This window comes from Akebia trifoliata, chromosome 14 (genome assembly GCF_017979445.1).
Source record: "Akebia trifoliata isolate Shusen 1 chromosome 14, ASM1797944v1, whole genome shotgun sequence".
Classification (NCBI taxonomy): domain Eukaryota; kingdom Viridiplantae; phylum Streptophyta; class Magnoliopsida; order Ranunculales; family Lardizabalaceae; genus Akebia; species Akebia trifoliata.
The window spans coordinates 23,288,643-23,432,821 of record NC_141388.1 but is presented as its reverse complement, the minus strand read 5'-3'; the positions used below and the strand labels follow the sequence as shown (position 1 = coordinate 23,432,821).

Below are 144,179 nucleotides of genomic sequence, written 5' to 3'. Positions count from 1 at the left end.
CTGCCAGAAAAAGCGAGTGGAGATCCCAGCTCCACGAGGGGCAGTGATGCCCTCAACTACCCGATCCAACCTAGAAAGAACAATGTCGTAAATAAGACTCCCCCAGTCAAAATCACTGATGTGGTCAATATCACGCATAACCGAGAGGAAGGTGGTAGAAACTGACGTATCATCCTCCAAAAAGAAGCAGCTACCGATAAGGAGAAGGAAGCAAATGCGGAAGATAATATCGAAATCTCTGTCTCCAAATCGGGCCGACCTCTCTCGATAAGTGTGAGGGGCTCCGTCCTCTCCCTCGATTAGCAACAAACCCATTAGCACCTATGTGCTGATCCTGCCCATCTTCCCTACCATAGAGGCAGGGACTCTGGTAAGGCCCAACAGCTCGCCTACCTCCTGAACAGATAGCATAGTCAAAGGCAGAGGCTTTCCATCCATTGCAATGCCGGTAATGGCAACGAAATCTGAAGGCCTAATGCCTATCTCAACCTCTGGCATATGAAAAGAGTGAGTCACTGAGAACCATCTCTCAACCATAGCCAAGAACAAAGGGTGATCTGCTCTCAATGTCGGAATCTACAGGAATACGCCGAAGCCCACCGTCGAAAACTGGGTCCGGATATCATCAGAAAATAGGGTAGCGGTAGCAAGAAATGCACTCCATCTCCCTTTGAAACTGGCTAACGGGTAGGGCGCAGGGATATCCAAACGGACGAGCATAGAAACATGCCTCCCTAGCCCACGAAGCAGAGAGGTATCTAGGACCCTCTCGCTCTCCTCTGCAGAGATCTCCACCCTGGGAGTCTCACGACCTACTCTGCCGGCACCCACAGCCCTATTTGCCCGGCCTCGACCACCACGTCGACCTCTACCACCACTGCTACTCGGTAGATCCTCAGCCGTCCCCTATGAGAGGAACTGGCCTCATCGGCCCTGCTACCAGACGAAAAACCGGCCACTGAAGCTAAATCAGGCCTCCGTAAAGGCTATCTTGGCCAGCCGTACTCTGTCGCCACACCGGACCCCAAGGCAAAGCGGGTTTGGGTCCTAGGTCTAGCCTCCTTCTCCTCGTCTGAAGAATGCTGCACTACACGAGTCCTCCGCTCTCTACCCATCTGCATGTCGCCATGTGTTCAATCAACAATGCAAAAATCCTATGATCACGTATCTCGATGAACCTGTCTAGGTTAAACCCAACCAAACCAGTCAAACCTAGCCCAAACCCAGTTAACCCAGCCAACCCAGTTCAACTCACTCAGCCCAGTCAACCTAAGTCGACTTAATCAACTCAAGTCAAGCCCAGTCGGACTCGAATCAAACCCAATCAACCTAGTCAACCCAAGGAAAACTCAAGTCAAGCCCAGTCAACTCTAGTCAAAACCCAGTTAACTCGGGTCAAACCTAGCCCATCTAAGTCAAGTCCAATCTAACCTGAGCTAAGGCCCAATCAACTCAGTCGACCAAAGTCAACTTAGTCCAACAAACCAACCCAACCAAAACCCAGTCAACCCTGTTTAGCCCTAAACCAAGTCAACTCAATCAATCCAAACCCACCCACTAAGTCTAACCCGTCAAAGTCAACTCGAGTCAAACCCCGTCAACCCAGTTCAACCTACGTAACCCAGTTAACCAAATCAAACCTAGTTAGCCTAACCAAACCCAGCCAACTCGATCTAATCCATTTTAACCCAGCCAAGCCCATTGCAAACCCAAGTAATACCCATCTCGCCAAATCCAACCCATGCCCACGAACCATCACGATTATACCAAGATATCATTCAAAGATAAGCAAGAGTATGGGTATCTAAAATAAATCGAAATATTCATGTCCATACCAGCAAAAGTGAGAAAGGGGACATAAAAGAAAAAAAAAACAAGCATGACAAGCAAAACATTTTCAGATCTAGAGCATGCTAAAAGAAAAAAAAATGAAAGAAAAATGGACTCGCCTAACCAACCATTTCAATCCAAACAATTCAGCACAGTCCCACTAAATCCATCCACTTTAGCCCCCTAAGTAACCCATGATTCAGCCCCAAAACACCATTGAACGAACCTATACGAGACAACCCCAAGCCAATCTCAACCATTACAAGCACCTTTCTCCACCAACAACCATTCTCCCTAAGTTTATTTTATCTACCAAAGACTCATTCTCAGTCCCATTCCACCAAGACCATAGACACTAACCACCATACAAGCCGCAACAAATCACCTTCATCCATCTCCACAAGCCCCAACCAGTCACTAAACTTCGTCCATCAATCCACACCCGCAAAACAGTCCCAACACCTTCACATCCAGAGAAACTACCGCCCAAATCCACCGCTAATTTCATGGACCAACGATGCATACGCTCACATCCCGCATCCAATCAAAATATGAAATAGAAAAAAATAATAACAAAATAACAAGGAAGAGGGACATCAAGCTACATCATCTTCAAATGATAACAGTATTCAAAAGGTGGAAGACAGGTACATTCACTTCAAAATGCTCATATCGCATGCGAAGCATACAAAGCAGACATCAAAGAGTAGGTAACATGAAACAATGACGTAGAAACAAATAAGTGAAAAAGAGAAAATAAAAAAAGGTTCAATCGAAGGCCTACCTCAATATGAAATCACAGTCCGATCAAACTCTCCGAAGCTTCAAACCTCTCCCACTAGCGTCTCAATGCTCGCACTATCCAAACCGCTCTCAAGACCGAACTCAAGGTCCAAATCAACGAAAATGAGGAGAAAATGAAGAAAAGGGAATAGAAGTTAATGAGAAAATGAAGAGGCAAGAGGAGAATCGCCGAAAGTCGCCAAAGAGGGAGAAGAAACTGAAAATGAAAAGGCGCACAGGCTTTAACCGTTTGAAATTCATACTGGTCCGTGTTACAAGTACGGATAAGGCCCCAAACAGCGCCATCCGTGCTCCAAATACGGGTGAAGGAGATAAAATTGCGATTCGTGCCTTAAACACGGATGAAATGGAATCAAGAGTCATCCGTGCCTCAAACACGGACGAAAGTGAATCAAGAACTATCCATGCCTCAAGAACGGATCAGTCAAAAATCAAAAATAAAATCAAAATCAAAATAAAAAAAATCAAAAAATCAAGAATCAGAGAAATTTCAAAATCCTTTCGAGTTACAATCAATTCCGAATTGTTAAAACACGACTAAGAAACACCCAAATTTCAAAAAAATCACTAAATCTTCACCAAATCCAAGATCTCAAACGAGCTCCGCGCCATCGAGATCAAGGAATTAATAAGGTAACTCTGTCAGACCCCGTGCGTGAGTAACCATTTTTCTACAAAAGTCATTAATTCAACCGGTAATTCAAAGTCGTGTTTTACAAAATTTCGTTCAGCCCGTACAAATTGGAGTTTATTCTATTCTTTGCAGTTCTTTGCACACAATTCTGCAAAGAAGGGCAGCTGTAGACACCCCGATTTGAACGGGCCCTCACTCGAAAGGGCCCAAAAATAGTAATTTTCAATAAATTTGGCCAACGGGCCTCGATGGCTCGAATCATCGAAATATGACATTTTTGCCAAAGTCAAAGCCTCTAACACCTCTCAATGGGTTAGTAGGCCCACCAAATGATTCGGCTATCTCCCTTCTACCCCGCTCTACTCGAAACAACGATTTTTTGACAAAATAGGCAAACGGGCCTCATAGGCCCAAAATGCTAAAAAGTACCAACTTGATTGAATCAATGCCCCTAAAACCACCCAATGGTCTAAGGGATCCATCAAAGGGACCAGACTCATCCTACGTTGTCCCAACCTTCGCCGCTCCACGCTTACATCCACAAAAATCGATAAAATTCCCCAACGGGCCCAAATTGCCAAACACGTGGCATTTTTTATCAAACCGACAACTACAAAAATCTCAAAAAAAATTAATAAATTAAAAAAATAGGAGACTTGGGATGCCAACCCATCATTCACCCTCTACCGCTCCACCTCGAAACCCACAAACACCTTAAGCCCATTCGAAGTCCAAAAACATTTACCTCTTTCTTAAATTAATTTCCCACCATACACCCTAACCCAAAACTAATCCTATGTCACCTCAATCATAAAACCTACTCATCCTCAAAATCCAACCCAAAACAAGCCTTACCCAATCCAAAATAACCTACAATTCCAAAGTCCAACACCAAAAGCCCACAAGACATCACCCTATCCATATCCAATTATCCAACCCACAACCCTAATCCATCAACTACTACCCACATCAACCAACCACAATCTTCACACCAAAAGATGACACATGTCATCACCACCCTTCACCTCCCTTATCTAATCACCTACCCCCATCATCCACAAGACATCACCCTATCCATATCCAATTATCCACCCACAACCCTAATCCATCAACTACTACCCACATCAACCAACCACAATCTTCACACCAAAAGATGACACATGTCATCACCACCCTTCACCTCCCTTATCTAATCACCTACCCCCATCATCATTCTCTAAATAATTCGTCTAACCCACATCACCTCTCTCCAAAATCACCTCAACCCATACCCTACCCTAACCTAACCTATCCCCATTCTCTAACATCATCAACCACCCACACCTCAACCCATACCCTAATCCATCATCATTCTCTAACATCATCAACCACCCACATCACCACCCATAGCCCTTACATATCAACCAATCACTCTCCCCTAAAAACTCCAACAAAATCACCTTAACCCATACTTCTCTCATCATCAACCAACCAACCCACACCCTTCTCTCTAATCAAACAACCCCCATCAACCAATAACCCATACTCATCACCTCACCCTCTCATCATGATTGTCACATGACATCATCTCCTTTCTCCTCCCAAAAACCAATATACCCACCTCTTACACAACCCATTCTCCTAAATCTAAACACCTCACCTCTTCAACCAACCTAACACTCTTTCTCCGAACAACCCTCTTACACCCTCACTCCCTTCATCAACCATCACTCATCTCACCCTACCAAAAACTCTACCCAAATGGATTTGGGTAAGATCCAAACCATTTGGGTTAAAACACTACCCATTTCCATCATTACACAAATACCCTCACTTACATTCAAAATTTCATACCTTCCACTTCAAATACCCATGCCATTCTCTATTCTCTATTCTCTCAACTCTTCACCCCATTATACCCTTCAAACCATCCTCCAAACACTATAAATACCCCTCCCCTCTTTCCAAAAAGGGTTACCAAGTTTTCACCAAGTCTCCCTAAGAAAAAAATCTATTCTCTCTACTTATTCTCACTACTCTCTCATATCATCTTCTAAAAAAGGAAAAGTTTCATTCTCACACTTCACCAAGAACTTAAGAAGATCTAGAAGAAGAAGAAAAAAGAAAAAAGTAGCTTCAAGGTGGGTGCAACAAATACCCCCCCCTCTCCCCACGTGGCACTTTATTTTTCAATATTCTTTAAAATCAAAATGACCGAATTGTGTTGAGGTTACCGCCACTTGGCGGGGAGAAAAGGGTGCCTAACCCCTTCCCTTTTCTCCAACCGAGCTGCTTACCCAAATCCCTAGATTCGATTAGATTAGTTCATTATCCATCGTGAGTCACTAATACCAAAAATGTCATTTTTTTAAAAAAATGTACATCGGGTGACCATTCACACCCACTTACAACTTGAATGGTGGCGACTCCAAACCATAGTAGATGTGACCGTCGTAACGACGAAAACCACGTATCTACAGTAGTAAATATGAGTAGTGCAGCGGTTAAGCTATTAGATTGAGCAAGAACAAATAGTGTTATAAGTAGAATTAGCAATGCAACAATTCAACTATGGATTGAGCAAGAGCAAATAGTACGATAAAGTTCGCATTAGAAGCGGGTAAACAGATAACTTAAGTTAGCTAGAGTAAAGCAAATGACGTGATAGACCAGACTTACTATGATTCTTAAGCAAAACATAATGTTGAAAGTTATGCTAAGTCAAAAGACAAACTAGCAGATTGTGAATACAGTGTAAATAGTAAGAAAAAGAAAAGATTCAAATAGAGTGACAATTGTGCAAAAAAAAATTTCTTTTCATTAATAGTGAAAAGAAAAAAGTACAAGAGAAAGATGCCTAAGTTGGGATAGTGCAAAGCGTAGTAACAAGAAACAAAGAGCAAATTTTCATGCAGTAGTAGAAAACTGGCTGGCAGAAGGTGAAGTCTAAGTAGTAGGAATAGGAAGATCAGCCTTGGAAGCAGGAAGAAGAGGATTAGCCTCAACAGTAGATCTTGGAGGATTAGCCGTTTCATTCTCATCCATGTCAATAATAGGGACATAAGGCAGGTCAGAAAGTAGAGTAGGGGGCAGATCCCTGATCTGGGCTGAAGGATCTGTTGCCTGCGTAGGATTCAATTTTAAGGTAAGCCCAACTTCCATGAGCTCGCCAAGAACTTGTTCCAAGATGGTGTAGACACCTCATTATTGCATCTGCCTAATTCGACAATTCGTCATCAGATTTTAGTGGATTCCTATTGATGAATATAAAGGAACTCGAAGGCTTGTGAGTACTGCTTGATTTCTTCTGTTTCTAGTTTTCTTTCATCCCCCTACTCGTCACGACTCGACATAGAAGTTTACGCACGCTTAGGATCGCTACATCTTACACCTGACTTAGCAAGCACGTACGCATAGGTTCGTTATACAATTCGATAACTTAGAGACCTCGCTACGCTAGAAAAATATAACTTTAGAACTTAGAAATATTCACACAGTGACTGAAAGAAACCTTACTATAAAATTCAAAAAAATCTGTAAAAAAATCATCAAAATGACGAAAATACCCTTCATAAATTTTATATCTCCGAAAAGTCTCGAAAGTACCTCCATTGCACTCAGAATGTGATTTCGAATCTAACGGAACCCAAATCGATGAAAACAGAGAAATTTATAAGAATTTGTAAAAAATCATTAAAATTATGAAAATACCCCTCATATACCTCGGTCCTCCGAAAATTTCAAAAGTATCTCCTTGCTATTTCTTTTGATTCAGAATATATCAAAGTCCTAACGAACCCAATCGATGAAAACAGAGAAGTTCGAGAAAAATCTGTAAAAATCGCCAAAAAGACCAAAATACCTCTCAACAATATCCAACTCTACAATTTACCCGATCCCCCGATCCCTAGGACATGTAAATCAAAATTTAATCTAAAGAAAAATAAAATTCAAATTAAAAATTAAAACAATTCAAATTAAAAAATTCAAATAATTAAAATCAAAATCAAACAATTAAAATTAAATCAAACAACTAAATTTCAAATAAAAAATAATAACATAAAAATAAAATGAAAAATTCGATCAACCAAAATAAAAATTTCAAGTAACCAACCATCAAAAAAACTCAAATTCTATCAATAAATTTAAAATTTAAAATCGAACCCAATCTAAAATCAAATTAAAACTCAAAACTTAACCAATCGAAATCCAATCAACCGACCAAGTAAAAATTAAAATCAATTTAAATTAAAACTAAATTAATCAACCGTTCAAAATTTAAATCCAAATTAAACAATTGATTTCAAAATGAAAATCAAATTGAAAATCACCCAACCAATTAAAATGTAAAAATAAAATTAAAATCAAATGATCAACCAATCAAAATTAGAATCAAATCAACCAACAACCAAATTAATATCAAAATTCAAATTAAATTTTAATCGAAATTCAAAATTTAAAATCAAATACAAATTCAAATGTAATTTAAAATATCAAATTAAATTTTAAATCAAAATGTCGACTAAAATAAAATAAAAAAATTGAAATCAACCAATCGGAAGTAAAATCAATTCATTAACCAATCACAACTCAACAGTAGTAGGCTACCATTAAGACGAATAGCACTGGATCACTACCCCCCATTCTTCAACAAAAATAAAAAGTAAAAATAAAATTTAAAAATAAAAAAATAAAAAAGGAAGAAACAAAAACGTGGGCATACCCACTTCATCTTTTCCAACGAGAAACAAAAACGTGGGCATACCCACTCATCTTTTCCAACGAGAATGCCCTCATTCTCTCCATAACTCTCTCCATCACTCTCCTCTCCAACGCACCTCCTCTGCCCCCGCATTCTCAGCTCCTCTTCTCTAACACATCTCTCCCATCGATTGTCTCTCTCACGTTTAACTAAAATAAAAAAAAGTGGCCCCATGATCTTTCCCAACTGATCACGTTCTGTTGTTCATGTTCATCTTCTTCTCCACTATAAAAACCTACAAGAGGGACTCATTAGGGGACGGGTTCTCACGTCTTCCACTCCTATTCCTTCTCTAAAAATCAGCAGCAAAAAAGAAAAAAACAGTAACCTCCATTAACATCCCAACAGCCTTCTCCCTTCACCAAAAAAAAAAAAATAGCAATTTTTCTTCTCTAACCAGCCCCATTTACCATCATCAACACCACCATTAGCAGCCCCATTTATCATCATCAACATCACCATTAGCAGCCTCATTCAAACCACCATCAACATCATCATTAGCAGCCCTATTTACCATCACTAACACCTCCATTAGCAGCCCCATTTCAGCATCATCAACATCACCATTAGCAAAAAAAAAAAAATAGCAATTTTTCTTCTTCTAACCAGCCCCATTTACCATCATCAACACCACCATTAGCAGCCCCATTTATCATCATCAACATCACCATTAGCAGCCTCATTTTCAGCACCATCAACATCATCATTAGCAGCCCTATTTACCATCACTAACACCTCCATTAGCAGCCCCATTTTCAGCATCATCAACATCACCATTAGCAATCCCATTTACCATTATTTTTAGCATCATTATCACCCCCATTATTAGTCCCATTTACCTTTAGTTTCAACACCATTACAGTCTCCATTAATATCCCCAACCATCCTCCATTAGCAGTCCCAATCTTGGTCCAAAATAACGCCATCATCTCCCTCAATTGACATACATCTGCCCTTCAAATATTTTTTTTTCTCTCTTCTTCCATCATTGAACCTACAACACAGCCCTCATCATCGAAATCCCAACTCTCTCTCACGTTTTGCCCAGTTAAGTGTTCTCCATTGTTGGCAAGAACACATCTTTCTCTACACTCCTCTCTCCAATCTCTATAGAAACGAGTGTTCACGAGTCTTCGAATCCCGCCTGAAGAAATCAATCTGTTATTCTTAGGAAATTCCATTTTTATTCTTTTTAATCATTATTATTTTTATTATTATTTTTTTCTAGACTTGCCTCCCTCTTGTTTTTTTTTATTAAATTTTTTTTTCTTCTTGATTTTGCTTTTTTTAATGTATTTAAGTTAATTCACTGTTTGTTAGGTATATGTGGCACTAATGGTAATCTTCAAGTTTTTGAAATGTTAGTGGATCAATTCGCTCATTTTTTGTTGATAGATTGACCGAGCCAATTCGCTAATATCAAGTTAGTGGACCAGCTCATTGGTGTTAATATTATTGGGTTGATTCATCGATTTTTATTTTTTTTTGTTAACTCATTACTATTGATCTACTCAATAAAAATTAATGGTGTACATGAAAGATAAAAATAAAAAATCGAGTTTCACAATAAAAATTACGAGTCAACTCGCTGATTTTGGGGACATTGAGAATTTAATTGAATTTTTAAAAAATTAGGCACGTGGGTTAAATCACCGATTTAATACACGTGACGATTCCAAAAAAAAATACGATTCTTTTGATTAATGCGAGTCGACTCGCTGATTTTGGGGACATTGAAAATTTGAATCGATTGTTTTAGGCACGTGGGTTAAATCACCGATTTAATACACGTTGCGTTTCCCAAAAAAATTAGGATTCTTTTTGGTTAACAAATTGCGAGTCGACTCTCTAATTTTAGGGACATTGAAAATTTGAATCGAATTTTTTAAAAATTAGGCACGTGGATTAAATCACCGATTTAATACACGTGGCGATTCAAAAAAACAATAGGATTCTTTTGATTAATTACAAGTCGACTCACTGATTTTGGGGACATTGAAAATTTGAATCGATTTTTTTAGGCACGTGGGTTAAATCACCGATTTAATACACGTGGCATTTCAAAAATCGAATTTCTTTGATAAAAAAATATGTGAGTCGACTCGTTGATTTTAATGCACGTGGCAATTCAAATAATCGAATTTCTTTTATAAAATGTCGCCAATGAGCCAATTCACTAATCTTATATACGCGGCATTGAAAATTGATTTCGTATTGTTCAAAATATGATCGAATTGATCCATTAATTTTTGGTGCCATGTATGCCTCATTAAATCATGTGATTATTTTAACCGTAGGATTTGTTTAGTAAATCCGATGCAATTTGATGATTGGACCTTAGTTTGATTTTTAGTCTTTGAATGTTGACCGTAGGATATTTTTTGGATCGTAGTAGAGACTGATCATCTTGATCAGGCAGGTTCGGTGCCTAACACCTTCCGAAATCCGTAACCTGACCTCTTACCCATCTCTCTGATCCACGGACCGACCAATATCCATTTGGAGTTAATTTTGGTTCCTAGACCTAAACTGGGTGACGACTCCCTATTCTTTAAGAATCCCCGAGATACGTAGATCGGACCCGGTATCTGCTATTTAGCCAAACGGCCGAGGGGTCGAGACGATTTCAGTGGTGACTCCACTAAGGATTTTAGGGTCAAACTTGACCCGATCCAAGACTATCCTTAGGTTGAGTTTTTCCTCGAGTCAAATAGTTGACTCAATGAGACTCTTATATTAGGCTAGATTTGGTCATTTCTTTCATTGGCATGTGATTAGATGTTTTCAATTATTTATCTCTGTTGATTAGTTTGATGATTGGATGTATTTAATTTGAATGGTTGGATATTTACGAAAAACGCCCCGGGCGCACTTTGTCTCTTTGCACACACTCACGAGCATGCATACGCATATTTGCATCATGTCATGTTCTTATAAACCCAGTAACCAGATCTAAGCTAACTTGGTCCTTCGGGACATGAGGGACGCCCGTGAACGTTACAACTTCAGTACAGTACCTTAGGGTATATCAAACTGGAACACCATGTACTGCTTGACTAGGTAAAACTGGAATAGTATATCGGTGTTTCGGACTGATATGACCTAAGCTTCGTCCTAACCTAGCCTCAATCATATAGAAAGCCTAGAACTTAGGCGCGGTCCTACTAGGCCACGACTCGAATCGACCATAAGTGCTCTCGGGTTGCTTTTCTTCAAACTAACCAAAAGGTAAGTGGGTGGACCGATCCACACCGCTCAAATGGAACCCGTAATATCGGTCCAACCCAATAAATGTAATTGAAAAAATTATGTTGGCCCATCATTTTTCAACCCATTAGCCCAATTGGTACGTTGATCTTTTGGATCAATATACGAGCCGATCGAGTTAATTGGTTCAATTAAATGTCAATGAGGTGATGTACTATTTTTTGAATCCATTGGATAGAATCGGTCCGAATGTGATAACTGAATTTTTTTTCTGACTAATTCTATTCAATGGATCAGACCTTTCTTAAATTAAAATGGTTGAATCACATTAAAAATTGTACCAAAAAAATGGACGTGGCTTGTTTTAAATATGTTAGTAATGAGAGTTAGTTTCTTGGTTAGATGGCTTCATGGTGATGTACAATTGTTGATGGAAAGAGCTTTAGATGCGTTCACCACCGTCGAAAAGTACAACTTTGGTGCATATGGACTTCAAAGCGTATTCTCTCTCAAGTCAGTAATTGTTAATTGGAATCTCTTATGTGCCGCGACCAATTTCTGAGACCTGAATTCACGTATTCCGTTTTGGTTCAGTCACACTTTGTCCAACTCATGAAGATTATTGTAATATTATGGGGATAAGCACATTGGGTCCGATGATTCATCTTCCATCGAACTCCAAATTCACAAAAGAACTCTCGAAAGGGTTAGGAATTAAGCCAAAAAAAACAAAAAGATTCACAGACCACGGTTTACTGAACATGGGGAGACTCCTAGAAGTACACCAAACTCCTAAACAAGAAAATCCTGGGGATTTCGCTCCAGAATCTCACAGAAGGCCAAGGATTTTACTTTATGTATGGGGGTATTGTCAACATATTTTTTGGTTTCATTTAGGATGTGTAATCAGTTATCGGGCTTCTTCGCAGATATTGCCGGACAACTTAAAAATAAGGTTAACCCAGCCCCACAATACTCGTCGAGACTTTTGAGGGATTATCAAATGAAAATGCACCAGAAGGGGCAAGATTTAGAGGAAGTCACATTTGCTTTATCTGTGGTTGTGTATCCGACTTCGTATCGCAGAGTTCCCGCAAATCAAGGAAAGTAAATGGGAAAAATTCACAAGAAAGGAAACATTGGTGGACTTTGCATCCATAGAAGACTGGAAGGACTGGCTCTCAAACTTGACTACACAAGATGTAAATTGGGATAGATTGGGATCAAGAATGGATGAAGGTACCGTGTTTGCTTCAAAAGGGTCTGATCATGTAATGCTCACTGGTCTGCTGAATACATCTTTTTATTGCCCAAGGATGATACCAAGACAGATAGGATTCCCTTTATGGATCCCAATGCTCCCGAGGAATCGACATCTTATTAAGGAGCTGACTGTGCACTTGGTAGAACACATAGCAACCGCTTGGGACCATCGGTTGCTTATTGAATCAGAAGATCAACAAGCATTCAAGAAGCAAAAAAGAGAAGTAGAAGAGCATGTTGGGTCCTAGATCGAGTCATCTTTGCTTTAAGAGGAGAGTCTCCTCATTTCTTTTGTGTTCGCATTTGTCTAATTGGTATAATTTTTAATGAGAAGTCTCTTTTTATATAAGGCCCTAATTAACAATAAATAACCTCATCAGACATAAGTTCAACCAGCACAACTCATCAATTATAATAATAAAAATAAATGCTATCAAAATGGACCAATTCTTAATTCACCTTTGATGGGGTTTCAGGATACTATTGCGCCCAAACTTAAGCATCCGCCACTTGGTTGGAGTCGAGAGTCAAGTCGTTTAGAAAGAACATCAGCGCCAAGTGAACCATCAAAAATGGCTTCAGAATCTGAACTCACGGAAATTCGTAAATCCTGGCAGTCTTTGCAATGGATATGAACAACATAAAAAGCAAGGTAGAAGTGCTAGAACAGATCTCTGAATCAACAAGAGACCAGCCTGATGATCAAAGGGGCAAGGGACCGGAAGGTAGCACAACTAAGAATCTAGATAAGGTTTATGAGCTTGACGGAAATGCGGAGCATTTTAATGAGGATCCAATGTTGGCCAACAGAATGACTGAGTTGGAAATAACCGTGAAAAACATAAAAGGGATTGATGAAATCGCGGCTAGAATAGAGACTTTGAATCAAATCCCTAAGATCCGTCTGCCCGAGAAGTTTGTTATGCCAGAAATAGAAAAAATTCAATGGAGTAGGCTGCGCAAAAACGCATCTTAAGGTATATGTCACCAACATGCGCACAATGGGCTTCAGTGACGAACAGATGACATTATTGTTCCAGCATACTCTATCAGGATCAGTGTTACGATGGTTGATGTCCCAAGATTCAGCTGTAATTGGGACATGGGAAAATATGTCAAGGATGATCTGGCACCAGTACAAGTACAGCACTAAAATCGAAACTTCTCGAAGGGATTTGGAATCCACTAAGCAGAATAATGGGGAAACATTTACCGATTTTATTAGCCGTTGGAGGGCTAAGGCTGCACAGATGTGGGATAGACCATCAGAAAAGGAACAAGTGGCAATCATCTTGAAAAACCTCTTACAGGGGTATGCTCAGTATTTAGTTGCCCAATATCTCCCCACATTTGAATCCCTGTTACAAATCAGAAGCTAACTCGAGGATGTTTTTGCCTCTGGGATCCTTTCCAACTCTTCTGCCAAAAACCCTTCACTAATTCCAAACCCAACGTCAACCAAGCCTATATAGCCAACACTTCCACCACCTCAGTTCAACCCCCAGCACGAACCAATAATCAAGCAAATTCAGGTAAAGCCCCCCCTCGATAGTTCACCAATCTAGGGATGACCCTCACTATAGCCTTTCAGAAACTATTGAAAAAAGGGTTCATCACCCCTCTCCAGCCTAGACCTCTGCCAAATCCCCTACCAACTTCACATAACCCTAACGTCTTTTGTGAATTCCATCAAAGCCCTAGTCATCATACTGACCGTTGCATCTTTCTTCGCCATGCCATCAAAATCTCATTGATGATAAAAAAAAGTCATCATTCCTACCCCAACACAGTCAAATGTCACTACCAATCCACTACCTGCATATCAACCTCCGCCAACATTGAATATGGTCTCCGACACCCAACTATCATTCGACCCAGCTTCTCTCATCCACTTAATCTACGCCAAACCACCCAGTTATCCTCTTGTTGGAATAGCTTTCAATAATGAGGTCTATGCCACAAGCTATGAGCCATTTGATCTAACTGAAGATGAGTCATACTGTCTATCCCCACCTCGCTACGATAGCCCATCATATACCAGCCACCTCTTGGCACAAATGATCTCGAAAAGCCCATTCTCTGTAACAAATGAAGATCCCTACCTATTGGCCGAAGAAGACAAGCCATTTCCACTTTCTTGTGATGAAGTTAAGCACATGACACGATGAGGGAGAGTCTTTAAGCCACCGAAACTTAGCGTTGACAATCCAGCGGCCTTGGCAAGGAAGAAAAAGTAGACCCCATTCAGGAAACTATTGAAGAGGATGATATCGTGATCAAACAGTTAAAAAAGGCAGGTGCCAACATTTCAGTTTGGGATTTACTCATGGCCTCCACAGCTCACAGGGAAGATGTTCTCAAAGTGTTAAATGCAAGCCCAAGTTTTCCTCGATACATCTCCGGATCAATTAGCCAGTATAGTAGGGGCAACCTATGCTGAAAATAGTCTGTCCTTCTCAGATTCAGATATTCCGAAAGAAGGGTCGAGCCACACAAAGCCGCTGCATATCACCGTTGACTGCAACGGAATGAGAGTCCCTCTAGTCTTGGTAGATAATGGAAGTGCATTAAATGTCTCTCCTCTGAAGACCGCGACTTGCCTCGGATTGAAGACAGACGATTTCAAACCAACTAGCCAAGGCGTCAGAGCTTATGATAATACGAAAAGGGATGTACTAGGGACTTTACAACTACGAATATCCACGGGTATAGCAGACTTTCCTGTGGAATTCCAAGTCTTGGATATTCAGTCATCCTTCAACCTATTACTAGGGAGACCGTGGTTGCATCAGATCAAGGCCGTTCCTTCTACTTTGCATCAGAATATTAAATTCATCAAGGACGGTTTGGTGATCACACTTCATGGGGATGCCGAAATTATGGGGACTGTGAACGAAATAGAAATCGAGGATAAATCGTTGTCTGAAATTCAACCCGAACAAAAAGAAATACAACTCAGCGGGTTTGAATTTGAAAATATTCATGCTGTTCAGTGGGATGATTCTACGAAAGAGCTGGTACCTATCAATAATACGTTCAGTTATTGCATGGCCAGCATGTTCAAAAGCATGAGATTTTTCCCAGGCATGGGCTTGGATCATAGACAACAAGGGATTAAAGCTGCACTAACCATTTAAGAAGTAGTTGGGACATTCGGATTGAGGTACGAACCTACCAAGGAAAACTAGGCCCGATATTAAAAGATAAGGAAAGATAAGGCGAATGCGAGGAGGCAAGGGCATGTCATCGATCTAATCAACATGAAGCCTTATCATAAAACCCTTAATGGACGCTTCGTGAAAGCAGGGGAAGATTTTCCTTATTGTGGTTTTTCATAACCTTTCATCAATCACCTCACGGGTATCCGTCAGCCGGGATCTGAGATTTTCGTTGGAATGAGTTAGCCTGACAAGGAAGAAGACGAAGCATCTAACGAACTCAAAGGAGCAGATGATTGGCAGAAAACTGTGGATTCACTCAATATTGCTCAGATGTTTCTCGAAGAAGGAAACGTGTCAGTCTTGTCAATCAAGAATGGTGCTCAAAACCCACAGTCTGTAATCACACCCGCAGTCGGGTTTCTTTCCAATTACCATGTAATGAGTCCTTTGTTGTATGTTGAGTCTAGTCATGATGAGTCTGCAGTAAGTCCTGTCACACCATCTATCTTTAATGAAATAGAAGAAGTTTCTGATTACCCTGACTGCAATAATGATTTAACTAATAATCTGACTTCGAAGGATAAATCTTCTGATGAAGAAACACCTATCGAATTAATTAAACTACTTGAACAAAAAGATGAACATCGGGCTTAACCAGTAATGGAGGAAACAGAACTAGTCAATCTCGGGACTAAAGATATTCCTCAAGAGATTCAAATTGGAGTCACCTTATCTCTCGAGGAACGCAAAGGGATAGTAGATTTGCTTAGAAAGTTTAAAGACGTATTCGTGTGGTCTTATGAGGACATGCCAGGAGTAAGTACAGATATCATGGTGATTCCAAAAAAAATAGGATTCTTTTGATTAATTGCGAGTCGACTCACTGATTTTGGGGACATTGAAAATTTGAATCGATTTTTTTAGGCACGTGGGTTAAATCACCGATTTAATGCACGTGGCGATTCCAAAAAAAATTAGGATTCTTTTGGTTAACAAATTGCGAGTCGACTCGCTGGATTTTAGGGACATTGAAAATTTGAATCGAATTTTTAAAAAATTAGGCACGTGGATTAAATCACCGATTTAATACACGTGGCGATTAAAAAAAATGGATTCTTTTGATTAATTGCAAGTCGACTCGCTGATTTTGGGGACATTGAAAATTTGAATCGATTTTTTTAGGCACGTGGGTTAAATCACCGATTGAATACATATGGCGATTTTAAAAAAATAATCAAAGATTATTTTGATTAACAAATTGCGAGTAGATTCGTTGATTTTGGGGACATTGAAAATTTGAATCGATTTTATTTTAAAATTAGGTACATGGGTTAACTCACCAATTTAATACACGTGGCATTTCAAAAATCGAATTTCTTTGATAAAAAAATATGTGAGTCGACTCATTGATTTTAATGCACGTGGCAATTCAAAAATCGAATTTCTTTTATAAAATGTTGTCAATGAGCCAATTCACTAATCTTATATACGCGGCATTGAAAATCGATTTCGTATTGTTCAAAATATGATTAAATTGATCCATTAATTTTTGGTGTCATGTATGCCTTATTAAATCATGTGATTATTTTAACCGTAGGATTTGTTTAGTAAATCCGATGCAATTTGATAATTGGACCTTAGTTTAATTTTTAGTCTTTGAATGTTGACCGTAGGATATTTTTTGGATCGTAGTAGAGACTGATCATCTTGATCAGGCGTGTTCGGTGCCTAATACCTTCCAAAATCCGTAACCTGACCCCTTACCCATCTCTCTGATCCACGGACCGATCCATATCCATTTGGAGTTAATTTTGGTTCCTAGACCTAAACTGGGTGGCGACTCTCTATTCTTTAGGACCCGGTATCCGCTATTTAGCGAGACGGCCGGGGGTCGAGGCGATTTCAGATGGCTACAAGGTTCCCCTCCTCATTTAGTTGGAAGGGTTGGAGCCGCCCAAAACGTCCAGTCCAAGATATGTTCCTGATAGAAGATACCAAATGAGCGTCATCCATGTATTCCTCATCGTCCCCTTCCTCTTCCTTCTCATATTGAAATCAAACAGTCTCAAAGACTTCGTGATAACTCTTAGTTAAAGCCTTCTTTACCAACCAAGAGTATTAGGCATGTAGTTGCCCTCAATAACCTTTTGGTCTTAGCCTCATCTTCCTTGGCCTGAGCTGCCCTAACCGATTTACCACTTACTCTTAAGGAGCCTACCTCAAGCTCCTATTGCTGTACTTTCTCTCGGAGCTCCACTAATTATGCGTCTTTCATTTGCACTCTCTCTTTGTAGTCGGCCAGCTCCAATTGCAGAACACCCTAGAGATTTGTCAGCTTCCTATTCGAGGTCTCCAAAGCCAAGTTAACCTTGGAAAATTAGGCCAGATTAGCTTCTATCTCCTTTTTAGCCTTTGGGGAAAATTGGCCAAAAGAGGTCAACTCAGTCTGGAGTAAAGTTGTTTTTTCTTTATGCTCACTGGCCACTTTAAGAAAGCCAGGGTTCTATAGACATAGGCCTGCAAGGCAGAGTAAAACATTTATGTGAATAAAACGTACAGAATAAATAACATGACAGGAAAATCAAATAATTACCTAGTAAATGCTGTGAACAAACCGACCGAAACCCAGGTCAGCGTTAGCCTGGTAAACAACATCCTAATCCTCGAAAGAAAAGGATTGGGGGAATAGATAAGCGACGATAAAATGGTCTTTTACCCTGTAACTCTTATTGTAAACGTTAAGAAAGAGGCCAAAAAATATTATTCTCATTCCCATCTTGGAGGAAGGCCTCGCGACCAGGAAAATTCAGCTTCCTCCATAGGAGTCTTGCAAAGTCTAGGACCCACGTGCTTAGACTCCTTTGAAAGAATAAGGCTCTTCAAACTCTTCTTGATTAGCTCGCGCTTCTTTCGCTGCTGGAGATCAAGAGTAGGGTTGCGCTCCTTGAGGGTGGCAAAACTTTGTTCTACCTGAGTTTGAATCTCCTTACAAGCTGAGTAAAGACAACAACATCTATAGTAGTAACATCAGTAGCAATTGCAGCAGAAGTAAAATCAGATGTAGAAGTAGGGGCAGCCAGCCCCCCAGGCACTATAGCTAGCTGGCCTGCTCTCCAATGAGGGTGGAGCCCCGAGAGGTCTTACTCTTCTTTTTCTCCCTCTTCTTGGTTGGGCCAATGGGAGGAGCAGCCTTGATAGCAGGGGAATATGAGAATGAGAACGTCGAGAGATCAATGTTAATGATATCGGAAGACCTAAGAAAATTTCAGATGAAGGGGGGTCAGAAAGAGAAGCCCAAAATGGATCAAAACGTTTGAAGTCCTATTCAACCTGGGCAAATGAAGCCTAACCAGATAAAACCCCTTGTCATGGGGGATGCCAAAGGGGAGCAGAGGCAAGGGGGTGGATCAAGATCTTCCTCTGTCTACTCAGCCTGACCAGAGGGAACTCGTCATGCAGGTGGCCGCGGCATAGTATAAATGAGATTTTCCACCAATGCCCCCTCAGCAGCTCTAGTTTGGAGGTCTAATGTCACAAGCCTCTGATCTCTGGATGCTCTGCATTGCTCCTTCCTCGCCTCAACAACAACAAAGGCGGAAGAACCTGTGAAGAAAATAAAGTAATAGTTAAAAACATAATAAAACAGCAAAATCGAGTAAGAGAGTGAGACACCACCAGCAATTTCAAGTTAGTCTTACCTTGAAAAGTCTGAGGGACCCTAAATCCCTCATGAGGAACACTGGGGGCAAACTCCCAATCCCTAGAGATGAACAGGGGGTCCTTATGCCACTCTTTGTCGGAATTGGGAAGAGAAGGAACTAGTGCCACTGCTGCACTCTTGGAGGACATCTACTAGTACCTCGGATGCTGGGGGAGGGCCTTTAGATTGTATTTGAAGATGAAGTTCTTGGGGATTATACCCATCTTCTCCAAAATCTCTACCAAACGGTAGAAATTCCTAGATATTTGACCTGGGGCTCGACTTATCTTACTCAGTACCTCTCTAAGGAAGGGAGAGAGAGAGAAACTAAGGTCAGCCTTAATTTGGCCAACGTAGTCCAGGATTTCTCCCTGATGACATTCGCCAAGAGTGTCAGGCTCTTCGTTGACATGAATAGATACATAGGTGGGAATATAGAGACTTCGCTGAAGTTGGGTTGCACTAATAGCCATGAAGAAAGCAAATATGTAGAAAAGAGAAGACAAGAAAATAAGATTACCTCGGTCTAAGAAAGGTAACAGTAGTAGTGAAGCAGAAAGAAAGAGAGATAGAAAACTTTTTCACAAGAAGCAAGGAGGCAAAAGTTCAGAGTTTTGGTATAATTAAAAGAGAAATGAGTACTAAGTCTTTTATTTATCAGAGTAGACAGTGGAATACATACACTTGAGAGGACAACTTAAGTCCAGCTCAAGCGTCGCAATTTGGGGGTAGTACAGAAGAAAGTAGGACACGTTGACAGGCACAAATAAATAGTGACCCATCTCAGCCATCAAAAGCGATTTGAAACAACGTTGTATTGAATGCGTCAATTAGGGAAAAATAGAGGTAATTATGGAGAATTAAGGCACCCAATAAGAAAGTAAACATATGTCTTGAGGAAACAAAAAGACTTCAAGTCTCCTCGAAAGGGGTAATTGTAGAAGGAAATAATTACGCATTAATCTAAGATGTACATATGTCCAAGCTAATTAAGTGGTACCAGGCGCAGGTCAGCATACGGGCACTACCTTTCAAGCAGGACAAGCAAAAATCTCCCTAGCCTGGTTGAAAGGGCAGCACAACATTGAGTGAAACCAGGCTAGCCAAGCAGGGCGGGCCTGGTCATAGAGTAACCATAAATTCAATATGCGCACGTCGATCTCAGAGGAGATCCCTACAGTTTAGTACGATCAATCCAGAAGATCCTCATTTGGTGAACAACTCCATAAAGTTAGGGGATATTACAAGATTGCTACCTGGAAAAGGGGAAATCCTGATTCATAGAAATGAACTATAAGTAGCACAGTAAGTACTGTTGAAGGGATCATTTGGAAGGATCAGAGGTTTAATCGGTTATTTGAGACTATTCCTTTACTTCTCTAACTTAAACGTCATAGTGATTTTGGCAGGTACCACGTCATTGCGAGGAGGGAGGTGTTGTGAGCAACTTCAGATCAGTGAGGCATAGTCCATTAGAGCCGTCCACTAGATTCTGACTGCAAAATAATTATTTTTTCAATTAAAAATGTAGATACGCGATTTCGTCATTACGATGATCACATCTACTAAGGTTAGGAGTCGCCACCATCCATATTGTAAGTGGGTGTGAATGGTCACCCGATGTGCATTTTTTTTGAAAAAGTGACATTTTGGTGTTTAGTAACTCTCGATAGATAAGGTACGGATCAAATCTTGAGATTCGGGGTAAGCGACTCAGTTGGAGAAAATGGAAGGTGTTAGGCACCCTTTTCTCCCTGCCAAGTGGCAGTAACCTCAGCTCAACTCGGTCATTTTGATTGAAAATACAAGAATAAAAATAAAGTGCCACGTGTGTGTATTTGTACCCTAAGTAGGGATTTACTTTCGGCTCGATCATAGGATCATCTCATTGAAGGAGATGATCCTAATGAATGATTTTCCATGAGGTCCATTCATCCTACATTCATTTGAACAAAGTGAAGAGGAAAGGGGATGATAGAAGAGGGAGGAGGAGAGGGTCTAGAAGAGAAGGGGAATATGTTTGCTGCACCCACCTTGTATCTTCAATCTTTTTTTCTTCTTTTTCTTTGAGTCTTCTTGAGTCCTTGGTGATTTAAGAAAATATAACTCTTATATGATTAAAGGAGTAGAGAAGAGATGATGATAGAGATGAGTGTAGTATGTGATTTTTTTTTGTGAGACTTGAGGAGGATTAGTGAGAGATAATTGATAAGATTGTTTTTAGTGAGAGTGGGGGGCCTTTTTGGGAAGAGGAGGGTATTTATAGATATTGAGGGATTAGTTTAGGGATATAATGGGGTGAAATGAAGAGAAGTGGTAGAATGGTGTGGGGTTTAAGAGAAAGGTGGGGGTAAATTAGAGATAATTGAAGAGTATTTGTGTAAGAAGGGTAAATGGGTTGTTTTACAACCAAAATAGGTTAGATCTTTCAACCCATTTGGGTTGAGTATTAGATGAAATAAAATAAATGAGAGTGATTGAGAGGATGGTATTGTGTAAGAGAGTAATTAATTAGTGAAGTGAGTTGAGGGGATGGGATTTTAATTAAAAGAAGGATTGTGTAAGAAAGGGGTTGATGATATTTTGGGAGGTTGTGGGAGATGATGCCATGTGTCAAAATGGGTGGAGATGAAGGGTTGAGATGGGTTGATGGGATAGGATGAGTGTTTGATTTGAGATGAGGGGTATGGATTTAGATTGTAGATGTGGGTTTTGTATGTTAGGGGTGTAGGTAGATTAGATTTTTTTTAAAGAAAAATGTGATGGGTTGATGTGAGTAGATTAGGGGAGGTATAGGTTAGGGGTGTGGGTATATTTGATTTTTTGAAGAAAAGGTGATGGGTTGATATGTGGGTAGGTGAGGTTTAAATAAAATTAATGAGGTAGGTAGTTGGATGAGGGAGGTGAGATGGGGTGATGACATGTGTCATATTTGATTATCAAGATGGTGATTGGTTGATGTGGGTAATGGTTTGTGGGTAAGGATTATGAGTTAGATGTGAATTGGATATGAATTTGGGCTTAAGAGCATTGGGCTTGGGTTTTAGGAAGATTGTAAGTATTTTGAGATGGGGTAGGGTTGGGTATGTTGGAGATATTTTGGAGTTTAGGTTATGTAGAAGTTAGGTTTAGGTTAAGGGGTAAGGTGAGGGATTGATTTTAGAGAGATGAAAGTTAGTAGCCCGTAAATGGGCTTAGAGTATTTTTGGTTTCGACGATGGAACGGTAAGGGTAGAGGAAATGATAGGTGTCCCAAGTCTCAATTTATTTTATTTTATTTATTTTTTTGAGTTTTTAAAATTATTAGTTTGATCTAAAAATGTCACGTGTTGGCAAATCGGGCTTTTTAGGCCTGTGGGTGAACTTTATAAAAAATTTGGCATTTTTAGTTTTGGAAGCGGAACGGTGGATATTGGGAAAGTGGAGGGTTGGCCAAGTCCTCTTGGCGAGCCTCCCAAACCATTAGGAGGTCTTAGGGGCCTTGGTTCAATCAAAATGTCATTTTTCAATGACTTGGGCCCTTGAGGCCCGTTGGCCCATTTATTTGGAAAATCTGTATTTTTGGGTCCTTTCGAGTAGTGGCCCGTTCAAATTGAGGTGTCTACAACTGCCCTTCTTTGCAGGAATTGCGTGCAATGAACTGCAAAGAATAGACTAAACCCCTATTTGTACGGGCCAGAAAATTCTGTAAAAATGCGATCTTAAATTACCGATTGTATTGAAGATTTATGTGAAAAATGACGACTTAAGCACGGGGTTTGATAGAGTTTTGCCTTACTAATTCCTTGATCTCGATGGCACGAAGCTCGTGTGAGATCTCGAATTTGATGAAAGTTTGATAAGTTTTGAAATTTGGATATTTTTTGTCGTGTTTTAACAAATCGGAGTTGAGTGCAGCTCGAAAGGATTTTTGAGATTTTTTTTAATTTTTTTTTTTTGTATTTTCTCGATTTTCGATTTTTGATTTTTGACCTTTTTTTTATATCCAAGAGGGAGTTTTGTTGTTGGAGTCGAATCAACCAAGATCTGAAGGCAGGAGGGCTACATAGTCTGAGTCACCCCCATTTAAAGCCGTATTCATCGCAACAATATCAACAAGAGCATGGACTACGAACGAGCATGTTGCATCGATGCTACTCTCTTGCAGTATCAACATACTCTTTCGCACTTCTTGATTCATTATCACACCAATATCTCTAGTTGGCATGTTACTAGTCATAACACTTGTAAGGCGTTCGCACTGTCGATCTAAGGTAGCAACCCATCGCTTTGCTCTAAATCCATGGTCAGAGTTAACCAGTGTTTTATATGTACTGTGAACTGATTTGTCATCCACTTCTACATGTTCGACCCATATGACCTTGGAGTGACCATTTGGCATTTCTTGGATTAAACAGCCTGGGTGCTTTCTTCAACATCTCAATATCGGGCTAGGACACAAATGATCCAAGGAAACATCGACCACCACCCAAATCCCTTCGTCATGTTATTTACAATACCTTACAAAGAAACTCTCTCAAGTCGGAACCAAAAGTGAAGGGACTTGAAATTCTTCTGTCATCGCTTGAAGAGCTCCATTATAGTTTCCTGCTACACCGGTTGATAGGACTTCTAGAGTCATGGCTCTTGAAATAATGCTAGAAAATATAGTCGACCATTGATTCACATCCATGAGGATCTCAACAAGGTTAACGTGATTCATGATAACAACAACAGTTTCTTGAGAAGCTTCTGATTTCAATCCAAATGGTTTTGGCCCAATTCCCCTCGGGAATGTTTTCATGTACTCATATTCACATAGAGTCTCATAAGCATGATCAAGGCTATGCACCCACAACGGTTCCCCTAGTTGGGCCATTCTTATAAACTCTTTCAGTGCTGCAACTGCAAGTTCAATGATCACTGGTTTATCTGCCTGGATAAGATCGGAGAGTGATCTCAGGTGGGACTTGCTCGGGATCCCTACTTCGATGCTTTCACGTCTTGTCTAGTGAATCGTGATGCTTCGGATGCTGAGTCGAGATACCTGGATCCGTGCTTTGGAGGAACGCCTTGACTCTTTTTTTTCATGATGTTTGATTGACTACATTGTATTCACTCTTTTTATATTTTCTTTTCATTATCTGAATGTATGCAAAATGTTGAAAGATTAATGCAAAGAAAATAGGTTTTGTACTTACTTGGCCTCAGGTGTATCTAATGCTTTGAAAACTTGAAGTTTGAATAAAATCTTCATCATCGGTCAAAATAGTAGTTTTTCTTTTTGAAATTTTATGAAATATCTTTATCAAATGAGTACGATAAATTCAGAGTCTGTAAAATCTTTGGTCGCGACAATCTTGGTGTTTTTGCCAACCATAGAGGATATAAACGTCAATTGCTCTTTTGATTCCTTTAGAGTCATTCCCGGTGCTCTGGTACTAAAAAACTATTATCTGTTTGGGTCTCGGGATTTTAAAAAGATTTCGTCGTTCACAGTTTATACTCTTGCGAGTCAGGAGTTTTTTTTTTTTTACCCTTATTGCCCCTAGTGCCCATTATGATTTTCACCAGATCCGATTTCCACATTTTTGCTCATCGACGTCCTTTTTAGGATTTTTATCATGCCGGTGGCTTTGATCTTGCCATGGTTTGATTCTTTTTACTCATAACACCCTTTCAGATTTTCATTATGCCCTTTCAGACCATGCTTGTATTTTTCTAGATTTTTTTATTACAATTCTGCTCGAAGTCTCTGTGTCTTTGTGGCTTGGTGACTCAAGTTGAGCTGCGAGATTGGCGACTCTACTCTTGTAGTGGCACTCTTTCTTGAGTAACAAATCTAGATTTCCCTATCGAGTTTTCTGATGACTATTCGTGATTCGGCAACTCAAGTTGAGCCGCTAGATCGGTTACTCTACACTTCGAGTACTCTTTTTTTCGAATATCCGACCTGGATTCCCCACTCGAGTCTTCCAACGACTAATAAGACTTTTGAGTTTCGGACCAAATCGTAGGATCATTGATGCTACCACTGTCATTATGTTGCTCTAGAACATTTCCTGATCAAAAAAGACTTTAAGTAGGACGAAACGTTGGCTTAGGCTTATGGTAGTGGAAGGTTACAAAAAGGTTAAGGTCTAAGTTTGTCTAGAGTGGGTTAGACCTAGGATTTGTTTATTTTTGCTTCGAAAAGGTGATCTATGTCTCCTCCCAGCATCTCTCGAACTTGTTTAGGCTGGAGATTTGGGTCGAGCTTAGATCAAGTGTCCGAGTTTTTTACTTGTTTGATTTTTTTGTATTTTTAGCCATTCACAATTTATCCTCATGCGGGCCAGGAGTTTTTCGATGCTTTTATTTTTTTCTGTTTCTCTGATCTTATTTTCTTTTGTCACCCTTTTTTTTTGTAATTGTTGACTTGCCTCAGTCTTAGGTAAAGAAATGAACGTGATAGCTCAAAAGGGTTGAGTAAGGTTGATAGTTGGTTTAGAATAGCAAAGATGACCTTTCGTCATCTCAGGATCAGTTTTAAGCGTAGTATTTCTTGACAGTGTCAGCATTGATCGGTTGCAGGAAAACTTGTCCGTCCATTTCTGTGAGAATCAGGGCTCCTCCCGTCATTACCTTCTGTACTATGAATGGTCCCTCATAGTTTGGTCTGAACTTTCCTCTGGTGTCTTCTTTAAGACCAAGTCTCCTGGCGAGAAATCCTTAGGCTTAACTTTCTTCTTATAGGCACGAGCTATTTGTCGTTGATAGATCTGTCCATGGCAAATGGCTGCAAGGTGTTTCTCTTCAATCAGATTTAGTTGATCAAACTGAGCTTGAATCCACTCAGTTTCATCTAACTCTGCTTCTTTTAAGATTCGGAGGAAAGGGATCTCGACCTCTACAAGTAAGACTACTTCCATTCCATAGACCAGTGAATACGGAGTTGCCCCAATCGAAGTCCTGAACGAGGTTCGATAGGCGTGGAGTGCAAAAGGCAACATGTCGTGCCAATCTTTGTACGTAACTGCCATCTTCTCGATCATTTTCTTGATGTTCTTTTTAGCTGTCTCGACTGCTCCATTCATCTTAGGTCTGTAGGATATAGAGTTGTGATTAGTGATCTGGAAGTCTTCGCACATTTTGATCATATCTTTGTTCTTGAATAGTTACCAATCCGCTTGAAAGTCCATACCGACAAATGATGTTATTCTTGACAAACTTCATGACGTTGCTCTTAGTGACATTAGCGTATAAAGCCGCTTCTACCCACTTGGTGAAGTAATCGATAGCAACAAAGATGAAACGATGCCCGTTTGCAGCTTTTGGCGAGATCTGCCCAATGACGTCCATGCCCCAGAGTGAGAAGGGCCAAGGAGTGGTCATATTATGTAGTTCTGAAGGTGGGGCATTGATCTTGTTGGCGTAGATCTGACATAGATAGCATTTGTGGACATGTTAATAGCAGTCACTCTCCATTGTAGTCCAATAATATCTCATTCTCATGATTTTCTTGACCAGCATATACCATTCATGTGCGCCCCACAGACTCCCCCATGTATAGTCTCAATTAGTCGTTTTGCTTCTATTTCTACCACACACCTGAGTAAGATCTCATGGTGCGACTTCTTGTACAAAATACCATTGCTGGTGAAGAATTGTCCTGCCAATTTCTGGATAGTCCTTCGGTCATTAGGCGTTGTATCTGAGGAGAGGGTTCGATCTTCAAGATATGCCTTGATGTCTGAGTACCATGGCTTTTCCTCGGATTCTTCTACTTCGACGGGTAAGCAATAGGCCGACTCATCTTGAATTCCAATCTCAATAGGGTCGATGATTAAGTCTTCTGCAATACTGATCATAGAAGCAAGTGTAGCTAGTGCATCTGCAAACTGATTCTTAGCTCTCAGCATGTACGTGAATGAAATCCTATCAAAGTGCAATCTTAGTTCTTCCAGATACTCGTGGTAAGGGACCAGTCTCTGCTCTCAGGTCTTCCATTCTCCAGTCGTCTGATAGACTACTAAGCTTGAATCTCCGAAAACATCGATCTCATCTACCTCGAGATCCACTGATGCTTTCAACTCTGCTATGCATGCTTCGTATTCAGCTTTGTTGTTAGAACATTGGAATTTCAATCTGATTGCAATTGGTACGTGGGATCCATCTGGCTTGATCAAAACTGCCCCTATTCTGTTTCCTTTATGATTGGCTACTCCCTCGAAGTACATTTTCCAGTCTGATTCCTCATCATCGTCTTCAACCTCAGTGATCAGTATGGCTTCATCAGGAAAGTTCATTTTTAATGGCTCGTAGTCAGGCAACGGGTGCTCGGCTAGGTGGTCGGCGATTGCTTGCCCTTTGATGACTTTTTGAGTGACATAGGTGGTATCAAACTCAGATAACAATAGTTGCCATTTTGTAGTGCGACCTGTTAATGCTTGTTTCTCGAATAGGTATTTCAGGGGGTCCATCCTGACGATTAGCATAGTCGAGTAACTCAGCAAATAGTGACGTAGTCGTTGAGATGTCCAGACTAATGCGCAGCAAGTCTTCTCAAGCGTTGAATATTTTGCTTCGTACTCAGTAAATTTCTTGCTGAGATAGTAGATGGCCTGTTCCTTTCGTCCTGATTCATCGTGTTGCCCTAGCACACACCCCATTGACGTTTCTTGCACCGAGATGTACATCAGCAAAGGTCGTCATAGAATAGGAGGGACTAGGACTGGTAGATTGAGCAGATATTGCTTAATCTTGTCAAACATTTCCTGACAGTCCTTGTTCTACTTCTTTGGCGTGTCTTTCCTCAGTAGCTTGAAGACTGGCTCACAGATAGGCGTGAGTTAAGAAACCGACTGATATATTGTATCCTCTCCAGAAAACCCCGAACGTCTTTTCTGAAACAGGTGCCTTCATTTCGAGGATATACTTAGTTTTTACCGGATCTATCTCGATACCTCTTCTGCTGACTATAAACCCCAGTAGCTTGTCTGATGTTGCCCCGAATACACACTTTGTTGGGTTGAGCCTTAAACTGTACTTCCTCAGCCTGTCGAACAACTTCTTTAGATTCACCAGATGGTCTTCTTCGGTGTCGAATTTAGCAATCATGTCGTCTACGTAGATCTCCATTTCCTTGTGGATCATATCATGGAATAGTACGGTCATTGCCCATTGGTAAGTCGCCCCTGCATTCTTCAGCTCGAATGGCATGACTTTGTAGTGGAAAGTACCCCATGGTGTGATAAATGCAGTCTTTTCTTGGTCTTCTTTTGTCATTTTTATCTGATTATAGCATGAGAAGCCGTCCATGAACGAGAACATGCCGTGCCCTGCTGTACTATCGACTAGAGTGTCGATGTGTGGTAGTGGAAAATCATCCTTAAGACTGGGTTTGTTCTAGTCTCGATAGTCAACACACATCCGTACCTTCCCATCTTTCTTGAGTACTGGGACGACATTAGCCAACCATTCTGGGTACGTAGAGACTACAAGAAACCCTGCTTCGAACTGTCTCATGACCTCATCTTTAACCTTGAGGGTCCATTCGAGTTTTAGTTTTCTCAGTTTTTGCTTGATTGGTTTGCTTCCAGAGGCAATTGGTAGCTTGTGTACAACAAGATCTGTGTCCAATCCCGGCATATCTCTGTACGACCATGCGAAGATATCTTGATACTTCCGTAAGAGTTTGATCATTTCTTCCTTTTGTTGCGATGTTAATAAGGCTCCGATCTTGACAATTCGTGTGTCCTCTTCGGTACCAAGATTGATTGAATCTGTATCCTCAATGTTTGGCTGAACACCTTTCTCGTAACGTTCTACCAAGTCTTTGATTTATTTAGGCGGGTACTCTATTTCGTCCTTAGACTCTTCTTCGATCCCCATGAAGTCAAAGTTGAGTTCAAGATCGAAATCATATACGTCCCTTTCAAATTCTGTTTTATCTAGATACTCATTTGATTGAAACAGATCCCTTGAAAACTCTTTTTTTGGCTTTCGAAAAATATCTATTTTTTTACAATTTTGAAAGCTTTTTGATTTTTTTGTCTTTTGGAAAATTTTTGATTTTTTTGCTTTTTGAGGAATATTTATTTTTTTGTTATTTTTTGAATACCTAAAATAAAACAAACAATCATGCAAATTCATTAGTAAAGATAGGGAGCCCTCAAAACAGTCTTTACCCGAGGACGAGGGTTCGTCATGATCCTCGGGCAAATTGATGTTGCCTAACGGCATTTGTTTTGGAGGCTATGGTAGCCTCAAGGGTTAAAGGGAATTCTTCCCAATTGTTTAAAGCTTCCCTTTCTCTGAGGTGGCGAATGAGATGAGCAAGTGATTTGTTGGATGATTTGATTGGTGATTCGGAGATGACCATGATCTCCGATTGATTGTTGTCAGATTGGGGCATAGTCCCTCCCAAGCTTGATGGGATGTTTTACCTTCTCGCTAGTCGAAGCACTCTTTTTTCTTGTCATTCATTTATGTAATATCCCTTTTTGTGGGCCTAAACCCCATACCAAAATAAGGATCGTACTTTTTCGCTTCGACCGGTGTAACTCTCCCTTTTCCTCCTGGCCCCAACCCTTGCCTGGGTTGGTAACCTGCCTTTTTCATAACCCGACCAACCATCAGATTTGTTCTCGATAGCTTTGCCTTTACCTTCTCTTACCCCTTCTCAATATGATTGACAACAGCGAATTGATAAGAGTGATAGAGTGTTTTGTCATTCGTCATCTCTATATCGATAAATGGCACGTCCGGAGCTCGGCCAGCCGGGATTAAGTTCTCTGCCAAAACGGGTATCATCTTCTGCCCCATAATAAATTTGATTCTTTGGTGCAAAGAGGAAGGCACTACCCCAACAATATGGATCCATGGCCTGCCCAGCAGCAAGTTGAAGGTTGTAGGTATCTCCATGACCTCGAAGGTGCAGGGTCCTATAGTGATTGGTAAATCTATCTCTCCCAAAAAGTCCCTTCTCAAGCTATCGAAACTTCGGACAACCTTATTGTTAGGTTTAACATGCGACCAGTCCACATTAAGTTTTCGAAAGGTTTCGAGAGGGCAGACATTGAGGGTTGAACCATTATCGATTAACACCCTAGCAACCATCATGCCCTTGCACATGACCGTGATATTTAGTGGCTCGACATGCCCCCGTCCCTCTGGCACGAACTCACTTTCTATGAAGATGATGGGGTTAGGAACCATGATTAGACCCACTGTTTGTTCTAACTGTGTTGGCGAAGTAGTTGTAGGTACATGCAATTTTCCCAGAATTCTCAACAGTGTTTCTTGATGTTCTTCTAACTTCTGTAACAAACCCAAAATGCTGATTTGAGCCGGTTGTTTGTTCAATTGGTCCACTATATTATGCTCACTATTGTGAATGAGTTTAATGAAGTTTACTACCTCCTTGTCTGATATTTTCTCATTCTGGTTATTCTCATACATCTTGCCTTTTCCCTTTGCTCTCGTTTTTTCTTCATCTGTCACCCCTTTTACTGTTTCTTTTATTTCTTCTTTGATATCTGCCCTTTTTAGTGTTTCTTTTATCTTTACCCTTTTCACTGATGCTTTCTGACATCTTCCTGATTTTGTCATATGACCAATGTCGGCCACCATTGTTTTTTTCATTGTATTAACCCCTATGGATGTGGTAATGGTGGTCTCATAGCTCTAGGGAACTGTCTGGTCGGAGCTATATGGGAATGGTTTAGGTGAGCATATGGTCATGGGAGGTGGATCGGGTTTTACATTGAGAATGAGGGGTGGTGGCGATGATTTGGATATAGCGGTGGTAGGAGGAATTATGTGAGGAGTTGATGGAATGACGAGCGGTGGACGTGAAGATGAAGTATATGGTATATGAAAAGGGGGTCGGGTTGATCCTTGAGAATTTGGCAATGTGTAGGGTATAACAAGAGGAGGTCGGGTCGAATTTTGATGAATGAGATGGATGGTGAGGTCGGCCAATCTGAGTGGCAATTGTGAATTTTGATATGAATCTGTTGTGTAGTGGTTGACTGTGCTGACTGTTGGTGTTTTTGATCCCTGAGTTAAATGGACCCTGATTTTTGCGCCGATAGGCTCTATCAAATCTGAGGGATTGAAGTCGAGTTCTCCACAAACAACATTTACCCTGTGTCCACTTCCCCCTCCATTGTGAGTAGGTAGGGGGTTTTGGTTGATGTGCTGCTGCTGAGTGGGATTCGCTGGTCCATCCAGTATGAGTGCTTTTTTATCTATAAAATTTTGTACCTAGTGCTTGAGTTGCCAGCACTGATCAGTAGAGTGCCCCGGTACACTCATATGAAACTTACAAAATAAGCTAAGGTTATACCCTGGTCCTTTCGCAACCTCTGGATTTGTGGTCGTTTTGTGAGGTACTCTCCCCTAAGTAAGATCGAAAATAATTCTGTCAGCGTCATAGGCAATCTGGTGAATACTCTGTTTACCCTGTTGGGCCGTGCTTGTTGATTTTGCCCATACTATGGTGTTGGTTGTCCTTGCGGAGGAACTGTCTGAAAGAGATTCTGAGGTGCTGGAGCCCAAGCAACTCGAGGTACTAGCGTCCAAGGGACTTGTGGTGCCTGCGGCCTCTGAACTGGTGCCTGAATGAAAAGAGGTTGGCTGGGTTGTACATTGTTAACTTGAGTTTCCTCTTTCTTTTTGACAAAAAGCACTAACTTCTTCTATGTCGATGTCCCTGTTACTGCACTTAGGGCTGTGAAGTCAAATATTAAACCAGTTCGGATCCCGTCCTCGACCCGATTTGCCACTTGAACTAAATTTGAAAAGGTGTCTGTAATGTGTCCAACCAGATGAGTATACAAGGCATGCCCTAGTGTTGAAATGAACGTGGTGTTCATCTCTTGTTCAGTCATTGCAGGCCTCACTTGTGAAGCAGACTCCCGCCATCTCTGGGCATACTCTTTTACTGTTTCCCTATGTTTTCTCACCATCTTAGCCATGTCGTTTCGATCCAGTCCAACATCCGTATTGAACCGATAGTTGTGCTAGTACATCTCAGCTAGGTCCTGCAAATTCTTGATGAGTGTATGGTCCAATCCGGAGAACCACTTTAGGGCCAGCCCTATTAAACTCCTCTGGAATAATTGTACCAACAGCCTGTCGTCCTCGCCATATTGGCACATAGACCCAAAGTAAAACTTTAGATGTGATAGAGGACATCTTACCTCATTGTATTTTTCAAATTCTGGACATTTGAACTTGACCGGTAATTGAGCATTGGAGTAGAAATAGAGGTCTTTGAACCGAGTTCCATTCATAGTATTGATGCCCTTCATCCTCCTCATTTCTTCATGCAAAGACTCAATTTGCTGAGCCAATTTTTCATTTGTGGCACTCTTGGCCTTTGTGGCCCTATACTCGTATTCGTCATCAGGAATGACCATAGGGGGTGGTCGATTCTGTGGAATATAGAGCGGGGGCCCTTGGTATTCAGGTACTGCAAGAGGCATGGTGGTCTGTGGTCCCTGTGAAGGTTGTTCGGGTAGATCCTGATTTGATTCGGACGCATGTTGCTGTATTGTTTGGGCTTGCATGATGTTGGCGTTGGCTAACACGGTACTTACCATTTTTTCTTGCCTCTCAATTATTTTCAATAGTGCTGCTATTTGTGGATCGATACTTGACGTTTCAACTACTGGGGGTTGTGCTGGTTCGGAAGAACTCATGATGACGGTGGAAGATTTAAAAAAATACGGAAGTTCCTCTGGTTGCTTATATTTCTTTCGTTTGGCCACCTTTGGGTACAGAAGACCAAACATTACTATTTTGTTTACAAAAAGAAAAATGCATGACATTTTATTAGGTCGAGTAAAATTATTTATTTTAAAGTAAACGAGTTTTAAAGAAAAGAGTTCTTCGGCTCGGAGCCGACATCAACGCGAAGTTGGCATCAACACAGGACTGGCAAAATATTTTGAAAAAGAATTACATCAGCCGGAGCTGGCATCGACACGGAGCCGGTGAAAATTAAAATGATTACATCAGCACAGAGCTGGCATCGACACGGAGTCGGTAAAACATTTTGAAAAAGAATTACATCAGTCGGAGTTGGCATCGACACGGGGTCGGTAAAATTAAAAAGATTTCATCAGCATGGAGCTGGCATCGATACGGAACCGGTAAAAAGAATTAATCAGCACGGAGCTGGCATTGACACGGAGTCGGTAAAATTAAAAAGATTTCATCAGCACGGAGCTGGCATCGACATTGAGTCGGTAAAATTTAAAAACGATTTCATCGGCACGGAGTCGATAAAATATTTTGAAAAAGAATTACATCAGCCGAAGCTAGCATCGACACGGAGTCGGTAAAATTAAAAAATTTTCATCAGCACAGAGCTGGCATCGATACGGAGTCGGTAAAAAGATTTCATCAGCACGGAGCTGGCATCGATTCGGGGTCGGTAAAATTAAAAAGATTTCATCAGCACGGAGCTGGCATCGACATTGAGTCGGTAAATTTTAAAAATAATTTCATCAGCATGGAGCTGACATCATTGTACCAACAGCCTGTCGTCCTCGCCATATTGGCACATAGATCCACAGTAAAACTTTAGATGTGATAGCGAACATCTTACCTCATTGTATTTTTCAAATTCTAGACATTTGAACTTGGCCGGTAATTGAGCATTGGGGTAGAAATAGAGGTCCTTGAACCGAGTTCCATTCATAGTGTTGATGCCCTTCATCCTCCTCATTTCTTTCTGCAAAGACTCGATTTGCTGAGCCAAATTTTCATTTGTCGCACTTTTGGCCTCTGTGGCCCTATACTCGCATTCGTCATCAGGAATGACCACAGGGGGTGGTCGATTCTGTGGAATATAGAGCGGGAGTCCCAGGTATTCAGGCACTGCAAGAGGCATGGTGGTCTGTGGTCCCTGTGAAGGTTGTTCAGGTAGATCCTAATTTGATCAGGACACATGTTGCTGTATTGTTTGGGCTTGCATGATTCTGGCGTTGGCTAACACGGTACTTACCATTTTTTCTTGCCTCTCAATTATTTTCAATAGTGCTGCTATTTGTGCATCGATACCTGACGTTTCAACTACTGGGGGTTATGCTGGTTCGGAAGAACTCATGATGACGGTAGAAGATCTAAGAAAATACGGAAGTTCCTCTGGTTGCTTATATTTCTTTCGTTTGGCCACCTTTGGGTACAGAAGACCAAGCATTACTATCTTGTTTACAAAAAGAAAAATGCATGACATTTTATTAGGTCGAGTAAAGTTATTTATTTTAAAGTAAACGAGTTTTAAAGAAAAGAGTTCTTCGGCTCGGAGCCGACAATAACGCGAAGTTGGCATCAACACGGGACAGGCAAAATATTTTGAAAAAGAATTACATCAGCCGGAGCTGGCATCGACACGGAGCCGGTGAAAATTAAAATGATTACATCAGCACAGAGCTGGCATCGACACGGAGTCGGTAAAACATTTTGAAAAATATTTACATTTGTCGGAGCTGGCATCGACACGGGGTCGATAAAATTAAAAAGATTTCATCAGCACGGAGCTGGCATCGACACGGAACCGGTAAAAAGAATTCATCAACACCGAGCTGGCATTGACATGGAGTCGGTAAAATTAAAAAGATTTTATCAGCACGGAGCTGGCATCGACATTTAGTCGGTAAAATTTAAAAATGATTTCATCGGCACGGAGTCGGTAAAATATTTTGAAAAAGAATTACATCAGCCGGAGTTGGCATTCGACACAGAGTCGGTAGAATTAAAAAAATTTCATCAGTACAGAGCTGGCAAATACACGGAGTCGGTAAAAAGATTTCATCAGCACGGAGTTGGCATCGACACGGGGTCGGTAAAATTAAAAAGATTTCATCAGCACAGAGCTGGCATCGACATAGAGTCGGTAAATTTTAAAAACGATTTCATCAGCATGGAGCTGACATCATTGTTCCAACAGCCTGTCGTCCTCGCCATATTGGCACATAGACCCAAAGTAAAACTTTAGATGTGATAGCGAACATCTTACCTCATTGTATTTTTCAAATTCTAGACATTTGAACTTGGCCGGTAATTGAGCATTGGGGTAGAAATAGAGGTCCTTGAACCGAGTTCCATTCATAGTGTTGATGCCCTTTATCCTCCTCATTTCTTTCTACAGAGACTCGATTTGCTGAGCCAAATTTTCATCTGTAGCACTCTTGGCCTCTGTGGCCCTATACTCGCATTCGTCATCAGGAATGACCACAGGGGGTGGTCGATTCTGTGGAATATAGAGTGGGAGCCCCTGGTATTCAGGCACTGCAAGAGGCATGGTGGTTTGTGGTCCCTGTGGAGGTTGTTCGGGTAGATCCTGATTTGATCCGGACGCATGTTGCTGTATTGTTTGGGCTTGCATGATGCTGGCGTTGGCTAACACGGTACTTACCATTTTTTCTTGCCTCTCAATTATTTTCAATAGTGCTGCTATTTGTGGATCGATACCTGACATTTCAACTACTGGGGGTTGTGCTGGTTCGGAAGAACTCATGATGACGGTAGAAGATCTAAGAAAATACGGAAGTTCCTCTGGTTGCTTATATTTCTTTCGTTTGGCCACCTTTGGGTACAGAAGACCAAACATTACTATCTTGTTTACAAAAAGAAAAATGCATGACATTTTATTAGGTCGAGTAAAGTTATTTATTTTAAAGTAAACGAGTTTTAAAGAAAAGAGTTCTTCAGCTCGGAGCCGACAACAACGCGAAGTTGGCATCAACACGGGACAGGCAAAATATTTTGAAAAAGAATTACATCAACCGGAGCCGGTGAAAATTAAAATGATTACATCAGCACAGAGCTGGCATCGACACGGAGTCGGTAAAACATTTTGAAAAATATTTACATCAGTCAGAGCTGGCATCGACACGGGATCGGTAAAATTAAAAAGATTTCATCAGCACGGAGCTGGCATCGACACGGAACCGGTAAAAAGAATTCATCAACACGGAGCTGGCATTGACATGAAGTCGATAAAATTAAAAAGATTTTATCAGCACGGAGCTGGCATCGACATTGAGTCGGTAAAATTTAAAAACGATTTCATCGGCACGGAGTCAGTAAAATATTTTGAAAAAGAATTACATCAGCCGGAGTTGGCATCGACACAGAGTCAGTAAAATTAAAAAAATTTCATCAACATAAAGCTGGCAAATACACGGAGTCGGTAAAAAGATTTCATCAGCACGGAGTTGGCATCGACACGGGATCGGTAAAATTAAAAAGATTTCATCAGCACGGAGCTGGCATCGACATTGAGTCGGTAAATTTTAAAAATAATTTCATCAGCATGGAGCTGACATCATTGTACCAACAGCCTGTCGTCCTCGCCATATTGGCACATAGATCCACAGTAAAACTTTAGATGTGATAGCGAACATCTTATCTCATTGTATTTTTCAAATTCTAGACATTTGAACTTGGCCGGTAATTGAGCATTGGGGTAGAAATAGAGGTCCTTGAACCGAGTTCCATTCATAGTGTTGATGCCCTTCATCCTCCTCATTTCTTTCTGCAAAGACTCGATTTGCTGAGCCAAATTTTCATTTGTCGCACTTTTGGCCTCTGTGGCCCTATACTCGCATTCGTCATCAGGAATGACCACAGGGGGTGGTCGATTCTGTGGAATATAGAGCGGGAGCCCCTGGTATTCAGGCACTGCAAGAGGCATGGTGGTTTGTGGTCCCTGTGGAGGTTGTTCGGGTAGATCCTGATTTGATCCGTACGCATGTTGCTGTATTGTTTGGGCTTGCATGATGCTGGCGTTGGCTAACACGGTACTTACCATTTTTTCTTGCCTCTCAATTATTTTCAATAGTGCTGCTATTTGTGGATCGATACCTGACGTTTCAACTACTGGGGTTTGTGCTGGTTCGGAAGAACTCATGATGACGGTAGAAGATCTAAGAAAATACGGAAGTTCCTCTGGTTGCTTATATTTCTTTCGTTTGGGTACTGAAGACCAAACATTACTATCTTGTTTACAAAAAGAAAAATGCATGACATTTTATTAGGTCGAGTAAAGTTATTTATTTTAAAGTAAACGAGTTTTAAAGAAAAGAGTTCTTCGGCTCGGAGCCGACATCAACGTGAAGTTGGCATTAACACGGGACTGGCAAAATATTTTGAAAAAGAATTACATCAGCCGGAGCTGGCATCGACACGGAGCTGGTGAAAATTAAAATGATTACATCAGCACAGAGCTGGCATCGACATGGAGTCGGTAAAACATTTTGAAAAAGAATTACATCAGCCGGAGCTGGCATCGACATGGGGTCGGTAAAATTAAAAAGATTTCACCAGCACGGAGTTGGCATCGACACGGAACCGATAAAAAGATTTCATTAGCACGGAGCTGATATCGATACGGAGTCGGTAAAATTAAAAAGATTTCATCAGCACAGAGCTGACATCGACATTGAGTCGGTAAAATTTAAAAACGATTTTATCGACACGGAGCTGGCATCGACACGGAGTTGGTAAAATATTTTGAAAAAGAATTACATCAGCCAGAGCTGGAATCGACACGAAGTCGATAAAATTAAAAAGATTTCATCAGCACAGAGCTGGCATCGACACGGAGCCGATAAAAAGATTTCGTCAGCACGGAGCTGGCATCGACATAGGGCCGGTAAAATTAAAAAGATTTCATCAGCACGGAGCTGGCATCGACATTGAGTCGATAAATTTTAAAAACGATTTCATCAGCATGGAGTTGGCATCGACATGGAGTCGGTAAAATTTAAAAACGATTTCATCAGCATGGAGCTGGCATCGATATGGAGTCAGTAAATTTTTTTTTAAAATGATTTCATCAGCACGGAGCTGGCATCGACACGGAGTCGATAAAATTAAAAATGATTTCATCAGCACAGAGCTGGCATCGACTCAGAGTCGGTATGACATTTTGCAAAAGTAGATTAACAGATGGGTCATGGGCTTGATTCGAAATCGGATATGAGTCGTGGACCGAATCTGAGATGGATATGGGTTGTGGACCTATTTGAGGTGGATTATCAATTGTTGTGTTACCCCTTTGATAACATTTTGGTGAATCCTGAGATTAAATTGTACATCAACCCATTAAATAATTCATTTATGCAATGATTAAAAAAAACTAAAGAAGATTTTTTTTGAACTATTGAAAATTGCTTGACAGATAAAATTTTCATTGAATAACAACTTTCAATAACTCTGACTTAGATTTTTTTACATGGACGCTTGGATTTGTTTTGATCGTCATCAGGATTGCTAGGACAATTAGGCTTGCTTCTCTTGATTCTAACGACTAGCTCTTTGAATTCTACTGGTCCATCTGGATATCCTAAGGTGCGCTTGTTCCAAACCTTATCAATGAGATGCACTAACTTTTCAGTCAGTGGTTCGGGTGAAAAGAATTCTTTGTGTTGAGGTAGCGAAAACTCTATAGGTACTCCGTACTGTTCTGGGATCAAGGCAGGTTGGTAAAAAGATGTCTCCTCCAATCCAATCAACCGGACATAATAGGATCTTTTGATACCTAAAACATGGTAGTCCGTCATCCACCAAGGGCATCTCAAACCAATATGACGGGCAAGGCGAGAATCCAACCATTTGCTCCAAGTCTTAACTGAGTTGTGACGTACTAACATGTTTCTCTTGGAAAAGTGCTCTGGCCTATACTCGAAGGTTGAAGGAATGTCCACAATTTTAAGACGATCGGAAAGCCACATATAAAGTAGGTGAGGGCTTCCTTTAAAATCCCTTCCCTCAACATTTTTTATGGTATTTAAACCTGAGATGGTTTCAACTAGAATGAGAGGTACATGATTGGCTTTTCTAGAGAGCTGGGAAGCTATGTCTATGAAAGACTCAGGAACAGTTTGGAGGTCAGTATGTATTGGGCTAAGATTTCTAAACACAATCGATAGTCTCTAGTGGCTCTCCAAGCTTCTGGTTTTACATTGATGGGATGACTGCGGGAGTGGTATGGACTCAATAAGGGTACTAAATCCAATCTCCCGTTACGGATTAAGGCCTTGGCTTCTTCTTTTGAAATGTTTAGGCCTGTGGCGAGGTCACTAGAATATCTTGTTTTCAATGAAGGCTTGATTAGAGGACCTGAAGTAGATATCCCCATGATGCCACAATAGTCTTCATGAGTAGGTCACAAGTGCATATGCCCAATGTGGAAGATGTGAAGATAAGGGTTCCAACGATTAGCCATAGCGTGCAAAAGATTCCAATCTATCTCCACCTCGTGGAAGTACAGAGCGCATCTCAACATGAATTTCCCAAAGTTGAATTTCTCTACGGTGTGCATCCCCGTGATGGTTGTTTTGACCAAGTGGTCGATTGGATTATTGCCTGCAACTGGTATCCTGAGTTGACACAAAAGAATAGTTCAGTACATTTCCAAGGTCCATGTAAAATTACTTTTCTTTTGAAAAATTTTGTTCTTATGGAAAATATTTTTTTTTTTGGAAAATATTTTTTCCTAGAGAACACTTCTTTTGGAAAACATACTTTCTAGAAAATATTTTCCTTTTGTAAACCACTTTTCTTCTTTGAAAATTTGATTTAAATGGCCCGGCTTATCATGATTGTTGGATCGAGATGGACTGGGTCATTATTGAATTGTTGCAAGAAATGGATTCTTTATTGGGTCGGTGCACCCATTTTAATTTCTAAAAACAAAATTTTTGACCCTTGAGGACAATCATACACTCTGATCTCATCATTCACATCATTCACATACATCAATCATAAGGTTTCATTCAATGAACAACCCGGGAAAACCCACGATAAGTTCGAGTCGTGACTTACAGGGAAGGTTTCTAGACTCTAAGCTTACTGCATGCAATACATTTTTATCTGGCCACCCTTGCCCAAGCATACCTATATACCTCTCGATCGTACTCAATCAGACGGTACATGGTGACTTGGTTTGATATACCGTATATGTGATAATCTAAAACTTCAACTCACTTCTCTGAAGCCAAAAACAGCCAGTTTGATCCCCAGTTGAGAGGTGGCGCACGATGCTCAGCAAGGGCCCACTTAAATACCTCTCGTCTAGAATAGACGTAGTCTATCCCTCTCGTATAGTAGGGTACAATGGGGCAGGATCTCGCTTAGGCACTGATTTTGACCAAGAAGTGCAATTGATGTACTTTGATTATCTTTTATATACCTACGGGTACGAGTCAAGAGTTGTAATTTTCATAAATGGTTTTCGCATCCCGCGAGGGGACCAACCACGTACTAGTACTACGTTGGCAATCAGGACATGTGACCGTGCGACTTACAATAGGACAAAGGCTCAGGTCGCTCCAACATGGGTGTATCAATATACCTTTCAAAATCACCCGATCAAACGGTATTGATGCCCTAGTTTTATATACCTTACGGTACGTGATTGGAGTTGTGATTTTATGAATGACGTCGCATCTCTGAGGAGATCGTGCCACGCACTAGTGCCATGTTGGCTATTTGGGACATGCAAACGTGCAATGTAGTAAAGTAAACGTGCTAGTGGTGTGTGCAAATAGGATAGGGGGACATTTTCCAAATGAGTGGGCCCGTTGGCCAGATCAAACCATTTCTACATGGATGTCACATAACTCAAAGACTACCAAATCTATTACATCCACATTACGATCATGTAGGCATATTAAAATATACCTATAGAGACCATGGCCTTTTAGATAATTAGTCCACAAGGATAGCACATTCATAGTTACGCATCAACCAATCGATTTTTTTTTTCATCATTTTTTTAAAATTTTTTTTAAACAAATGAACTAATAACAAAATGACTTCTCTTTTTTATTTTTATTTTTTTATAGTCCAATCGATGACCGTTTTGAATTTTCATTTTGATCAATCAGAAGGTGACGAGTGGTACGCCCTGAGTTAAACAAAAAAAATGATCCGTTTGATCTTTTGAAGCTTTAAAACTCGAAACAAAAATTAATTCCAAGAGAAAAGTTTCCAAGACTAACGTAAGGAACAAGCTGAGCAAAAAAAAAATTAATTTTTAATTTTTTAAATTTTTTTGTGCTCATTTTGAGGCACATTGTCTCTGGTTTTTTGCTTGGGCAAATTTATTTATTTTTTATATGCTTTTTTTCCTACTCATTTTGTATCCCGATAAGACGTTAAACGAAAATACTAGCGTAAACGATAGTAAACGAGCTCAAAAACTGGTTCTGACTTGAAAAATCTTGCTAACGTTGTCACATTTGGAAGAAAATTTTATTCTACCCCAAATCGATATGCACTAATAGTTAATCGGAAATCGGACGAGAAAGTTACAATCAGTTTAAGTTCGACTGTCCATTCGACAAAAAAAATGATTTTTTTTAAATATTTTTTACTCATTTTGAGGCACATTGCCTCTAGTTTTTGGCTTGGGCAAAAAAAAAAAGAAATTTTTTTTTTCATTTTTTTGATGATATGCATGCTTAAAAGACATATAATCAGATAAATAAAATAAAAATCAATTTTTTTTCCTTTAAAAAAAATCAAAGGGAGTAAATAAAGAAAAAGAAACCCACCTAAAAAAAATAAATACAACAAATAATGTTAGCTTGTAAATAAGTATATTTTGAATTTTTTTCTTTAAAAATGTTCGAGTTGACACGATGGTAGAGCCTTTAACTCCCTAGTGGAGTTGCCAAACTGTAGATACGTGATTTCGTCATTACGATGACCACATCTACTAAGGTTAGGAGTTGTCACCATTCATATTATAAGTGGGTGTGAATGGTCACCCGATGTGCATTTTTTTTGAAAAAGTGACATTTTGGTGTTTAGTGACTCTCGATGGATAAGGTACGGATCAAATCTTGAGATTCGGGATAAACGGCTCGATTGGAGAAAATGGAAGGTGTTAGACACCCTTTTCTCCCCGTCAAGTGGCGGTAACCTCAACTTAACTCGGTCATTTTGATTGAAAATACAAGAATAAAAACAAAGTGTCACGTGTGTGTATTTGTACCCTAAGTAGGGATTTACTTTCGGCTCAATCATAGGATCATCTCATTGAAGGAGATGATCCTAATGAATCATTTGCCTTGAGGTCCATTCATCCTAAATCCATTTGAACACAGTGAATAGGAAAGGGGATGATAAATGAGGAAGGAGGAGAGGGTGTAGAAGAGAAGGGGATTATTTTTGTTGCACCCACCTTGTATCTTCAATCTTTTTTTCTTCTTTTTCTTTAAATCTTCTTGAGTCCTTAGTGATTTAAGAAAATACAACTCTTGTATGATTGAAGGAGTAGAGAAGAGATGATGAAAGAGATGAGTATAGTATGTGATTTTTTTTTGTGAGACTTGGGGAGGATTAGTGAGAGATAATTGGTAAGATTTTTCTTAGTGAGAGTGGGGGCTTTTTTTGGGAAGAGGTGTTGAGGGGTTATTTTAGGGATATAATGGGGTGAAATAAAGAGAAGTAGTAGAATGGTGTGGGGTTTAAGAGAAAGGTGGGGGTAAGTTAGAGATGATTGAAGGGCATTTGCGTAAGAAGGGTAAATGAGTTGTTTTACAACCCAAATGGGTTGGATCTTTCAACCCATTTGGATTGAGTATTAGATGGGAAAAAATAAATGAGAGTGGTTGAGAGGATGAGATTGTGTAAGAGAGTAATTAATTGGTGAACTGAGTTGAGGGGATGAGATTTTAATTAAAAGAAGGATTGTGTAAGAAGGTGGTTGATGATATTTTGGGAGGGTGTGGGAGATGATGCCATGTGTCAAAATGGGTGGAGATGAAGGGTTGAGATGGGTTGATGAGAGATGATGAGTATTTGATTTGAGAGGAGGGGTGTGGGTTTAGATTGTAGATGTGGATTTTGTAGAGAATGATGAGAATAGATTAGGAGGAGGTATAGGTTAGGGGTGTAGGTAGATTAGATTTTTTTTAAAGAAAAAGTGATGGGTTGATGTGAGTAGATTAGGGGATGTATAGGTTAGGGGTGTGGGTAGATGTGATTTTTTGGAGAAAAGATGATGAGTTGATATGTGGGTAGATGAGGTTTAAAGAAAATTAATGGGGTAGGTAGTTGGATGAGGGAGGTGAGATAGGGTGATGACATGTGTCATATTTGATTATCAAGATGGTGATTGGTTGATGTGGGTAGTGGTTTGTGGGTTAGGATTATGGGTTAGATGTGAATTGGATATGGGTTTGGGCTTAGGGGCATTGGGCTTGGATTTTAGGAAGGTTGTAAGTATTTTGAGATGGGGTAGGGTTTGTTTTTAGGGTAGGATTGGGTATGTTGGAGATATTGTGGAGTTTAGGTTATGTGGAGTTAGGTTTAGGTTAAGGGGTAAGGTGAGGGATTGATTTTAGAGAGATGAAGGTTAGTGGGCCGTAAATGGGCTTATAGTATTTTTGATTTCAGCGATGGAGCAGTGAGGGTAGAGGAAATAATAGGTGTCCCAAGTCTCATTTTATTTTATTTTATTTATTTTTTTGAGTTTTTGAAAATATTGGTTTGATCCAAAAATGCCATGTGTTGGCAAATCGGACTTTTTAGGCCTGTTGGTGAACTTTATCGAAAATTTGTTGTTTTTGATTTTGAAAGCGGAACGGTGGATATTGGGAAAGTGGATTGTTGGCCGAGTCCTCTTGGCGGGCCTCTCAAACCATTAGGAGGTCTTAGGGGCCTTGGTTCGATTAAAATGCCACTTTTCAATGATTTGGGCCCTTGAGGCCCGTTGGCCCATTTATTTGGAAAATTGTATTTTTGGGGCCCTTTGAGTAGTGGCTCGTTCAAATTGAGACGTCTATAAAAAATATATTATATTTCAAGTAGCTTTATAGGATATTAGCAACCTATAGAATGGAATTGAACCAAACCAAACTTTCTATTGGTATTTCGATTTGGTTTTATCTCTTGTGCATTGGAATCGATTTGTCATTCAATTTCAATTTGGCCACAAATAGAACCAAGTTGAAGTAACATGCCCAATCACTTTCAATACATCCTTGTTGCACATGTTAATAAATTCTGCGCTTTTGGTTGACAGTAGCTCATAATAAGACTGCAACTTGGGTGGGCTAACTCGAACTCAACTCGGGTTCAACTCAATTGATGGGCAAGCCTGAGTTGGGTTATATGGAAAATGAGTTGAGCCTGGGCTAAGAAATCTTAACCCAAACCAATGCTATATATTTACATACAAATATTTTTATTTATTTATTTTAAAAATATTAATTTTCTTTTTTTTAAATATATTTGTAAAATAAGAAAAAATAATATAAAAATGAATGAATTTAGATATTGTGTGTAAATTTATTTACTAATAATTTTATTTTTTAATATTATATTTATTTTTAAAAAATATAAAATAAAATTTATGTGTTGATAAATGAAATTAGACTTGTTCAACGAGCTCAACCTGATTTTAGAAGTTAAATCTTGGGTTGAGTTTATGTTAATTACTTCTAACGTTTGAGGGTTTCTAGAACTTGGGTTGAGCCTCCAAAGTCCAAACCGCCCAGGTCGCAGCCATGGCACTGTAAGAAAAAAAGAGTAGCCGACCACTCGTCTCTCTCTCTACACTGGTAGAAAAACAAACAAGAGCCTAACCTTCATATCTTTAACTCTCTCTCGGTCTCTCACTCAGTCTCCCATTTTCCATCTCCGAGGAAACAAGCACAATGTCTTATGTCCCTCCACATCTCAGGACTTCATCTTCTCACCCTATCTCCTCTTCTACTACTCTAAACAAAACCATCACCAAAACCTCCTCAGAAACCCTAGAAACCGATCAACACAAGCTTTCATCCTTTTCGAACCCTCATTGCTCTCCTCTTCAACCCAACAACAGCAACAACTATTCCTCCTCTTCTTTCTCTTTCAATATTGCTCGTCGTACCTCATCTAATGTTTCGCTCTCTAGAGCTCTCGCCACCCCAGAACCTGTTTTTCAGCAGTGGAAGCCCTCCGAGCGAGTTTTCCGCCTCAAACCCGAACAGGTTCCACTAATTTCTTTATAGTAGATTATTTATTTATGTTTTTAAAAAATTATTTCTTTATAGTTGATTTTATGTGAGATTGTTATTGTTCCGAATTTGATGATATTCAGTTGTTTGTATAATGAGCTTGTGCTCTGTCTTCTCTGTTAGGTTTTAGATTTCCTGTGTTGCATCGATGACGTTTTTATTTTTTTGGAGTTTTCGGGTGTGCTGTTTGTGCACTAAATGAGCTAAAGTGGTCTTGAATATTTTGTTGTTGAATTTTTTTTTTCCCTTTTGATTTTGGTGTCTGTGTTCTTTCTGCTTGATGGATCTAGATTTTAGTTTCAAAATTCTCATAGGCATTTTTTGTGTATTTGATTTGATGGTGCAATGTGTTTTTTATTGTCTTAGAGAAAGCATGGGAGATAATTTGGTGGATATTAGGGGAAAAAAAGACTTTCAAGTGAGCGTATTGCATTATCTATTATGGAAAAAAGAAGAGAGCATATTGCATTATTAAGGATATTTATACTGCAGTTGTAATTAGTGTGGGATCAATTGGTGGTGCGGCTTGGGAGTTCTCAGCTACAGTGGTTTTGCCACTATGCTTGACATATGGTCTGTCACTTTTTGTACTATCGATGGTTTCGAGGTTTAAAGTCTCGCTTCATTTTGGTTTGTATAGGCTGAATTTTGTTGGTTTTTCAACCTTTTGAGATTAAAAAACACGAATAAAAAAATCATCAAAATATTGTTTTTTCAGTTCCGAACTTCGATTTTTCTTGTGAATTTGAGAGTTCCAATCATCCAGGAGCTCTGGATCATCGGCTCCGGAGTTCAAGGCTTATGTTAGTCGTCACTTCCTCGTCACCATCTTCTTCTCCTTTGTCTTCTCTTCTTTGTTTATTTAGTGTTTTTTGGGGGATACATTGGGCATGTTTTCAACCCGATGCCATACCCTTGCCCACGGTCTCCTTTAAAAGATTGAGAGATTTAGGGAAACCTCCTCCCTATATAGGTAATATTTGAGAAAACCCTGTATTTTCAAACTTATGACATACCCAATGACCTAGGTATCGTTTGAGAGACTTATTTTGAATATGTTGAACAAATTGTTTGTATAAAAAATGTTTCAGTAATGTCTCGCAAATGTTTTGAGAAAATTGGAAAATTGAAATGAAACTTTTTTATTTCTATAATTACAATTATAAATTGAAATTGAAATGAAAAAGAGCCAAAGAACCTCTAGCAAAATGTCATGCCTTGAAGAGTGCATATTTAAAGATTCTTCTATTCTTTTCAAGCCACAACCCCCAAGAGATTGCGAAGGGAAGAAACCTCCGTAAGATTCTCTTCCTCCCAAAAAACATAGAGTGATCCCAACTGTGGAGAAGAGTCGCTATCGTACTGGGAGTGACCTAATGGACTTTGAAATGAGATTTAAACCTTGGATGGATTAATTGCTCATATTTAAGGAAAGATTTCTTAGTTTATGTTACCTACAAATGATGTGGTTTTAGTTGATGAATTTTAGAAAGGTAAATTTAAAATCAGAAGTAGAAATAGATGCCCTGGAAAGATGATGAATGAGATCAAGACAAACAATATAAGAGTACACATTAATGTTGAGTTAGAAACTAGGATTTTATAATCCTTAAGGTAGTAGAAAAGAGAGAATAACATAAAAAATTTGGGGGATAGAATTTTCTTGTAGACTGGAGCCTTCTCTCTCTTTTTAAACATAAATCTTATTATGACTAAAGACACAATTCTACTTAAACACATCATATTTCCATTTTAGTAAACAAATATAAAGCCCTAGACTACGCTTATTTACAAACATTATTACTAAAGAGTATGATTAAAATCAAACATAATATTTTAACATCCCTTCTCTCAAGTTTGAGGATATGTATCACCCATGCTTGGCTTGAAACAAATTCTATCCGTGGTACTCTTATTTTGTGCTTTGATGAAGATATGGAAAAACTGGTTTTATGATGCTACATAAGTACATATGGAGTAGAAATCTGATTGCCAAAGACATTTTCTCTAATGAAATGACAAATTGGTAGTCTACTTCTGTGTGTTTATCCTCTCATTGTAGATTGGATTAATAGTAGTGTACCTGGTTGCCTAGTTATCATAGTAGGAGTTTCATTGGTTATTTTACCTGAACTCCCATTTCTTTTACTAGTGTTCTTAACCATATGAGTTCACATGCAGTGTAAGGACATTGCCTGGTATTCAGCTTCTGCTCTAGACTTGGTTACGACACTTTATTTCTTACTCTTCCATGTGACAAGATTTCCTCCAACTAACGTGCAATACCCAATGCTTGATCTTCTATTAGATGAATATTTTCCCAATTTGTATGAGTGTACATGGTGTAAAATAAATTGATCCATGTGTGTACCACATGGATTGACCAGGAGTGAGGTGGACAAGCACAATCAATTTTGGGGGCAAAAATGACATAGGTTTGGAGGTTGAGAGATAATGACCCGCATAATCATCAATTCAACGCATTTTACCTTAGAAATATATCACACTACGTGTCATTTGATGAGAGAGGGGCAACTAAGTTATTTCATTTTTCATTTTGGCCTATAAATTAGACGTGAGGGTTTCCATTTTACCCTATAAATAAGACGTAAGGGTAAAAAAGGTAAGGGTGCACTTTCCTAGTACTAGCTCCGTTTTTCTCTCATGAAGGGTCTCCTTCTCCCTCCCTTCCTTTCTTTTTCCCCCCTCTCTCTCTTCTACAATTGAACTTTGTCCTCTTCCCTCAAGATGTTTGATCCAGTTCACTCCATTTTCTCCATGTTGACATCTAAAATTGTGGATGACACCTTTGTGGTGTGCTAGTTGGGAATGAGTTGGACTGTCATGACGTCGAAGGGTCACGTTGTTGAATTGTTATAGTGCAAAAGGGTCACGTGGCAATATTGACATAAGCCATCAGGCCAGACTTGTACCACCAACATGTTCAATCATAGTGTCGAAGGTTCATGGTGCCAAAGGATCACGTGGCAACATCGCTGTGTTCGTTCACGGTGTCGAATTGTCATATGAAACCATTGATAAAAGCCATGGCTACACTGGCACTACCAATATGTTTGGTCATGGTGCTGAAGGGTCATATGACACTATTGATACAAGCCATCTGCTTACATTGGCACTACTATCATGTTCATGGTGTTGAAGATTCATGGTGCCAAAGGGTGACATGGCACCATTGACATAAGCTGTTAGGCCATGCTTGTAGTACCACTGTCATGCTTGTAGTACCACTGTGTTCGATCATGGTGTCGAATGATCATGTGGCATCATCGACACAAGCTACACTTGCACTACTCCTGTGTTCGATCATAGTGTCGAAGTGTCATTTGGCAACATCGACACAAGTCGTCACACCGCACTTGCACTATCGCCATGTCTAGTCACTGTGCCAAAGCATTACGTGGCACTATTGAAACAAGCCATTGGGCCAGACCGACACTACCTCCGTGTTTGATTGTGGTGCCGAAGGATTACAATCCCGAAGAGTTATAGTGTTGAAAGGTCACAATGCCGAAATGTCACATGGCAACATCGACACAAGCTGTTGGGCCACACTGACACTATTGTCGTGTTGATCTCGGTGCTAAAATGCATTAGCAACTCTCCGAAGAGTGGATCCTTCTTCGCTATAGACAAGGGATTGCAACCTTGAACCTCGAGCCTCCAAAGTTACCCATAATGAAACAACAAAGTACAACAAGGATCCGATCAACTCCTGAGAAGAAGAAACAACTATTGAACGGCCGCAATCGTGGTTTAGGCAATAATTGGAGCTACACTTAAGCACTTGGCGCATGATGTGCGCAAGGACCTTACCCACCTTGTAATACATTTTTTCTGTGTATCTACATTGAGTAAACCTTAACTTTCAGATGGTTATTTTTATTGTATAAAATGCCACATCTTGGTGCCTCTTTTAATTATCTAAGAATCCTAATAACAACTTCGTGTGAAGTATCCTTCATGAATTGGCTCACAACACTGACTCGATATGTAATATCAAGGCGTGTGACAATTAGATAAATAAGTTTACCAACAAACCTTCTAAGATATATTTTGGAGTTCATCCTAATCAATGATTAATTTATGATCTAGATCCATAGGCATCAATAGGTTGGTGCCCGAAAGGCCAGTATCTGTAAGAAGATTTATAACATGCATCCTTTGAGATAGATTGATCTCAATTTTTGATCAAAGTAAAACTCAAATTCTCAAAATCTTTTTCCAGAAATGCTGTAATTTCTTCTTGAAGTTGATCTGCAGTAGGAATTGAGTATTCTAGCCACTACTATCCTAAAAAAAATCTAACCCGTCCCAAATCTTTTATATAAAAGTATTTTTGGAGATGTTCTTTCTTAATGCATTTGCTATCACTACCATTGGTGACAATGCCATCCTCATAGACAAAAAAGATGAAGACACCTTTGTCTTTCGAATAAGGACAAAATGCTTAGCATGGCATCTTTTCATCTCATGTGCGATAACTTTGCTAAATTTATGGATTATGCTCTAGGTTACTATTTCAATCAATAGATAATTTTTTTCAAGCGACATACATTCTCTTATTCCCCTTGAGTAATAAGCCCGAGAGGTAGCAACATGTACAGTTCCTTAGACATGTCTCCATACAGGAAGGCATTCTTGACATCTAGTTACAATAAGGGTTAACATTGGTTCACAAGAACTAATGTAATAACCAGAATATAATTTGGCTTAGCAATGAGAGACAAAGCTCCAAAATAATCAAATTCCAAATGTCTAAGTATACCTTTTGGACACTAATCGGCCTTTCAGCCTTTCTACATAGCCGTTGGTTCTATTATTCACGTTTTAAACCCAATGACACTGTTATCAGTAGGCAAATCAGTTAATTCCCATGTGTCATTGGAGTGAAGAACCTTTATCTCATCTTTCATTGTTTACTTTTAACTAAGATAATAAAGAACTTCACCATAAGACTGGGAAGATCGAGAGATGAGAAAAAAAAAACAACAAATTCTTGGAAACTAGAAGACAAGTGATCAAAGGAAATAAAGTTAGAAATTGGATGCTTGGTACATTCTTGTTTACCATTGCAAAGTGCAATAGGAAGATTAGAGTCATCCTCATGGATGACTTTTAGATCTTTTAGACGTTAAGACTGATGATGGAGGAGCACTTGGAGGAATTGTACCACCCTTCTTACTTTTCCGCATATAAACCTGCAAAGCATATTTCTTTTTGGGTGTAGGAAGAACAGGAGACAGTATGGAATAGACTAGAAATAGAGGAATAGATCATGGGATCCTCTAACATATGCACCTCAATCGAATAAAATAAAGTTGTCTCAAAGAAAGTTACATGACAAGTACAAACTAGTTTTTTAATGAAGGACCGTAACATTTATATCCTTAATATGTACGTGAATAACCAAAGAAAATTCATTTAGTTACATGTGGATCAAGTTTATTTATTTATTTTTGATCGATAAAGATAAATTTATTAAGGATAAAGAAGCAAGGGGGGTCGAGTGGACCAACCCAAAACAAAGAAAAGGAAACAAGAAAAGAAAAGCAAACAACTATGAAAAGAAAAAACAGAAGACTGTCACGACAACGAACAAACCTTTTCCCATCTCACAACAAAATTTTCAAAGAAAACCCCCTTAAATTCCTTTTAAAGTTTACTTCAAGAGAACAAGATCTCCAAAATAAAGAGAACTAATCCTTCCATCGAGGTCTCTTTCCCCTAAAAAATGTGACGATTGCGATGTTTTCAAATTCCCCAACAAACTGCGAAAGGAACCAAGAACCAAAGAATCCGTTTAGAAGACAAGAATGATCCTCCCCATGACATCCAAGAATCCAAAGCGGACTTAACTGATACAGGAAAGCAACCCACGATGCCAAACAAAGATTAGAAGTGCGATCAAATATGGTGAGCCTCCCGCAATGAATAAGTAAATGATCCATCGATTCCGCCTGAGAGTTACACAAAGTACAATGATTCAGCGAAATAAACCCCTTTTTAATCAACTGATCCATAGTAGCAAGTCTTCCTAAAGTCGCCATGGTCTTTTGAAGAACTCTCCATATTATTGTTTTCCACCAAAGAAATTAGCCTTCCAAGAGTGTCTACCTCCCAGTCATTGAAAGGTCTTCTAAATCCAAAATCCCAATTAATCGCCTCATTCTTAAAACTTCTGAAACACGATACAACTTGATTCTTTTTCAACGACAAGGCATAAAGTTCCGTAAAAGAGTCCATTAGCGGGCCATTCCCACACCACCAATCCTCCCAAAATCTCACCTTACTCCCCCTCCCTACCTTACATTTCACTTTTTTCTTCAAATATGGGAGTTGTCTAAGGATTCCTTTCCGCACCCCACACCCCACACCCCACACCCCACACCCTTATGCCTTTTTAGCCGGACCGCTCTCCCATCTATTCTCATTCACCCGATATTTATCCCCAATTACTTTCCTCCAAAGACTCTCTCACTCCTAAAACCTCTACAACCACTTCCCCAACAAAGCCGAATTCATGTAACCAAACCTTCGAAAACCCAAGTCCCCACTCCTCTTAGGCAAGTATAACTTACTCCAGCTCACCCAATGATGTTTTTTTACACCCTCTTTACCATGCCACAAGAAGTCTCGACAGATTCTATCTAATTGCACTTCCATGTTCTTGGGAAGGGAAAATAACGAGAAAGTATAAATGGGAACACTAGCTAAAACACTTTTGATGAGCATAATCTTCCCCCTTTTGGATAAAAGTTTGGCCTTCTAAGTGCTCAATTTCTTTCTCATTCTCTCTAGAATCGGCTCCCATATCTCCTTACTATTGTAACCTATGCCCAGCGGAAGCCCCAAATACGTAGAAGGCAAAACTCCCGTCTGAAAACCTAACAAGGCCACCCCCTCGTCTACCCTCTCTTCAACTCCTACTCCAAACAACTTATTCTTATGAAGGTTAACTGGGATTCTAGAAATTGCATCGAAACACCCTAGCAAACTGCTTAGAAAGCTCAATTGTCTCGGCGAATGATCCAAAAAAATCAAAGTATCATCCACAAATTGTAGGTGAGAAATAACATGCCCCCCCTCCTTGGTAGAGAAACCAGAAAACTCCCCCTCCATCATTGCCTTGGACAACATACGATCCAGAGATTCCATAACTATCACAAACAAAAAGGGCGACAACGAATCTCCTTGACGAAGACCTCTAGAACTTCTGAAATAACCTGTCGGAGATCCATTAGTCAAGATCGAGAAGGTGGGAGTGGAAATACACTTCATGACCCATAGGACCCACTTTTCACCGAAACCCATTCTCCGCAACAGATACTTCACTAGATTATAGCTCACATGATCATAAGCTTTTTCTAGATCCACTTTACAGACTAATCTCGACATCTTATCTTTTCTACGCGAGTCAATACATTCATTTGCTATAAGAACCCCATCTAGAATTTGTCTCCCTATAAAAAACGCTCCTTGAGCTGAACTGATGACATTATTGAGCACTAACTTAAGCATAGAAGCCAAAACCTTGGAAATTATTTTATAAACTGAGCTCACCAAACTGATTGGTCTCAGATCCGTTATGTTTTCCGTGCCCAACACTTAAGGAATCAAGGTAATAAAAGTGCAATTGGAGCCCAAGTCTAAAAAACCTTCCCTATAAAAGTCCTCGATGGTTGACATCACATCATCTCGACTGTATCCCAACACGCTTTAAAAATCCTATAGAGAAACCATTTGGCCCCGGGGCCTTGTTACTATCCAAACCATTGACCACTTCCCAAACTTCATCTGCCTTGAACGGTCTTTCAAGCCACCTTTGGTGATCCACAGAAATGCTATCAAAATGAAGAAAGTCTGAAGTAGGCTTGATAACATGCTCCTCCGAGTAAAGGTTCTTATAAAACTGCTCCACCCCTTCACACACCTCCTCCTCACCCACCTTCCACACACCATTAACTCTCAACTTCGAAATAAAGTTAGCCCGACTATTATAATTTGCAATACGGTGGAAAAAGGGTGCATTCCTATCCCCCTCCTTCAGCCAACGAATTGTTGACTTTTGTTTCCAATTGATTTCCTCCTTGTCAGCTAACTTCTGGAACTCGACTCTGAGATTTGCCCGACGATCCTCTCTTCCTCGCCTAAACAACCGCACTCCTCCTTAGCCTCTTAACTCTTGTAACTCCAGCAGCACCCCACTTTTCAGTTCGGTCACTGACCCAAAGATCTCTTTATTTCATACTTTCAACTTCTTTTTAATAGCCTTCAACTTCAGCCTCAACACTTTCCCAGGTTTACCCTCAAACGATAAATCATTCCACCAAGTGTTGACCAACTCCACAAAGTCCTGGTGATCTAACCACATCTTCTCAAATCTCAAGGGCGTAGGATGACTCCTTGGCACTCCCGCCACCAACGAAATCGGATTATGATCAGACATCAGGTTCGGCCACTTATCCTGACTGATCTTCCCAAAATGCTCCTCCAACCCCAAAGATACCAGAAACCGGTTATTAGACCACGTAAATCTACCCCCACCTAGCGGAAGGTCCATCAATTCATTACAATCAACAAACTCCGAGAATCTACGCATTTTTGGAGTAAGTCTCGAGCCACCATTCTTTTCAAAGCAAAATCTAGTTACATTAAAGTCACCCCCCAACAAGTTTATCAAGTCCAATACCCAATTTATGTGCAAAACGGACGCATCAAAACACTGTAGGTGGCAAAAAAAAAGTGTTCCTAAGTAACATGACGGTGTAATGTGATTCCCCATTCAATACTGGCATTCTGTTAAATAACCTGCATTAAGGACAATGTTACTCCAAAACATCTTAGGAATATGCATTTTTGATTGTAAAATATGTGCAACTTCAAGGAAGTGTATTTTTTTCTTCCAGTTACTCCATTTTGTTGAGGTATGTGAATACAAGATGTTTGATGCAAAATATTTTTGTATTAAAAAAACATTTTGGATGGATGTGATATATATGTAGCAACATGTTGTCAATGCGTAAAACGAGGAAATGAGCATTAAATTGTTTCACTATTTATGTATATAACAATTTGAATATAGGAAATATTTCAGCAATACTTAATCAAATTAATCCATGTTATACAAGAATAATAATCCACAAATGTAATGGAATACTTAAAACCAAATAAACTAGAATCTCATTAGGGTTCTAAGTTCTTTATTCTTCTTTCTTCCTTGATCTCCTTGCAAAACAACTCATATACCTTTACTCAGTTCACATCTTCGCATTCTAACAACCCTATGGATCAAAGGTCATGAGTCCCCCGCAACTCTTTTGCTTGTTTATTACGGCTCTCTTCAAGGGGTAGGGCGGGTGCTTACATGGTGATGAAGGACAAAGAGGGAAGAATATAAAATAAGGGGGTTAGGGAATTTGGTTTGGGATTTTTGTTGAAAATTTGGGGTATGATAGGGAACTCAGAAGGGTTTGGGTTGTGGGGTTTAATTTGACGTTTTAGAATTACGACCACAATCCCAATGGCTATATGTTGAAAGGTAAAATACAAAGTTTTGCAATTGTAATATTTTTAATAGGGTAAAGGAAATGGTTAAAGTTAGTTTGTAGGTTAAGGACTAATGGTCGAGGCTTGTAGGTTTCAAGAATTCAAGTTTCAAGAATCTAGAAAATCAAGAAAAGAAAAATAAGATTAGAAAGAAAAAGAGATGGGATAGATAGAACCTTAGAATCACACCAAGAATAATGGAGAACTCACACCTAGAAACTCCATTGAAAGAAACTAAATTTTTTATTCCATATACTCTATTTGTTAAAAAATCCTAATACAATCATAAATAAGAAAATCAATCTAAGAATTCTAATAAAACTACAATACTAAATAAATATCCTAATTTTCGTAACTTTATCTCATAAATTTTCAACCCTTGTCAACTTAAATAAAAGACATACTAAAGTTACCAAACTACGCTTAAACATTATACTAAGACCACAGGCTAATAAAACATGAAAATAAACCCAAAAAACATAAAAATAAAAACTAAAAACCAAAAATTAAATAAACATAAAATCTAATCTTCAAGCTTTGATGTCCCCATCACGGGACCACTTAGATAGGACTCCAACTTGAATCTTGAAATCGCTATCGGTGTAGAGAAACAATTTCTTCACCCGTTCTCTCTCTTTTGGACATTGATGAGAATGGAGGGACAAGACGATGGAAACTATTCAAAGAGGGATGACCCAATCGGTGATGCCATTGAAGCTGTGAAGAGGTAGCTTTCAAGGTTGATCTAATTGAAAAAGTTTGGTTTTGGACAAATTTTTTTTTTTTTTTTGGGTGCGTTTATTGAGAAAAAATGGGAAGGTAGAACTTTTGCAAGGTAAGAGAAGGAAAATTGACATATCGACTTATAGTTGGTTCCTTAATTTTCTTACATTCTCCTATTGAAATGTTTATGCCTTTGTGCCCTTGTCTCATTCCTCTTCCCCCCATCCCACCCTATCTCCCACCCACCCTCGACAAAGTTGCAAATGAAACCCTAGGTGAATATTTGAGAAAATAGAGGGAAAAGATGGAGAAAAGAGAAGTGGAGAGCGTGAATGAATAACATAGTTTCAGGAAATTATAATTATATTAGGTTAAACATGAGAGTGATAGAAATATATATATAGAAAAGGTAAATGACTATTCTACACTTACAATACTCCCCCTCAAGTTGATGCATAGGTATCAACTATGCCCAACTTGTCCAAAATATCATAAAGTTGAGAACCATTAATGCCTTTGGTGAGAATGTCTGAGAGTTAATCTTCTGATTTCACAAATGGTGTGCACACAATACCAGACATAATTTTTTCTCTAATAAAATTAGGATCGACCTCTATATGTTTGGTTCTGTTGTGTTGAATTGGATTATGTGGAATACTGATTGATGCCTTGTTGTCATAATACAAACTCATTGAGCCATCTATGGGAAAGCCAAGCTCCTGAAGGTCTGTCTTTAGCCATAACATCTCACATACTCCATAAACCATAGTTCTAAACTTAGCCTTTGTATTCGGTCGACTCACAACATTTTGTTTCTTGCTCCTCCATGTTACCAGGTTACCTCCTATCATGGTACAATATCTTGAAGTAGACTTCGTATCATCTAGAAATCCTGCCCAATCTGCATTAGTGAAAGCTTCTATCCTCATGTGCCCATTATTCTTAAATAACATGCCCCTAAGATTTTAGATACCTCAAGATATGATATGCTGTTTCCAGATGCTGTGCGAGGAGAATGCATATATTGGCTTATGACACTAACTGCATAAGCAATATCTGAACAGGTGAGAAAGATAAATTAGTTGACCAATTAGACGTTGGAACATACCAATATCTTGTGGAGGCTCCCACTTTGTTTATTAAGCCTATGATTAGGTTCTATAGGTGTATCAACTGGTTTTGCCCCCAACTTTCTTATCTCTTGAAGAATCTAGCCCTTACTTCCATTGAGAAATAAATACTCCCTCATGAGATCTCGCCACTTGATTTCAAATTCATTGGCTAAATACTTTTTTAATCGATCAATTTCCTCCTGACTATTTCCTATCACCACAATGTCATCGGCATAAAGTGTTACCTGCTGTGTGTTTAATAAACAAAGTGTGGTTTGCTTGACTCTGTGTGTATTCTAGATTTAACATTGCTTCGCTAAATCTTTACAATGATTTTTGTTTAATAAACAAAGTGTGGTTTGCTTGACTCTGGTTCAACTCGTACAATGATTTTTTTTTTTTGCCTGCATACTTTCTTTTCTCCTCATGCTATTAGTTATCCTGGTGGAGGAAACACGTACACCTTTTCCTTCAAGTCACCATGAAGAAAAGCATTCTTCACATCAAGTTGATATAAAGGCCATCTCTAATTAGCTACTACGGATATGATAACTCTAATAGAGATTAACTTTCCCACTGGAGCAAACGTTTCCTTTTAATCAATTCCATAGGTTTGAGTATGACCTTTAGCAACTAATCTTGCCTTATATCTTTCGATCGCACCATCTGGATTACATTTCACAGTGTATACCCATTTACATCCCATAGGCACCTTTCGCTTTGGTAGATCAATTAGTTCCCAGGTAGTTTTTTTTTCCAAGGCTTTCATTTTATCAACCATCACTTCCCTCCATTTTGGATGTTTTACAACATCTGCAATAGAGGAGGGAGTAGACATAGAAGCTAACGAGGTAACAAATGAATTGTACAAGGGGGACAAGGCCTTGTACGACACATCTTTCAATGGGATGTTGGGTACAATTTTAGTGCCCCTTTCTAAGAGCTTAGGAAGATTAGAACTATCAACACAAGGAGTATTACTAGGAGTAACATGATTACTTGGATTCAAGGACTCAAGTTGGCTTGGAGGATTATCCGTTGTGGCTTTATTCTCAATGTAGCGCTTTTGGCCATAGACTTTGATCTCCCCTTGTCCACCAACACACTTGTCACAGGTTATAATTGTACTAGAGTTCACCTTGCCTACAACACGGACATCCTCTCTCGGTTTCAGGGGGTAAAAGCGTAAAAAATAAAGTAGGAGGGGTATTATTGAATTTTTTTAATATTAAATGAGTAAATTAGTAAAAGAGGAAATATAGGAAAATTATAGGGGGTGAAGTATAAAGGAAATAAAGTGGACCCTACAAAACTATAGCTTGATGGGATGGTTAAAGGGGGTAAAAGTGAAAAAATAAAGTTGGAAGGATATTATTAAAGAATTTTGAGGTTAAAAGGGGTAAATGTGGGTGATGGGAAGGATATTATCCCACAAAAATGTAGGTGGTGAGAGGTTTATCCCACAAAAGTGGGTCGGCCCTATTGTTATTAAAAAAAATTGAGGTTAAGAGGTTAAAAAAGTCAATCAAATGGGTTAAAGAGGAGATATAATAAGTTAAGAGGGAGTGAAGATGAAAGATAAAAAAGTGTGATGTAAGCCGATGGGACATTTGTCCAACTACAAAACTGTGGTTGAGGGGACATTTATCCTCAACTCAAAAAACACAAAATTATAGTAACTCGGTTGTGTTTTATTATATAGATTATCAATAAGAGGAGACACGTCAGAGGGAACTTGAGGAGACACATTAGAGGGAACTGGCACATGTAACGAAATTTGAAGAAACCTCTCTTCACTAATATTGTCACCCAAATTCTCCTCCTAAAGAGAGGTAGATTTACCTGTGGAGAAATATGGAACAAACTCTTGAAGAGTGACATCTATGAAAATGAATCGACGCTTTGTGGGGGGTGATAACATTTGTATCCTTTGGGAGATGAAGGATACCAAAAAAAATGCATTTGAAGAGCCTTGGGATCTAACTTAGTATAGTTAGGACCAAAGACATAAACATAACAAATACACCCAAATACTTTAGGTGGTACCAAGAACAAGGGTGGATCATGATGAAGATTTTGATGAGGGCCTTGAAATTGAGGACACAGGAAGGTATATGATTAATGAGATACGCAGTAGTAAGAATTGCATCCAACCGAGAAGATTTTGGAACATTGGTACCAAAAAGGAGTGATCTAGTCACCTCAAGAAGATGACGAATCTTCCGTTCTGCCATACCATTCTGTTGTGGTGTATGAACACACGAATTTTGATGTTCAATCCCGTTTTCAACAAAGCATTCTATTAAACCCCCATAGATATATTCCTCGTTGATGTAGGGTTGAGCACACAAACTTGAAGTTTATATTAAAAATCAAGTTCTAGAGTGAAATCCTAAGAACTAGGAGTAATGAAGAATCTCTATGTTGAGCAAAATAGACTAAAAACTTCAATCTAGGTTTGAGATTGATGGAAATCAATCACAAACACTAAATTTAAGAACCAATATCGGGTTCTTATGCTCAAAAACAAAAAAACAAAAAAAAGGGAAGAAAAATCTCTTCTTTTTCCTTTATTAATCAATCTTAAAAAAAACTTACTGTTGAATTTGTTTATTGGAGTTCCTTACATAGATAACTCCTTCAAAACAACGTAGAAACCTTCTATAATATTAAAAAATAACTTCCTAATATGTCTATAACATATTACTAACTTTCTAATTCTATTAGAACTCAATTTGAACACCTAAGAGCACTACTAATTATAACCTAAAGAATAAAAACGAATTTAAATATAAAATAAATTAGAAACTAACTAGGAAATTATTTTTTCTAAAATTGAAATGGAAACTAACTAGGACTACGTAGGCCTGTCAATGGATAGTAGAAAATTCAAATCCGATTCGAAATTTTGGATGATATCCGAAAATTTCGGATATCGAATTCGGATTCGGATATATTCTAAGTATTCGAATAGATTTCGGATGTTAATACATCCGAATCGTTAATATCCGATCCGATAACAATGCATATTTTGCTTTGAATATTATATATAAATAAAAGTAAAAGACAGCTTTTTTATATTATATATTATATATAAATGAAAGCCATCATTATAAAAAGACTTTTTATATTATACAAATAAAAGGTGTCAGGCTACTTTTTCTATTATATATCATATATCAACAAAAGTCATCATTGTGTAGGTCCCTCTCTCTCTTTCTCTTTTTCTTTTTCTCTCTCTCTCTTTCTCTGTATCCGGTAAAGAGAAATCTCTCTCTCTCTGTGTATCAGTAAAGAGAAATCTTAAGAGGACATGGCAGCCCCGATGCTTATGGTCGGACAAGAGTTTTGATCAAATAGATAATCGGTGATCGCAGAACATCTAGAGATAAGATGCTTGAGTTGGGCATCCAAATAAAAGGTAAGATCTCACCATAGTTCCATCGCCATGGTAGACTTCGAAAACTTATCATCGCTAGTCTTCTCCATCATAGAAATCCTCATCCATTTTTTCAAGTGTTGAGATCTTGGCTTTCAACTTTCAATTGATTCCTCTCTCTCCCTTCCTTCAAACTACAACAATGATATTTTGGGTTGAAGATGACTAGATTGGAGAGGGAAAATTTTAGGGTTTTTGGTTATGGGTTGAAGATGAGGTCATCTGGATGAATCATAGATTAGCATCGAATCGGATAATATAGGATATCCGACAAGTAGTCGAATTCGGATTTGAATGTCAATGTATTACATCCGATCGGATTCGAATTCGAATTCGAATATTGATATTTTTTTTCGGATTCGAATTCAGATATAGACATATCCGATCGGATATCTATCCGTTGACAGCCCTAGGACTATGTAAGCAACTTAAAAAATAAAAACTCAATAAAAGAAAGAGTCCTAAGAGAAGTTGGACTAGGTCTTGAGGACCGGTCAAAGATTGGATCGAGTTGACTCGATCAAACAGAATTGACTCTGTCAATGTTGTTGATTTTTTTCTTCGACACTTTTTAACTCGATAAAGGCATTGAGATAATTGTTGACAAGCCTATCTACATCATCCGCTTTCATCCGATCGAATGATATTTATCTTTTTCTTGTATTGGGTGTGCACCATCTTATAAAAGGTTTTGAAAATAGGGTAAATGACATTCTTTGTTTTCATAAGGTATAGCCATGTGCATCGAGACTGGTCATCAACAAAAGTAACAAAATATCGGAACCCAAATATGGAGGTAACAGGGGAAGGTCACCAAACATCAGTATGCACAAGATCAAACATGGACTTACTTTTATTACCTCTTGCAGGAAAAGACACTTGACAATGTTTGGCAAATTCACAGATTTTACAATGAAGATTTGACAAAGACAAAGAAGATGTTAGGCTGGAAATAGAAGTTTTAAATATTGAAAAGACACACGACCAAGGCGTGCATGCCAACACATAACATTCTCTTTATTGACTTTACTACTAGCTTGCAGTGTTGTTGAGACAATGGAAGTCTTGTCGAGAAGATAAAGGCCATCAGTTTCACGCCTAGTGCCAATCTTCTTCCTTGTATCCAAGTCCTGAAACACATAATGCGAAGGAAAAAAAAGTGATACAACAATTCAAATTTTTTGTGAGAGAACTGACTGATAACCAATTAGCAGAAAAATTGGGAACATGCAATACTGAGGATAAAGAGAAATTTGGTGAAATGGTAATGTTCCCTTCTTCGGATACGGAAGAAAGGATACCATATGCAATCCTAACTTTTTCTCTACCCGAGTAAACAGAATAAGAGGAGAACATGGATGGCATACCTGTCATATGTGCGAAAGCCCTAAAGTCAACGACCTAGGAAGGGGTAGGGGAAGAATTGGACTTGAGACAAGTAGAACCAACGATACCTGACTGAGCAAAGGAAGTGGTAGCAGATGGTTGATCCAATTGAGCTATGGCTTGACGAACTTGTTCCTACTTTTCCTTGGGAATAGTAACCATATCCTTGGAGGAAGGCTATGATGTAACTCTTGCTCACAATGAATGATTATCCATAGGAGCATTATGAATTGTAGAAGGCCTTGATCAATTAAACTTTTGTGGGCAGCCAACCAAATCCCAACACTTCTCCTTAGGATCTGAACACAAGCCAATTCAAACTCTGAATTGAGTCTAGCAAGGAACTCAAATATTCTGTTCTGCTCCACTAACTTCTTGTATTGTTCTCCATCTCTAGGACACTTAGGTTGGAACATTTGATAATCATCTAACTCCTCCCACATGCTCCTGAGAGAATCAAAATACTCAGTCAAGGTACTCTTCTCCTGGCACAAATGGGATATCTCTTGGTGTAACTGATAAACCTGTGCAATATTTTTTTGTTGATAGTATGTTTGGGCTGCAGAATCCCAAATCTCCTTGGCTGTCTGGAGGAATAAGAAACCACGACTAATGTGTGGTTGTATAGAATGTAGTAACTAAGACATGACAGTGAGATTTTCAATTTCCCACTTGTCATAGAGAACATCCTTTTGATCTGGTTCAGTAACCCTTCCAGTTATATATCCTGGCTTGCCTCTGCCTCCAATATACATTTTTGCCGACTGGGACCATTCCAAATATTTTTTCTGTCCAATTTGACCGTAGTAATCATCATACTTGGATTCTCCTAGGGAACATATGGCTGTTGTAGAGAGTTAAAAGTGCTTGACATGGCTTCAGAACTTTGGGAAGTTGCCATCAATTCTTTCAACAGTTATGGGGTTGTAAGCACCACCAATACAAATTAGGGCGGTGAACAAAACACCAACTTAGGATCTGTTTTGCACTAAACAGTCCAAAAAACAGCCACACAACAATTCTAGGATCTGCTTTTACATAAAATAGTCCAAAGGAACAGCCACACAGCAACTAAGGGTTCCACAACCCAAAAACAATAACGAAAATCGAAGAAATGGAGGTGCAGCAGTCCATAATCATCAGTACAGCAGCAACAATGGGTTCACAACCCAAAAAATGAACTATCAAAAAGAAACAAGGGGGAGGGGGGTAAAACAAGGTTACCATATTTATCACACCGACCTCAATCGGACTCCGATTTGCTTGCTACAAGTTCTGAAATGTTTGGAAACTTGAATGGAGGCTAAACTTGCTGATTCAAGCCATCAAAAGCTCCTTTACAAACCATGACAATCCGTTGAATAAAAAACTGAAAAAAAAACCTTACACCAATCGATCCCCAAAAAACCTTGCAAGATGGCCTCCAAAAATACTGAAAAAATACCAAAAAACCCAGAAAAATAGATTTTCTAACCCTAGATCAAAACCCAAATTAGGATTTTTTGGGGTTGCTGATGTCAGCAATACAACTGCTGACAATAGCAGTATGGCAGCTCCTCTGGTCTGGTGATATTTTCTTATGTCCCACCTCTCCTGTCCTTCATTCGGTTTTGATACCAAGTTGCAAATGAAACCCTACGTGAATATTTGAGAAAATAGAGAGAAAAGAGAAGAGGAGAGAAGTGGAGAGCATGGATGAATAACATGCCTCCAGGAAATTATATTAGGTTAACATGGGAGTGACAGAAATACCCCCATACAAAGTAGAAAATACTAGTAAATCCATAATAGAAGGTAAATGACTATTCTACCCTTACAACAGACAAATTTCTTGATCACCCACAACAAATTTTTTAATTGTCCACTGTGATGCTATTCTCTCGCTTCAACAATGTAATGTCTCTGTCGCTTCATACAATTCTCATCTTGGCTTCCACTCAGATGAATTAACTGGCATTAATTTCTCCAAATTTTCCTTCCCTAAGAACTGAGAATTGATGCTCCTAACTACATCTTTGAAACCCTTAGCAAAAAACTTTGGCTATGGTTTGTTGTTGATGTTGATGGGGCTCATTGGCATCTGTAAGGTGTCTGTCGTGTGCTTTGGTTGTAGGTTGGTCACCTTGACTGCCCTTTATTCAATTAATAAATTCCTTTTACCAATCACAACAAGAAAAAAAAAAAAAAAAAAAAAACCAAAAACAAAAGGTGAGGATTGATGGACCCAGATTCTGGGTCCTTTGTAGTTGCAAAGGGAGCGCAATACAATTATTGGTCGTCACTGTGGAATCCAGGGTATTATTGAAGTTCAAAGCTCTCCTCAGTGAAAGCTTTCCTCCTAAAAACAAAATTCATCTTTTCATCTATATTCACCAAAGGTGGCTTTGCTGTTTGGAGGTTGAATTTGAAGTGCAAACTCAAGTTTAGAGGGGCCATGTTTGACACAAAAAAATCTTCTTTCATTGATGAGTGGAGAGTTTTTTTTCTAGCACTTTCAACATTTGACGTTGATGATAATTGAGGGGAAAAAGCAGAGAGAGGGAGAAAACAATGGAAAATACTTGATCAACAACATTTTATAAAAAGAAGAATTTGGCTGAAATGCTTTGAATGTCATCCCATAGGTCTCCTGTTGTGGGGTGTGGGCACGACCTTCATGTTGGCATTAAAGCCTGTATCTGTTAATTTCCCTACCTTTAATATTGTTGATACATTCTGTTGCTTGGACTTGGAGCAGGTTATCAAAATTTACTTGATATGCATCAGTTTGATAGGAATCCCTAGTTATCTTCATTATACTTGTTCTCACATTTATCTGATCCAAAGTTTACTAGTTTTTCAGCATATAGGGAAGATGGGCTTAACAAAAAATGCTTAATTACTATTGCTAAATCTAGTGATTTGACATGCCACATTCTTCTACAGATTGAAGAGGTTCGCTTGCGGCTAAATGTTGATGTTACTGTTGCTTCAGATTTACCTCCTGCACCTGCACCTATTGAATCATTCACAGACATGGTACGTATATGTCATTTTAGCCAATGGACTTGGAATTGCTTTGAATTGGCGTGATCAGTCATTTGTGCTTCCTAAGCTTAATATATCTTGTTTTCTTTATATTCAGTGTTTGCACGCAAGTATCATGAAGGATATAGCTTTTCATGAATACACTAGACCAACTTCTATTCAGTCACAGGCCATGCCAGTTGCTCTAAGTGGAAGGGATCTTTTGGGGTGTGCAGAGACTGGGAGCGGGAAAACTGCTGCTTTCACTATTCCCATGATTCAGGTCTCCATTGTTACATTTTTTACTATGTTGTGTGAACTTTTTCTACCTGCTATTTCATCATTCACCAAATATCGAGAGTACAAGTACTGCTGCTATTCTATTTTGTTATTTCCCTTTTTCATTTTCAATTTGCAGCATTGCTTGGCCCAACCTCCTATTCGGCGTGGTGATGGACCTTTGGCATTAATTTTGGCTCCTACAAGGGAGCTTGCCCAACAAATTGAGAAAGAGGTGATGGCATTACCTTTAAGAACACAATGTTGGAATTACTTTGTTACTTTTTAATTGGACTTGGATAATGGCTTTTGTGTTTTATTAAATTTTGGTGCCTGGTGTGCCAGATGGCTTGTGAATCATTTGTACCAATTGTAGCCCACTATTTATTTTTATTGATGTTATTTATGAAATATATCTTATTATCGTCCTTTATAGTGTCTCCCAAGGTCAACATCTCGTTTTGCAGCAATACTTTTCAGTCAGGAGAAATACTGAGACAATATCGAACGTGATATTCAGAGACATTCTGAAACATTCCCTATACATCCAATATTTTGTTCCGGTGTTGTCCAAAACCAACAAAACCAGAATGTTCCACTAAAACATTTCGAAACGGACTGAAGCTTTGAACCATGGTGTTTCCTTCATTTTTTTTTTTGGGTACTGAGAGAATCTAGGTTTTCTCCTTGATTGGCTTGAGATGTTATGGTTTGACTCTCTTTCTTGTAAACCTTTATAGAAGGTTTAAAGTCTTGTCTCGTGGCAATGTTTCCGTCTGGAGAAATACTGATGATGATCTCCACTGAAATATTCGGAAACATTCCTGAAACATCCAATGTTTCGTTCCTGCCTTGGCCAAAACCTGCCAAAACCTGAATGTTCCACTAAAACTTTCCGTAGTGGAATGAAACTTTGAACCATGGTCTCTTTGTTCTGAGAGAATCTGGGTTTCCTGCATGATTAATTAGCTTGATATGTTCCGGTTGGACTTTCTTTCTTGTAAACCTTACAATATAAGTGCACAATTAAAGTATTCATTTTTTGCTAAGAAACATATCCATGTCATTCTAATCACAAATTGCAATTCTCTCTTTTACTGATGCATACACACATATAATACTGTTAGCTTATTATATATGGGGTTTCTACAAGTTAGCTTATTATATTTCCACCAGTTTTAGTATTTAATTCCTTTCCGTTGGAACTCTTGACATCTATGGTTGAACAGTGAAAATTTTGAGGTATTACGTATTCAGGACTTTAGTTGCTGATAAGATCAAGCACGGCTTCAAACCATGCTGGCATCGCCCAATTTATCATTTAATGCTAGAACTGTTTTGTGGTCTTTATTTTCCCACTTTATCTGGTTGAATAATTTTTCTTATTATCTCCAGGTTAAGGCATTTTGTAGATCTCTGGAATCATTCAAAACTGCTATTGTTGTGGGTGGAACAAACATAGCAGATCAGGTAAGTAATTGTGGCATTGGTGGTCTTGTTCTTTATGGGTTTTGTCATTTTGAAATCTTTTAGTTCTACTGTAGAAAATGAAAGGTTAGGTCAGCTTGTATGCTGTGTAAAATGTTCCCATCTCCCTACATGAATTCTGATTCTTCATTTCATTCATATAGGGGAGGAACAGGATTCCTTCATCATTGAACCCCAGGTTTTGGGATAAGTCTTTGATGATAATGATGATTTTGTCGTTATTTATATTCTCTTCTCTCTCTCTTTCAAGCAATTGATTTCCTTGTTATTTTCTACGTTTTATTGGTGCTTATATTGCCAACTTGTTCTTCTAACAGTTTTTGGGTTTGCTTTTATTGGTGAATGCCTTCACAGAGGGCTGAGCTAAGAACTGGAGTCAACATTGTCGTTGCAACACCTGGAAGATTTATTGATCATTTGCAACAGGGAAACACTTCCCTCTCTAGAATTTCTTTTGTTGTTTTAGATGAGGCTGACAGAATGCTGGACATGGGGTTTGAACCACAGATAAGAGAGGTGATATAACATTATCAATCTTTGTACACCAGATGCTTTTCTATTCCTTCAGAATTTCTGGTTGTGTCATCGTGCTCCTTTTTGTTTCAGTTGATACTAGTTAAGGCCATGGCCTTTATTCTGTTTCTGTACTTTTTCTTGACTGGTGTTCTGTTTCTATACTTGCTCTGCATACTTTTTTATTTCTAGAGCAGTGTTTTTTTGTCGAATTGTGACATTAGATGACTCTTCAATATTTGAAATGGATTTAAACAGTCTCATGATAGTCGTGCTTTCCACAATTCATTGCATCTAAATCTGCTAATATATAAGAAGTTAAGAATTTCCTAAAAAACTTTGGAATTCTTCACTCTATTTGTTTGATGAAGATGTTGTTTACTTCTGTTTTGAATTAGTTTTCAATGTGAGCCTTGACTTGAATGTTTTGTATCCCAGTGTTCTGGAAACATCTCTTGCAATACTTGTCTATGAAATTTCTGATATATTTTTGGATCAATAAAACATGGACTTATTAATAATTAAAAGCCAAGCTTGCAAGAAAATGGTACAATAAAACAAGGAACACTAGTGAGAGAGGGATTCACTAGAAACAAAAAGAAACAGCAGTAAAAAAATGGGATCCTCCTCACAAACTCAGCCTATCTTAAAACAAAGTCTAGAATTATATCCCCCTTGAATTAGCCATAACTGATTTTCATTGAGAGAGCAGCTTTTTTCTTCATGGCTCCATATTTCCTTCCCTGTCCTCTAAACTTTTCCCACTCTTTTTCTTCCGTATAGCTTGGTATAAGAGCAGAAAGGACAAGCTGCCATAGGGTATTTCCTTTACTACTGAAAGCCTTTGCATAGTATCCCTCAAACGATTCTCCAGGGACTGTCCATAAGCCTAATATCATGGCTTAATATTTCTTTGTGTCTGCCAAACATAATTTACCTTCACTTGGAACACCTTGTTTCCTTTTTTGCTTCAAATAGTGATGGAAACACAAACCCACTTTTTATATGTATCTTTTGCTGTACCAAATCCACATTTTAAGCTCCAAGTTCACATCAGCCATTTCTGATTGTCCAAGTTATTCCAGAGGTGTTCATCTTGTAGGTTTCATTGTTGGGAATGCTGCTTGCTAGTGTGCTACTTCTTGATTATGTCAGGTTGGACTTTGTAGGTCTCAGTTTTATATTGTTTAGAGTTGTTTTCAGTACATCTATCATATCCTTTCTGGCAATGTTTTTTTTTTTTTGGGATCCTTGTTTGTCTTTAAATAATAATTACATCAATTATTCAATCCAAGATTACACATTTTTTCCTTGGATTGTTACCTATTTTGCATCGTAGCTGGCTTCTCCTGATTTTGCAATTGATGGTAGGCTTTTAAAGCTAAATATTGTAGATATCTCATAACTTGCTAATGTACATGTTCAATGCTAATTATTTGAAATTTTGTTTTAGGTGATGCGGAATCTTCCAAAAAGGCACCAAACTTTGTTGTTTAGTGCAACCATGCCGGTGGAGATTGAGGCTCTTGCACAGGTAGACATGCTAGTCTTCATTCTTAGTTGTTGTCTGTGTAACAAACTAACAATGACACTGTCATTTTCCTATTTGGCTGAGTCAACACATGTTGACTCATCTGGGCACATCCTGATAAGTACAACAGTGTTACTGCACCATTTATCTTCATCATCTTTTTTTCCCTCTAAAGATGACCCATAAAAAAGAAGACTTTATATCTATTTAGTTGATAGATAACTCAATGGTATATGGGAATGTTTTCATCTACTTTTTCATACAATCTTTTTTTTTTTATTTAAATGAAAACGTTTTGATTTAAACCTAACAAAAATAGTATATCTTTTTTTTTTCCCCTTTTGATAAGTAAAATTTTATTGATGAGGAGGACAAGGTGTCCTTGAAAAAAACAGCACAACTACTATCTCTCATTACAAACAAGATCCCATCTAATAATAAAATCCTCAAAAAAGAACCCTCTAAAATCTATGAACAATTTACACACACACACAAAAAAAAAAAAAAAAAAAACCAAGCCAAGGATGCTAATAATTATGTCTCGAGGAGAGCTTTTGATGTAGGACAATGAGGTAAGAAGAGGAAATATGGGGGTTAGGGAATTTAGGCGATAATATGCTAAACCCAAAAGGATTTGGGTCGTAGGGTTTGGAGTTTTGCAATTATGACCACAATCCCAATGGTAAAAAAAATGCAATATTTTACAATTATGATATTTTGGTTAGGATTAAGTGATAGGGAAGATTTGGAAAAGAGATTAATGAATAAGGGTTAAAGAAAATTGGAAAAGATTAAGGGTAGAATAAAATGGATTTCAAGAATTAAGAATCAAGAACCAAGAATCAAGAATTCCAACAAGTTTAGAGGAAATAATAAAAAGAAAAAAAGAGAAGGGATGGAAAGATAGAACCTTGGAATCACACTAAGGGTTTCTTGGAATCACACCAAGAATGGTGGAGAGAACTCACTTCACTCAATGAAAGAAACTCATTCTTTATTCATCAAAATCTTCGTTAAAAAAAAAAAAAAAAACCCTAATACAATCTATATAAAAAAAATAAATCAAGAATTCTAGTCAAACTATAATACAAATAAATAACCTTATTTTCGTAACTTTCTTTCTCCTAGTTTTCAGACCCTAATAAACTTTAATAAAACACAAACTGAAGTTATTAAACTGCTCCTAAATATTATACTAAGACTATGGGTCAATAAAACATCAAAAGAAGCCCAAAAAATATAAAATTAAAGTCCTAAAATAAAAAAACTAAATAAATAACTAATCTAAAATAACCTGAACGATAAATCTAAACCCAAATAAGTGAAAGCCTAAATTATCACAAATTTTCGATTAGAACTCTTGACCGTTGACTTGATTTGCGTTCCGCATTTGTTTTCTCTTATTTTAAAAGTACGGCTATGCCTTTCTTCCATAGCCCACAAAAAATTGCAAAAGGAAATAGGCTTCACCAAATCCTTGCTCTACTAGAAAAGGTTGTGGTTTTCCAACAGTGCAAGAGACTAGAAACTGGATGGAGTTGACACCAAGCGAGATTAAACAAGGAGAGGAAGTAGGACCAAACAATTGATGAGATCTGATATGAGATTTCTCAGATTTGGTTGAAATTTTAGAAAATTTCAGAAGTTGGGGGGGTGGGGGGAGAGAGAGAGAGAGAGAAAACCACTCGATTTCCATTCATTCAAACTATAAACTCCCTTACAACTGATTACAACAGCCTATTTATAGGTAAAACATACGCAAATGCAATAATGCCCTTGTAACCATGATGCAAGACGATGAGGCGTTCCGCATTAAACTAACTAATAGAAAACTCTAACTAACTAACTAACTAACTAGAATGAAAAGTCAATAATGTCCTTGTAACTAACTAACTGAAAACAAAAAACAGTTACTACTTTTTTTTTTTTTTTTTTGATAAGTATAATATATTGAATCTGAAAAAAAGATACAGGAGGCCGAGAAAGCCTCGAAAAAGAACCGAAAAGAAAACTACAACATCAATGATTACAAAAAGAGTTCCATCTAAATACAAAATCATCAAAAGTAATTCCCAAGAATTCTATGTTCTGCTTGGACCAAAGATATAAAAGACCTAAGATCTCCAAAAAGCTTGCATGCGTACTAGTAGTCTTATTGTTGAACACCCTGTTATTTCTCTCATACCAAATCCCCCAAGCAATTGCCGCCGGAAGCAAATAGGACTGGTTATAACTACATCATTAGGTGCATCATTTCTCTCTTCCTTAAATAAAACAACTCGACCTTGAGTTTAAACAGTCAAAAAGGAAGAACTACCATGAAACACTGACTAAACTGCTTCATTAGCATAATATGGAAGCAAATGTTGCACATTAAACGCATTAGAGTGTTTAAATGCTCAGGTAGTTCCACCTTGTAGGCATTGTCATTGATACATTCCAATTTGCAAAGCCACTTTGCGTCTTTGTGATCTTTAAGTTTGGTGTATAAGCTACCTGGCTTCCTATACTTGGTTAAAATTACCCAAACCAAGTCATCGTTGTCAAACACAACTCTCCTCTTATGAAAGTCAGCAGCTACTTTATAGTTAGCATTAGATTTTTCAATTTGGAGCTTAACTTGTTCATGAAGGAACTGCATAAATGTTGCCATATCTGCAGCTCTAGTATTGGTTTTCTTATTAGTATGCAAAGGAGTCAAATTCACTACTCTGGAAGGCCTCGAACCATAGACCACTTCAAAAGGAGAAGTGTTAATAGTTCGGTTCTTTGAAAAGTTGTAGGCAAATTGAGCCAGAAGAAGAATGTTGTCCCAGCTCTTGATATGCTCACCAACCAAGCAACGTAGCAAATTTCTAAGGCTTTTGTTGATAACTTCAGTCTGCCCATCAGTCCCAATGTGCCTCCACAAAGTACGTTAATAATGGCTGAGAAACTTTGTGTCACTATCGAAGACAATGGAGGTAGGTACGCCATGTGGTTTATAAATCTCTTTGAAGAAGAGATTTCTATATGAGAAGCATCCATAGTCTTCCAACAAGGAAGAAAGTGCGCCATCTTTGAAAATCAGTTCACAATCACCATGATGGAATCAGTTTGAATAGGTTGCAAACCTAACGCAAAGTCCATAATAATGCACAACCACAGTTTATTAGGCACTGGAAGTGGTAAATCCAGCCCCGCATTAGTAGCTGTACCATTTCCCTTTTGACACACATGGCACCTTTGAACATGTCTCATGGCATCCTGAGTTATTCCTAGCTAGAAATAGTCTTTTTGTAGAAAATCAAGAGTCTTGTCCCTACCAAAATGACCCAAATTGTGCTGCTCAATAAAAAGTTTCTCCTGTAGAGAGCACTTCGGAACACACAACTGCAAACCTTTGAAAAGAAACCTATCTTTGAGCATAAAATCAGTAGATTTCCTTGTTGTATCGTGTGTAAAATAGTAGCCAAATAAGGATCTTCATGGTAATTATCCTTGAAATTGTCAAAACCAACACCATACCCCGCATCTCCACCAATAAAGTAGCTCTTCGACTTAGTCCATCAGCTACTTTATTGAAAATACCAGATTTATGCTTTAAAGAGAAGGTGAATTATTCCAAGAAACTCACCCATTTGGGATGTCTCTTGTGTAAACTTTAATGGATGTATGTTAATGGCAAAAATGTAAAAAAAAATTCTAAAAGATGATCTGTTTTAGTGAAGAAGACAAACTATTGAATAAAACCCTAAGGAATAAACTGATTCAATAACCATAATCGTGCACTTGCTTCCACTGTCAAACCAAAAGTGGTCGAGTGACCACTTCATAAATTTTTCGTAATTTTAATATTTCAATTTCAGATGGATTACTAAAAAAGGACTATTCCACCCTCTCGAATTTAGAGAAGACATGGAGATGAATGGTCGGAGAAACATGATATCGGTGGAACGAAAGACTTTTGAGCTTAAGGAAGTTTGGATTCAGAATAGTAGAGGATTAGAAGTGAAGGAAAAAGGGGAGAAGTTTTGAGTTGTCCATCCAGTTGAAGGAGGAGGAGGCAGCTTGGGTCGCCAATGAATTAGATCTAGTGAGAGCTTCTCCGAGCAACTTCTGGGCAAAATATTCTAAGGATGGAAGAATCTTCATCCTCCAAGGTGAGCATAATAAGTTTGTAAAGTTCTTGAAGCTTGAACATTTTTCGGAAAGATCCCGTTCGCGAGAAATCTTGTTCCTGAAGGGTGTAAGAGGTAATGGTTGGGAGGAAGTTAGTCTTTCTCTAAAAGTGATGCTAAGATCAGATGAGAAAATGAAGTTACCTATGGAGGAGGATGGTTTGGTCAATCATGGGTTGAGGTTGTTTGCATACCACAAGTCTCTAAATTAGAGGCTCATGCTTAACCAGTGTTGGAGGCGAGTTGTAGTTCTGGGGGTAACAAAGTTCTCAACAAGGGCATAGGCTTTGGTAAGTGGAGTTGGGCATTTATCTGTAAGGTGAACTCGTAGGTGGCAGATTGGGAAGGTTTTTAGCGAAAATTAAACAGGGCTTAAGCCGTTTGCTGCCGATTAAACTATTAGCTTGGGAACCACTTACTCAAGTGCTAATGTTAGGGAACAGATCGGAGTTTCTCAAGGTAAATGCTAGGAGGCTGATATCGGTGGGACATTCATACTTCAATCTTCGACCCTGGTATGCGGATTGTAACAGTCTTAAACCAGCTTGGAAGGAAGGGGATCATGGGTTCGAATCAGCGGCCTACTATTTCACTTGTGGGGTAATCTCGCTTTTAGAAGGATTGGAGCTCAGTTGGGAGGCCTCCTGGAGGTGGATGAGTTCATGGCTCGTCGTGCAAGATTGGATAGCGTCAAGTTGAAGGTGAATAGCTTTCCATGGAAGATGCCGCGTGGTCTTCATCTCTGGGTGAATGATTTCAGATACAAGTTAGGGATTGATGTGATAAGTGGAGAAAGGGAAAGACTGAAGATCTCAGAGGATCTGGGAAAGTTGAAGGAGAAAGTGGTAGTACCTCAGCTGAGATAGGAATTCAAGTGGAGGAGGAGGGGTCGCAGACGAAGGAGATAGTAAATCAGGCGGAAATACCTAGCGTTAACGTTTTTGGCCGAAAATTATCAAACCTGGATGCAGGTTGCGTATGTGAGAAGTTCTTGAATTCGTTGTCTTTCAAACCTCGACACTGCAGTGGTACACGTGTCAAATGTACTCATGGTTTGAAACCACATTGCTGGAATCAGAAATAGACCTGTACAATAGAGCTGTTAGCTACAACAACTAGGAATGTAAACTACATGTAATGGCTGAGAAAGAGTGGGGCGGTGGAGTTTAACGAACCCAAAAAAGTTGGATTTGGGCCTACGACTTCAGAGGATAATCGCGTAAATGATGGGCGGGTTGACGAAGCCCAAAACCTTGGGAATGATGGGCTGGTTAGTGTGTTTATATTGGGTAGGACCGAAGAGGTAGATTTTCTTGAATTAGGCCTACTTAAAGGTAGTGGGTCCAATGTGGGCCTCATTAAGGATGGAAATGGGTTGGGCGGACCCGATAAAGTGAATGGGCTAAAGAGGGAAAAAACTCGAGCAATTATTAATCGTTATAAAGAAGCCCTCAAGAAATCTAGCAACAGGCCGACATGGAGAAGGTTAAGCCGTCCATTACTACGAACTCAAAAGCAGCAGATAATAGAAGTGTAGAGGAGATCATGAGTTTGGGGAAGAACGATAAGGAGCCTGAGGTCTAGATGAGTTTTGTAACGGAAGAGATATCAAGTCCAGTAGGTCCTGAACATAGAGGCTTTGTAGAAGGGGCAAGTGAGATCGATAAGTATTCATCGGGCAATAGGGATCAGGGTTTGTTAGATGAGATCGAATTTTGGTTGGATTCCGTGGCACGAAGTGACCTTCTGGAGGAGTATTTGGATATCGCTAGACAGAGGGATAACAAATTTCTGAATTGTTTACCTTTCTCTTCGTCTTCGTCAGAGTCAAACGATTACAGGTGTGTGGAATGAGGTTGGGGAACTTAAGGTATGGTCATAAGTGGGCAATAGGTGAGGTGACTCCGGAAAAGAAGGTTTTCACACTTTCTCCGTGCGTTTGAGCATGGTAGGGTCTTGGTGTCTACGGAGTAGTATTTCAGTAACACGTAGGAGCGATAGTAGGGGAGCAACGTGGGCTAGCAGAAGGATGTCGAGTTGGTGGGAGCAAGTAATGATTGTCCAGTCAATTCGAGAATAGGACATTAGTTAGGGGGGAATACATGGTGTTGCGGGGAATTGAAATGGAGATGGATGGTTCGAAGGTGATGCAGCGGTAGAGGAGGCATTCTGCAAAATCTTTGATGATAACGTTATCAGGAAGACTGGAAATGGGCTGTACGGATTATCAGAAGAATTTGGTGGGTCTCACAAAGCAGGTCTTGGCCAAATTGTTGGAATCGGGATTGAAAGTGGGAATGTTGGTTAGAAATGAAGGTAAGATGTCTCAGCTATTGATTAATGTGCTTTGAAAACGAGTAAGAGAGTGGCATTTTGTATGCAGAAGGTGGTGGGGCAATGGCCCCTATTGGGGGAACTCCCCTTTTTTAGTGGAGTAGCGGAGATGACACCGAGGGAGCGATTTCAGTAAGAATTTTCAAGGTTAAGGATTATGAGACATTTGCCGGGCTATGAAAAAATGGGAAAGGAGAGAAATAAGAGATTAAAAAAGGAAATTATTCAGCTTAAAAAATCTGTGGAGGAATTGTCGTTTACAACCTCAAATGGGAAGAGAGTCGGAAAGCGCTTAACAGGTCTTAATGTCGATTAAAATTTTCTCTTGGAATGTAAGGGGTTTGATTGCGACCACGAAAAAGAGTAGCAAGTAAAGTATTCTTACAACATCAGAGGCCTCATATTGTAGTTTTGCAATAATCCAAGTTAAACAAGGTAGATGGGAGGGTGATCAAGGAGATTTGGGGAATTCAATCTTTAGGGTGGTGTAAGCTTCCTTCTTGGGGGGCTTTGGGTGGTATCATCTTAATGTGGAACAGGAAGACGATGGTGGTGGATGATAACCTCATAGGGGCCTTTTTTGTGTCAGTGTTATGTAGGAGGAATGGAGAAGATTTCACTTGGGTTTTTTCTGGGGTGTATGGTTCGACTCTAGGGAGTGTGCGGAGGTAGTTTTGGGAAGAGTTAGATGACATCAGAGGGTGTTGGGATAAATCGTGGGTTGGGGGGGGGATTTTAATGTTATTCGATTTTCGTTTGAAAAGAGTAGGCTCGAGAATTACTCCAAAGATGCGTTGTTTCTCGGAATTTGTGGATCGTAATGAGCTGATTGATCTTCCGCTTTGTGGGGGAAGGTTTACGTGGTCTAATAATCAGGAGAGCCCGATTCTTATAAGATTGGATTGTTTTCTTGTGTTGTTGGATTGGGAAGAACATTTTGGGAGGTTGAACCAGGAGAAATGGTCGAATCCCGCGTCGTATCATAGTCCTATTTCTCTAGTGGCAAGGGTGTCGAGGAATCGACATACGCCATTTAGATTCGAGAATATGTGGCTAGAGCACCAAGACTTTGGGGATCTGATTCATACTTGGTGGAATGAGCAAGTGATTTAGGGTAGGCCAGGGAGAGTGTTGAGATTGAAACTGAAGGCTATCAAAGAAAAGTTGAAAATATGGCATAAGGAAACTTTTGGTTCTGTGAACGCGATGAAAATTGCTGTGTTGTTGGAGTTACAAGAGCCTGAGGAAAAGGAGGAGAGAGGGTGTTTGGGCGTTAGAGAGAGGTTGCGTCGGGTGAATCTTAAAGTGGAGTTTCAAAAGATAGCTTCAATGGAGGAAAGCTGGCTGAAGGAGGGGGATAAGAACACTTCGTATTTTCACCGTATTGCGAATTTTAATAATCGGGTAAATTTCATTTCGTAGCTTAAGGTCACTAGTTCGTGGAAGGTGGGTGAGGAGAAGGTTTGTGAGGGGTTGGTGCAGTTTTACAAGAGTCTTTATATGGAAGAGCATGTGATCAGGCCGACATTAGATTCGCTACATTTTGACAGCATTACCCTGGATAAAAAAAGGTGGCTTGAAATACCGTTCGATAAAGATGAAGTGTGGGAAGTGGTTAGAGGTCTGGGCAGTGATAGGGCACCAGGGCCGGATGGTTTCTCCTTAGGCTTTTTCAAAGCTTGTTGGAGGATAGTGGGAGATGATGTGATGGCAACCATAAAAGATTTTTATAGGGATGGATTTTTGGAATTGGGTTCTAATTGCACTGTCCTTGCCCTGATACCCAAAGTGTCTGGTACGGAAGATATCATGGACCTTAAACCCATTAGTCTGGTAAGTTCAGTGTATAAGATCATTTCGAAAGTTCTGGCCTCTAGGCTTAAGACAGTGCTAAGTAGCATCATTGGCCCGGCTCAAAGAGCGTTTGTGGCAGGGAGACAAATCCTGGATGGGGTGCTGATAGCAAATGAATGTATTGACTCGCGCAGAAAAGATGAAGTCTCTTGTTTAGTCTGCAAAGTTGACCTTGAGAAAGCCTATGATCATGTGAATTGGAACCTAGTTAAATATCTGTAGAGGAGAATGGGGTTTGGTGGGTTATGAAATGCATATCCACTTTCACCTTTTCAATTCTGGTAAATGGATCCCCAACAGGTTATTTCAGAAGCTCAAGGGGAGTTCGCCAAGGGGATTTATTGTTGCCATTTTTGATTGTAATAGTTATGAAATCCTTGGGTAGGATGTTATCCAAGGCAGTGGTTGAGGGAGAGATTACTGGGTTTTCCATTAAGATAGGAGGGCATGTGATTTCTCACCTCTAGTTTGCGGATGATATTTTAATTTTCTTGGATCACTCGTCGAGACAAGTGAGCTTTTTAAGTGGTATGCTAGGGTGTTTCGAGGCAATCTCGTGTATTCCAGTTAATCTTCGCAAGAGCAATCTGTTTGCAGAGGAGAGGTGGAAGGGGTGGAGGTAGCGGCGGTCGTGTTAGGGTTCCAAATGGTGGTCCTTCCATCCAAGTATTTGGGACTTCCTTTGGGTATGGGTTATTCTAGCTTGGAGATTTGGGAGCCAGTGGTTGAAAAGATGAGAAAGAAACTCAGTTCTTGGAAGTCTAAGCTTTTATCAAAAGGGGGGAAGATTACTTTCATTAAAAGTGCTTTGACAAGTATTCCCATTTACACCTTTTCCTTGTTTTCCTTGTCGAGGAGTGTGGAAGTACAGTTAGATAAAATCTGTCAGAAGTTTCTGTGGCACGGTAAAGATGGCTCAAGAAAACATCACTGGGTGAGTTGAAGGACGTTATGTTTGCATAAGAAAAACGGGGGGTTGGGTTTTTTGCAATTTTGGTTCCATGAATTCGGCTTTGTTGGGGAAGTGGCTTTGGAGGTTCGGAGAGGAGGGGAAGAGTCTTTGGAGAAAAGTAATTGTAGATAAGTATGGGGTGAATGAGAATGGGTGGGAGAGTGGTCCGGCGAGAGGTGTGCAGGGATGTGGGGTGTGCAAAGGCATCCTTAGAAGACTTCCAATATTTAAGAAAAGAGTGAAATGTAAGGTGGGGAGGGGGAGTAAGGTCAGCTTTTGGGAGGACTGGTGGTGTGGGAATGGTCCCATTATGGATCAATTCCCGGATCTTTTTGCGTTGTCGTTGAAGAAGAATCAGTTTATCTCTTGTTTTAAGACTCTTGAGAATGGAGTGATTAATTGGGATTTTGGTTTTAGAAGAGTGTTTAATGATTGGGAGGTGGACAATGTAGGGAGGTTATGTTCTATGGTAGAGAGTAGAAATTGGGAGTACTTCTCAGAAGATCAGAGATTGTGGGGAGGCACTACGGATGGGAAGTTTACGGTGAAGTCTTTATACGTGGGTATCGCGCATAATTCGGTAACGTCTTTTCCTCACACTTTTGTCTGGGGTGGCAAGATTCCCCCAAAGATTTCGATGTTTCTTTAGTTGGCGACCCTAGGGAGACTCGCAACGATGGACCGGTTAATTCAAAGAGGTTTTATTTCGCCAAATCAGTGTTGTATGTGCAAATCTCAGGTGGAAACGGTGGATCATCTACTCAATCACTACCAGGTGGCTCATCACATTTGGTCGCATTTCTTAACGTTGTTTGGTCTAGTAGGCTGTTTCTCCAGATCAATCAAGTTGGCTTTGGAATCTTGGCTGATGTGGGGAAGATCATTCTTGTCCTTGAAGTGGATTCTATGGTTCTTGGCTCCTTTCACTATTTGCTGGGGTATTTGGAAAGGGCGCAATCGATGCATTTTTAAGAGGAAAGAGTCTATGTTGGATGGATTAATCCTCTCCATTTTGGAGTTTATGTTTTTTTGGAGCAAACTTTATAAGGAGTTTAAAGGGGTGTTTTTTGAAGATTTTGTTGTGAGGTGAGATAGGGTTTGCTCCTTCTCGCGAGAGTAATTTGTTGGTTCCGTTGGGCTGTTGTAAATCTTTTTGCTTTGTGTCTTTTTTTTGTTTTGGGTTAGTCTTCTCAACCCCTCTTGTTTGGCTTTTATTAATAAAATTATCTTTATCGATAAAAAAAAAATTCAATGAAGAAAACAAACTCTAGACCTTGATTGAATCCATTTTAATTTTCTTTTTTCTTTATGTCATTGCATTTTAGTAATTTGTCTTGAGAGCGTATTTTAGGTATTATAAATAAAATCAAAATTACATCGTTAATTTGCTGTCAGTCATTGACGCTAACTTTTGGTCAAGGGAGGTAAGCCTCATATTGATTTTGCCCAGGGGACGGGGTATCCCTAATATCACAGAATTTTCAGGGGGCACTGCTAAATTCCAATTGTTTTTGCAAGGTATTAGGAGATTTAAGGTCATGCATTCTACACTATTAAGCAAATTTCTGTGAAGATTTAAGACATACTAAGAGAGTTTGTGGAGGAGGATGATCAAGGCAAAGTATGGTGAAAGGGCCTTTAGGTGGGAAGCAAGGTAGGTGATGTCATCTTATGGCTGTAGGATATGGACAGATACTTTCATGGTACCACCAGGCTTTCAAAAGAGGATTGCATTCAAAGTTGGTGGAGCCAATAGGGAAAGGTTTTTGGAGGATAGGTGGTTAGTATCTCACCCTTCGCTTAACAACTTCCATCATTATACTCTATTTCCTACAAAAAATTCTTGCAGTGGATGGCTTCATGTGTCGTAGTGGGAGTGTATTGTCATAGGATTTTTGTTTTAAGAGATGTTTTAATGATTGGGAGATCCAATAACTATTATATTGTGCTGGTAGAAGTTGATCAAAGAGAATGGACCTGTAATCGGGAGAGTTGTTTCACTGTCAGATTGTTCTGTTCATCCCTAACTCTTATATGGAGTTCCATTTAGCTGCCATTTGGGTATGCAAATTTCCATCAAAGATATCGTTCTTTATACGGCTAGCTGCTTTGAATAAAATCTTGACTTATGACCATCTAATCAGTTGGGCAATCTCGATGCCCAATTATTTTTTGTTATGCAAAGATAATGAAGAATAAGTAGACCATCTGCTCATCCATTGTTCATTTATGAGAGAAATTTGGTCTCATTTTCTATCTTTGTTCCACACTAATTGAGTATTTTTCAAATCCACTTTATCACTGTTCCAAAGTTGGCAAATAAAGGCCTTCATGCATAGAGAGAATCTTGTGTGCCGTAACTCCATTTGTCGCTTGTTGGGGGACTTTGAAGAAAAGGAAAGAACATTTGCAAGGAAGCAGTACTCACTTCTTGAAATGAACCTCTATAAAATCGCAATTCACAAGTGGACCAACATATCATTTCTAAATCTTAATCATCTCTAAAAACTCCCTAAGCTCAAAAGCTGTTAATACGCCATCGTTTTAATGCACTTTCAAAAGCTTTTCATGCATATCAGCTAATGTAAAATCATTTGTATACATTGTATACTTATATGAGAAAAATTATGTTTAAAGAGTAATTATTTGTATATGAAAAAGGTTGTGTTCATGTGTCACAGCATTGAATTTGCTTGGTGTCTTATCCAAGTTACACCTTGTTTTCTAATCTTTTAATTGGATGCTCAATCTTCTTTTTGACTTGGCCTTGTTTGATGCAACTTTTAGGAATACCTAACTAATCCAGTGCAAGTAAAGGTGGGAAAAGTAAGTAGCCCAACAGCCAATGTATCTCAAATCTTGGAGAAGGTTGCAGACAGTGAGAAGGTTAGCCTATCTTCACATATTGGGAGGAAAATATCACAATTTTTAGATTTCAATTCTTACATCTAGTGCTTGTATGATAGTTCATCTGTTCTGTTTAGCTTTCGAGTGAAATGTATATATTTGATCTAGAATCTAATGCTAATCACTAGTCATTATTATTCTTCAATTATGTGTAAAGCAGTATCAAGCTACGATTATTTGACTGTTAACTACTCTATCTAATCTAACTTTTTTGTTACGAAGACTGAATGTTTGGCTGCTTTATTATTTCTTCAAGGGGTCTAAAATGAGATGAACATGGTTTGTGGATTACAATTTTTTTTTTTGGCCTCCAATAAAAGTTATTTTGGGTATTCGGCGCGGGGGGGGGGGGGGGGGGTACGTATTTTTTCACTTACTTTTGCTTAACGTTAAGATTTTGAGTTGAGTTCTCTTCTGGAATTCAGTTTGCTGCCTAACAATTAGCCAAGAGGCCTGAAGAAGATTAATTTGTTACTGTTTTAGGAATTGGAAAGTCAATGTAGCATTCAAAGTAGGTGTAATTGTAAGCATCTACTTTCATAAAAATGCCAAGGCCATGCAGAATATTTTTCTGTAGATGGCTTAATAGTTGCATACAAGATCCCTTATAAATACCCTTGACTGAATTGATATTTGACTTTGTTCTAGAGTTTCTTAGGAGAGGGAAGAAAAGAGAGGAGAGTAGAAGAGCTGAAAAGAGGAAAAAAAATGAGATATCTTGTCTCATGTTCTCTTCCCTTTTATAATTTAACTTTTTGAAATTACAAGCCACTCCTAATAAAGGAAATAACAAATAAACCCACAACAAAGTCATCCCGACTGCCTTTCCTTTTTTCTATTAATAAAATTTATCAAAAAATAAATAAATAGCTATCTAGTCCCTATTATTACTCACTCCCCCTCAAGTAGGGGCATAGATTTCACAGATGCCCAGCTTGTTAAGAATGGGCATGGATATCCCCATTAGCAATTTGCTCACGAACAAAGTGTTTGTCAACCTTAATGTGATTGGTGCGATTGTGCTGAACTAAATTATGAGCAATGCTTATGGCAACTTTGTTATCACAGTACAAATTCATAGGATGGGGAACCACAACTAAGATCCTGTAGGAGAGATCTCAACCATAGGAGCTCTACTACACTATGAGCCATGGCCTTATACCTGGCTTCAACGCTCGATCTGGCAACAATAATTGCTTCTTACTCCTCCAGAACACAAGATTACCTCCAAGAAAGACACAATACCTAGATTTGGATTCTTTGTTATCCACTGATCCATCCCAATCTGCATTTGAGAAAGCTTCCAGCTTGAGGTGGCATGGTTAGCAAACATAATTCTTTTCCTCGGACAAGATTTTAGGTGGCACAGAACCTGTTCGGCTGCTGCAAGGTGATGAGTTTAGGAGAACGCATGTATTGGATGATCACACTCACAAGATAAGCAATATCTGACCTTGTTAAAGACAAGTACAACAGGCGACCCACAAGTCTCTTATACATCTCTTTATTTGGCAATAAATAACCCCCTACCTTACTCAGCTTGTGATTCAGATCAATAGGAATAAAGGCAGGTTTAGCACCTAATTTCCCTGAGTCCTTGAGAAGATCAAGAACCTACTTTTTGAGAGATAAAGATTCAACCTTTTGAACGAGCAAACTTTATTCCCAAGAAGTATTTTAGGCAATCCCAGATCTTTGATCTGAAACTGTTGTACTAGAAATGACTTCAGACCTGAACCTCCAGAGGACAATTTCTAGTCACCACAATGTCATCCACACACAATAAGGGCTGTCATATTTTTATTTTATTTTAATAAGTTAGTGAATTCACCATCCTTTTTTACAAATAGGGTGTGATCGACAAAACTCTGAGTGTATCCCTTCCTCTTCATTACTTGACTGAACCTGTCAAACCATGCATGAGGAAACCGTTTCAGACCATAAATAGACTTCTTAAGATGACACACCTTGCCTTCACTGTGAGTTGATTCGAACCCTGGGGAGAGGACATACGTACTTCTTCCTTGAGATATCCATGTAGGCAAGCATTTTTTACATCCAACTGATATATTTGTCATGACTGATTTGCTGTTAATGACAATAATACTTTGATGGAGTTCATCTTGACCACTGGAGTAAAAGTCTCACTATATTTTATCCCATAGGTCTGTGAGTACCCTTTTGCACAAGACGAGCCTTGTATTCAGCTACAGATCCTTCAGGCTTGTGTTTTCAGGTGTACACCTATCTGCAACCAATTGCCTTTTTATCATTAGGAAGATTAATTGGCTCCCAAGTGTCATTCTTAACCAAAACATCCATTTCTTCCTACATGGCGTGCTTCCACTTGGGGAAGGAAGGAGCTTTTGCAACACTAGAGGGGGTAGAAACAGACAACAATAGTAAAGGGCACGAAAGGATGGAGACAAAGATGCATATGACACCTACTTAGAGATGGGATAAGAAGTGCAACTACGCTTACTCTTGCATAGTGCAATAAGAACCTCAAGATCAGTTGGAACAGGTGGAAGAGAGATAGTACCTGACTTCAAGGATTTTGATTGGGGTTGGGGTGTTACTATGACCATCTCCTTTCCCTTGCGTCATGCATAGACTTTAATTTGATGTGTTTGCATTGCAGGCTTACTTAACGGGATGGTGGGAACATCGTGGATGAAACATCAAGAATAGGAACACAGAGAGGACACAACTCTTCAGAAACATCATAATTCAGTTCATATTTAGATAGTACCTTACTCTAAGGAATCTGATTAAAGTTGGGGTGTTACTTTTTAGAAACATCATAATTCAGCTCATATTTAGATGGTACCTGAGCTCATAATTCATCTCTTTTGCGTCGCACATATACTTTATCTTGATGTGTTTGCACTGCAGACTTACTCAACGGGAAGGTGGGAACATCAGGAATGGGAACATCAAGAATGGGAATAGGGAGAAGACACATCTCGTTAGGCACATTATAATTCAGCTCATCATATTTCTCCCCCTAAAGAAATGTGTGAGTGGACGATCCAAAGAAATGAACATTCTAAAAAAAGGTGACATCCATGTAGACATACCGACGAGAAGTAAGTGAATTAAAAGCTTTATAGCCCTTCTAAGTTGGAGAATAGCCCAAGAAAACACAATGGACTACTTTAGGATCCAACTTGGCACGATCTGGGCCTAACATGTGGACGAAACAAAGACACCCAGTGTGGTTAAATAGCATATGCTACCAACATAGGTTGTGCACATATGTGAAATTGCATATTGGTCAACAATTTTTTGTTTTGTTTTGAAAATCAGAAAAAAATCATAAGAAATGATAAAAATTCATAAAAAACCACAATAAATTATGTAAGACTTGTAAACATGTATATAAGATAAAAGATCAACAAAACTTAAAGAAATTTAAGTAAAAAAACCTCAAATCTTTATTAAAATTGTAAGTTAAAAATTACAAAATTTCTAAGTAGTTTTTAATAAATATGATTTGTATCATATTCCACACAACCATCCCTAATCCATTGGGGAACAACATCTTCATTAGGACTGCCACCTTCGCCATCATCACTTCCATTCCCATCATCATCTGAATCGTCACCTTCTTCTACATACATCTCTTCCTTTCCTGTTTTCTTCATCATCTGATCTCACTAACATCTCATCTATTCCTAATGGTGCTTCAGCTTCATTATCTTCCTTTTGTATCTCATTCTCGTCTTTTTGTAATTTTTGTTAACCAACCTACTACTCCAAAAGACCGATCTTATGGGGAAGGCACAACTATGAATATGAGAAGGTCACGGATCAAACTAAGGCACGATACGTGAGCACGTGATACTTGGGAGCGGAAGCGGATAACACAACGCTCAACACTCCCTCTCACCCATAAGGGTGGAAAATACCCTCGAGGAGACTCAAACTCGTGACCTATGTGAACTTAGCGCTTTGATACCATGTTAACCAACCAACTACTACAAAAGACCGATCTTATGGGGAAGGCGCAACTATGAATATAAGAGGGTCATGGGTCAAACTAAGGCATGATACGTGAGCACGTCATACTTGCGAGCGGAGGCGGATAATACAACACTCAACAATCTTGAGCATCTTCCCCTTCTTCTTTGGCTTGAGCTTTCCCCAGGTGTTGGTGTAAAAGCTGCTTGCTCAACTTGGGCCAAGTTAAGTCTTTTCCTCCAAACACTGACTCTTCTCATGCATCAGTGAGTCACAGATGATCTCCACTCAAGTCTTCAATGGAGATATGGTCGTAAAATCCCGGATTCTTCTTCTTTTGCTTGAATCTTTTATGCAATTTTTTATTGTATTGCACGAAGACCAAGTCATTGAGTTTCTTTGCTCAAGTCTATTTCTCTTCTTTGTGTGAATCTATTCAATGCATAACAAATTTTAACTTAATACTTAATAAGTAATTGGCTAATAGCAATTTACAATTAATAACTAACAACAAGTAACAAGTTAAGTTGTTAATTTGTTATATCATCTCAAATATGCTCCAATTACGTTCGCATCTTGATGCCAAACATGTTAGGCCAAGTATACAAATAACCAATCTCTTCAAGCCGGTTCCTTTGTAATTGAATGAACTCCATAAGCGGACCACCAATCGGCTGTATCATTTAGGTAGGTATTTAGCAACTTATAAGTTATAAGTATTTTAATTTTAAAAACAATCAAAGACAAGATATATATTTAATTTTTTTTAATTATTTATACTTGGAATCTTCGTAGTTCTATGTCTCTTTACAATTTTTCTTCCAAAAATTCTTTCGTAGTTTTTGTATTGATCTAGTTGTGACGAGATCCTATCTTGTTCTTCCTGCATTGGAATCATCTTTTCTAAGATATCAAGGAATCCAACCATATGCGTCAAATCCACCTCATCATGATTGGCGGATTGGAATTATAAGGGTGGATTAAGGATGTTGGCAACCAAATATAAGGTAGATGACATTTGGCTGCTCCATCTCTTATGATAATATCAACTACTTTATTATAATTTCTTTCTCTATATTTGATTATTTTCCTTAATTTTGTCAATTGCTTTTTTCCATAATCATAAATATAACCCATGGGTGACTTTTCATTGCCATCTAGTAATATAAGCATAGTAATTAAATGCATAGAATCTCTAAATGCTTTAACAAGACCTGTCCAAAAGTTTTGGGACAAGATAATTTGGGCAACCAATTTGCTTTTGGGTTTTTTAGACTAGGACTCATTGTTCCAATTTACTGGTACTTCAAAGGTTCTAAGTTTCGCCTTTTTCCTATGAAGGATTTGTAGTGTTAGAAAGGTAGTAGCAAAACGTGTGATTGCATGTCTAAGTAAATTACCATTTATATGAGCACGCATTCTTTGTAAAAGTAAAGCTTGTTTATACATAAAAACAACAACTTTTCTAGCTTTAGCTACAATACGTATATGCAATTTACCTATATCTTCTAATATGAGATCTATGCAATGTGTCGCACAAGGCGACCAATATAAGTGAGGCCTCATAGTCATTAAGAGGTGGCCGATGGCCACATAAGCAACGACATTACCCATTGCTACTTGGACAACATGTTCTTCACCAATTTTATCTAGTAGTTGAAATAAGTACTCGATTGTAGGAGAATGGGCTGAAGCATCCACATATTTAAGGAATGTTGTTCTTATAGGACAATTAACTAAAAGGTTAATTATTATTGCTGATTCTATCTGTCTATCCATTGCCCATTAGAGTACATCCATAGATTTTTTCAAGATTCTCGATATTTAGTAATTAAACCTTGGGTAAACTCTACCTCCTATTTTAGACATGGTTCTCGTATTTCATGGTATGAAGGTAGTTTGAGGCTAGGTCTAAATTGACCAATTGTTTCTACCAATACTTTGAAGCTTTTTAATTTAACGGTATTGAAAGCAATACTGGCTTTGGTATAACCATTTAGCTATGTATTGAATGGTAGTTTTCCTATCTTTAGTACTACATTTTATGGTTGTTTGAATTGGATTTTTACCTTTTACTCTTTGATTAATCTCATCTTCTGGATGTGGTCTACAACACATCGTCTGGATGTGTTCTACACCACTTATCATGTGGATCACGAGCTTGAACTCTTTTAGTAGCTCTTCGTGGGGGAGGAACCGGTGGTCGACTACGTCTCGTCGATGTAGGGCAAGTATCATATGCGATTATGTCATCGTCGTCTTCATCAATCTCACTACCTTCAATGTAACTTTCTAAGTTAATTGCATCAACTTTTTTTTCCTAGACATCTTGTCCATGTATTCCATGATCTCCCTTCGGATCTTGGGTGTAATCTTATCACATGCCCTTGCATTTGATTTCGACATATGCCAAACTTAGCTAGATAATTCTCAAAGTCCCCAACACTGTCGGACCTGAAGATCTTAATATTAGTGTCATACTAAGTCAACACCTTTTTATGGAAGTTCTTCATAAGATTTGGAACTTCATCATGAGATTTTAGTAGATACAGTCACGTAGCATGTGAAAAATCATCCACAAATATAATAAAATAGTGATAGCCATTTAGAGCGACAGTAGGACAAGGATTCATTAGTATGAACAAATTTGAAAAGGAAACAAACTTCTTGTAATACTGGAATAAAAAGAGGTTTTACAAACTTCACACTGTAAACTTTGAAAAGAAACATACGCAAACAACTTCAGAAAAAAATACGTAAAGACCCAAAAGACAGGTAGCCTAAGCAAGCATGCCACAAGTAGATATTAGCTTCAACGAGCTAAAAATAGAGGACTGATACACCAAAGGGGATGGAGATGCGCAATCCTATAAGTAGAGGCCATCAGTTTCATGCCTAGTTCCAATCATCCTCCTTGTGGTCAAGACCTGAAACACACAATGAGAGAGATAAAAGGTAACATTGCAATTAAGTGTATTGGTTAAAGCTACTCACATATAAAAGATTGGTAGTCAATTTAGGACCATGTAGAACTGAAGATAAGGATAAAGGTGTTTGAGAAAGGGACGACTCATTGTTCAAAAATGGAGGAGAGGTAGCCATTTGCAATTTGCATTTTATCCCTACCGAAACATAAAGTATAGGACGAGAAAAGTGATGACGTACCAGTCATATGATCAAAGGCTCCTGAATCAATGATCCAGGAAGAAGAAGAAATAGATGCAAGATTGGCAGATGCTAAAATACTTGTGAGAGCAAAAGCTGAAGATGCAAAAGATCCCTGATCAAGATGAGCTTGAAGGCCCCTGAGTTTCTCATTCTCGTCATGAGACATAGGACACATATCAACCGAACTAGGTCAGAGGGGGATTTCTACAATGATCACATTTCCAAATCTCTTTCCCATCACTAGTAAAAGAAGGCTTGCGAGGTCCACTCAGATTTCCCTTTGGAGGAAGGGAAAACAACAATACAATAGCAGAACGATCTCTTGTAGGTGGGGACGAAACATAACAACACAACAACTTTCCTCACTCTGAACAATAGAATATATCGTAGTTAGAGAGGGAAGCTCACCCTTGCTTAAGAGTTGCACCTGCGCCATCTCATATTCTAGTTTGAGATTCATCAAGAATTCAAACACACGGTCCTCTTCCAATAATCGCCTATAAACCAGGCCATCTTTGGGAGATTCCTTTTGAACAACTCGATAATGGTCTAATTCTTCCCACTTAGCACGTAGGGAAGAAAAGAAGGCATCTAATGTCTTTTACCCCCAGTGAAGATTACCAATCTCTTAGCAAAGCTCATAAATGTGAGCAATGTTTTGGAGTTGTGAGTAGGTTTGAGCCACGATATCCCATATATCTTTAGTTGTATTGAAGAACAGAAGGCCTCGACTAATAGATGGATGCATTGAATTTAGGAGCCAAGAAATCACCAAGGAGTTCTCGCAATCACATTTCTCAAACAACACATCTTTTGAATTGGGCTGAGGAAGCTTCCCATTTATGTACCCTGCCTGTCCACGATCATGAATGCACCTCTTGGCTGATTGAGACCACTCTAAATAGTTGGTGCCATCCAACTTAATGGTGGTAATTTGATGAGAAGGGTTATCACCGTAACTTTGAACTTGATAATTCCAATGTGAGGTGACTTCAAAGGAGCCTGAAGAAGCCATTTATGCTCGAAAGTTAACCAAGAACGCAAGAAAACACAAACCGTAAAAGAAGATCACCCAAAACAGAAAAGAGAATTGGGGTTGATCTAGTAAGGGTGGCGGTAGGAGTAGGGGGCGTCTTCGATTTCTCTTCATCGATCATCCACATAATTGAGAATAAAGAGTTTTGGTTGCTTCCACAAATTGAGACTCACCAAAAACAACCAACGAAAAATAACAACACTTTCTTTGATTCGTGCACTTCACGAAGTCAGAAAAGGGATTTTGTAGCTATTTTTATTAAATTTTTTCCTAATTTACCCCCAAAACCTTGCCAAAACTAACCAAAAAATTTCAATAAAACTAATAAAATATCCTTTACCAACTAACACGAAGGAGAGACACGAACTTGTAGGGTTCACAGGCCATATGGTTCCCTACGCAAGCCATACAACCATTATTCAAGGAGGAGAACTACTCTTCAGTCTTCAGAAGCTTTTATGGGAGGCTCTAATGCCAAGTTGACTTTGTTTTAGGGTTTCTTAGGAGGTGGAAGAGGAAGAGAGGAGAGGAGAGTAGAAAAGATGAAAAGTGAGATATCTTGTCTCATGTCCTCATCCCTTTTATAATAAAACTTTTGGAAATTAGAAGGTATTCCTAATAAATGGAAAAAAAAAAAAAACAAATAAACCTAGAAAGCATAATAAATTCGCTATCTATTCTTATTATTACACATTTATATTTGTTGCTACAGATATAGAAGGTGAGATTTCATTTGACCATCATACCTCTTGTATTCGTCAAGCACTCTGATAATCTCACGGTTGATAATCAGACTAAGTATGTTTGAAGAGTTCTACCAGACGAATGTTAGAGGTCTATTAAAAGTTGATAAGGAGATCCCTTCTCTCAACATCAAAAATATGAAAGTCAAAGTCATCAGTGCCCAAACTCAGCCTCTTCCTTGTGGTTGAGCTCTCTAGTGTGGCCGAATTCTTCAGCATAATTGCTCTTTAATACGGTTGAATTCTCATGTATAGCATCCTTTAGTATGGTTGCACTCACCAATATTACAGAATTTTCCGGTGTTGAGAAGTTCTCTTGTATTGGTTGAATTCTTTAGTGTGCCTGAATTCTCTGGTATTATTTAATCCTATAGTGTGTCCGAATTCTCCAGTGTGGTGTGGTTGAACACTCCAATATAACGAAACTATCTGATAGCCATACTCTAAACTCTACAAATTTTAGGAGAGAGAAGAGAAGAGCATGAATAACGTATGAAGAATTTGGTCTTGAGATGGTAATGATATTGTATTAACTGCCTGGCATACAATGGACTGGCCAACTCAACTTGTGGACATTGTCACTGTTTTGGTAACAAAGCTCATAAATTTATTTTAAAATTAGTATAAAAAATTTTATTGATAAAAATGGCCGAGATGGCCCCAAATACAAGAAAAAGGAAAGGAATAAAACAAAGGAAAAGAACAAGACTGACTTAAGCTACACAAGGCACAAAGCATCCCACTTAAAAGCAAAATATTCGAAGAACACCCCTACAAACTCCTTGGTTAATCTGCTCCAATGGAATAGCCTACCCAAGATATCCAGAGTAACCTCTTCAGTAGACTTCTCTTCACCGTGGAATACCCTACTATCCCTCTCTATCCAAAGACTCCAAATTGCGAAAGGGAGAACAGCCCAGAAATACATTTTCCTGTTGGAGAAAATGTTAAGTGTCCACCCATTAAACAAAGAAAGGATGTCCCAAGGAAAGACCCAACTCAAATGAAAGAGAGACATGAAGTGGGTATACACTAAGGCCGAGTATGAGCAATGAATGAGAATGTGATTCCCCGAATCTCTTGCCCTTTTACAAAGGAAGCAAAAATTAGGTGTTGAAAGTCCTCTCTTAATTAGATTATTGAAAGTGAGAATTTTCCCAAGTGCTGCTGTCCAAATAAAGAAACTGATTTTTGAAGGGACTAGAGAGGACCAAATGGCACAATGAGGGAAGGAAAAAGAGGGAGGAGGCTAAAAGTTTTTAAAGAAAGATCTGACAAAGAATGTTTTATCCTTGGACAAACTCCACTCTCTTTGGTCTTCCTCATTTTCAACAAAGATGTAGGAATTAATGATGTCGAGAAGTGATGCAACTTTATTTATTTCCCAATCGTTCAAGTCCCTCCTTAAATCCCATCCCAAGAGAGGTTATGCCCAATGCGAATCATACAATCAAACTCCGCGGTGAATTTCTTCAAAGAAAGAGCATAGATGGAAGGCTACTGAGAAGAAAGAGGCACATTGCCACACAACCTATACTCCCAAAACAATGCTAATCATACAATCAAACCTCATAAATGAGTCTCTCTCTCTCTCTCTCTTCCTCCATGCCTCTCTTTAGTTTATCTATTTGCATATTGGGTGTGGTGCCCCAACTTGAGGCACTTGGGTCCTTGAGATTTTTGGCTCTACATCTATCTGTTCAATTCAGTGAACGATCTACAGCACAGACAAACTAATTTTATGAGACAAATTAAATGTTTTTTTCCTTTTAGTCCTGTTTGTTGCTTCCAGCTACCATGGTTTGTATTACATCGGGTTCACTGGATTATCTTTCATGAAGTCTAATGTTTCCTCTTTTTTATTTAAAGGTCTGGCATTCGAAGGAACTCATTTGTCATATATTCCAACTCCATAATTTGAATCAACCATGCCACTTTCGTAAAACTATATCTTTGAGCAATTTTGAAATGTTGTTTTTGTGCTTTGGACATGGCTAGGCAGATTGTTTTTAGCTAAATATGTGACTAGTTAACTATCTGTTCATGGTTGTAACATTTCTAGTGTGTTGCAGATTGATCGGCTCCTCACTTTGCTTGTGGAGGAGGTGTCACAGGCTGAAAGATCTGGCCATCCCCTTCCGTTGACCATTGTCTTTGTTGAAAGGAAGGTATTGCAGCTATGAATTTGCATTTACTAATTTTTCTTGCGTGCTTTTTTAGTGTATGATTTTGAGATTATGACGAGAAATGCCATAATGACAAGGACCTGACTTGTCATGAATTCGTGGTAGACAGATTTTAGGCACATGTTTGCACAACTATTAGCATAAAGCTTTAGTTATTTATTCCCCTCCCTTGCGCACCCACCCTTCCTTCTTTTATGTTGTGCTATCTTACTTAAAAGTTGAATGAGTGTCTTTCAGTGTTTTTGTTTTTCCAATATTATTATTCTGTGTCTTAATTTCTATTACAGAATGCATTTGTACATAACCTCTTTTTCCTGTGAGATTTGAATGTACATCCTTTCTCTTTTTCAGATGGTTCGGGTTTTCCCCAAGAGCCATGATATAATGAAGTGCTAACACATACGCGGTCTGTTCGCGTTTGACATGGCAAGTACACACAACCATAGATCTTTTTCTTCGGGATACACAAGGAAAAAGATCTACGGTTCTGTGCACTTGCCACGTCAAATGCTTACAGACTGCATATGTCAGCGTGTCATTTTATCATTAGTCTTTTCCCAAAGTTTCATTCCATTATTATAAGGGTGGACTTTCAATATCTTCTCCCACAGAAACTAAAAAAAACACACCTTTGGGCTAATCTTCCATCAGCCATTGGTAGGGGGTCTTTGGAAAGAATAAAAGGGTGTTTCAAGGTAAGGAAAGTACTTCCCAAGCTGTTATTCTGGAGATATTGGGGATGCTATACTTTTGGTCCAAGCTGATTGGGGAATTCGTGGTGGTCTTATTTGAGGATTTTGTATTTGGATGGGATACTCTTTGTGATTCGTAACTTTTAGGGGGTTTAGCTTGTATTTGCTTTTTTCTGTTTTCTCTATATTGGGGGCTACCTCAGCTTCCTTCTCTTTCTTTTTTCTCTCTTCTTTGATTAATAAAATTTACACTTACCAAATATACATATAGGGTGGCGCTTGGCTCACAATCTTAGGTTCACAAAAGGCTCACAAAAGTTTTGTCCTATGTGGATTAAAATTTTATGGTCCCTTGTCCAAATTGAAGTACCCTGAATTTGCATCTTTACAATTATTATATAGACCTTTCAATGAAATTATTAGTTACACTGTTCCTGACCACCAGACATAGCTAAGCATGTCGAATTCTCACCGAACTTGCCTCAAGTTTGGACTTTTGTAAGGTTGATCTTGTGAAATGAGACCAACAGTTTGCCGACTAAGGTCACAAGGATCATTTATTTATAAGGAAATGCTTCCCTTGCCTTTTCTTCTACTTTTTTCTTCTATCAATATCAATATCAATCATCGTCATCATCATTATCATTTTTGTTTTATCCCAAGAATTGTGGCGGGCCACATCAATCCCATTTCACCTTTAGCCTGAACCATATCTTCAGTCAAGGCATGTTTTTTTAGATCTTTTCTTGCCACCTTCTTCCACATCATCGGCCTTCCTCTCACACCCTTTTCATCAATAAATTGTTAAAAAAGAAGAAGAGATATTTGTTACTCTTAACCAATTTAGTATCCTTTGTGCCAGTGATACATTTAATTTTTCAGGTCCTTTTTCTTTTTAATAAAATTGAAACGTACAAGTGTTTTTATTTATTTATTGTTTTCTAATCTATGTTTATTTAAATCACTTGCGAAGTTAGATATTCTGTGGGTTCTTCGAACTCCTTAATAAAACACTTTACAGTGGTTTACTATGAAACTTTGATCTTGTTAATTGTATCCATGAAAGTACTGAAAATGTTAATTGAAGTCCTTCTACAGACTAGGTGCGATGAAATAGCAGAAGCTCTGGTAGCACAAGGTTTGCATGCAGTTGCTCTTCATGGTGGCCGTAGCCAAAGTGAAAGAGAGGCAGCTCTTCGAGATTTTAGAAATGGCTCTACAAATATTTTGGTATGCTTCATGTTCGTGCCTGTCTAAATTGCTAGAGAGAATTCAAGTGTAACTTATTTAATGGGGCTCTATATGCAGGTTGCTACAGATGTTGCATCTCGTGGTTTGGATGTCACAGGAGTTGCTCATGTTGTTAATCTAGATCTCCCAAAGGTATGTTTGGCTGCAAGTGGCAGTTTTTTTTTTTCTCGCTGTCTGAATCTCATCTATCTGAAGAATGGTTTTAAATCTCGCCCTTGCCAGAGTCATCTCAGTATCATCCATGAACGAGACGGATAGACACAGCATCTCAACTGTGCAAAATCTTGTGAGATAAACGAGATGACTCGGACGAGATTTCAAGTCAGTAAAACTTGACCGGGCTGAGTCAACTGGCATTTTGTATATTTTGATTAAAATAATTGTTTTTTTAGAATTTAAATATTTATTATATAAATAAACATTATTACTAAAGGTTTTATGATCTACCTTATTTTATAAAATATTTATAATTATTTTCTTATAGATATGTATGAATAAATTATTCTAAACCGAGTTAAATGGTTTACCTCGTCCGAGACAACTTGGTCTCGTCCACGGACGAGATGAGATGTCAAAGCAAGTTTTGAAACCATGATCTGAAGTCTCTCTAATGGGACCTGGTAGGTTACTTAAATTATATCGAGTTCTTTTAAATTCTTACTGCCTTCCCAGTAATCCACACTGACATTTGTTGTTCTGTACTTAATATCTATTGCGTATCATATTCTTCTTCAATTTAAAAGAAGAGTAATTGCCCCATAAAATTTATTCAGCAACAAATCTTTAATTTCTGATGGGTGAATTTTCTGTACAATCCATTGCTCCAAAATATTTATAATTGTGCTTATTATATACCGTACCCAAAATCTCTCTGGTTATAGACAATGGAGGATTATGTGCACCGGATTGGAAGAACAGGGCGTGCAGGATCAACAGGCCAAGCTACTTCGTTTTACACTGACCGTGACATGGTGTTGTTGTCATGTTCCATCTTTTCCTTTTCTTTCCATATTATTCCTATTTGTGCAAGCACTGACATCAACTTTTTTTTTTCTTTGCTCTCTTGTTTGGTGGTGGCTTCATCTCATAGTTCCTATTGGCACATATAAGGAAAGCAATTGCAGATGTTGAATCTGGAAACACTGTGGCCTTTGCAACTGGGAAGGTATGTTTTTCCTGTACTACTAGCCTCACCTCAAATGTTAAAATCTTTTTAGTAAGTATACTTGTGCAGTCTTTCCTGCATTTATTTTTTAGAGCTGCTATTGGCACCCAAATTTTTTAAATTATTTCTCACTCTCCAATTAATAATGATTAAAACACACTCTTCAAACATTACAAAGGCTTGGCTCAAATTATAATCTCAACATTACAAAACATTATGACATTTCTTCAAACAATTTCAGTACTTGTTTACAATTATGATTAGGCTCGTATAAAATCCTATACCCAAAAAAAGGGAAATCTATCAAAAAAGAAAAAGAGATAGCTGCTATTGGCACCCGAACCTTTTCTTATTCTCAACCATTCACTTAGTTGCTTTATTTATAATTGGGGTGTAATAAGTAAAAGTTGGGGTGCCAATAGCAGCTGTCTTATTTTTATCTATATCTATTTTCATGCTTTATCTTACTTTTAAAGGGATTAATAAGCATAGGCTTGTTCCCCAGCATAAGCTGATGTATTCCTTAACACCCATCTTTGTATCTGTCAACTCCTGGTTTGTTGTGTCGTGACTCTTACTGGTATTGAGTATTAGGTTGCAAGGAAGAAGGAGAGAGAAGCAGCAGCTGCACAGAAAGAAAGTATTACATTATCTAAGCTATCCATGATGGGTCCCACATCAATTAATGTTGAGGATAAGTACAGATACATGCTTGCTCCTGCAAACTTGAAGAAAGAGGGTGCCGCAGATGATGCTTGGGATGAATGACAGAAAGCGAAAGCTCTGCTTTTGTACACTCTTGTTTTAAGGACGACTTGATGTTTCATTTTCGGGGTGGGTCCCAAGAATCGGTACAACAGGTAACATTTTTACTCATAATTGTTTTTAATTTCTGTTGATTTATCTGGAGGTCATAACTTTGATGAGTTGGGTTTTTTTGGATGTCATACTGTTACTGATGACTACAAAACATGCACATACAGGTATATGGCTCCTGACTTGAGTTGGGAAGCACAACACATGATGAAGATGAATGGGAATTTTTCTTGTAAGTTCATTTAAATGTCTATTCATCAATTTAGTTAGCCCTTATATACCCAGGATTAGTTGCCGATGCATTTAAATATTTGTACGAGTGGCATACGTTCAATGCATTTTGTGACTGGTGTTAATTTTCATGAAAAATAACTTAGTTTGCTTTAAAATCCGTGACTGATCCAAATTGTAAACCAGTTCATGAATAGATGTAGTAGTATTACAGATGGTTCTAGTTTTGGTGGTAGGGCTTCTAAAAAACTTGCCGATAGGGCCTTAGCACCCACAAAAGCTCTGCAAAGAAATGGCATCTTTGGTTCCTGCATTTAGGTTCTTGCAGTGTCATTCAACAGGTTTTTACTTCAATGAAATAATCTTCATGCGGAATATTTTTTTTCTTGAAGAGACCCAAATATCTGATATAGGCACCAAAGTATTCTAGGCATCAATGTAATCCCTGGGATTATTGTGGAATGGGGTTATTTGGCTGTAAGAAATTTAGAATGCAAATTTTGCTACACCTTTGTTCCTGGGTTATGAAATCTTCAGTCTTGAGAGAAGAAATCAGCGCTGGCAATGATCCGACTTTTATCCGGTATCCGATCCGAAAAATAGGATCCGAATCAAGATTTTAGATTTTCGGATTGGATTCAGATTGACCCCAACCCAATCTGATAAAAATCCTATCCGATCAATTCTCTTTTTTTAATACAACCCCCTCTCTTTCCTCTTATTTAAAAAATGAAAATAAAATAAAAATATCTCTGAAATCTTCCCCAAATTTCTCTCTAACAAGAGTATGAGAGAATTAAAAAATCGTATACCCCTCCTCATTAATCCATCCTTGAACATTATCTTCTGTATAGCGACCTTCCCTGTAATGGTAGACAAGAATCCTTGGACGAGATGGTGATGAATATGAAGAGGGCAAATGAATCGAAGCTTTGTTCAAGGGGAAGTGAAAGGACTTGAAGTATGATCTTTGATTCTATTCTGACATTATTAAAGGGAAACAGGATTGGTACAGAGGGTTTTGAACGATTGAAGGGAGGAGGATCCACTTGTAGAGGGATTCTTCTTGTTGTAGTTGTTCGTGTTTTATTCGATCCATGACAGAGAAGCACTGCAGGTACACCATATCATCTGTGTGTGTGTGTGTGTGTGTGTGTGCGTGCGTGTATTGAAGAAGAGGAATGGAGGATGAGGAGAGGAAAGGATTTCCAACAAAACCCTAGATTTATTCCCAATCGGATTGCATTGGTTTCGGATTTAGATGAAACCTGAATCAGATCAGATTCAGTTTAAAGATGTATTGATCCGATCCGATCGGATCGGATCTGGATTATTGTGTAAAAAAGTGGATCAGTAGTGGTTTGGTATGCAATTCCTTTAGCTAACAAACACCAAATCCAAGTGATACCCCCCAATGATTTGGTGTTTGTTAGCTAAATGAATCTTGTTAAGTCATTCATTTTTGTGAATGTCATGTCTTACTTGTGCTATTGAAATGGTTTTACTATCTATATATCTATGTTTTGGGTTTTCCTCTTGTTCAGTGGGTAATGTATAATAGGGAGGGATTGTGTAATCATGCCTTCGGTGAACATGCCTAAATCATCACTATCGAATTTTCAAATGTCTTGGTCCCTAATCAATTCTTTTTCTATCCAAGAGCACACACCGGACTGGAGATCAATTGAAACAAGGATAGAACTACATATGACAAAACAGCTGTGATGATTGAAGAGAAAAATGAATCCAACTCCCCACTCAAAACAAAAACAAAAAAAGTGCAATGCATTAGATCAAATAGTAGAATGATCTAATGGAAAACTTCCTTTCTTGAGAGCATATCTAATTTCAACGATCCTCCCCTTCAGATGGAAATAGGATGGAAATCTCACACGAGATTAATAATAGATTGAACCTTATAGTCATTAAAAGTTCCTCCTAAAGCCAAGGTCCCAACACAATTTTTCTTTTTAGTCACCCAGTTGTGGTTCTTTGAGCAACATCTTCCTCAATTTCTTCATCATTTTGTTTAATAGCCACAAGATGATGGAAGTGGTCATTTTTGGGGCAAAAGATTAATGGATCCTGAGATAGTAACTTCTTTCTATATACCTTAACTTTTGGGTTGTAATTTAATAACTTAGTCTCGGTATAATCTTTCCTCCCAAGTGCCCGATCACCTTAAGAAAAATTTTAAAGAACCCAAAATATTATTTCTCAAGCGATGATCTTGTAGCTTGGGAAAAACCGCAAGCTCTTCACTTTTTAGAAGTGGCAAGCTCGCCAATACCCAAGATGCATATGTTATATTGGCAAAAAACAAACATTTGGATCAAACCCTAATATTAAAAATAGTGTAGGGTTTCTTATGAATATTTGTTTTAGCAAAAGATTATATGTATCTTGAGTGTGTTTCAAGAACTATCTAAATATGAACTCACTTCTCAAAAGTGATGAACTCAAGCAAGTAGTTCGTCGCGTAGTTTGCTTCAAGCGATGAGATTGTCTCTTGGGAAGAGCAACGATCTTGTTACTTTTAAGAAGTGATTAGCTTGCCAATGATTAGATCAAATGTTATTCTTTTTGAGATTAGGGTTTGATCCAAATGTCATACCCCCCCCATTGAGGTGTTGGTCGCTCATTTGCTAGATTGAGGAGTATTGCTTGAATCCACCCATGCCTCAATTGCTCTTGAGGCATTCACATGCCTCTTCCGTTGATGATGAGTCGAGTCATGATCTCATTCTTCCTCTCAATACTCAGGTGAGTTCGGGCTTATCACTTGGGAAAAGCAGCAAGCTCTTCATTTTTGAGAAATGGCAAGCAAGCCTGTTCAGATCAAATCCAAATCTAAAGGAGAATGTAATGTTTGATCTAAGTGTTGTTTTGCCAAGATAATATATGCATTATTTTGGGTATTTTGAGAAGATTTGTTATGTAACGAGCTTGTCACTTTTCAAAAATCACAAGGTTGCCTTTTTTTTATTTATTTATTTATACCAAGAGACGAAAATGCATATATTAACATGGCAAAAAGAACAATCATGTTAAATGTTACATCTAAATATTCAAATATATGAATATATGTTGTTGGTCATTGGAATTAATTAAAAGTTACATCCAATCTTTGAAATTATAAGAATGTCAGTCTTTGTTTCATTACAACGGCAACTAAAAACTCAAGGAAGGTAAAAGAGATCAGAATGGGATTTTGTTTACCTTAAAATTTTGTCTCAATGTGAGAAACATTTAGAAAGACTTTACAGTAATTTTGTCTCAAATTCCATTTTGTGTAATTTTCACAATTTTAAACCAATTTCATGGGTATTTTATTACACCAAAATAAATAAATTGTATGTCGTAAAAAGTAAGCAATACCGTTTGCATCATCAACGCTACACACTGGTCCACATTGCTTGACTTTCCCTTGTCGTTCGGTATCGTCCAAGGATTACCTGACTAACTTGGTAAGACTTCAAATCTTACTTAGGGTGGTGGTTGGGCCCACATGGATTTGTCACATTGTCAATCCAACACCACAGCCATTTGCATTTCAGGGAATTAAGTAGTTTTTAGAAGAAAAAAAAAACTTTTGTGGAGGTGATTTTAGTGTTAAAAATGGACGGCCACAGGAATTTGAAATTTAAAATTAAAATTAAAATTCAATGATTAAAAATAATTTTTATCACTATTTTTTTGAAAGTTCTTAAGTTTTATTATCTTCATCCCATTTGGCATTCCATGGATGGGCGGTCAGGAAACTTTCCTTAATAAGGGAAGTGGCTTTGGTCCAATGCCTAGAAGTGCTCGGCTACGGGTGGCGTTCCGATGGCCCTAAAGAGAGTCAAATATTTTTCAAAACATGGGTCAGAAGTTCTGGAATGGGCTGATTTTTTGTGAGGATGATCTCTATGACGAGGAGATCATCCTCACCAAAAATCAGTCCGTTCTGAAACTGTTAGCCCCATCAAAAGTGATTTACAAAAATTAGATGGTCCACAATTCTTTAACTTGTAAACTAGGATTAGAAGTTTTGGAATGAGCTGATTTTTTGTGAGGATGATATTTTCATCATAGAGATCATCTTCACAAAAAAATTAGCCCATTCCGGAACTTTTAACCCATGTTTTGAAAAATGTTTGGCTCTCCTTAGGGAGTCCGAACGCTCTGCATATTTGATTGTGGGAATTTTTGTAATGGTATTACAAATGCAAAATTAGTTATTCATCACTTAACAAAAAAGTCAACTCCATTAATTATTTAAAAGAAAAAAATGACAAGAAATTTGTGGAGGATATTTTTGAAGGGTACCAAAGGGTGACACGTGGTACCTAGGATTTCGAATTAGCCATGGATATTCGAGTCAACTCATCCGAAGTAAGATCAGTGGCTCGGTAGCAAACCCATGAATTTGGATCTTAGTTGGTTAGGGTGATATTGGGTTAAAGGCATATGGTAGAGCCATTCAGTCAACAAAAATCCCTAAAAATAAGAGATTAGGTTAAAAGTGGTTAGAATCCTCGTGATGGAAAGTCTCAAAGAAGAAGGAATGAATAGAGATAAGGTGTTCATTAGATGCATTCCAAAGTAGTGTAAATTTTTGCATTTATAATTTGGCGTCGTTCATGGGAAACGAAGGGAGAACCACAAGAAATCACGTCTATGAGTATTATAGGAACCAAAAATATTCTCTCATTAGGATTAGCAAAATTACTAATATGGTAGATTGAATATAAAAGAACCAAGGTCCAACCCAAAAAATCCGATCTAAATAAAATATTAAAGTGAGGTGAGCCCACTAAAAAATCGTCCCATTCAAAAAGAGGGCTTGATTCCTTTTCTTCTTCTTCTTTTGTCTAACATTTTTTAGGGTTCGGCTCATTTCCCTCTTCCTCTCCTAGTTCTTTTTCTCCTCCCCTCTTCCTCTACGAAGGTTCGGCCCCAAGGGGGTTCAACCTCCTCCCTTCTTTTCCTTCTTCCTTTATAAGGGGTTCGGCCTCTTCCTCTAACGCCAAGAGGGTTCGAGCCCCTCATCCTCTAACACTAAGAGGGTTCAGCCCCCTTATCCTCTTTAATTCCATCCCTTAAAGATGGTTCAGCTCCTAAATTTCATCCCTCTCTATAGTATGACCCTGAAAGATAAGAACATTTAATTTAAATACCAATCCAAAGAGGATTAGTCTTTTTAGGCCAAATCACTCTAGCAATTGACAAGATAAGCAACAAGGGAATTATTGATGACCGAAAGTTTATTAGATGCATAACACGATCGAGTCGACTCGAAAATTGAAAAGTCATTGAGTTAGATTAGTTATACATTAAGCCCACTTCTCATGTAAGTTATAAGAATCAAGAGGAATGAGTCTTCAATGTTATTAAGATCTTTATTATCATAAATACTAAACAACATGGGTAGAAGATTACAACTAAGTTATTAATCATCTTTTAAAAGACGACTCTATAAATAAAGAAACATGTCACATTCAAATATTGGTGGGGGGGGGGGGGGGGCATAAGCTACACAAAATACTCTTTGACACTTATTTTCTTCTTCTTGTTCTACAATTTAACTAAGATGGGGGGGCATAAGCCACACAAAATACTCTTTGACACTTATTTTCTTCTTCTTGTTTTACAATTTAACTAAGATCTAACTTGATCATAGAGGTTCCTTGGTTGGCATCCCATCTATTTTTATTTATTTCTTTTCAGGTTAAGGCGATTCCAAGATGATACCAGAGATTCAGAAGCAACATCGGAGAAGAAAATCAGAGTTATTCACCTATTGTAATTTGTATTTCTAGGAAGAGCCAATCAATCATTGTAACACGTATCCCTAGGAATAATTGATTATCTTTGTAACAGTTATATAGAGGAGTGGGAGACCCAAAAAATCTCCTAAAATTTTTGGTGTCGTCCGTGGGAAATGAAAAACAAACCTTGAGATCCCACCAATTAAAAGTTTTTTTCTTATTCACTATCTTCCCTTAAAAGATATTCTTCTTCACCATCAAAGGGCATCAACCAATTAGTTACTTACACTTTCTTCATTAATTTTCCTTTTAGGGAAATTCACAACACTCAATTAACACAAACTGTGTACAATCAATCTAGAGGCCTACTTAGCAAAGCATCACTCTCAAATTAAAAAGACTCTTAATCCCTAACTAGGTAGCCATTTTTTTAGCTGAAGTCAAACTAGCAAGACATCCTTCTTTGGAGATCTCACACGTGTAACACCCTGACTTTTTATTTACTTCGTCATTTTAATCTAATGGCTAGTACTTCTGACCAACCACAAACCCAAGCATAATAGAACTTTACAGACTCAACTCAATGGTTCGGGGGAAAATTACCATCAAGATGCAATCAATACTCCAAACCATAATGCACAACAAAGGGGAGAAAATAATTAGCTTCATGGGAATGACAACGTTCCATTCCACAAGTAGAGCAAAATGGAGAGGTAGAGTCAAAAATGACAACTCATCAAGGAGTAGAAGATACCAATACACGAAAAGATTCAGATATTTTCTCTTCTCGATGAACCGCACAAAACAACTCGAATAAGGAAGGCACTCCAAGTGCGAGAAGTTTATGATAATCGACATCAAGCATGGTAGACTTGATCATTGTTAGAAGGTGAATAATCATTTGTCTTCTTTTACCTACACCTTATTCTTACGTTTTCAACCGACGATCATGATATACACAAAATCTAGGTGAACCCAAGAAGAAGCAGTAGAACCTCATAGTATAGGAGAAATACCACTAAAACAATAGTAAGAGACTCAAAAATTCCATCCTTTCAATACTTTTACGAATTGAATATTTAAGCCCAATCAGAATGAGAAACAACAACTACAGTTAAAGTAACCCTAAATTATGCAAAGATAGATTATTCATCGTTATTTTTTACTACTTAAGTTTCAAAAAATTATGAAAATAGTGTGCAGACACCCCAATTTGTATGAATCGATTAGAAAAATCCAAAACTTTCACGAGTTGATTTCAATTTAGAATTTAAGCCCTCCAACAAGCTCGCATTGCCACTTGACATCATTTTCATGCATATATGCATCATATCATATAGTTTTGCATGCTCAAAATCTTGTCCCTAATCCAATCTAACTCCACCCTCTTCTATAATCCAATCTAACTCCACCTGCTTCCATAATCCAATCCGAAACCATATTTATTCTCCACTAACCAATCCATCATCCATACCCTAATTTAAGTCCATACCCTAAACCAAGTCTACACCCAAACCCGAACCCAAAACCAAGTCCATATCCTAAGCCCAAAACTTAAGTCCATATTCTAAGTCCAACACTAAACCCATTCTGAGCCCACAATCTACACATCTCCAAAAAGGACACATGTTGATATCTCATAAGCCTCTAATGCTCAATGCTCTAACCCAATTGGCGAGTCAACTCCCCCTTGTGAAAATTCAAGAATACCCTTTTCAAAAAGTGTAGTCAAACAAAAAAGGTACTTTAGTCTTTGGTAAAAATCCATAAAGTTGAGAGAACTTACAATCATACGCTTAAAAGGTGAGAATCTTCAAATACATTCATGAAGCTCTTTTATTAGTCTATTTCAAAAATATACATCCACCCCTTGCTTTATAAGTTATTTACAAATGAATCAATGTCTAATTTTTACCTACCATTTCACCTTTACATATGTCACTCCCCTACTCGCCCTCGTAAAAATGTTTTTCGTTCTTTCATCTCTATTTACAAAAAATCAAAGATTAAAGAATGTTTTTTGGATTTTTTCACAAATTTCATCTTTACCCTCATACAAATGAAAAATATAAAAGAAACAACCTAAACCTCATGTCCATTCTCTTTATTTTTAGGGTTGGACCATTTTATCCCCAAAAGTTCTCCAAAATATGAACAATGTATGCTCTCAAGCTCCCATTTCTCTATCTCAAACTCTATCCAAATTTCTACTCACTTCTCCAACCCCCTCTCAACCCAATCTTTAACTCAAGAGTTTCCTTCATTTCTCTATTCTCAACCAGCAATCCCCACTATCTCCAACTATATATCCTCAACCAAAGCATTCAACTCTCAAGGTCACCTCAAGATTCAAGCTTATTCAAATAACCTCAAAGGACAATGTGGGTGTAGGTTAGGTTTAATTTCAAAGTCTGCATCTTCTAATTCTAACTTTTCTCTTAGTTTTTTTTTAAAATCCCTTAGGATGTAATACACACCCTCTCCCATCTTCGGTAGATTGGATTAAGGTTCAATCGAAAGGGTGAGGTTAAAGCCCTATTTTCCTTACTATATCTCATGCATCATGTTGTATACAATGCACCTACTCATATTGCATGGTAATGATGAAAAAATGTGTCACCCTCTTGTTGGGGTGAAACACTAAGTTTTTTACCTTGCATACATGCATCAAGATTGTGGCCTCAAGGGAACTCCATCATGGAGTCATTTTAAAAGCTCAAACCAACATTCATATCCATAAAAAATAATATGGCTATATGGGTCATCCTTTTCCATAGGAATCCCCTAATGTCACATTGAAATCAGAACTCTTTTCTAAGGGAATATCTCACTCAATGCACACACCACCTCTAGCATACATTCTCATGCATTTTCATTTATTTTCTTAAGTTTCATAGAAAGAATGACTAAGTTTCAAGGTAACCCAACTTTGGTGGAAAGGATGAGGTACCTAACACCTTCCACATCCTCTAACCAGACCTCCTTACCTAGATCTTAGGTAGATCACGTCCTTTCCGTATATGAGAGTCACTATAATGACAAAAGTAATTTCAAAATCATTTTAGGTGCCCATTCACACTCATTTTCAAAAAAAAATAGTGGCGACTCCAAACAATGTAACATTGAGGTTTAAAGATGAACATTCTCATGTCTACATAGTGTCTTGAGTCACATTGAGGAAAGAAAACTTCTATACAGAAGGAATGATCAACTGGGGGCAACCTAGTTCAAAGAGTTGTCAAGGCAACAAGCCAACAACTAGGAGTGAAAACTCCATCAAGTCTTGAGTTGTTCGGAACTATTCCAACTCGAAAAGTCGACAACGTAACCAATTTTATGACTTCTAAACCCAAGATGTTCAGCTTGGTAAAATAGTGAAATAGTAAGACCTACATTCTAGTACAACAGTCAGACCCACAATTCTATCAAATAGTGAGATAGTAAGACCTATTTCTTAGTATGACAGTTAGATCCACTACAAACTATTTAAAGATATCTTTATGTTATTTTATGAAGATTTTTTTAATACAATTTATAGAATTTCATGTTTTCCTATCTTGTATGTTGGGCATTCATCTTGGTGAGTAAAAGTCACTTATCTTTTTTATTTTCTTATTGGTTTATAGGTGTAATCTAATTTTTTTTTTTAATTTTTATTTTTCTTCATAATTTTTTCATAGTTTTCTATGATATTCTATTTCTCAACCCTAGGTCAGCTTTTACCAACTGTTTCTAGAGATCCTACACATAATAGAACCTATCAAATCGTCTCCCAAAACCACCATATTGTTGTCCAATTGGATCAATATCAAAACCCCAACTGAATCAACCCTACTTACCACCCAATAATTTACAACAAGTTTAGATAATCCTAAAACCTTATTTTTATTAATCTAATCTTATTCCAACCCTAGATCTGACCTTTAAGAATCCTAATTTTCTATATCTTCTCAGATAATGTCAGATTAATACCCTGGGCTAGTTGGAAGTTCTACCTTCCATAAGATCCTTAATTTAATATTTTTGATTCAGACTGATGTGACTTAAAATATTGTCTAGAATTATTTGTTAATTATTTATTAGACTTTTCTTATTTCTTCGTGGTAAAATCTGATAATTTATCATATTTATTGTCCTTGATAAATTTTTTCATAATCTTAGAACTAACATTTTGGTTAGTTTCATAGTCCTGCATAAATAAATCTCATGAATTAATCTTAAAGCTTTCACTTCAATTTATCGCACAAAGTGAAGGATTTTAAATTCAAGTTGAAATGAATTCCTTGACATAAAGTAGGATGTTAACAGAGAAAAAAAGGAAGAGGGAGATTGAAGGATGGGGAGAGAAGGGATGAAGATGGCTATTCAAGATTATAAAGAAGATCGAAGGAGATAAAATTTTGATTGAATGAGGAAGAAATTTGAGAGAATATCAGTTTATATGGAGAAAGAAGATGAAGGCACCACCATCTACTTCGATGATGTAGATCGTTCCAATTTAATGTTTTTATTTTGAAAAATATGTTCTAATAGCATTTTAGTAATTTATTATAATAAGGTTATTTTGAAAAAATAAATTATTTAGTAGCAGCACTTTTGTTTTTTTGCTAAGCTATTTAGTAGTAGCTCATAATTAGTTAGTTCCGCTACTATTGATTAAACGACAAATACCTAATCTTGCATTGTCGAAACCTTAGTTACTATTTGAGACATCTCCTTTTTAAAGGGAAAATAACTTAATGAACCTTGTAGTAGGGATTTTTTTTTCTAAATATCCCCAACTTTTGGTTAATAGCAACCCAATAAGTAAAATCTTTCTTTCGAAACTCCCCTCACCCTTCATACGATTTCTTAGAATGTCTAGAATACCTTCGAGATTTAGTATAAAACTAATTATTTTTATTTTTTATTTTTTACATTTTACACTAGTATCGCCTTCGAGCTCCAACAACTCTTCATTCAATTTTTCAAATTTTGACGATCTGCTCTAAATGACAGTTTGACGCCCTCTTATGCTTTACCTTTGCACCTTCATGTCTGATGGAAGAGGAGAGTCATTTTTTTTGAAGAATTTTAAGAGGTTTCATGAAAAATCATATAGCATCATTAGGGTTTTATGAAAAAACATATGTATAAAAAAAGGGTGATTCATTGCAGGAAAAAAAAACATTCCTATTTTAAATGTGATAAGCAATCAATGTCGAGATAATACTTCATGTTGAGTATAAGAAGTGATACGCTCAAGACGTCATGTTGATTATAAAAAGCGTTGAGCTTTATACTCGAGACAAAGAATCGATCTCAACCTTTTGTTCATATAAAGCGTTGAGGTCATTGATAGAAGTGATGAACTCGACTCTTCAACTTAAAAAACAAAAATTCTTTATATAATAATAATAATAAGAAAACACAACAATAGACTCAATTCCTTTTATTCCCCACATAAAGAACGGTGATGATTTAATCCTATTATGAATTCCGAGGATAACTTTTAACTTTATTGTCCTTTCTCTATTCTTCATTTTGAAGATTACGCTTCTAAGTTATTTTCTTTCCTCTACTACCCCTTTTTCAATATGTATTTCCATTGGTTTGCGCATAGAGGAAAATGTGAGTAGTTTCCCCACAAGGTCTATCAAAATTATTTATAGTTTTTTTTTTTTTTTTTGATTGGTAAGCTTATTTTTGACAGATTTACCAAAACATGCACAACATTTCGAATATTTATCAAAACGGTACACTGTAGCAATTAATTCCGAAAACGATAAATTTACCATTTTCGAAATTAATTTTTTTTACCAAAACGGTAAAAACAGTCAAATATATATTTTTTATACCGAAAATGCCCTTTTTTATTTTTTAACTGAAATTATGAAAATAAAATTGATTTCGGTACAAAAAAAATTATAAATACATATGATTGTTGGATTACTGAAAGAGTGAATCTTTTTAATTGGATTTTCATTTTTTTAAGGTTAAAATTGTAAATATATATGTAAAACAAAAAAAGGTATTTTCGATAAAAAAAAATAATATATTTTACTGTTTTTACCGTTTTGGTAAAAAATATTAATTCCGAAACAGTAAATTTACCATTTTCGGAAGTAATTTACTATTTTCGGAGTTAATTGCTACAGTGTACCGTTTTGATAATTAATTTCGAAAATTCTACTATTTAGATAAATTATTCCTTATTTTTAATGAGTTCAGTGACTTGTTATTGACGGGATTTGAATCTAAATCTCTACTATATCATCACTCAAAGACTTTACCAATTAAGCTATTAATTAGTTTTATTCCCTTGTTTGATGAGTTTATATTTACTTTTGTTTACAAAGAGAGGAAGGTGATGAGTTTTTTTTTTTCTACGTGGCATAAATTAAGTTTCTTCCTAAGATCTCCTCAGTGAGGTGGATTGTATGGTAAGTGATGATGCGAGCATCCATCGCTGGTTGCGGTCTGCTTAAAATCAACATTAATTACCTTTCAAAAGAAAAAAAAAATGAAAACCCCAACCATACACACACACGTACACACAAATAAATATTAAAGTACTAGTCCCCCCTAATTCTTTATTATAAGCACACCAAAATATTTCTCCCTTGGAAGAAGTCCTAGCGATTCATTTACTAGAAGGAAAATTTTCAAAAGTCCTTTCAACGGGCCAAGGTCGTCTCCTAGACTCTTACTAACGAAAATGTATGACCATGACTAAGTCAAACCAACAAAATTTCTTCTTCCTACCGTGTATAACATCCACTGACTACTTTGAATAATTTCTAAAAGATTTTTCGTTGTTTTCTACAGAGAACCGCTAACAAAGCTTGTCTTTGCCCATTTAAATTTGATGATCAATCAACTTCTCATTCAAGCTAAACCAAGCACCTAAAAAACCATGGAGGAAACCTTGGCACTAATCATCCATGGATGCAACTTGGCCAGACACCTTGAATCCAATCTCACACACTTTTCTACCCAACCTAATATTGTTCTCTTGAACTCTTGTGATGCAATAGTTAGGACTTTCAAGAGTGCCATGGATCGATTGAACTCTAACAACAACAACAATCCATTATCTTCCTATCCCGATACTCTACTTTTTCGTGAGTTGATGGATCCACAACCATCTGATCTTGATGCCATGGTACAAGAATTGTTGAGGTCTGGTTATTCACGAACCATGGATCTCTTACCATCTCAATTCCCAACAGACAAGAATCCAGGCGCAATTGAGCCGATGGAGATTCCCGCCACCACGTCTGGTGTAAAGAAACTTGAATTGGGTGGAAAAGATATAAAAAACCTTCAGATGCTGGAAGGGTCAGAATCTGGTAAGAGTCCGGTGACACAACGATCGCGAAAGAGGTGAATATTCTAACTTCCAAACCTCACAACTTACTAGAATTACTCATGTATATATATATATATATATGATCTGTCCCATAGAATGTGTGTCGTTCCTCACTTTAATTTCATGTATATATGAAAGCTATATGTATGTACTATATATATATGGAGAGAAATTGAAGTAGTAAGGATTCTGGAATTTTAATTTTAATAAATAAAATGAAAACTGTTACAGTTTATAGTGTTGAGATGGATACTAAGAAACTGTGTACATGTATTTTGAATCAGGAAGAATGGTGCAGAGAAACATACGGTGAGGGTAGCTGCCCCTCGTATAGGAAACACAGAGATTCCACCTGAGGATGGATTTACTTGGAGAAAATATGGCCAGAAAGACATATTGGGCTCAATGTTTCCTAGGTAATCAACTTTCCTCTCATGAATTAATAATGGTTTATTATTTTGGAACTTTTAATTTTTCAAGTTTAAATAAATTTGTTTACCAAGTCCAAGATTATGGTTTGAATCAGGGTTACCCAATTCGTTGGGAAGGAACCCAACTGTATCAATTTTGATTTGTCAAATGTAGCGAACCAAACAACTGCATATTTTATCTTTATTATTATTTTTTACTTCTTTCACAAGTTTGATAATACTCGAGATATCCACCTAAAATTTTAAAATGCCCCTTTGACCTTGATCTTTTTTAATACATTGGTAAAAAATGATCAAATACCCTCATCTTCAACTTATGAATAATAATAATAAAAAAAAAAAAAAAAAAATTTTGATTTTTTTCTTCCTAAAATCTGCCATCTTCAATCTCTTTTTAACCTGTCTCGTCAATTTTCTAGTGGCAAATCACAAATTATGAACCCAAATTCAAACTGAGCAAATCCAAGAATTAGGTAACATAGGTTTGATTAGAGTTTGAGCACTAATGCCATGAAGAAGAATGATAGTAAAGTTATTCTCTTAGTTATATTACAATGGGTTCTAATGGGATTTAATATTAGAGTTTTTACTGTCACACAAATTTTGCTAATGTCACCCCAAGATATGTGCTTATTTTTTGGTGGTTTCCATATGAATTAGAGTTGCAATAGAATCCCTCATATCTATATATATATATATATAGATCAATAGAAATCCTTAAAAAATTCCAATACAAATAGATCTGATCTGATCTAATCAAATCAAATATCTTCATATTAGTTTTGATGTATCACAATACATTTTATTTAAGTCATCCTATAAAAATAATGCTGCAGCTGATAAATTTTGTAATTTTGATCGAAAATTGGCTCCACTGTAGATATATAAATATAATTCTCATCTTTATTCAGGGGCTATTACAGGTGCACCCACAAGAACTTCTATGGGTGCAATGCAAGGAAGCAAGTTCAACGACTCGACCAGGACCCTAACACGTTTGAAGTCACCTACTATGGTGACCACACATGCCACATATCCTCCACTGTTCCATCTATTATTCCTGCCATGTCTGCAGATATGGAGAAAGAAAAGCTCAAATCACAATCACAATCACAATCACCACCATTTTTTGCTTCAATTTCGGTGCCCATGGACTTGGAGGCTATGACGGCAGGAAAAGACACAAATAACCCTATTGATCTTGCTGACGTCATGTTTAATACTGGGAGCAGCAGTAATAGCATCAATTCCATCTTCCCTCCCAATCAAGACAAATAAATCAAGATATTTGGACCAATCATTCAGTGGTGGGTCCATCTCTTTCGCTTGACAGGTTGATTACAAAGTAACACTGAGATGCACCTGATGGCATAACATAATTTCTTGGATTGAGGATTATTTTTTTAGCTATTTCATAGCTTTTTTTTTTTTTTTTGATTATATTGCCCCTCTTAGGAAAGTTTTGCCCTTATTATTATTATTATTTTTTGTCTTTCCTGTGCAATGTTAAGTTGAAATAAATTTATACTGTTTTGGGAAAAATTTTCATATTGTAATAATAGTTTCTTTTTATGTCTTATATTCTCACAATCTCCATGACACCATCATCAAAGTTTGATCTCAATAAATTCGAGTTGACTGAATGAATCTTGTTAACCATGATGATGATAATTTAATCAACTTGCACAATCATCAAAAACTTAATAGAATGATGCAAAGTTGAAAAGCTACATCAATTATATATGAATAATGATGAATGTATGTGGTTGGGCACGCGGTTGCCGTGGCAAGGGCAAAGAATTGCACATCTTTTTCCTATGTATCCCAAAGAAAATGATCTATGGTTCTTTGCCCTTGCCATGTCATTTACGTACCCAACCGTGCACCATGATTGTGTGCATTCATCATGACTCATTATATATGCATTAAGCAAATATATATAGGGGTGTCAATGGGTACCCATTTAGTCGAAACCGGAATCGAAAACCCCGATTCCGGATGCCTTTTTATTGGAATCGATTAGAGTCGAGTCTAAAATATAACCGAACCGATAGGAACCGGAACTATTAGGTTCCAAAATAAATGGAATCGGAATCGAACTGTGGGTACCTAGAACCAATTTATTTTGTCATTTATTTCCATACTATAGAAGATTTAAGGTATTTTTTATTTCAAAATAAATGCATATATACAATTCTTCAATTTTTCGTATAAATTATCGATTGAAGCTTAAAATGAGTTATTATTCTAAAGATTTATTACTTTTAACAAAGATAAATTTTTTACTTTTGAAAAAAATCATTAATTTGTATCTTTAGTATAACAAATTATAACTAAATTAATAATTTTGTTGATAATATGTTAATTTTTTTAAGGAAATTTTTTGTTATAATGATTTCAATACTTTTTTTCTCATTCGATTATTGAGAACTGGATGATGGGTACCGTGATTGTTAACGGTTCCGGACCCGACAAGAACCGGAACTGAACTAATATTAATGGTTATGGTTCTAAGTTCCTTAACAACCAAATGTATATATGTATAGACAACAATAAAACAAGGATTAGGATCTGTAGACACATAAAACTACTTATAAAGCTACAACGTGTTTTGTCTTATACGGGCAAAATAGTTCGGAATTGACTAATTTTTTGTGAGGATGATCTGACATCATTCTTACAAAAAATCTGCCCATTCCAAAACTTCTAACCCCATCAAAAATGATTTACAAAAACTAGATGATCCAGAATTCTTCAACTTGTGAGCATGGGGCTAAAAGCTTTGCTGATTTACAAAAAATCAGCCCATTCCGAACCTTTTTGCCCATATAACACAAAACATGCTATAGTTTTATGTGGCTACGGATCCTGACCCATAAAACAAAGCACAAATCCATGTCCCGAATAAATAATTCTCATTAGATCTATTGAACTATTTTGGTGTTTAACTCATCAGGTCACTATTTTTGAGCTTGAATGGGTTGAAAACCTGAGCTGACTCTTCACAGATCAAATAAAATCACATTAAAATTTATAAATAATTTAAAATATAGTTTTTTCTTTATGTTTTAAAATAAGTACAAATATTTATCTGTCTTGTTGTCATTCTCGACAAAATATATAGGTCAACGCAGTCAAGATCTTTATCCGATTCTATCGATACATTTTCAAGTTGGAATTGCGATCCAGAACAGCGTCCTAACAAAATACAGTGTCTACATGGCACATTTTGATTGGAGTGCAATGAAGAAAACAGCTTGATCAGGAGTCGATGTATTTTAAACTGCAAACAAAACGTGCCACATAGACACCATTCTTATTCTATGAATCGGGACACCTTACCTGATTATGATTCTTTCAACTTGACTCAATATTTTTCCAAAGTTGACTTCACTAATATTTTCGGTCCAGTCAAATGGAGGTGACTAGCTAGACAAAGTTTGAAAACTAGAGAAATTTACCAAAACGGGACATGAAAATTGAAAAATTACCAAAACGGTGTATTATTCATTTTAGTTCTAAAAATGATAAATTACCAATTTCAAAAATAAGTTATTTTATCAAAATGATAAAATTTGAAATGAAGAGTGGTTAATGCCAGAACTGCCCTTCTACCATTTTCTTTCTAAAATAATAGTATACATATCCCCTGTTTATAAGTAAACATATAGAAATATAACAACTTTGGTGCAGTCATGTTTCCCTTCAAAATTTAGTTTATTTGATCACTTTTACTAAAACAATTATATTTGTATGTGTTTAGTTAATATAGGGGATACAACTATTGTATATTTTTGATATCAAAACACTGTTCATTTAAAGTTTTACTGTTTTGGTAAAATAACTTATTTCCAAAAATCATAATTTACCATTTTTGCAATTAAAATGAATAGTGCACCATTTTGGTAATTTTTCAAAATTTGATTCATGTTTTGGTAAATTACCCATTATGAAAAAAATTTCAAAATAAAAACCCAATTTGGATTAATTTCCAAAATAGAGGACTATTGAACTTATTTCTGAAAACGATAATTTACTGTTTTCGGAATTAAGTTTTTTTACCATCATGATATAAAAATAAATGAACAGTAAATTTATAACTTTTTATACTGAAAATCCTTTGACATGAGATCAGAATTTATTTTGTACATTGTCAAAATGATCCGATTAACACAATAAAAAAAAAAAAAACTCAATGTCAACAGGATCTTCTTGACATGAGATCAGAAAAAAAAATCTACTCAATGTCAACAGGATCTTCTTGACATGAGATCAAAATTTTCTTTTGTACATTGTTAAAAGGATCCAATTGACACAACATCTTGTTAAAAAAAAATACTTAATGTCAACATGATCCTCTTGACATGAGATCATAATTTCTTTTTGTACAATGTCAAAAGCATCCCATTGACAAAGAAATTTTTTTTTTTATAACAAAAATACTCAATGTTAACAAAATCCTCTTGACATGAGATTAGGTTTTTTTTTTTTTTTGTATAGTTTTAGAAGGATCCCATTGACAAAGAAATTTTTTTAGAAAACAAATTAAAAAAAGGTATTTTTGGTATAAAAATTTATCAATTTATTATTCATATTCTTTTTTACCATTTTGGTAAAAAAAATAATTTCGATACAGTAAGCTACCATTTTCGAAATTAAATTCAATAGTATTCCGTTTTGGGAATTATTCGATTTTTACTGTTGCTTTGGTAAATTTTCCTATAATTATATTCATTAGACAATCAGAGTTGAAGTAGTTGATTTAGTTGAAGGGGTATGTAGATTTCTAATTGTTATAAAGATTTGCTGAAAAATATTTATCTTTGTTAGTGTTTCACATTATCAAATTCAACTCTATTAGAAAACTTGTCTTTATCAAACTTGTATTGATGTTCATATTTTACTTGTTTTCTTTGTTATTAATTTCCATCTAGATGAATTCTATTAAGACAAGGCAATACGCTTCAATTGGAAAATTTTCAGTTCAAGTTCAGCTTACCTAATGAAGAAAAAGAAAGCTAGGTATAAATATAACTAGCATGGGTTTCTCCTCCCCACCCTTAGTCTTTCTAGTTTAATTTGTAATCAAGGTGTTCCATTGTGCCCTTTTATGTTAAAGGTGTTGGTTTATGGCCCTAAGTTGAGTTATGTTTTAGGAGTATCTTGAGCTGGGGGTGTGCGGCTCCCACGACAAAGATTTGGGGACCGTATAACTTAAGAGTACCCATACAACTTCTGGGGCATTTTTTTGTCATTAGAAAATGCATGTTTCGCCCTAAGACACCAAATATATTCCACGTTCAGAAATCTTAAAATTGAATTATATTTTTGCAAATTTTACCAATAAAGAATTATCATCACCTGAAAGCGCCCTCGATCTGTGGGGTGCACGGATCCGCTTTTGACCTTTGAGGTTTGGGAGTCGCCACCTAGTTATTACAGTCTAGGAACTGATCAATGACTCAAAACGGATAAAAAAACTAATCTACTGAAGAAAAACTGAATCCGGGGATCACATTACGGGGTTGGAAGGTGTTAGGCACCAATTCCGCCTAGTCAATGCCGGTCTCTATTTATCCCAAATAAGACTACATTGCTAACAAAAAACCTAGATAAAAAAATAAAAGAAATTTTACCTTCGATATGCAAAGATTCTATTCCCCCAGATCTGATAAAACCGTTCTTTGTACCGTACTCCTTGCTTCGTTCTGTCTCCAGATCTGATTTTTGATCTTTGAGGCAAAGTATCTCTTTCTTGGATCTGGATTCTTCATATTTGTTTATGAATTTCTAAGTGTTTTTGAAGGTCTTCTAAGTATTTTTCAAGCTAAAATCGAAGTATGGATGTTAGGTAAGGAGTTGGGACTTCAAAATTAGGGTTTATGGGAGGCTAGGGAGGCTTTTTGACCTACTTCTCTTAGGGTTTCTGATTTGATACGAAAATAGGGTGTGAAGGCTCCTATTTATAAATTTTTTTTAAGGATTTGTTTAGATAGAATTAGTGTTTAATTATAATTCTTTTATTTAGAGTTATATTTTAATTAGAATTGTTTTAGGTAGAGTTATATTTTAGTTAGAATTCTGTTAAATAGAGTTATTATTTAATTAGAACTCTATTAGGATTTTGACTTTTAGTCTTATTTGATTGACTTTAAGATTTTGACTTTAGTCATACTTGATTGACTTTAATATTTTGACTTTGGTCTTACTTGATTGACTTTAATTTTGAATTTAGTCTTACTTGATTGACTTTAATATCTTGACTTTAGTCTTACCTGATTGACTTTAATTTTTTGGAAAACCCCCCTCTATTATATCTTTAATTCTTTAGACCCTCAAATGGAGGGGTCCTTGAATAAATATCTTAGCAACCCTCAACAATTTTGCCTGAGAGCCTGATTGATCGATTTTTTTAGTTTAAAATTTTAAATTAATTTTATTAATATTTCACTTTAATTATTTAATGCTTTATTTATTAATTTTAAAATTTTTAATTATAAAAATTATAAAATTAATGTTTTGTCCTCGGAGATGATTTTTTGTGTTTCAAGTCGATTTTTGATGTTCTAGGATGTTTTAGAATCAATTTTTCGTAAAGAATTCAATGGAAATATTGGTTTGTGTCATTTATAAAATTTTTTGTGTGAAATGGTCGTGAACTTTATGAGGGGCATTTTCGTAATTTTGTCAAATTATGTGAAAATTGGCGAAATGATTTATTTGGTTTCGATTTTTTATTTTATGCGTTTGAATGGGTTTTCCTAAATGTCACGTAGGCTCTAGGGATATTTTAAGGTTAGGGGTATTTTGATAATTTGATCAGTTTTTAGTGATTTTTATCGTGAAGCTTATTTTTGTCTGAAAAATGATGATTTCTAAGCTTTTGGGGTTATATTTTCCTAGCGTAACGTGGTTTCTACAGTTTTGTCAGTTCGAAATACCTCATCCAGATTATTGAAACATATCTAGTAACAAAATAAAGCATTGGAATAAACATCCATCATTGGGAATCGTTGCGATCGAGTTGACGAGTTGATTAATCAAGCAAATGCAAAAATGGGGTGTCTAAAGATGCCCCTCTTTGGCAGAGGGTTGAAGCAAACTAGATAGCAAATCTATTTTGGTAGATAGTGCGATATCCGAATGCCAAAGCTAGTGACAGTTCATTTTGTAGACGAATTTAACAATTCGTCGGGACGTTCAGATCCTTTAGCGCAAAACTCTCCCTGAACTAAAAAAAATGTCAGGTCCTTGAGCGCGAGTTCTCACTGATAGTGTCAGATCCTTGAATTTTAGAAAATTCTCCTTGATTAAAATGTGCAAGTGTGTGCATTAGTGTGATGCTAATTTTGGAAAAGTGCGCTTCTATTTTACGTATTCATGAAAAAAATGAGTAACGTGACTAAGTAAAACATGAAATCTGGGCAAAACTTGAGAAAAAATTTGAGTTTGAATAAAGAAAAATAAGATCTGAGAAAAATTTGAGCAAAAGTTGAATGTCCTACTCTACCTACCCTGGGTGAAAGAGTAATGAACTTAGTTTTTTTGGGAAGTTCTACTCTACCTACTCGGAGTGAAAGAGTAATGAACTAAGCCTTTTGGGAGTCCTACTCTACCTGCTCAGGGTGAAAGAGCAATGAAATAAATTTTTTTTGGGAAGTTCTACTCTACCTACTTGGAGTGAAAGAGTAATGAATTAATTTTTTTTTGGAGTCTTACTCTACCTGCCTAGGGTGAAAGAGTAATGAACTAATTTTTTTGGGAAGTTCTACTCTACCTACTCGGAGTGAAAGAGTAATGAACTAATTTTTTTGGGAGTCCTACTCTACCTACCCAGGGTGAAAGAGTAATGAACTAATTTTTTTTTGGGAAGTTCTACTTTACCTACTCGGAATGAAAGAGTAATGAACTAATTTCTTTGGGAAGTTCTACTCTACCTACTCAGGGTGAAAGAGTAATGAACTAATTTTTTTGGGAAGTTCTACTCTACCTACTCGGAGTGAAAGTGTAATGAACTAAGCCTTTTGGGAAGCTCTACTCTACCTACTCGGAGTGAAAGAGTAATTAACTCATTTTAAAAATTTTTTTTGGATCCTACTCTACCTGCCCAGGGTGAAAGGGTAATGACTAATTTTTTTAGGAAGTTCTACTCTACCTACTCGGAGTGAAAAAGTAATGAACTAATTTTTTTTTGAGTCCTACTCTACCTGCCCAGGGTGAAAGAGTAATGAACTAATTTTTTTGGGAAATTCTACTCTACTTACTCGGAGTGAAAGAGTAATGAACTAATTTTTTTGGGAAGTTCTACTCTACCTGCTCAAGGTGAAAGAGTAATGAACTAATTTTTTTGGGAAGTTCTACTCTACCTACTTGGAGTGAAAGAGTATGAACTAATTTTTTTTGGGAGGTTTTACTCTACCTACTAGGAATGAAAGAGTAATGAACTAGCAAAATTCGAGAAAACCCTCGGCGGCAACTGAGTAAAATCCAAGATAACCCTTGGCGGCAACTAAGCAAAATCCAAGATAATGCTTGGCGGCAACTGAGCAAAATTCAAGTTAACCCTTGGCGACAACAGAGCAAAATCCAAGACAACTGAGCAAAATCGAAGTTAACCCTTGGCGGCAACTAAGCAAAATCCAAGTAACCCTTGGCGGCATCTGAGCAAAATCCAAGATAACCCTTGGCGGCAAGTGAGCAAAATCCAAGATAACCCTTGGTGGCATCTGAGCAAAACTGGCAGATGAATGAATGAATTTTGGGAAAGAATGATGAATCTGGAGAAGAATGATGAATCTGGATGAGATTGAAAATGAATCTGGAGAATAATGATTGAATCGGGGAACGAATGAATAAATTTGGAAGATAATGAATTTGGAAGAGAATGATCGAATCCAATAATGAATGGATCTGTAAAAGAATCTGGGAACGAAAGAATGCCCTATTTCCTACTCTAGGTAAATGAGTTATTAGTTAATCTCTGGATACATCCAAATGTGAGATCAGGAACGCTTTTGCTTGACCCTCAAGGGTTTTTTTTTCAAAAGTTTTATGAATTTAAAAGCTGAGTTTTTATTTCTTTTGAACCTCAAGGATTTTTTGAAAAACTGTTATCAAGAGGGTAACCTTAAGTTTGGAGTTCCCATTATCTTTTAGGATTAACATTGCTCAAAAACAAAATGCTCCTTGTTTGACAATAAACATGGCATTAGAGATAATAGAATACATTATGCAAAAAATAAATGCCCCTAGTATAAGGGGAAAACTGTACTCTTTAGAAAAAGGAAGTGCCCTTGTTATGAAAGTTTGAAATCCTTGATTATCGCAAGTGTAATAAAGGTTTAACTTTTAATTTTGACTTTTTATATTGAAGATTTTGAGTCAGGCTCAAAGAAATTGGAACAAAATATTTCTTTTTGAAATTCATCATAGAATTTGTTCTTTCTCCCCATCGGTTCGCTTAGGGACATGAAACTCTTCAGATCAATCATAGACGAGATACTTGTGTCCACTGAGTCTATATTTGGTTCAAATTAGGTATTGAAACTTGATCATTTGGCTTCTGATGTTTTGGCTTGGACCACCTTTTCAGCTTCTCAACTCAACGGAGATTTTCTTTTATTTTTTGGTTACTCTAAATTTTGCCTAGATTGCCTTTTCAGGTTTTCAATCTAGCGAGCATGCTCTAGCTTTTTTCTAGATCGCCTTTTTAGGTTTTTGATTTAGTGAGCTTATAATTTTTTCTCTTTTCTTTTCTCTGATTGTTGCCAAGGTCGTCCTTTCAGATTTAAAACCTTGTGAGCTTACCCTAATTTTTGCCTAAGTTTCCCTTTTGGATTTTCAACCTAGCAGGCTTCATTTTTTTTTGTTCCCTTCTAAACTTCTGGAGTTACTGTCTGATTATGCTTTCCTACCTTCCTTGACTTTTTCACACGGTACTTAGGAGGACTTTTATAGGTAGGCTTAGGACTGGGCATAAATATAAAGGAATTTTGAAGCTAAAAAACCCAAATGCCCCTTGTGTGGCATTTCTTTTATTTTGCCTTAAATTTTCTTCCCTATTTTGAAGATATTTTGTTTTCTTTTGAATTTTTTTTTAAAGATTTTTTCTTTGTCGAGGAATCTATTTTTTTTTATTTTGATGTGATCAGGCCTGAAGTAACTTCTCAGGTTGCCTACGTATCCCAAAATTTTCGGATCAGACCAAAACGTAGTTCAAATCTTCCCTTCCCTAGGTTAGGTGATCAGGCTGAGAAAAGAAAATGCATCATTTTTTTTAAAAGGCTGCAAAGAGCTGAGAAAAGAGATATTGAACTGGGTAGCAAGAAAATTAATTTAGCCAAAGATGGCCTCCTTAAATGTAGTACCGCTTGATCTGATTAAGGTTGATTGACTCTGGTAGTTCAATTCTATCATGATATTGAAATCTGACGATTTTTAAGATAATATTTTCTTAATGAATGAATCTCTCCAATTAGGTTTGAACTTCCATCTGGGGTAAAAAATAAGTACTCAATTCTCTTTGAAATCTGATGGTTTTCCAAAGTAGTATTTTCTTATCGATTTTCCAAAGTAGTATTTTCTTACCGATAGATGAATCTCTCCAATTGAATTCAGACTTCCTCCTATGATCGAGGACGAGTGCTCAATCTGATGGTTAAATCCTTGACTTGTAAGTGGAGAACTTTGATTTTCTTGTCAAACGTGTGAGTGCCTCTTTTTTGATGAGTTTGCATGTGGTACAAAATTCTAAGTTATATTTCTTCAATCAAGTTTAATTCTTCGTACCCTTGACGAGTCTAGTATATTTTTAGCAATTGCCTTTCCAGCAAGACCTTGAGGTACATGATTTCCATTTCGACTGGTGAGACTGCTTCCATATCATGTATTAGGGAGTAGGGAGTAGTTCTAGTTGAATACTAGATTGAAGTATGATATGTCCACAAGTATGAATGGTAATTTCTCTAACTAATCCTGGTGTGATTGACATATTTCCTTGATGATTATTTTGAGATATTTTATTAGCTGCTTCAACCTTTCCATTAATCTGAGGACGGTAGAGAGATAATGTGATGTCGAATCTCGAACTTTGAGCACAGAGTGTGTAACACCCCGGATTTTCAACTCATATCTCAAGGAAATTAAATGGTGAGATTTGGAGGAAAATATCGAGTGAAAGACTTAGAGTAAAATACTCGAATATTACTATGATTAATTTCGAGAAAAATATTCAAAAGGATCGAAATATTACATTAGCCTGTAAGCAAGTTCGAATTCGAATTCGGATGGAGAAGTTATAGAATCCTCGAATTTCGTGTTAAGTGGGATCCAAAATAGTGGAATTTCGTTAGAGTGAGAATCGAAAAGATTTGATGACACCATTAGATCCGTAGCGAAAAATTATTCGAAATGGTATATTCGTTTGTCGCTTTTCGAATCCAAATAGTTAAGTTACGGTCAAAACTAGAAATAAGGGGGAAATTACAAGTATGCCCCTCAACTTTATTATAAAAAGAAAAATCTGATTTCTTTTATTTTATTTTTCTCTTCTTTTGTAAGAAACCCCAAACGACAGCCACTTCTCCACCCTAGGGTTTCGACCCATTGCCATCAAGTTTGTGCGCAAACGAAGCCGAGTTGAACCTCGACGAAGAAGACAAAGTTGTCGGCCACGACGAGGGCTACAACTTCACCACCTTTGGTTGTTCATTCTTTTTTGTTTTCCCCATCCTCCAAAACCAGCCGGGTAGCTCGAGTAAACCTCAACACATTCCATCCGAGGGCTTCATCGAGTTAGGAGCCAGGTCTATACTTCATTGTAGAAGCGAAGGAGAACGTCATTGTCGGATACCTTGCAAACCCTCGCTCGTTTCGCATCCAAGTCAGCCCAACCTCGACTCTCGAGCCATCCAACCCTGATTTGTAGTGCTAGCTTGTATCCTTGGCGTTCACAACCAAGTAAGGGACTTTCAATTCCTATTGGTAACTTTAGATTTCTCAAATGTGCATTTAGGGTTTTGAAACAAAACTTATTGTTTGCATTTAAATCGTAGAAAGTTGTTGTTTGATTTCAAAATCCTGGTAGAAGTAGATGTTTTGATGATGTTTTATCAAGTTTTAACTAAGAATTCGTGGATGGGTCGAATGGTGAGAAGAATGGGAGAAGAAATCGAAAAAAGGGGATCAAAAACTCGAAAGTTTGAGTGAGGTTCAGGCTGTAGGCAGGTAGGATCGGTGCCACCGACAGAATGAAGCTTCTGCCACCGATGAAATCAAGAACCGCCGAAAATTTTATACTGTCGGCAGGACCGTCGGTCCCACCGACATCTGCCGATGACCAATCTGTCAGTTCCACCGACAGAATCTTGATTCTGCCACCGACAGACACAGTTTTGACCAGAACAGTGTTCTGACTCTTGGCTTGACCTCCTCACACCTTATACACTATTTCTAACCCTTCATTTCATAAAAAACATTAAAGTAAATGTCCTCTTTAATTTTTACTTTCTATTTACTTTAAGTTCTTTAATGAAATTAAGGTTTTACCCCCCATTTCGGAACAATGGAAATGGTTTTAAGATCCAAATCTCAAAGGATCAAAATCCAAATTTTGGTTTTAAGAACAAAACGTAAATTTCGACGTTTTCGACAAGTTTTCAAAATATAATAATTTTCACATTACTTTGAATTAGATTACAAAAACTATATGGTGTCGAATCTCGTAAGCGAGACTTTCATTTCGAAAAACCAATTTTTAATTTCGAGAACTTTGAAAAATTGAGTTTCCGACACTTAGCCAAATTTTCACCAGCTTTCATTATTTTTAACAGCTTTTGCCCCGTGCATCATCGGGTCCTTGTTTGTGAATAAACTTTGAAGGTTTTCAATGGAAAGACCGAAATAATGACCTTGAAAGATTGGAAATGGATGGTTGATTTGAAAAGACGAAAAATGAGAATGTTAAAAGAATGGGAAAGGGATGAAACGGTAAATTGTCAGAATCACACCCGAGGGGTGATGTCTGCCTTTTACATTGTATGTTGTGTGTAGGTTGGTGAAAGGATATCCAGGTTATTAATGAAAGGGTTGCATGTTTATTTTTGATTATGTTAGCGCGTACGCTGAGTACTGTTATTTATTTTAGGCCGGGTGGCCACAGTTGCATCGTAGGAACTGGATATCCATTCTCAACCCTATTCTGTTAATTTCTCTTTTGTTTTAAATGAAAAACTATATATATACGTAACTATTTTGTGAGCTGTTAAAGGGTTTGTGAATGCCTGAAGGGATAGTGTGTCATATCATCCGGAGGGGTGCATTATCCTGGGATATACGGTAGGGACCACCAAACTCATACGTGGTATGGGACGCGTATGAGAGTGGAGTCACAACTGGAATCCGGGTTCATTCCTTTCTTATCTTTATCAGTGAACGTGTATTGTGAAGGTGGTCGTATACGAGTGGAGTGTTATTTGGGAATCACATGCACGCCTGATAGGCATAGACGAAGATGATTAGTCAGTGATCACTAACAATCTAGTGGTAGTCGAACGTTTTGACACATCGAAAAGAAACCCATTGCTTACGGTCACGTCAAACGGCCAGCCTGAGCCGGATAAATGGTCCCGCAAGTGTGGTAGACATGACCAGCCACAAAATCAGGAATTACAATGTTATTTAGGAATATCTGTCCTGACTGGGAGCGATCCAGTTGTGAATCCCAACTCTTTAATATCAATACTCCACCATTTGTATTATGTACCTGTTGTTATATTTCGAATTATAAATGAGAAGCATGTCTATTATTTCAATGTTGGCAATATTATTTGCATAAAATGAAAAATGTATGATGGGTATGGATGATTGATGCTTTTTGTAATTTTTAAAACTGTTTAGTTGCTCATCCCTGGTTATATGTACCAGTTGATCGTATTTTATCTTGTAAAACCTTGCATGTATTAAAATGTTCAGTATGCTTTATTCGATCATGCTTAGGAAGGGTTATTAGTAGGAATTGGTTGTGGACTTACTGGGTAACCATTGTTACTCACCCTTTCCTTCCTATTTTTTTTTAGTTTCAGCATTTGCAGCTACCAAGGCAGGCGTAGAGTCAGTAATTGAGGAGTATCTGGTTGATCATATCGACGATCAGAGTTTATTGCCTGGTGAGCACTAGGGCTACATCCGTTAGTGTTGTCAGTTTCATCCAGGATGTATGTAGTTTTTGGATTGAGAGTTTAGGCCCATGTTTGAGTGAGAGTATTTTGTAAGCCTGTATATGGTTAAATCTTCTGCACTCTGATCTACTTACATGTTAGATGTAATTAGTCTGCTGCTGTTATTTTCCTGTATCTACTTTTTTATATACAGGTTTTGTTATAAATTGGTTTATAAGGTTTGAGTTCCGTGAAACGCTAACATAAACAGAGGAGACCATGCCGAAATTTCGAGGTGCCACCTAGTACCTTGGGATTTGGCCATTGGGATTTGTGGTAGCGTTTGGCGGGGCGCCACAGAGTGATAACCTAAGCTTTGATGTACGACCCATTGTTAGAGATCAATACCATTTCAACTGTTTCATTAATCTGAGAATGGTAATCTATTCTGGGAGCTCTACCATTTTGAGAAGTGTAGCATTAATACATTTTGTAACATCTTCCTTGATCTCATTTTCTCCAGCCAGTATCTATTTTGTGTCAGACAACACCCAAGCTTGCACTTAACATATCCTCATAGGCCCACACGAACAAGTCTTTTGAAATTTATGAGAAAATTCATTATCCCCTTGTGTTCCTCTAGGGATAGGATGGTTTCTATTTGAATCTTTTTAGGAATTATTTTCTGTTCCGAGGTCAATGACCTTTGCTTTCTTGATTAAAAGTTGAGCCTGACTCTTATCTTTCTTGTTTAGGAGAGAAATCTATCAGATTATTAGTTAATTCGTTAATGCGCTCGAGGTATTCAAAAATTTTCTTTATCCAATCAAATTCAGAAGGGGCGACAGACAACTCCATGACTTGACAAACTAAGTCGACTCAATAGAAAAAAGAGTCGACTCGAAAAGAAGACATGACCTTACTGAAAGAAAAGGACTCGAGCTAACCCAAATGACTCATGAAAATTCCAGACTACTCACAACGAGCTTGATTAGGACTAAGGACTGAGACATTGCCTACAACAGAATTGAGGCATGGTGATCTTCAGGGAACAACTTGACAATATTGAGAAATTCTTAGGCTATTTCTAACTGTTAACTTGGTACTAACGTTTGTTCTAACTGACCGGACTTACAACCCTAGCTAGACGATGGACGATTGAGCTTAGGTACAAAGATAACCCTTAAACCTCATTGAAGGTGAATTATCAATTTTAGTGTTACCCCCTTGATAACATTTTAAATAAACCCTGAAAATTCATGCAATGATTATTCAGAAGGAAAATAATTCTATTGCACTCTTGAAAATTATTGACAAATAATGTTTTCATTGAATAAAACTTTCACAAATCTGAATATTTTTTTGCAAGTCATTTTCTTTTTAGAAAAATACATTTTAGTAATTTTTCAAAGTCTATGCAAAAAAGAAAATTTCTAAGGTTCATGCAAAAATATATCTTTTGTAAATCATTTTTCCTTCTTTCTCTTTTGGAAAGTATTTTCTTTTGAAAAATATTTTTTCTGGAAAATATTCTTCTTCCGAAAAATATTTTTCTTCTTTTAAAATGGGTCGGAATCCGAATTTAGAAAAGAATTTGATTTCCATTTGGATCTAAATGGTCCGGCCCATTATGATTGTTGGATCGAGATGGATTGGGTCATTATGAATTATTGCAAGAAATGGATTCTTTATTGGGTCGGTGCACCCATTTTAATTTCAAAAGTAAAATTTTTTTTTTTGAGGACAATCATACATTCTGATCTCATACATCATTCACATACATTCATCTATCACAAGGTCTCATTCAATAAACAACCCGAGAACACCTATGATAAGTTCGAATCGTGACCTACAGGGAGGTTTCTAGACTCTAAACTTACTACATGTAATGCATTTTTATCTGCCCACCCTTACCCAAGTACACCCATATACTTCTCGAGCGCACTCAATCAGACGATACGTAGTGACTTGGTTTGATATACCGTATTGGTGATAATCTAAAACTCCAACTCACTTCTCTGAAGTAAAAAACAGCCAGTTTGATCCCCAGTTGAGAGGTGGCGCACGATGCTGAGCAAGGGCCCACTTAAATACCTCTCGTCTAGAATAGACGTAGTCTATCCCTCTGGTACAGTAGGATACAACGGGGCAGGATCTCGCTTAGGCACTGGTTTTGACCAAGAAGTGCAATTGATATACTTAGATTATCTTTGATATACCTACAGGTACGAGTCAAGAGTTGTAGCTTTCATAAATTGTTTGGCATCCCACGAGGGGACCAACCACGTACTAGTACTACGTTGGCAAAGGGACATGTGACTGTGTGGCTTACAATAGGTCAAAGGCTAGGGTCGCTCCAGCCTGGGTGCATCGATATACCTTTCAGAATCATCTGATCAGATGGCACTGATGCCCCAGTTTGATATACCCTAAGGTACGTGACTGAAGTTGTGGTTTTCATGAATGACATCGCATCTCCGAAGTGACCGGGCCACGCACTAGTGCCATGTTAGCTATATGGGATATGCAAACGTGCAAAACAGTAAACGTATATGTAGTGTGTGCAAAACAGGGTGGGGTGTGCTCGGGGCCTTTTCAAACAAATGGACCCATGGTCCTGATCATACCATCACACATTGATACCATATGAATGTTAGCCAAAATAAATACCAATCCAATAACATCATTAAGATCACCAATAAGCACATCAACTATATATTTGATCAAGATCAATGGCAAATCAATTAATGATCATGGCATATAATAATTGATCAAACCCAAACATGTCAATAGGCATAATTTTTATAATTTTTAAGGCCCAATCAATGATCACTTTTGGGTAATCCAAAATAAATCGAGATTCCAATAGATGTTACACTTATGATAAAATGATAATTGTTGAGATTATGAGCGATGAACCCTCTTTTTTTTTTTTAAATTATAAAAAAAATAAAATTAGAAACACATCCCAAAATAAAATCAAAGAGAAAGATCCTAGTGCCAAATGAGCTCGCTCTCAGAAACATTAACTGTGTTTACACTAGATAAATTCGGATTTTCTGTGAATTAGAAAAATACAATCTGAACTTGCATCGATGATATCTAAGGCCCCCAATAATGAAATCGAGTGAATTCAGATTCTAAATTAATCTACTTGATGGGATCTACGTTTTATTAATAGGTTCCCAGACCTAATTCTGACTAGAATGTTCTGTAAAATATTTTAACATTGCTGTCCCAACCTTCATTCAGCAACAATTTCAGATTTACATATTGAACTTGCATCGATGATATCCAAGGCTCCTGATATGAAAATTGAGTGAATTGAAGTTCTAAATTAATCTACTCGATGAGATATACATTTTATTAAGAGGTTCCCAGACTTAATTCTTATTAGAATGTTCTGTAAAAACGTTTTAACATTACTGTCCCAATCTTCATTCGGTAGAAATTTCAGATTTACATATTGAACTTGCATCGATGATATCTAAGGCTTTCGATAACGAAATTGAGTGAATTCAGGTTCTAAATTAATCTAATTGATAGGATCTACGTTTTATTAATAGGTGTCTAGACCTAATTCTGACTAGAATATTCTGTAAAAACGTTTTAACATTGTTGTCCCAACCTTCATTCAGCAACAATTCCAGATTTACAGAATGAACTTGTATCGATGATATCCAAGGCTTCCAATAACGAAATCGAGTGAATTCATGTTCTAAATTAATCTACTCGATGGGATCTACGTTTTAATAATAGGTGCCCAGACTTAATTCTCACTAGAATATTTTGTAAAAATATTTTAACATTGTTGTCCCAATCTTCATCATTCCATCTTTTTCATGTGTCAATTTGAATCTCTCATTATTTAGGGGTCATCAAAAAGTGACCTTTAATTGGACAAAAATAAAACACCTAAAATCATCCATAATCAAGCCACAAAAATAAATAAATAAATAAATAAAATAAATCGAACTAAATAAAAAAAAACTAGGTCATCCTGGCAATGCTCCCACACTTGGGGTTTTTCAAGTCTGAACCTCAATAGTTCCTAGCGGAGTCGCCACTGAAAGCACCCTCGATCCGCGGGGTGCACAGATCCACTTTTGACCTTTGAGGTTTGGGAGTCGCCACCTAGTTATTACGATCTAGGAACTGATCAATGACTCAAAACTGATAAAAAAAACTAATCTACTGAAGAAAAACTGAATCCGGGGATCACATTACGGGGTTGGAAGGTGTTAGGCACCAACTCCGCTCGGCCAATGCTGGTCTCTACTTATCCCAAATAAGACTACATTGCTAACAAAAAACCTAGATAAAAAAATAAAAGAAATTTTACCTTCGATACGCAAAGATTTTATTCCCTCAGATCTGATAAAATCGTTCTTTGTACCGTACTCCTTGCTTCGTTTTGTCTCAAGATCTGATTTCTGATCTCCGAGACAAAGTATCTCTTTCTTGGATCTGGATTCTTCGGATTTGTTTATGGATTTCTAGGTGTTTTTGAAGGGCTTGTAAGTGTTTTTCAAGCTAAAATCGAGGTATGGGTGTTAGGTAAGGAGTTGGGACTTCAAAATTAGGGTTTATGGGAGGCTTTTTGACCTACTTCTCTTAGGGTTTCTGATTTGATACGAAAATAGGGTGTGGAGGCTCATATTTATAAACTTTTTTAAAGGTTTGTTTAGATAGAATTAATGTTTAATTTTAATTCTTTTAGTTAAAGTTAAATTTTAATTAGAATTGTTTTAGGTAGAGTTATATTTTAATTAGAATTCTATTAAATAGAGTTATTATTTAATTAGAACTCTATTAGGATTTTGACTTTTGGTCTTATTTGATTGACTTTAAGATTTTGATTTTAGTCATACTTGATTGACTTTAATATTTTGACTTTGGTCTTACTTGATTGATTTTAATTTTGACTTTAGTCTTACTTGATTGACTTTAATATCTTGACTTTAGTCTTACTTGATTGACTTTAATTTTTTGGAGAACCCCCCTCTATTATATCTTTAATTCTTTGGACCCCCAAATGGAGGGGTCCTTGAATAAATATCTTGGCAACCCTTAACAATTTTGCCTGAGAGCTTGATTGATCAATTTTTTTAGTTTAAAATTTTAAATTAATTTTATTAATATTTCACTTTAATTATTTAATGCTTTATTTATTAATTTCAAAATTTTTAATTATAAAAATTATAAAATTACCTTGCCTTCGGAGATGACTTTTCTTGTTTCAAGTCGATTTTTGATGTTTTAGGATGTTTTAGAATTGATTTTTCGTAAGGAATTCAATGAAAATATTGGTTTGTGTCATTTATAAAATTTTTTGTGTGAAATGATCGTGAACTTTATGAGGGGCATTTTCATAATTTTGTCAAATTCTGTGAAAATTGGCGAAATGATTTATTTGTTTCAATTTGTTATTTTATGTGTTTGAATGGATTTTCCTGAACGTTATGTAGGCTCTAGAGATATTTTAAGATTAGGGGTATTTTTGTAATTTGGTCATTTTTTAGTGATTTTTATCGTGAAGCTTCTTTTTGTCTGAAAAATGATGATTTCTAAGCTTTTGGAGTTATATTTTCCTAGCGTAGCGTGGTTTCTACAATTTTGTCTGTTTGAGATACCTCATCCGGATTACTGAAACATATCTAGTAACAAAATAAAGCATTGGAATAAACATCCATCATTAGGAATCGTTGCGATCGGGTTGACGAGTGGATTAATCAGGCGAATATAAAAATGGGGTGTCTACATCACCACTTATGGACATTGAAAACCATACCGAACTAGGTAAATTTCTTGTGTTTGTTTTCTCTGTTTTTGATTCTTCATAGTTTTTCAATCTCAATTGATCCAAGGGAGGTTTTTTGCAACAGAAGATAGCATTTGGTGTAGCTTACTTATGATAAATATGTCACAGATGCTTTATATGCTCCTTGACTTAGCTAAGAATTTGTTTTGCCGACAAGGGAAGTACTTATAGTTGGACTCACATTTTGGGATGACCCAATTGGCCTACACGTTTTAAGTATTTAAAAAAAAATTTGGATTCTTAATTATAATTGTCAATTATTAAGGAAACCCTTAGGTTGTTGGATTTGTAAAGGAATCCTCATTTGATTCAATAGGAAATATTGATGATAAGGAAGCCTACTAAAAGAGGAACTCTAGGCCCTATATTCTCCTCTATATAAGCATGGGTTGACATACCTATTAGGCATGTCCAATAAGCTAAATCATGGATACAAACTCTAAGGTTATTGGCATTAATCCATCAAGAAAGGCAAATGTTGATCAATCCAAATGATAGAGAGAGAGAGGAGAAGTTTGAACCTGTCCCACCCCTGCGTAGAAAACATAAGTACGTTCCTGCACACGTAGGCCAGTACATGAGTACACTCCATTAAAAAAAAGTAGGCTCCCCAATTGGGTGGCCGAAGCGTGTCAGGTTGTTTTTTCTGGGGGGTAGTAATCAAATAAGTGAAGATCCACAAGAGGGGTTCTCATATTATTGTATAGTTCATTATCACGTTGATCACGACTTCAATGGCACGAGGTACACTTCCAGAACTTATATGATCAATAGAACCGCACATCTTTTTCCTGTGTATCCTGATGAAAATGATCTACGATTATGTGCCCTTGCCATGTCATCTATGTATCCAACCGCGTACCATGATTGCATGCATTCATCATGACTCATTATATATACATCAAGCAAATATATATAGACAACAATAAAACTCATTAGATCTATTGAACTATTTTGGTGTTTAACCCATAGGGTCACTATTTTTGAGCTTGAATCGGTTGAAAACCTGAGCTGACTCTTGATAGATCAAATAAAAACACTTTAAAATTTACAAATAAGTTAAAATATAGTTTTTTTTTCTTTTATGTTTTAAAATAAATACAAATATTTATCTGTCTTGTTTTCATTCTCCACAAAAAATATAGTTCAATTCAGTCAAGATTTTTATCTGACTCGATCGATACATTTTCAAGTTGGAATCGCGATCTAGAACAGTGTCCCATTTCTATAGCAGCATACAGTGTCTACATGGCACATTTTGATTGAGATTAAATTCATCAGGCCGCATGCAATGTAGAAAACAACTTGATTAGGAGCCGATGTATTTTAAACTCCAAACAAAGCGTGCCACATAGACATCGTTCTTATTCTATGGATTGGGATACCTTACCTAATCATGATTCTTTCAAGTTGACTCAATATTTTTCCAAGGTTGAAGTGACTAGCTTGACAAAGTTTTAAAACTAGAGATACCGAAAAAAGACCATGAAAATTGAAAAATTATCAAAACGGTGTATTATTCATTTTAGTTCTGAAAACGTCAAATTACCATTTTCAAAAATAAGTTAGTTTATCAAAATGATTAAATTTGAAATGAAGAGTGTTTAATGCCTGAAATGCCCTATTACCATTTTCCTTCTAAAATAGTATACATATCCCCCCTGTTTATAAGTAAACATATAGAAATATAACAACTTTGGCGCAGTTATGTTTCCCTTCAAAATTTAGTTTATTTTATCACTATGTACTAAAACAATTATATTTCTATTTGTTTTGTTAATATAGGGGATGAATCTATTGTTTTACAAAAAAATTGAGGATGTATATTTTTGATATCAAAACATTGTTCATTTCAAGTTTTATTGTTTCGGTGAAATAACTTATTCCCAAAAATGATAATTTACCATTTTCGCAATTAAAATGAATAGTGCACCACTTTGGTAATTTTTCAAATTTCGATTCACGCTTTGGTAAATTGCCCCTTATGAGAAATTTATCAAAATGGAGCACTCTTGAACTTATTTCTGAAAACAATAATTTGCCATTTTCGAAATTAATTTTTTTTACCATAACGGAAAAAAAATGAGCAGTAAATTGGTAACTTTTTATACTGAAAATACCCTTTGAAATGTTATCAAAATTTATTTGCACCTTATCAAAATGATTCCATTCACACAATATGTTTTTTTTTTAAAGTAATTAATGTCAACAGTATCTTCTTGACATGAGGCCAGAATTTACTTTTGTATATTGTCAAAAGGATCTTTTATATATATATATATATTAAATTACTTAATGTCAATATGATCCTCTTGACATTAGATCATAATTTCTTTTTGTACAGTATAAAAATGATCTCATTGACAAAGAACATTTTTATTAAAAACAAAATACTCAGTGTCAACAAGATTCTCCTGACTTGTGATTAGTTTTTTTTTTTGTGTGTGTGTGTGGTAATAGTGTCAAGAAGATCCTACTGACTAAGAACTTGTTTTAGAAAAATATCAAAAATGGGTATTTTTGGTATAAAAATTTACCAATTTACTGTACATATCTTTTTTACCGTTTTGGTAAAAAAATAATTTCGATACGGTAAGTTACCAATTTCGGAATGAAGTTCAATAGTGTTCCATTTTGGAAATTATTTGATTTTCAGTGCATGCTTTGGTAAAATTTCCTATTATTATATTCATTAGACAATCAGAGTTAAATTTGTTGATTTAGTTGAAGGGTTATGTGGATTTCTAATTGTTACATGATTTGCTGAAAAATATTTATCTTTGTTAGTGTTTCATATTATCGAATGCAACTCTATTAGAAGGCTTTTCTTTATCAAAATTGTATAGATGTTCATATTTTACCTGTTTTCTGTGTTATTAATTTCTCTCTATATGAATTCTATTAAGACATGGCTGTCTGTCTCAATTGGGAAATTTTCAGTTCAAGTTCTACTTACCTAATGAAGAAAAAGAAAGCTAGGTATAAATATAACTAGCACGGGTTACTCCTCCCTACCCTTCGCCTCTCTAGTTTAATTTGTAATCAAGGTGTTCCATTGTGCCCTTTTATGTTAAAGGTATTTGTTTATGGCCCAAACTTGAGTTATTTTTTAGCTGTATCTTGAGCTGGGGGTGTGCAAGCCGCAGGCTCCCACGATAAGGATTCTGGGACTGTATAACTTATGAGCGTCCATACAACTTCTGGGGCATTTTTCATCATTAGAAAATGCATGTTTCACCCTAAGACACCAAATATATTCCAAGTTCTGAAATTCTAAAATTGAATTATATTTTTACAATTTTTATCAATAAAGAATTATCATCAGCGCTCGTGGACATTGGCAATCATGCTGAACTACGTAAATCTCTTGTGTTTGTTTTCTCTTTTTCTGAATCTTCATAGTTTATCAATTTCGGTTGATCCAAGAGGTTTTTTGCAATAGAAAGTAGCATTTGGTGTTGCTTACTTATGATAAATATGTTACAAATGCTTTATATGTTCCTTGACTTAGCTAAGAATTTGTTGTGCCAGTTGGGGAAGTGCTTATTGTTAGACTCACATTTTGGGATGACCCAATTGGCCTACAGGCTTTAAGTATTTTACAAAAATTGGATTCTTAATTATAGTTGTCAATTATTAAGGAAACCCTAGGTTATTGGATTTGTAAAGGAATCCTCATTATGATTTAATAGGAAATCTTAATTGTAAGGAATCCTATTAAAAGAGAAACTTTAGGCCCTCTACTCTCCTCTATATAAGCATGGGTTGACACACCTATTAGGCACGTCCAATAAGCCAAACCATAGATACAAACTTTAAGGTTATTGGCATTAAATCCTTCAAGAAAGGCAAATGTTGATCGATGCAAATGATAGAGAGAGAGGATAAGTTGAGTCTAGTAATCAAAGAAGTGAAGAACCAAAAGAGGGGTTCTCATATTATTGTATAGTTCATTATCACATTGATCACGACTTCAATAGCTCAAGGTACGCTTCTGAAACTTATATGATCAATAGAACAAGCATGATAGCTAGTTTCTTGAAAATATATGTTTTTGATTTTAAACTATTAGATTATAGAATGTTGAATGCATATTTTATGAATAACAAAATATATAACATGTGGTATCAGAGCGTAGGTTGTAGAAATAATATATCATGGAATTTATGGTTCGTACATTTTGTTTTCTTGCTTATTTTGATATTGATAGTTTTGCATAATTATTTGATCAATTTCAAAATTTCTAAACTCTTCTTAATATTACTATAGATATGCGTGGCTCAAAACTTTTTAGAGTTTTGATCTCATCTACAAAGGGTTTCAGACTCTCCACCATTCAAGGAGTTTGGGTATGAATAACACCACAAAATGAATTTTGGAATTCTTTTAGGCTTGTAGTAACTCACTTTCAATGGGTAAGGGGAAGGTTTACTTAGAGACTAGGGGGAAGGTTTACTTAGGGACTAGGTAAGGATGTTTGATTGAGGGATAAGTAAGGTATTAGGCACCTCATCCCTGCCATCCATTGATAGTTACCAAAGGCATAACCATAAAATGAAGCATGAAAAATTATTTTTTTGGGCTTTGAAGATAGAGGGAATTATAGAGAAATTATGAGAAAATCAACTATACTTCCGTTTGCAAACATGAAGCAAAAAAGGTAATGAGGAAGCCACTACTAGAAGTAGGTGCTTGCTAGATTTTTATGGGCTTGGGACTTGAATTAAAATCCACTTGGATTTCACCATCTTGAGCCCTCAAGCACTATTTTCTACTTATGTGCTCCCTTAGTAGTCTTTATTTGTTGGTTTGATATATAGGTGGTGTTCATAAATTGAACAAGACCTTAGTAAAACCAAGACCTTATGCATAAAGATGTTGTCCATTATGAATATTTTTGTTGACTTTAAGAGTTAACTATAGATTTATAGGAACCTACACCTTAGCTTATAGTCTTTTGGAAGTTATGCATGTCTTGTATGTATGCATAGGCTTAAAAAGAGAAGATCACCTGTAGAGGGTTTATTCTCTAGCTCTTAAGTTGTAAAGAAAACAAGAAAATAAATTACTTTTGAATCAGAATTACATGGAATTAAAACAACATAAAAAGCCATTATGCTATGGAATATGTAGATACACATGCTTCGAAACCTTTGGAAAGGTTTTTAGCTCATCTACACGGGTTTAGGAGTCGCTACCATTCAATTAAAGTGTGAATGGACACTATAAAGGATTTTTTAAAATTATGTTTTGTTGGCTTGTAGTGATTCACATATCTAAAGGATAAAGAAAAATGGTCTTTTTAAAAATCTAAGGTAAGGAGATTCGATTGAAGGACAAGGAAAGTGTTAGGCACCTTGTCCATCCCATCCTAAGATGGTTGCTAATATATGACCAAATGGTATGATTAAGAAGTCTCTTTTCAATTTTTGAAAATAAAAGAGATTATAGAGAAAAGTTAAGAAAATTTAACTATAGTCTAGCTCTAGAAAATGAACAACTTAAGATAATGAGCAAAATAAAAATAAAAGAAGATGCTTGTTGAAATTTTTTGTAAGTCTAAGATTTTAATGAAAACCCACATGAATATCACCTTTTTGGATCCAAAGACTCTTTTAAAGGGTTATGCGCTCACTTGGGAGCATTTTTTTGTTGGTTTAACCTTTAGGAGGTATCCATGTAACACCCCGGATTTTCAACTCATATCTCGAGGAAATTAAATGGTGAGATTTGGAAGAAAATATCGAAGGAGAGACTTAGAGTAAAATACTCGGATCTTGTTATGATTAATTTTGAAGAAAATCAACTTCGCCATTAGATTCAAAAGGATCGAAATATATACATTAGCCTGTAAGCAAGTCCGAATTCGAATTCGGATAGAGAAGTTATAGAATCCTCGAATTTCGTGTTAAGTGGGACCCAAAACAGTGTAATTTCGTTAGAGCGAGAATCGAAAAGATTTGATGACACCATTAGATCCAAATCGAAAAATTATTCGAAATGGTATATTCGTTTGTCGTTTTCCGAGTCCGAATAGTTAAGTTACGATCGAAACTAGAAATAAGGGGGAAATTACAAGTATGCCCCTCAGCTTTATTATAAAAAGGGATCTGATTTCTTTTATTTCATTCTTTCCTCTTCTTCTCTAAGAAAATCCCAAACGACAGCCACTTCTCCACCCTAGGGTTTCGACCCATTTCCGTCAAGTTTGTGCGCGAACGAAGTCGAGTTGAACCTCGACGAAGAAGGCAAAGTTGTCGGCCACGACGAGGGCTACAACTTCACCACCTTTGGTTGTTCATTCTTTTTCGTTTTCCCCATCCTCCATCAAAACCAGCCGGGTAGCTCGAGTAAACCTCAACACATTCCATCCGAGGGCTTCATCGAGTTAGGAGCCAGGTCAATACTTCATTGTAGAAGCGAAGGAGAACGTCATTGTCGGATACCTTGCAAACCCTCGCTCATTTCGCATCCAAGTCAGCCCAACCTCGACTCTCGAGCCATCCAACCCTGATTTGTAGTGCTAGCTTGTATCCTTGGCGTTCACAACCAAGTAAGGGACTTTCAATTCCTATTGGTAACTTTAGATTTCTCAAATGTGCATTTAGGATTTTGAAACAAAACTTATTGTTTGCATTTAAATCGTAGAAAGTTGTTGTTTGATTTCAAAATCATGGTAGAAGTAGATGCTTTGATGATGTTTTATCAAGTTTTAACTAAGAATTCGTGGATGGGTCGAATGGTGAGAAGAATGGGAGAAGAAATCGAAAAAGGGGATCAAAAACTCGAAAGTTCGAGTGAGGTTCAGGCTGTAGGCAGGTAGGATCGGTGCCACCGGCACCTACCGAAGGCATTCTGTCGGTTCCACCGACAGAATGAAGCTTCTGCCACCGATGAAATCAAGAACCGCCGAAAATTTTATACTGTCGGCAGGACCGTCGGTCCCACCGACATCTGCCGATGACCAATCTGTCGGTTCCACCGACAAAATCTTGATTCTGCCACCGACAGCCACCGACAGACACAGTTTTGACCAGAACAGTGTTCTGACTCTTGGCTTGACCTCCTCACACCTTATACACTATTTCTCACCCTTCATTTCATCAAAAACATTAAAGTAAATGTCCTCTTTAATTTTTACTTTCCATTTACTTTAAGTTCTTTAATGAAATTAAGGTTTTACCCCCCATTTCGGAACAATGGAAATGGTTTTAAGATCCAAATCTCAAAGGATCAAAATCCAAATTTTGGTTTTAAGAACAAAACGTAAATTTCGACAAGTTTTCAAAATATAATAATTTTCACATTACTTTGAATTAGATTACAAAAACTATATGGTGTCGAATCTCGTAAGCGAGACTTTCATTTCGAAAAACCCATTTTCAATTTCGAGAACTTTGAAAAATTGAGTTTCCGACACTTAGCCAAATTTTCACCAGCTTTCATTATTTTTAACAGCTTTTGCCCCGTGCATCATCGGGACCTTGTTTGTGAATAAACTTTGAAGGTTTTCAATGGAAAGACCGAAATAATGACCTTGAAAGATTGGAAATGGATGGTTGATTTGAAAAGACGAAAAATGAGAATGTTGAAAGAATGGGAAAGGGATGAAACGGTAAATTGTCAGAATCGCACCCGAGGGGTAATGTCTGCCTTTTACATTGTATGTTGTGTGTAGGTTGGTGAAAGGATATCCAGGTTATTAATGAAAGGGTTACATGTTTATTTCCGATTATGTTTGCGCGTGCGCTGAGTACTGTTATTTATTTTAGGCCGGGTGGCCACAGTTGCATGGTAGGAACTGGATATCCATTCTCAACCCTGTTCTGTTAATTTCTCTTTTTTTTCAAATGAAAAACTATATATATACGTAGCTATTTTGTGAGCTGTTAAAGGGTTTGTGAATGCCTGAAGGGATAGTATGTCATATCATCCGGAGGGGTGCACTATCCTGGGATGTACGGTAGGGACCACCAAACTCATACGTGGTATGGGACGCGTATGAGAGTGGAGTCACAACTGGAATCCGGGTTCATTCCTCTCTTATCTTTATCAGTGAACGTGTATTGTAAAGGTGGTCGTATACGAGTGGAGTGTCATTTGGGAATCACATGCACGCCTGATAGGCATAGACGAAGATGATTAGTCAGTGATCACTAACAATCTAGTAGTAGTCGAACGTTTTGACACATCGAAAAGAGACCCATTGCTTACGGTCACGTCAAACGGCCAGCCTGAGCCGGATAAATGGTCCGCAAGCGTGGTAGACACGACCAGCCACAAAAATCAGGAACTACAATGTTATTGAGGAATATCTGTCCTGACTGGGAGCGATCCAGTCGTGAATCCCAACTCTTTAATTCCAATACTCCACCATTTGTATTATGTATCTGTTGTTATATTTCGAATTATAAACTGAGAAGCATGTCTATTATTTCAATGTTGTCAACATTATTTGCATAAAATGGAAAATGTATAATGAGTATGGATGATTGATGCTATGTGTTACTTTTAAACTGTTTAGTTGCTCATCCCTGGCTATATGTACCAGTTGATCGTATTTTATCTTGTAAAACCTTGCATGTATTAAAATGTTCAGTATGCTTTATTTGATCATGCTTAGGAAGGGATATTAGTAGGAATTGGCTGTGGACTTACTGGGTAACCATTGTTACTCACCCTTTCCTTCCTATTTTTTTTAGTTTCAGCATTTGCAGCTACTGAGGCAGGCGTAAAGTCAATAATGGAGGAGTATCTGGTCGATCAGATCGACGATCAGAGTTTATTGCCTGGTGAGCACTAGGACCACATCCCTTAGTGTTGTCAGTTTCACCCAGGATGTATGTAGTTTTTGGATTGAGAGTTTAGGCCTATGTTAGAGTGAGAGTGTTTTGGTAAGCCTGTATATTGATAAATCTTCCGCACTCTGATCTACTTACATGTTAGATGTAATTAGTCTTCCGCTGTTATTTTCCTGTATCTACATTTTTATATACAGGTTTTGTTATAAATTGGTTTATCAGGTTTGAGTTCCGTGAAACGCTAACATAAACAGAGGAGACCATGCCGAAATTTCGAGGTGCCACCTAGTACCTTGGGATTTGTGTTAGCATTTGGCGGGGCGCCACAGTCCATGAGTTGGACATTACTATGGGAAGACTAGGGACCTTATGTATGAGATTTTATCTATTTGTGGACTAGTTTTGTTGGTTTTAAAGGTTGAATATAGGTTTATAGAGACTTATACTCTTTTTTGTAGCCATTTTTAAAAGTCAATGTGTGCAAAGTGTATGTGATTGTCTTATTAAGAGAAGATTACCTCCAAAAACAAGATAAAAGATAGTTATTCTAGAATTAAAATTGTAAGGAATTGAAAGCATCTATGCAATAGAAATTAAATTGCATAAGAGTAAATGAAAGTAAAGTAACTTATTCTAATGTTCTCAAGGAATTTATTGATGACTTATTGGGAGAGATTAACTCAAAGAGGGATTACCCTCTCTCCCCAAGCATCTAGACTAAAAATCTAGGAGACTACATTAAAAAAACATGAAATTAAACTTGCAAATAAGAAAATTACTTAAAATAAAGAGGGGCTAATAAAAAGGAGAATATTAGAAGGGAGAATGGAGGGTTTAACCTCACCTTAGTCTTATTCTTCTCTTCATTCTTTTTTTTCTTAGTCTTAGGTTGAGTTTCTAGGGGTTTTTAGAGAGGTTTTGAGAGAATAGGTAGGCTTAAAGAGGTTTGGGATAGATTTGGTCAGAATTTTAGATCTCTTGAACTCTTTTTTTGTATTGAATGAGGGGATAAACTTATCCTAAATCATAAGGTTCTCAATATTTTGAATAAAACCTCTAAAGAGAACCCAAATTACCTTTCTTCTGCTTGGACTTGATGGTCTTTTACTTACCTATAGGTCTCACCAATCATGATGATAAAGATGATAAAATTGTAAAAGGTCATAGTTTTTAGAGAATTCCTTGAGAAAGGTAAAAGAGTCCTAGGCCATTGGCTTTGAATCAAATCCTAGAGAACTAGTCTAGATGGCATGTAAATATGAACTTGAATTTTGGACATTAAGTTCATTTAGCCTAACTATTCCTCTAACAATGTAAGGTAAAGAATGTATTTGTTCACAAGTTCTAAGGAATTATTTAAGTTGGGCAAAGTTATCAAAACCTATTGAACTTGGTATAATTATATTGACCCTTTTTAAATTGAGGATGGGCTTAGAGGACATAGGTTTAGTTTTAATGAAATGAGATTAAGATAGTAATTATACTTGTGGGAACCAATTTGACCAGTGGTCTTTCTTGGAAGAATAGAGAAATTACAAGAAGATCATGATGGTGGATTTATTGAAGAATTAAAGGATGGGCAAAAGAGTAAAATGGAAGGATTTTCTTAGGGCAAAATTCATTAAGAAGTGGGTTAAAGGGTAATTATCTTTAACCAAATTTGAACACATGTGGGTTTGAAATGGAATTGATCCAAAGCCTAAAAAAAAATTATGCCTGGCCGTAGGTCACCCTTGGACTAAGCAAAAATTATGTTTTGCTGTGGGTAACCCTTAGACCAGGCAAAAATTATGCTTGGCCGTAGGTTATTCCCATACCAAGCAAAAACTTTCTCTTGGTCATGGGTTACCCTTGGCTAGGCAAAAAATTAAGCATTTTTTCATAAATGGCCTTTAAATATCGTGGTTGCTTGAAAATTGGGGATTTTAAATCCTCCTGAAATTTTCCTTGGTCAAGCCTCCTTCTTGGAAGGTTTTTGGTGCTCTTGGGCTTGGCCTAGGCAAAAATGGGGTGTCTATAGAATTAAAATGCTCATTATGAAGCTTATCAATGATTTACAAGAGGAGATTACTTTACAGGGAGGGATTACTCTCTACCACCCTAGCCTTTAAACTAAGAAACTTAAAGAATTACTTTATTAGAAAGTAAAAGAAAGCTTGAACGTAAAGAATAGGAGAGGTAGGATAGGGGGAATGAGAAGGGATTATTATAAGAAACTAAACTACTCTCCACCTTTGTTTCTTCTTCTTCTTCTTCTTGATTTTATCTTCTTGGATGGGTGAGACTAGATTTGGATAGAGTTTTGGGATGCTAGAGAGCTTTGAGGAGGAAAATAGATAGAATTTTAGGTGGCTTGAGTTCTCTTCATTTACCTTGGATAGGGGTCCTATTTATAATTTGTTTGAGACCATTGAGAATAAATTTGTTCAAAATCCTAATATTCCCAATAAAATTACATAGAATAACTCCAATTTCCCTTCATCAAATAGTCATTGATTGTCTTTTACAGGCTTATGAGTCTTAGCAATCATGTCACTTAGGTAAGTGAAAAAGAAGTCCAAAAACTTATCCCTTAATTACATGTCACTTAGCCTATTTTTCTCTAGATTGACTCAAGTTCAAGGTCCTCAGATACTTTTAGTCCTAGAATTTTATCTAGGTAAGATAAAATGGCCATGAGCTCTTGAATTGAGTCAAATTATATTGAATCTCATGAATCCTCCTAGGATTTTGAAGAAAGCTACACGGGTAAAAGATAAACCATCTCTAATGTGTCTTAACAAATTGGGGTAAGATAAATAATTGGACTCAAGTGGGGACCAAGCTTGACTTGGGGTCAAGATTAGAAGATTATAAGAAAGCCTTTGTGAGAAAATTATGCAAAGGTTAATGCATGGGCATTGAGGGAATTATGTGGGATTTTCTTGAGTTAAAAACCAATTAGGGAATGCTTAAAAAGTAATTTTCTTAACCAAATCTCGTGTACACATGGGTTGTGTAACTACCCAATTGAATTGGCTTTTGGTGAGCAATGATCAAAATAAAATTGCCTTGCAAATAGGTAAATAAAAACCAATGTTAAAAATGGCCTGAACATTAATCAAATAAAGGTCAGTACACACAATCTTTAAGTAATCAACATCTAGGCGAGCTTATACTTGGCCATTTGTCACTAAGGGGTAGGAAAAGAATAATATTTCTAATTAAGTTTTGATTGGTCTGATTTGCTTGATTGGATCCCACCTGATTTAAAATTCTCTCAATTTGTCATCCATCATTAGATTCGATTGACTTCTTGGGCTTGTTCGATCAAATTGAAGTTTCTACAACTACCCTTCTTTGTGAGAATTGTCGACAATGGATCACGAAGACGTATACTTAAATTCCTATTCGATCGACTAAGCTTGAGATTGTATGCACTACGTGAAAATATCAAATTTGTATAAAAAAATTTGTTGGGCCTGGCCCGACGAATTTTAAAATCCAAAACTCCACGGCGCGTGGACCACGTTTTCTTCACTCGGTCGATCACTCTCACTTGAGAAGAAGATTTCTTCTCTAGCTTTCATTCGGTCGATCACTCTCTCTGCTTCTCTCACTGTTTCTCTCTCTCTTTGTCTCTCTCTCACAATCATCGATCGACCTCTCACGGTCGACCTCGCCCTTTATCTCTCTCTCTCGATCGAATTTTTTTTTTTGTTTTTTTACTTTTTTATTTTCTGTTTTTAAATCCTTTGCTTCCCTACGTCTTCTATGGGTAAGAAATCTGATTCAGTATGAGTGAGAGAGAATGACAGACTATAGAGTAGTCAGTGAGCAAGTTGAGATTTTGAACTTCTTCTTCGATTTCACATAGACGTTTTGATCTTAAATCTTTGATCTTTGATTTCTCTGTAAAAATGGCTGCCAACACAGGATTCGGTTTGGAAGAGATCAAGAACGAGAACGTGGATCTTGTAAGAATCTTATTGTTTCTTTGATCTTAATTAATGACTCCTGATATGCGTATATTTTAATGCAAATCAAGCATTTTGATTTGGTTGAAGTTGTTTCTAGGGTTTCTCTTTGTAATCGTTAGAGTGATGTATGAATTTTTTTATTTTTTAATACCTTACAATGTTATATATTTTGTATCTAGTTTTTATTTGATGGATCCATAGCGTTGTTCAGATTGATGAGGATGAGATCTAGGGTTTTGGATTTCACAAAATATATTAATTTTGATTTTTTGTTTCCCAAATGTGTTAATTTTACACGAAACAAAACCTAAAAACAAATAAAAATTTGATTAAGGATCCAAATGATTTCATAGATCTGAGTGTTTTGATATGATTAGATCTGAATTTTTTCACCATTTTTTTTCTTTCTCGTTGGATTCAAGTAGATATTCTACGGTGAGATTTTGAGAAGTTATGGTTTGTTTAATTTGATTCAAGTAGTTTGATTGCATTTTTTGTATTATTTATAAAGCTTGACTAGTATCACCAGTCTTACTATGCTACTCATCACCTCTAATTAGTTCCAACAAATAGTTCTTGATCAATATACGCCCCTTCCAAATTGAGCTGCGTTTACCATTGTTCAGCTCTTTGGTATGCTTCAAATTACGAGAATTAAACTAGGAGTCCTAAATAGTAGTTGAGTTAAACTTAGAGAAGTATGCTCTATTTTGGTTGGGGATTTACTGGCAATCTGATATGGGAGGCTTGGAAGGTTGGCTCCAATGGAATACTATGTCTGCTCCTTATACAGACTCAAAGGGACTATTATTTACTCTTTATTGAGACCTTACGGTGGAAAGAATGAAGAGATTCAACAGGATGCTATTTCTGTTGATGGGAGTAGAATAAAGACAAGGGAGAGTAATAATCTTGGTTGCATTCAGGCAAAAGATCGAACAACTGGAAGAACTGAAATTGCATCTTGTGTAAGGGTGGCAGAGGTATGTCTACTTATGTTATCCACGACTCTTACATGATGTGATGTATGTAACTATTACAGTAGTGTTATCGTTCTGCTGTATCTGTTAAATTTAACTATGTTTCGCTATTCTCATCTCAGTTTTTATATATGTTAGAAACCTGTGTTGAAAATTTTGAATCGCTGTATTACATCAATATTTCATGGTTATACTTAGTAGTTCTTCTAATGACTAAGTAGTTCTTCTAATGACTAATAAACCGAGTCAAAGGCAAAAACAAAAAATGAATGGGAGAAGAAAATGTGATCCTATGAACTGAAAGTTCATTAAATTGGATCTGGTCAACATTTTAAGTACTTTCCCAAACTTGTTAACATCCATGTTTTGCGAAGCCAAAGTTTCTAAAGCAATAAATCTTACTATCTATCATGTTTACGAGACACATAATTGTGCAATAAATCTTATTTTCTTTGATGTTTACGAAACACACATAATTGGGCACAACAAACTTCCTTTCAGTATAGTCAAGGCGAGGCACGCCTCGAGGTGGGGCAAACCGAAATCATTGTCATACATATCAGCGGGGTAGTGTGAACGAGGCGTAGCAAGGCACATTTCTTGACTTTGCCTCAGTCAAGGTGCAAGGGTGCACAAGGCGCATGCCTCACTAAAAGTTGAATAAAATAAATGTATTTAATTTAAATAAGACACTAATTTCTGATTTGATTGTATAATCTTTACGTAGATTTATTTGGAAAGTACAATTTTTTACCATTAAAAATGTCTAATTTTGCCTTTTGTCATTGTTTAAATTTTCTTGACAATGAAAAACTAAGTATACATATAAAACTAAGTATATGTCTCCAGTCTCCTTTTGACCTGCATATCAGGCATTTCCATTATCTTTTTGATATTATAATTTCTTACATGGAAATAGTTATACGCCTTGAGGAAATTTGTGAGCCTTTTCTATAACTTGTTCTCAATGTAAAACCCGCAGTCTAATTTCTTGACATTATTGGATTGGTTTAAATTCTTATTGTGTGGGTGCTTTATTTTATGACTAGGTGGCTCAAATAAGAGTAGGTTCTAAGGACTTCCCTTGCCAT

At 37.3% G+C, this 144,179-nt stretch overlaps 3 protein-coding genes across 6 annotated transcripts in view; all 3 read left to right on the top strand.

The window, feature by feature from the left end:
* The first annotated feature begins 44,797 nt into the window (after positions 1-44,797).
* On the top strand, positions 44,798-95,996 carry LOC147386570 (DEAD-box ATP-dependent RNA helicase 20-like). The gene is made up of 15 exons (XM_086422721.1): positions 44,798-45,307; positions 64,487-64,579; positions 64,686-64,850; positions 64,986-65,081; positions 66,242-66,316; positions 66,689-66,850; positions 68,301-68,381; positions 80,466-80,564; positions 91,568-91,663; positions 93,472-93,603; positions 93,682-93,756; positions 94,506-94,595; positions 94,715-94,789; positions 95,384-95,649; positions 95,773-95,996. Exons 1-14 carry the CDS (start codon positions 44,990-44,992, stop codon positions 95,555-95,557), a joined length of 1,731 nt encoding a protein of 576 aa, XP_086278847.1. The 5' UTR covers positions 44,798-44,989; the 3' UTR covers positions 95,558-95,649; positions 95,773-95,996.
* Positions 95,997-108,406: 12,410 nt separating this feature from the next.
* LOC147386569 (WRKY transcription factor 55-like) lies at positions 108,407-110,865 on the top strand. Its single transcript, XM_086423664.1, has 3 exons — positions 108,407-108,954; positions 109,225-109,356; positions 110,283-110,865. Exons 1-3 carry the CDS (start codon positions 108,485-108,487, stop codon positions 110,647-110,649), a joined length of 969 nt encoding a protein of 322 aa, XP_086279790.1. The 5' UTR covers positions 108,407-108,484; the 3' UTR covers positions 110,650-110,865.
* Positions 110,866-141,799: 30,934 nt separating this feature from the next.
* Positions 141,800-144,179, top strand: part of LOC147386568 (nuclear pore complex protein GP210-like) — a 4,239-nt gene continuing 1,859 nt past the window's right edge. For 2 of the 4 annotated variants that reach the window (XM_086424001.1, XM_086424002.1), the window contains exons 1-2: positions 141,808-143,091; positions 144,138-144,179. The exon at positions 144,138-144,179 is cut by the window's right edge and continues 61 nt beyond it. In XM_086424001.1, coding sequence (XP_086280127.1) covers positions 142,873-143,091; positions 144,138-144,179 — 261 coding nt within the window. In that variant the 5' untranslated portion in view covers positions 141,808-142,872. Of the gene's footprint in view, positions 143,092-144,137 lie in introns of all 4 variants that reach the window. The other 2 variants (XM_086423999.1, XM_086424000.1) reach the window with 2 other exon arrangements.

Coding starts and splice junctions, on each gene's coding strand:
- LOC147386570 (XM_086422721.1), top strand. CDS start 44,990: ATGTCTTATGTCCCTCCACATCTCAGGACTTCATCTTCTCACCCTATC. Junction 65,082..66,241: donor CCCAACAAATTGAGAAAGAG/GTGATGGCATTA, acceptor TATTATCTCCAG/GTTAAGGCATTTTGTAGATC. Junction 66,851..68,300: donor TTGAACCACAGATAAGAGAG/GTGATATAACAT, acceptor ATTTTGTTTTAG/GTGATGCGGAATCTTCCAAA.
- LOC147386569 (XM_086423664.1), top strand. CDS start 108,485: ATGGAGGAAACCTTGGCACTAATCATCCATGGATGCAACTTGGCCAGA. Junction 108,955..109,224: donor ACACAACGATCGCGAAAGAG/GTGAATATTCTA, acceptor ATTTTGAATCAG/GAAGAATGGTGCAGAGAAAC. Junction 109,357..110,282: donor TTGGGCTCAATGTTTCCTAG/GTAATCAACTTT, acceptor ATCTTTATTCAG/GGGCTATTACAGGTGCACCC.